Here is a 144179-nt window from a genome sequence, read left to right on the forward strand (position 1 = left end):
GAGGAAACGTTGTTCTAAGTCAACCATAAAGATGTTAGTGTACTGTGGGGCCATGCGTGTACCCATGGCTTTGCCACTGATCTGGAGGTATAAGTTGTTCTCAAACTGGAAATAATTGTGGGTGAGAACAAAGGGTATGTCTACACTACCCCGCTAGTTCAAACTAGCGGGGTAATGTAGGCATACTGCACTTGCAAATGAAGCCCAGGATTTGAATTTCCCGGGCTTCATTTGCATAGGCCGGCCGGCGCCATTTTTAAATGCCGGCTTGTTCGAACCCCGTGCCGCGCAGCTACACGCGGCACGGGTTAGATAGTTCGAACTAGCAAGCCACGAGGCGTACAGATAGTTCGGAATGGCTTGCTAGTTCCACGAGGCGTACAGATAGTTCGGAATGGCTTGCTAGTTCGAACTATCTAACCCGTGCCGCGTGTAGCTGCGCGGCACGGGGTTCGAACAAGCCGGCATTTAAAAATGGCGCCGGCCGGCCTATGCAAATGAAGCCCGGGAAATTCAAATCCCGGGCTTCATTTGCAAGTGCGGTATGCCTACAATACCACCCTAGTTCGAACTAGGGTGGTAGTGTAGACATACCCAAAGTTACATAGGTCTGCTGTCAGATTGGCCATGGTGTCCTCTGGGATAGTGTTTCTCATTGCTTGTAATCCGTCTTCATGTGGGATGTTGGTGTATAGAGTTTCTACGTCCATGGTGACAAGGATGGTGTTATCGGGGAGGTTATCGATGTTTTGTAGTTTCCTTAGGAAGTCAGTAGTATCTCGGAGATAGCTGGGGGTGTTGGTTGCGTAGGGTTTGAGAAAGAGAGTGTACATACATGGATAAACCAGTAGTGAGCGTGCCGATACCTGATATGATGGGACGTCCGGGGTGTCCAGGTTTATGGATTTTGGGAAGCAGATAGAACAATCCTGGTCAGGGATCAGAAGGTGTTTCTGTGTGGATTTGTTCCCGAGTAGCGGTAGGGAGGCTTTTAAGGAAACAGGGTAGTTTCTTTTGGTATTCCGAGGTGGGATCAGAGGAGAGAGGTCTGTAAAATGTGGTATTGGAGAGTTGTCTGGTTGCCTCCTGGTTCTAGTCCCCCATGAGTAACTGTCCCAGCTGGAATGGATTGAGCAATGTCGTTGGCCTCTCAGCTCACCAGTCCAACAATGTAAGGGTTCCATTTGCTTACCCCGACTATCTCCATACCCCGCTTCAAACGCCCCACTTACAGCTCTGTCCAGTCAGTGCAGACCCTGACACATCACCCCACTCATTGAGCCTTAGGCCATGCCACCTTTGTGCTGCTCCTGTGGTCTGCTTGCTCTGTCAGTCGCTGCTCCTATCAGCCACCCGCCGGTCATTCCCTCCAGCAGCTCTGCTGGCTACCTGACGTTGCTTCTACCAGCCACTCTTCTGGATGCAATGGGTCTGGATCCCAGCCAAACCAATGACTTAATCTCGTAACGGCTACATCTACACTGGCGGCTTCTTCCGCAAGAACAGCTGTTCTTGTGCAAAAACTTGCCGGGTGTCTACACTGCACGTGCGTTCTTGCACAAGTAAATTTACAATACAGTGTCAGAAAACAGGGCTTCTTGAGGAATAAGCCTTCTTGTGCAAGAGGGCAGCGTAGACAGGCAACATGAATTTCTTGCGCAAGAAACCCCTATGGCTAAAATGGCCATCAGAGCTTTCCTGCGCAAGAGAGCGTCTACACTGGCATAGATGCTCTTGCGCAAAAGCACATCTCTTGCACAAAAGCATGTGCCAGTGTAGACGCTCTCTTGTGGGAGACTTTTTGTGCAAGAACTCTTCCACAAAACAGTTCTTGCGCAAGAAGCTGCCCGTGTAGACCTAGCCAGCCTGTGATTTCAACTCTTTAGCCACCACCTAGGCTGGCAAAAGATTCCAGCTTCCACTGGAATAACAAAAAGACTCCTAAAGGAGTCTGCTTAAGGTCTATCCTTAGAACGTGGGGAATGGGGGTGGGAGGGAGGTAGGTTGAATCAGTCTTAAAGCTCATACCTGGCAGGAATTAAGCAGGCTGGCTCAAGCCCTTTCCCCCCCAATTCAGTTCACTCAACTCTGGAAGGGGGAGGCTTGTTTATCTGAGACCCCTTACAATGATGGTGTCTCTCCTACAAGCACTGGAGTCATATTTTACAGTTCCCACATTTAGGGGTAGCATGGTTCATGACCCCCAAAAGCCCAAATTAGTTATAATACACCACATTCCATTCTAACAACCGATCCTCCGTCAGCCCTGGCTGAATTGGACTTACATAACCACACCTCGGATTCCTTTCCCATTCCAGCATGAGCTGTATTTACATATCAGTTAATTATCTTGCAGGGCTAAACAACTTCAGCTGGCTGCATTGTAAGCAGTCCTTCAGACCCCTGGCTTACATGTCCATCCAAAAATGCCCTTATGACACCAGAGACTGCTGATGACTGGGCTTTGATGTCATTCGTGAGACATGTTGGGAAGCGGCGCCCAAGGTTGGTAGGTGGCAAAGATCAGTTCGTTAACCCACCTGCCTGCTGACACACCAAGCCAGGCCAACAATGCAGCAAGAACAAAATTGTTGGAAATTTTGACAAAGACCCGTCTGGAAAGACTTTGTTAGAGTTCGTCCTGCTTTGAGCAGAAGGTGGGTTAGATGACTCCCAGAGGTGTCTTCCAAACTTAATCGTCTATGATAAGTGAAGCAATATTTAGCTTTAGCAGCAAATTAAAAGAGTATCGAAGACGATCCACTCACTCTCTCACTAATAAGCCTTTTAATAGGTCTATCAAAATTCAGTATATCCCACTGTACACTGCAGTTACCAAAGAATAGACAAATTGCTAACAGCTTAGCCTCTCCAATCCTCCTAATAGCAGACCTTTGTTATAACAATTAACAGCGTAAATAATCTGTGGTGGGGGAAAAAAATAAGTGACGTCACCAATGAAGCAAAGAATAAGCTTGACAGTCACAATTCTCTTCCCCTCCCTTTGGTTAAGCTGCTATTGAGCTCCATAAGAGACAGTCCGGTAGGAAAAATGAGACTAAATAATAGCGTTGATTATTGTTAATTAATTTTGGACTCAGCTGGAGCTGTTCACCAGTCAGTTATGTCACATCTGTCTCAGTGCTACACAGTAAATAATATACAGGTCAGAATTGCATTACAATTTTCATTCCATAATTGCAATAAGACACACCAGGCCTTGCATTTCTCTGGGATTACTGCGCTTTACTGAATGCTGAAATCATCCCGTCTTTGGCCTTTGAGCACCACCCATGGCTTTCAATAATCCCCCAGCAGTGTGTGCTCCCTGTTGTGTCTCACTAGTTGAAATAGAAAACATATTTTCAGTGTAGACCTAATCCCCATTAAAGAGCACTGCCCTCCTGCAAGCCTTGGTGCTGATTCTAATAAAAATAAACATAGTTAGAAGCAAATTAGTCTTGTAACTCAGGCACTTTAATATAATTCTGCGAAAACCACTGTTGAGTAGCAGTGATTTGCTACCTTCCTATGGTTTTATTGAACTAAGTGAGGACTAGCTCTTTTGTGATCTTATTAAGACTTTGCCATGTTATTGTTAGGTTTTCAGTTGTGTGTAATTGTATACCATCATGGGGCTATGTGACTATGATAACGAATATATGGAAAAGCAAAAACATTGTCAGAAAGAAATCTTAGTTTGCTTCTTGTCTTGCTGTTAACGCTCTACAAAAATGCCTAAAGCCTCTGTGTCTTGGCTTCTATACGATATGGTGTGAAATCATATGAGTTAGCTCCGGTGTTGGTGCAACCCAATTGCTATTTTGTGGGATCAGGTGTTCTATTTTCTGTGTTCGGTAAAAAGGAAACACTATTCGTCTACGGGTAGAGATGTAGCCGTGTTAGTCTGGTGTAGCTGAAACAAAATACAGGACTATGTAGCACTTTAAAGACTAACAAGATGGTTTATTAGATGATGAGCTTTCGTGGGCCAGACCCACTTCCTCAGATCAAATAATGGAAGAAAATAGTCACAACCATATATACCAAAGGATACAATTTTAAAAAAAGAACACACGAGGCGTACAGATAGTTCGGAATAGCTTGCTAGTCCGAACTGTCTAGCCCGTGCCGCGTGTAGCTGCGCGGCACGGGGTTCGCACTAGCCGGCTTTTAAAAATGGCGGCACCGGCTTTATGCTAATGAAGCCCGGGAAATTCAAATCCCGGGCTTCATTAGCAAGTTCGGTATGCATACATTACCCCCCTAGTTTGAACTAGGGGGGTAGTGTAGACATACCCACAGATGCTGAACAAGCTCAGCTCTGGGAGGTCTCAGCTATAAATGTTCAGCACCCAGGAAAACAACTCCTAAAAGGGACCAAAACCCCAAACAAATTTGTTTTATTCTTGTGAGCTTTTTTCGTGTAAAACTTTTACATGGGCTAAAAGAGAAATGCACAGTGGTTGCCCCCCAGCACCCGCAGCCCAGGAACAATTATTTACATTGGGCTTGTTACTAAGCAGAAGTGTTTTACTAAGTATAAAAAGTAAATTAGTAAACCAAAATGAACAAATCATGCCAGCTAATCCTAATCCACTAAGAAACTTTATACGTGTAAATTCTTACCCTACACCATTGTTCTAAATATCTCTTTCACAAGCTCAGTAGCCTTTTAGCTTAGGCCTAATCCTTTCCCCTGTTCAGTCTTAGCTGTTTCAAGAAAGGCATCCTAGGTGGTAAGCGGGAAGATCTCCTGGCATCTGGCAACTGCCCCTATTGTTTGGTTCCCCACACTCACCTCCTTATATCCCTTTTGCCCTAGGCAGGAATTCTTTGCACTCAATTTAAACTTTTCTCACCTCAAGTGGAAAAGTACAAGATCCAAAATGGGTTTCAGTATCAGGTGGCCTGGTCACATGTCTTTGTAGGATTAACCACAGTTTGGCTGTGTCTAGACTGGCCAGTTTTTCCGAAAAATCAGCCGCTTTACCACAAAAACTTGCCAGCTGTCTACACTGGCCGCTTGAATTTCCGCAAAAGCACTGACTTCAGTGCTTCTTGTGGAGATACTATTCTGCTCCCGTTCGGGCAAAAACCCCTTTTGCGCAAAGCTTTTGTGCAATAGGGCCAGCGTAGACAGCTCAGATTTGTTTTCCGCAAAAAAGCCCCGATTGTGAAAATGGCGATCGGGGCTTTTTTGCGGAAAAGCGCATCTAGATTGGCACAGACGCTTTTCCACAAAAAGTGCTTTTGTGGAAAAGCGTCCGTGCCAATCTAGATGCTCTGTTCCAAAAATGCTTTTAACGGAAAACTTTTTGGTTAAAAGCATTTCCGGAAAATCATGCCAATCTAGACGCAGCCTGTGAGTTTACAGAATAAACAAGACTATTCCCGAGGTGCTGGTTTGAGTACCAAATCATTAAGAACCTAAAGTGTCCCTAATGGCCCTTATTGGCACATTTATAATGAAAATCAGATTCACACATCATATTTCTAATTTCACATACAAGAATGATAGATGCACAAAAATAGGATAGACAGATTCAGCAGCTTGTAACTTTGAAATAGATATGCTACATGATGCATTTTGCATAAAGTGTCTTTGAGTTATGCATATTCATGAGCCAATTTTCATAAAGTGAGGGAGGGGCGTCGTGAGAGGGCCCTGATCACAATTACAAGTTATGGTGAAGAAGAAGAAGAAGAAGAAGATGAAGACGACAGCAGCAGTGTTCAGTTCTACTCATCTACTCTAATCATGCATGACATCTGACAAGGGTGTGATTGTTACATTGTGGGATATGCTCCACTTTCATTGTCCTTAAACTGTGTCTTCTACATGGCCTGCTTTAGCACTGATTTGAATGACTGTATTGTATTGTGTCCAATACTCTATATAAAGCAGGGCCAAATGTTTTATGACCTTTTTACTCAACATGTAAAAAAGCAGAGAGAGGGTGACAGTTTGTCAAATTGCTTTCAAGCTGCCCTTGGTCTTTTACAAAGGGGCTGAAGTGTAATTAAATTATTGTCCCTTGTTCTAAGCAGTCTTCTATGAACAACGTTTGCTTTCATCTTGAAAGGTCTGCATGTCTTTTCTGGTCACATTGTTTCACTGCTTTGTAGCACATAAAGATCAGATTCAAGATTATACCCTAAAGCTACCTTTGTAGCAAGTGACTTGCTAATTAATGTATCTTTATGGCAGTCTGAGTTGGTTTGAACAGGAATAGCTAGCAAACAACAGTTACAATTCAGACAGCCACTACAGTCTGGTTTGGACTAGAGAAAGCCACTCAGTTACTAATGGGTTTTCCCTCATGAGTTCATATTTGTGGAAGGGAAAATTCTTCTGTGCCTCAGGTGACTTCCATTGCTATGTGGCTAATACAGAGGCAAATTCCAAAGCCTATTGAACGCTACTGTAGCAGGTATGCATTCTGAATGCATAGCCAAGATTTAGCGATGTGGCCTTTACCCTTGCTACAGAGACTAATACAAAAGAACCTTTTTTCCTCAGATGTTTTTATATAAGCATACACACATTATATAAAAGACAGGACTATGCAGCACTTTAAAGACTAAGATGGTTTATTAGGTGATGAGCTTTCGTGGGCCAGACCCACTTCCTCAGATCAAATTGTGGAATCAAATTGGCATGACCATATATACCAACGGGATACAATCAAAAAAAGTGAACACATATCTATTTTATATGTGTTCACTTTTTTTGATTGTATCCCTTTGGTGTATATGGTTGTGCCAATTTTATTCCACAATTTGATCTGAGGAAGTGGGTCTGGCCCACCAAAGCTCATCACCTAATAAACCATCTTGTTAGTCTTTAAAGTGCTGCATAGTCCTGTCTGTTGTTTCAGCAAGACCAGACTAACATGGCTACATCTCTATTACTATTACACATTATATAGGTACACATAGATTTGCTGATCGACTTCATGGAACCCTGGCCAATGCGGGGGGTGAGGGGAGGAATCATAGAATCATAGAATCATAGGACTGGAAGGGACCTCAAGAGGTCATCGAGTCCAGCCCCCCGCCCTCAAGGCAGGACCAAGCTCCACTTACACCATCCCTGACAGATGTCTATCTAACCTGTTCTTAAATATCTCCAGAGAGGGAGATTCCACCACCTCCCTTGGCAATTTATTCCAATATTTGACCACCCTGACAGTTAGGAATTTTTTCCTAATGTCCAATCTAAACCTCGCCTGCTGCACTTTAAGCCCATTACTCCTTGTCCAGTCCTCAGAAACCAAGAGGAACAAATTTTCTCCTTCCTCCTTGTGACACCCTTTTAGATATTTGAAAACCGCTATCATGTCCCCCCTTAATCTTCTTTTTTCCAAACTAAACAAGCCCAGTTCATGAAGCCTGGCTTCATAGGTCATGTTCTCTAAACCTTTAATCATTCTTGTCGCTCTTCTCTGTACCCTTTCCAATTTCTCCACATCTTTCTTGAAATGTGGCGCCCAGAACTGGACACAGTACTCCAGCTGAGGCCTAACTAGCGCAGAGTAGAGCGGCAGAATGACTTCACGAGTTTTGCTTACAACACACCTGTTGATATAACCTAGAATCATATTTGCTTTTTTTGCAACAGCATCACACTGTTGACTCATATTCAACTTGTGGTCCACTATGACCCCTAGATCCCTTTCCGCCATGCTCCTTCCTAGACAGTCGCTTCCCATCTTGTATGTATGGAACTGATTGTTCCTTCCTAAGTGGAGCACTTTGCATTTCTCTTTATTAAACCTCATCCTGGCTTGATTCTTCCTCCTCCTCCCCCCCAGAAGAGGAGTGGTATTCGGGGGAAAGGGCAGAGCAAAGAGGCAACCAGACCTCAGCACCCCCCAGATCACGCCATGTCTCCCCCCAGCCAGGCTTCAACGCGGTCCAGCCTGTACCACGTGGGGATCCAGCAGCAATTTAAAGGACCTAGGGCTCCAACTGCTGCTGCCGCCATGGTAACAGCAATGGCAGCCCAGAGCACTGGGCCCCAAAGCGACTGCCCCTTTTGCCCCCCTTGCCGCCACCCCAGCTGCCTTGAGCACACACATAACAGTGTGTATATTGCAAATATAAACATGGTAATAGCCACATGTCATCTTTCCTCCAGAAAGTCAAAGGAAAATGGGTTTGGTTACAAGATAAAAAAGGCTCTTAAAAGAGTTCAGTGAGGCCCAAGTCTTCCCACACTGAGTGCTTGTAATGGAGTTACATAGAACTGGAACACATTTTCAGGCTTTTTCAAATAAGTTCACCCCTCCCTAGTTGTTTAGTTGGTCCCTAATTAACATACCATAAGAGCGTAAGAACGGCCGTACTGGGTCAGACCAAAGGTCCATCTAGCCCAGTATCCTGTCTGCCAACAGTAGCCAATGCAAGGGAATGAACAGAACAGGTAATTATCATGTGATCCCTCTCCTGTCATCCATTTTCAGCCTCTGACAAATAGAGGCTAGGGACACCATGCTCCTGCCTATTCTGGCTAATAAGTATTGATGGAGCTATCCTCCATGAATGTATCTAGGGGTATGTCTACACTACCACCCTAGTTTGAACTAGGGTGGTTAATATAGGCAACCGAAGTTGCAAATGAAGCCTGGGATTTGAATTTCCCGGGCTTCATTTGCATCTTGCCGAGCGCCGCCATTTTTAAATGTCCGCTAGTGCGGACTCCGTGCCCGCGGCTACACGCGGAACGGACTAGGTAGTTCGGATTAGGCTTCCTATTCCAAACTACCGTCAAGGTGTACCGGAGTAAATGCAACAACACGTGCAGCCTCTTTTAGCTACCTCATTCACATTTCAAACAGGAAAAAAATCAACTAAAAATAATGCTATTTCCATGGTCTCATTAGACACACATTTAGTAACAATGGTCTTTATCAAGAATGGTGCCTGGAAAACCTCTATACCAAACCAGTCTGGGAATGGCAAAAGCAAAGAAAGCTGTTGATCCCAACCATGATCTTACCTTTGTTGTAATCAGTGTGTATGACTACTGTGCTGTATTTTGTGTATGCGGTACATTTTTACATGTTATTTTGCAAAGGACCCTCACCCTTTCTCCCCTTCCCCTCTGGAAGCAGCCACTGGCTGGGGCCAAACAGCACAGCCCCCACCTCCAGGCTTCCCCCAGACACCAGCCAGACAGGGCAGGTCTGGTCGGCATGGGGGCTGTGTGGCGCATCCTGTGGCACCAAGGCCTTCCTGGACACCAGCTGAGCACCATAGCTCCAGCCAGTCTCAGGGCTGGCCTGAATCCCTGCCATCTTCCAACCTCTTTCCCTGAGCCCCCCCATATCTCCCAACCCCCTGTCTTGATTCCTACAGCCTCACCCTAGCCCCCCACATATGTCCCTACCCCCCACCCTCACTCCTACACCTGCCACTTCCTGCCCTGACTCCTGCATCCCAACCCTGTGCCCCCATATCTCCCAAACTCCTGCCCGGATTCCTTCACACACACCCCACATCACCTCCTTCTGCCTTGAACCCCACACCACCACTTCCTGCCTAGACTCCTTCACCCCCCCCCCCCACACACACACACCCCTTCCTTTGCTTTGAGCCTCCCACTATTTCCTCATCCTCTGCCCGCAGGGGCAGATGACGATTTTGCGGGGTCCCCCTTTAACACGATGCATACACGGGGCTTCTTGAAGCGCGGGACACATTGCAGCCGCCCCGCTCACCCTGCCCTATATCCACCCCTGCCTGCCCGGATTCCTTCACCCCCCCCCCCACACATCACCTCCTTCTGCCTTGAAGCCCTCCCCCCCACCCTCTGCCCTGAGTCCCCACAAGGAACCGAGCAATGCCGGGTAACTCCTCTAATATTTAATAAAATGGATGGCATGTGAGATATGCATCTTTTCTCTCCGACAGGGAGAATTGATGAAGAAATATCAAATGAGAGAGCAGCAATTATTTTCACAAGGGAATTAATGATACACGGTATCCTGAACATCTTTCCATTAGACCTTTATTTGCTAATTCACGAGTCTTCATTTTTGTCCTAAGCTGCCAGTGGGTGTGGACGAGATATGGAAGGGAGAGATAATTGCAACTAATATTAAAATTGAAAAAAAAATATGGAATTATGATTTCTCCTCTGGGATGGACAAAAGCTTGACTATATAACAACAACCATGTTTCTTTTTAAACGCAAGATCAAACAAAATCCCCGCACTGCCTATGAATGCACATATATGCTTATATGCCCATGTGCAAACATAAGTGCTAACACACATTTGTGTGTTATAATATGTGCTCTAATATATACAGCAATAGGACATTGGCAGTGAGACACTTTCAGAAACCACTGCAAACCACGGAATATTGCCAGCCCCAAAGATCGTGACTCAGGAGACCCAAAATCACACCATTGAAACCATAATAAATGTGGGTCTCTTTTTAGCTTTGCTTTTTGTCTTTGTTCCTTCAATATTCATATTTGCAGCTTTTCTTCACAGCCAGCAAAATTGCAAACATCTTTGTTTCAGTGAAATCAATGATTCTAAGTAATTACCTGACTGCTGTAAAAATAATACCACATATCTTGAGACTTGTGATAAAATTATAAATGTTGGCAACTCAGTGATATAAGACCTAAATAGATCAATATCTTGTATCAGATACTCTTCATAGTTTTATTGGCTTCAGTGAAGAAACACCAATTTTTCACCACAGGAGTATATGGTTCTTATAACTTAAAGGAAAAGGGCAGGTCTACATTTACCAAGAGACGCACCAATCAATCCTCCAGGGGTTGATTTAGCAGGTCTAGTAAAGACCTGCTAAATCGACCACTGATCACTTTCTCATTTACTCCAGGACTCTACCTGAACAAGAAGCATAGAAGTTGATGGGAGAGTTTCTCCCATCAATCCCCATAGTGAAGACCTCACACTAAGATACATAGCCTCCAGTTACGTTATTCACATAGCCGGAGTTGCATACCTTAGGTAGACATTGCCCCATAGAGTAGACCTGAGCTTTGAACCAAGGGGACTGTGTATAAAATTAGCTATTGAAACATATTAAAGTGCAATCACCGCCTAACAATTTATGCTCAGTTGCGTAGGGGCAAGGACTGTTCCTTCCTTTGCATACAACATGCAGACAAGTAATAAATAATAATCATAATAATAATTAATAATAAAATGGCATGTGCTTTGATCCACTTGATTTAAAATCAGCTGGAGGAATAAAGATAAAACTCAAGTAAGGCCACATTAGTGCTTTTTTCCTTTCCTTCCGAGATTACCTTTAACTTCCCAGTGACAGTATGTCCGGCAGGGACAAACCCTTCATTCTCACCTATAAAACTTGCAGCTGGTTTCCTGTTTTTATAGAAAGCAGGCAGCAGATTTACTATATGAGAGTAAATAGTCTAATGCAAAGTACTGGTCACCTTGAGAGATGACGCCAAATACTTAAATAACTTTACTGGAATAAAGGCACGACCTTAAAGACCAGTTGAGATTAATGTGCAACGGAAGTTTTAAAAAAAAAAGCCAATGTGTTGTGCATAGTATGTTCATGCTGAAACATCAAGTTAATTTTGGTCTGGTCAGATGAGCGGTAACAGATGGAGGCAAATATTAACAAACCAAGTAAGGAACACAATAGTCCTGATAAGGTAGAATAACTTTCAAGGACTAGTGAAATCTGTGGAGGAGCTAACAGTCTACCAATCAAAATTTACAAGGGGTGGAGAGGGAAGCCTTGTGTGATGGAAATAATTGAATTATCATGATCTAGTGGATTGGAACTAAGAATTCCTGGGATCACCCAAAACAGTGATACTCAAACTGAGGCTCATGAGCCACAAATGGCTCTTTTGTGTTTTTCAGGAGACTCATTGCAGCAACTGATACTAAAACATTGTGTGATTTAATTGTTAACCCATATAAATTATTAACCCCCTGGGATGCTTTTACTATGTTACTAGCCAATTGTGGTTGGTTAAATAATAATAGTTGGTCAGTCATTTTGTTGTGAAAATTATACAGCCACACATTTACACTAAATATTGCCCCGTCAAACTGTTCAGATATGAATGCATAATACTACAGTGAAGGAAACACTGAATTCACATGACTGTGGCTTTTGGGGTAATACTGATTGCTAATTTGGCTCCTTGACCACTGAGGCTGACTATCACTAATCTAGATGATTGGAGAGGGAAGGTATCTTTGGGATGAAATGCTAGGATTCTGACTCTGCTATGGACCTACTTTGCAGCTATGGGCAAGTCACTTCATCTTTTTTTGACTCAGTTTCCCCTCCCACTCTTTTGACCAATTTGTTCATTTACACTGTAAAGCCTCAGGGCAGGGCTTGTATTTTATGATGTGTTTGTGCAGTGTCTCGTGCACATGGGATCAATCACAGTTGGAGCCTCCAATATTTATATTATAAACATGACAATAGTGTGGTTAATATTTTTAAATGACTAACCTACCTAGAATCCTGAGTCCAGTTTTCATGAGTGACTTATGCATCTGTCTCTCATTGGAGGCTTTGTTTTAACCAGGAGTTGAAATTCATGCGATGGCATTTCTCAGAATTAAGATCCTAGAAGACTTACCTAGTATTACTTGGGTCTTTCAGGGCAGGGGGCTGGTTGTGTGTGGAGTGCAGGAGTAAGAGTCTTGGGTACATGAGGGGGCAGGGCAGAAGGCCATTGGTGTGGGGGTGCACGAGTGAGAGTTGAGGGTGAGGAGAGGTTCAGGTAGGAGGTCCCAACCAGTGGGGCTTTCTCTTCCACCCAGATGTCAGGGCCCTTTTCCCTCCCTCAGCCCCTGGCCACCAGGGGCCTTCTGTCCCTCCCCCCTCCAACTTCACACCTGACGCCAAGGGTTTTCTGTCTCCCCTCTTCTCCCCCCACCCCTGGCACTGTGGCAAAGGGCCTGGGGGGATAGGGTTTGGAACAGAAGGGCTATTTACTTAGTCTGGTAACAAGCAAGATTGTAGAGCCACAGCCCTGCTGGCTACTCTCTTGATAGTATGGTTGCCCGCGTGGCCACTGCAGCCCTCCTCTCTGTGCCCCTCCCTTTCCATGTTATGGGAAACAGTCCCATTCTTGGCACTTCCGGTTTCCTTGGCACCACCAAACCCTGGCCTTGCTTTAAGTTAGGAGACGAGGAAGCTGCCTACCAAATGTGATGGTCCTAGCTCTTCTTACAGTTCAGGAGGAGCTCTTGAACAAGCAGACTCACAGACAGAGGGTACGTCTACACTACAACATTAATTCAAACTAACTTAGTTCGAATTAGTTAATTCGAACTAAGCTAATTCGAACTAACGGATCCAGACTAAAAAACTAGTTCGAATTAGCGTTTTGCTAATTCGAACTAGCATGTCCACATTAAGTGGACCCTGAACCGGGCTTAAGGATGGCCAGAAGCAGTGCCGGCAGGGCATCAGAGGAGGACATAGAGCGTGGAGATGCTATCTCAGGCTAGCCGAGGGCTGTGCTTAAAGGGTCCCGACCCCCACCCCGGACAGACAGTTCTCAGGGGTGCCCTGCTTGCAAAGCAGTCCTGGCTTGGATTGCCCGGACTACCCACACTGGGCACATCACACCACTCGGCCATCAGCCCGGCTGCACTTGCCGCAGGCTGCCATCTGGAGAGAGGGGGCAATTGGGGGGCTGCAGCAGAGCTCCCACCCCCAGAAGCCCGCAGAGCCAGCCCAGTCCTCCTCATCAGGGGCTCGTGCCCCATTCCTCCCTCACCTCCTTCCACTTACCCTTCCCTAGCCCCTCTTCTTGATGTACAAAATAAAGATAACGTGTCTTCCAAAATGGAATCTGACTTTATTGAACAAAACTGTGGGAGACTGGGAAAAGGAGGTGGGAGAGGGGAAGAGAGAGGCTGGGAGAGGGGAGGGCAACTAAAATGATCAGGGGTTGGGAACAGGTCCCATATGAAGAGAGGCTAAAGAGACTGGGACTTTTCAGCTTAGAAAAGAGGAGACGGAGGGGGGACAAGATAGAGGTCTCTAAAAGCAGGAGTTGGTTGGAGACGGTGCATACAGAAAAGTTCTTCATTAGTTCCCATAAAGAAGGACTAGAGGACACCAAAGGAAAGGAATGGGTAGCAGGCTTCAAACTAGTAACAGAAAGTTCTTCTTCACAAAGCAGAGTCAACCTGTGGAACTCCTTGCTGCAGGAGGCTGTGAAGGCTACAACTAGAACAGAGTTTAAAGGGAAGTGAGATCAAGTCATGGAGGCTGGGTCCATGGAGTGGTATTAGCCAGGGGGTAGGAATGGTGTCCCTGCCCAAGGTTTGTGGAAGGCTGGAGAGGGATGGCACGAGACAAATGGCTTGGTCACTGTCTTCAGTCCATCCCCTCCAGGGTCCCTAGGGTTGGCCGCTGTTGGCAGACAGGCTACTGGGCTAGATGGACCTTTGGTCTGACCCAGGACGGCCATTGTAAGCTCAGGGCTCAGGATCGGGGGTCTCACTGGACCCCCTTGATTCTCTTGCACACCTGCTCCTGGGTGGCCAGGCTGCCAGCTCTCCTGCCCTAGACGGCCACTTTCCTGTGCCTAGTGTGGAGATCGTGGACAAGGTCCACGATGTCTGCACTAGCCCAGGCAGGTGCCCGCCTCTTGCGGTCCCGGGCAAGCTCCCGGGAGCCGCCAGCCTGGTCCCGGGAAGAGGGGGAGAGCTGGGGGGCATCGGGTGGGTGGCTCGATCCGTGCCAGGTGCAGGGTCTGCTGGCTGGGTGCTGGCAGGCTTGCACCTGGCATGGGCACCGTAGCCAGCCCATGGCCCTTTAAGGACTCCGGGGCCGGGAGGGGGGCAGAAGAGTTTCCCTGGTGTTGGCCAGAGTGGCCACCAGGGAAAGCTGGGGAGGGCTAGCCTCCCACTAGTTCGAATTAAGGGGCTACACACCCCTTAATTCGAACTAGCTAGTTCGAACTAGGCTTAATCCTCGTAAAATGAGGTTTTCCTAGTTCGAGCTAAGCGCTCCGTTAGTTCGAATTAAATTCGAACTAACGGAGCACTAGTGTAGCGCCTATGAAAGTTAGTTCGAACTAACGTCCGTTAGTTCGAACTAACTTTGTAGTGTAGACATACCCAGACAGACAGACAGCTATTTCTAAAGTATATAGCGTGATATATCTTGTTTTATATTTTAATACCTGTGCGTAGAGATTGTGTGATAGATACATTCTATAAATAGCGAAAGAAAGTGGTAAATAGGTAGTCCAAAACAAAACAAAACCAGCGACTTTCATAAGAAGATCTTCTCTCCCTTAATCAGTTAAGACTAGGGACTCTGCATGCTGAATTTCAAACACTTTAGACGGGGCCTGATTTTCTGGAAATTGGTCCCCTTTGCGCCTCACCCTGGGTACTCAAAATTATGTCACTTTTGGAAATTGTAGGTCATAACATGATCAGTATCGTCAATAACAGTCCTAATGCAGCAAGTATCACCTTTTATTACAGACTCAAGCCCCAGATCCAAACACGCTTGAATGTTGATCCATATTTGGAGCTAGGCCTGAATTTTATGACTGGTTCTTTATTTCTACTATGGGCAGAACCAAGACTATAGCTCCAAATGCCTTCACGCTTTGAAGTTCGCATCTAGTTCTAGATCAAAACTTTAAAGTCCTGGCCCCTTTCAAGGACATAGAAACGATAACCTTTTATCTAAGTACTATCAAAGTACTTGCCAATGAATCTTTCATTATTCTCTTGAGATGGATAGAACAGGGCATAGCTGTGTTTGAAGTTAACTGGGAAATGCAAAAGAGAGCTGATTCTCATCTCCTGCATGCATCAGTTTTACACAAGAGCAACTCCATGGATTATATGACTTACTCCTTATTTACATCAGTCTGGGAGCAGATTCATGCCAAGATGCTCCAAGGTTTTTTTGCCTTCCTCTGCAACATCACCTGCTGACCACTTACCAGCCTGATCGCGTATGGTCTAGATTAGGGCTACTCAATTTTGGAAGCTCCAGGGGCCTCAATGATCCTCACAGCACATGCCGAGGGGTATAACTTAAGTGTGGTTGCAAATGCATGCAATTATATATGCAAATATATGCAAATAGCCTCTTTCACACTGACAGGCATGAATACAAAAATTAAGGCAAGACTACACAACACGCAGGCCCATTTAAGTCAGTTCTGTTGATATTAATAAAATATAATATTTACCCAATTTCCACCCATATGAGAGCACTTTTATGAGCAATGACAGTCAAGGAATTTAGCTACCAAAACACATATCAACAGAAGACAAGAATATTTGACTGCTTTTTTATTTTGGTTCCCACCCATGGGCCGCCTTTGAGCCCGGTGTTAACCCAAACTGCACAGCGGGCCACGAACACCCGCAGGTCACGTGTGGAGTAGCCCTGGTCTAGATGGTGCCTGATCCTTTCAAGAGTGCAGGAAACTGGATGCGATGACCTCTCAAGGTTCCTTCCAGCTGTGAATCTACACAGTTCTAAGATATCTTACATACTCAATTCCCTGCCTGAGCATGGGCCTCAAATATTGATTCACCTTAGCCTGTCCTGTTCTCTCCCTGTGACACACAATGGTTTAGTCTCCTGAGGACTATACTGCTTTTGGTCCAGTTCTGGTGGTTGGGCTTCATGTGTGGATAAAGGGTATTTAGAGGCTTGTGATAGATGATCAGTCACAATGGTTCCTTCCAGCCTTAAATGCACTGAGATTACTGCTACGTCTAAAAGATACAGGAAAGGCAAACCACTGTGTGCCTTCAGCAGAATAGCAACAATCTCAGGAAGGCAAAACTGTGTTCTTCAAACACAAACTGAGACGAATAGAGCTTTCTTGACAAGATTTGTTGTTCAATATGAGGCTTCTAAAATAATGCAGGGAAACAATTGAAAGCTCTTTCTCTTGTCCCAGCTGACTTTCACATGTAGCACATACTGTACTGTGACACTGGCAGGAGACCAGTGTTTCTATTCCTGTACCCAGCATTTCCCTCTTCTCCAATCATTGCCATTAAAAACACATTTCATGAAAGATCACAGCGTTATTTACAAACATGTGTCTGAATGCTGCAAGCAGTTGAGTCCCTGCGCTTAATTTTGCACATGTGCATTGTCCAATTCAAATCAGCAGAGGTACCACACGTGTGTCAAGTGAAGCAACTGTCTAAGTCTAGAGTACAGTGAAACGACTTTCGAAAAGGAGTTCAGGTGCTAGTTCAAAGTGAAACCTTCCTGATTAAACCTGCCAGTTAATATCAGAGTCTAAAGCATCCCATAGGGAAACTTCTCTTTCAGGCAGAGAGAATGCCTACCTATAAAGAACAATGTCAACCTTGATATCATTTCTACTATAACTACATTTTCACGGTAAAAGTATATTGCAACATATCTTACACCTAGAACAGCAAAGCACATGCAAAACTAAACAGAACATTTGCCTAGTGTTTATATAGCTCCTTTCAACTATGGAGAACAAGTGCTTCATAAAGAAAAGCAAACTTCATAATTCCTATTTCATAGATGCGGAAACTGAGGTTCTGTGAGGTTAACGCTGACCCAATGAAAGTCGTCACCATGGAGAGTCACTAGTCATGCCTTGAAAAGAACCATGGGAAAAGAGAGCATAAGAACGGCCATACTGGGTCAGACCAAAGGTCCATCCAGCCCAGTATCCTGTCTGCCAACAGTGGCCAGCACCAGGTGCCCCAGAGGGAGTGAACTGAACAGGTAATGATAAAGCGATCTCTCTCCTGCCATCCATCTCCACCTTCTGACAAACAGAGGCTGGGGACACCATTCCTTACCCATCCTAGCTAATAGCCATGTATGGACCTAACCTCCATGAATTTATCTAGTTCTCTTTTAAACCCTGTTATAGTCCTAGCCTTCAAGCCTCCTCAGGCAAGGAGTTCCACAGGTTGACTATGCGCTGTGTGAAGAAGAACTTCCTTTTATTTGTTTTAAACCTGCTGCACATTAGTTTCATTTGGCAGCCCCTAGTTCTTATATTATGGGAACAAGTAAATAACTTTTCCTTATTCACTTTCTCCACACCACTCATGATTTTATAGACCTCTATCCTATCCCCCCTTAGTCTCCTTTTTTCCAAGTTGAAAAGTCCCGGTCTCTTTAATCTCTCCTCATATTGGCCCCGTTCCAAACCCCTAATCATTTTAGTTCAAGGCATTGAAATAGGAATCAAGAGACCATGGACTGAGGTCTATAAAATCATGATTGGTGTGGAAAAAGTGAATAGGGAAAAGTTATTTACTTAGGCTACGTCTAGACTGCATCCCTCTGCCAACAGAGAGATGCAAATCAAGCACTTTGAAAATGCAAATCATCCTGGGATTTAAATATCCCGGGCTTCATTTGCATACTCATGTTCAGGCGCTGTGCTGATTACGTGCCCTTTTGAAAGTGAAAGTAAAGTCTAGCCACAGCTCTGCCGCCAGCAGGCAGCTTTTTCAGCAGATCCTGTACTCCTCGTTTTTTGGGGAGTACAGGATCTGCCGAAAAAGCTCCCCACTGTTGGCAGAACCATGGCTAGACTTTACTTTCACTTTCGAAAGGGTGCGTGATCTGCACAGCGCCCGAGCATGGGTATGCAAATGAAGCCTGGGATATTTAAATCGCAGACTCATTTGCACTTTCGAAGTGCTTGATTTGCATCTTTTTGTTGGCAGAGGGATGCAGTCTAGACGTAGCCTAAGTCAATAATTTTTCCCTATTCACTTTTTCCACACCAATCATGATTTTATAGACCTCAGTCCATGGTCTCTTGATTCCTATTTCAATGCCCCGTGCAGTGAATCACTCTGTGTAAGACTGCACATGCTTATCTGCAAACAGAATTTGTTCCAGCCTTTGGTATGCCCAACAGGCTCCGTGTTGCTGGCAAAGTCTTAAACAGATGTATCCCGAACATAGTACAGTATTGTGTTTGTTTTATTTGTTAAATCAATGGGACTACTTGTGGAATAAGTTACTACTCAGAGTAAGGGTGGTAGAATTAGCTTTATAATTGGTCTGCTCTGTGCTGAAAAAATACATCCCTGCTCTGAACCAAGAAATAAAAAAGAGAAACATGTTTACTGAAGATATATACTGGAGTGCAGCTTGGATTTTTTCTGATCTAATCAAGAAATAAATTTTAAATCTATACCAGCTATAAGGAAAATGTGCTTAAAATTAGCACTGTGTGAAATATTTGTTTTGGGAAATTCAGCGAGGAAAAAAATGTCATGTTGTTTGGCTTTACACCAGCCAAAGGGTACTTTTTCAAAAATATCAGCAAAATTATTATTTTTGCATGTTGAAAAAGTAATAATGTGTTATCAGTGCAAATGGAGTGCCCAATATGTACTCCTGATTGTGCTTATATTTGCTCAAAATTTGAACCCGCTTTCATACATAAAATATGCATGTTTAGAGTTTGTTCATAAAAAATGAAATACTATTTTGGTACGTCTACACTTGCCCCCTACTTCAAAGAAGGGAGGCAAATGAAGCATACCGAAGTTGCAAATCAAACGTGGGATTTAACTATCCCACACTTGATTAGCATATTCACGGCCGGTCACCATTTTAAAATGCCGGTTGCCCAATGTAACTTGACACATGTAGACACGGTAGTTTGATTTAAATCCCTTCCCTCGAATTAACTGGTATTCCTCATTGCATGAGGAGTTACATCTGGCGACTGCCATTTTAAAATGGCGACCGGCCGTGAATATACTAATCAAGTGTGGGATATTGCATGAGGAGTACCAGTTAATTCAACGGAAGGGATTTAAATAGGACTACTGCGTCTACACGCAGCAAGTTACATCGGGTGACCGGCATTTTTAAATGGCAACCGGCTGCGAATATGCTAATCAAGCACGGGATATTTAAATCCCGTGCTTGATTTGCAACTTCGGTATGCTTCATTTGTCTCCCTACTTTGAAGTAGTGGGCAAGTGTTGATGTACCCTTTGTGAGTTAACATGCAAAAGGAGATACACAACTGTTGACATCTTTGAATTGGATTGTAAATATTTTGCACGTCTCTATATAAAAAGAGTCAATGTTCTCTTCAAATGTCTTGATTTCAGAACTTAGGAATTTAGGCTGTAGCAGAAATTGCCTTGAGAAAGTGAGAAAAACCTACTTGCCCCAATGGGCCTGATGTTGTCTCCAGTGGACTTGAAAATATTCCCTGTAGAAATTTCCATGCTGATTTGATTTCTTTGATTTCAAGGTGGAAGGACATCTTGACAGTTCCCATAGACACGTCTCCCTTCCTCAGCCATCCCCTTGCAGTCTTTTAAAACCAGCTGCTATTGTTAGTTTGGAGTGGCAGTATCATTTTTTCCACACAAAGACACATAGCCTCTTATTACATGTTTATCCAATTCCAGGTTAGAACAGCTCTTTGTTGGACTGACGTTCCTTTCTATTTTGTCTGGTTAAAATAATGTTTCTTCCTTAAAATTCAAAAGCTTCTAGCAAAATGTTATGTGCTTTGCTTAGCCTAACTATACCCATGTATAGTATATGAAAATCGCTCCCAGAGCATCCCTTCTACACTTAAAGATCCTTTGTGCTCTTCCCTTCTCAGTTGACTCTACGTCCCATGTTGGGACTAACGAGCATAGGTTCTTTGTGCAAAGCCTTTTCTAACTTCTGAGAGAAACTGAGAGTTATTAATGCAATCTCCATGTAAACAGCTGCCCGAAGGAATCCATTTGTGGTACCCAACCATTTCCACAAACCCGGGAATAAAGCTGAACAAGAACACAACCGTTCCATTTTGTGACAGATTTGGAAGTTTCAAATTTCATTTTTGGTCTGCATTGGAAAGAAAACAAACCTGTGGATGGTTTTTGCCAATAAGGATTGTGTCAAAAGAGCTGTTTTCAGATCAAAATGTACAAGAACTCTTGCTCTCTGAAATGAAAGACCTCAGGGAGTTACAAAGCTCTTCTCACCACAAACAAAACTCTGGAAAAAATGTAAAGTAATAATAAGATTTGGCATTCTCAGCCTTCTTTGACAGCGGTTCCATCAAGGTTTAGTGTAAGAGAAAGTAAAAGCAGAGTTACTCCAGGAAAAGAAAGTGCTGCATTAGAAGAACTAACTACAGTCAATTCCACTTTGACAAGAGAGGCGAAGTTTTGCTGATGTCTGCCAACTCTCTCTTGCAAAATCTAATATTTCCGTGAGTGTTTCTGAGAAACTGCTAATTTAATTCAAAGGCAAATGTCATATTTCTACCAACAAACGCAATGTTTCCTTTATTATTTTTTTCCAAGGAAAATTTGAGAAATTTCACGCAATGGGCAAACATTGGCCATTTCCACACATAAAGTTGGCATATTTCCTCATGGAAATGAAAACTTTTCATTTGTTATAATTGCTTTTTCTTTGACCAGAAAACACAAATGTCTGAGGCAGAAATGCAAATTGTGTCACTCTTTGAAAAACTGCAGAATTCCTTTCCTCTCCATCCACACTCCCCCACACCCCCATCTCCCGCCAGTTTAAGAATTTTTGAACGCTGTAAGTGAATTCTGGTCCTCATTAAAATATATTGGGTACCTTGAGTTCATTATCATTGTAATGTGCTACTATCACAGCACCCTGATGTAGGAAGACATTGCTATCAATCCCAGGTTAAAGATGCAGGGACCTGAACCCAGATCTGCTAAGTTCTTAGTGAGTTCCTGATCCCCCTGATCATAGAATCATAGAGCTGGAAGAGACCTCAGGAGGCCATCAAGTCCAGCCCCCTGCTCCAATTCCAACTAAATCAACCCAGCCAGGGCTTTGTCAAGCCGAGACTTAAACACCTCTAGGGATGGAGACTCCACTACTTCCCTAGGTAACCCATTCCAGTGCTTCCCCACCCTCCTAGTGAAATAGTTATTCCTAATATCCAACCTGGACCTCTCCCACCACTTCTCTGGGTTTGTGGAACTCATGAATATGTCCTCTGTGATTTAATAATGTTTATCACTTAGAATCATAGAATCATAGAATCATAGAATAATAGGACTGGAAGGGACCTCGAGAGGTCATCGAGTCCAGCCCCCCGCCCTCAAGGCAGGATCAAGCTCCGTCTACACCATCCCTGACAGATGTCTATCTAACCTGTTCTTAAATATCTCCAGAGAGGGAGATTCCACCACCTCCCTTGGCAATTTATTCCAATATTTGACCACCCTGACAGTTAGGAATTTTTTCCTAATGTCCAATCTAAACCTCCCCTGCTGCACTTTAAGCCCATTACTCCTTGTCCTGTCCTCAGAAACCAAGAGGAACAAATTTTCTCCTTCCTCCTTGTGACACCCTTTTAGATATTTGAAAACCGCTATCATGTCCCCCCTTAATCTTCTTTTTTCCAAACTAAACAAGCCCAGTTCATGAAGCCTGGCTTCATAGGTCATGTTCTCTAGACCTTTAATCATTCTAGTCGCTCTTCTCTGTACCCTTTCCAATTTCTCCACATCTTTCTTGAAATGTGGCACCCAGAACTGGACACAGTACTCCAGCTGAGGCCTAACTAGCGCAGAGTAGAGCGGCAGAATGACTTCACGAGTTTTGCTTACAACACACCTGTTGATACAACCTAGAATCATATTTGCTTTTTTTGCAACAGCATCACACTGTTGACTCATATTCAACTTGTGGTCCACTATGACCCCTAGATCCCTTTCCGCTATGCTCCTTCCTAGACAGTCGCTTCCCATCTTGTATGTATGGAACTGATTGTTCCTTCCTAAGTGGAGCACTTTGCATTTCTCTTTATTAAACCTCATCCTGTTTACCTCTGACCATTTCTCTAACTTGCTAAGGTCATTTTGAATTATGTCCCTATCCTCCAAAGAAGTCGCAACCCCACCCAGTTTGGTATCATCTGCAAACTTAATAAGAGTACTCTCTATCCCATTATCTACATCATTGATGAAGATATTGAATAGTACGGGTCCCAAAACAGACCCTTGAGGAACTCCACTTGTTATCCCTTTCCAGCAGGATTTAGAACCGTTAACAACAACTCTCTGACTACGGTTATCCAGCCAATTATGCACCCACCTTATCATGGCCCTATCTAAGTTATATTTGCCTAGTTTATCAATAAGAATATCATGCGAGACCGTATCAAATGCCTTACTAAAGTCTAGGTATATGACATCCACCGCTTCTCCCTTATCCACAAGGCTCGTTATCTTATCAAAGAAAGCTATCAGATTAGTTTGGCATGACTTGTTCTTCACAAACCCATGCTGGCTATTCCCTATCACTTTATTACTTTCCAAGTGTTTGCATACGATTTCCTTAATTACCTGCTCCATTATCTTCCCTGGGACAGACGTTAAACTGACCGGTCTATAATTTCCTGGGTTGTTCTTATTCCCCTTTTTATAGATGGGCACAATATTTGCCCTTTTCCAGTCTTCTGGAATCTCCCCTGTCTGCCATGATTTTTCAAAGATCATAGCTAAAGGCTCAGATACCTCCTCTATCAGCTCCTTGAGTATCCTGGGATGCATTTCATCAGGACCTGGTGACTTGCTGACATCTAACTTTCCTAAGTGATTTTTAACTTGTTCTTTGTGTATCCTATCTTCTAAACTTACCCTCTCTCTGCTTGTATTCACTACGTTAGGCACACCTCCAGACTTCTCGGTGAAGACCGAAACAAAGAAGTCATTGAGCATCTCCGCCATTTCCAAGTTCCCTGTTACTGCTTCTCCCTCCTCGCTAAGCAGTGGGCCTACCCTGTCCTTGGTCTTCCTCTTGCTTTTAATGTATTTATAAAAGGTCTTCTTGTTTCCCTTTATGCCTGTAGCTAGTTTGATCTCATTTTGTGCCTTTGCCTTTCTAATCTTGCCCCTGCATTCCCGTGTTGCTTGCCTATATTCATCCTTTGTTAGTTGTCCTAGTTTCCATTTTTTATATGACTCCTTTTTTATTTTGAGATCATGCAAGATCTCCTTGTTAAGCCAAGCTGGTCTTTTGCCATATTTTCTATCTTTCCTACACAGCGGAATTGTTTGCTTTTGGGCCCTTAACAACGTCCCTTTGAAATACTTCCAACTCTCCTCAGTTGTTTTTCCCTTCAGTCTTGCTTCCCATGGGACCTTACCTACAAGTTCTCTGAGCTTATCAAAATCTGCCTTCCTGAAATCCATAACCTCAATTGTGCTGGTCTCCCTTCTACCTTTCCTTAAGATCATGAACTCTATTATTTCGTGATCACTGTCCCCTATACTGTCTTCCACTTTCAAGTTCTCAACTAGTTCCTCCCTATTTGTTAAAACCAAATCCAGAACAGCTTCTCCTCTGGTAGCTTTTTCAACCTTCTGAAACAGAAAGTTGTCTCCAATGCAGTCCAGAAACTTATTGGATAGCCTGTGCCTCGCTGTGTTAGTTTCCCAACATATGTCTGGATAGTTGAAGTCTCCCATCACCACCAAATCTTGGGCTTTGGATAGTTTTGTTAATTGTTTAAAAAAGGCCTCATCCACCTCTTCCACCTGGCTAGGTGGCCTGTAGTAGACTCCTAGCATGATATCACCTTCGTTTTTTACCCCTTGTAGCTTAACCCAGAGACTCTCTACACAGCTATCTCCTACGTTCATCTCCACTTCAGTCCAAGTGTGTACATTTTTAATATACAAGGCAACCCCTCCTCCCTTTTTTCCCTGTCTGTCCTTCCTGAGCAAGCCGTACCCTTCCATACCAATATTCCAATCATGCGTCCCATCCCACCAGGTTTCTGTAATACCAATGATATCATAGTTGTATTTATTGGTTAGCAATTCCAGTTCTTCCTGCTTATTACCCATACTTCTCGCATTTGTATATAGGCATCTAAGATACTGATTTGATCTTGCCTCCCTGTTGTGCCCTGACCCTCCTTTCTCCTTGCCATTATAGGCCGTAGTCCCCCCCATTTCCAACCCATCTCCCAGTCCCGCACATTCAGCACTTACCTGTGGGCTTTGCTCACCTGCCCCCGACAAACCTAGTTTAAAGCCCTCCTCACAAGGTTAGCCAGTCTGTGTCCAAACAAGGCCTTCCCGCTCCTGGAAAGGTGAACTCCATCTCCGCCAAGCAGTCCTTCCTGGAAGAGCACCCCGTGATCAAGGAAGCCGAATCCCTCCTGGCGACACCATCGTCGCAGCCAGGCATTCACCTCCAGGATGCACCTCTCTCTGCCCGGGCCCCTACCTTTGACAGGAAGGATAGAAGAGAATACCACCTGCGCTCCAAACTCCTTCACCCGTACTCCCAAAGCCCTGTAGTCACACTTGATCCGCTCAGTGTCACACCTGGCAGTATCATTTGTGCCCACGTGGATGAGTAGCATGGGGTAGTAGTCAGAGGGCCGGATAATCCTCGACAATGCCTCCATAACATCTCGGATACGGGCCCCTGGCAGACAGCATACCTCTCGAGATGAGCTGTCAGGGCGACAGATGGGCGACTTGTTTAACTTAATATACATTGATACAAAAGCACTCAATCCTGGCCCCATTGAAGACTAGAGGATTTTTGCTCTCATTAAATTCTATGAGAGCACAATCAGCCTGTGAGATTTAAGCAAAGTATCTTTTTTCCTCTCCAAAATGGAGTTTGTATCTCACATACAATAGAAAAACAAATCTTTCATGATTTGTTAAAGTAATTCAACAGCATCTCTTCTCCACTATTATTTTAAAAAAAGCAAAGCATCTGCCCAATCCTTCCTAAAGCCCTCTGATTGAGTGTTTGTGTTACCTGGAAAAATGTCTTTTCCTCCATCAGACTCACCCACCGGATGACTCGACTTTAAAAATAAAGATGAGAAAAGGTTAGGGATATGTGCTCAGAGCCAAAAAGCAAGCAACAGAAAGTGAGAGGAGAGAGCGCTTGCTCACCTAATATCTCACTTATTTGACATTTTCCAGGAAATATCAAAATATATTTCAGTTTTTAAAAGTCTTAAGTGAGTTTTATCTAAGAATATTTTAGTCCAAATCTAATGCAAAGAGAATAAAAAGTGGTAAAATAATGTAACCTGTAGTAACATTATTAACATAAGCCTACACATCACAGGCCTGGTGTGAGGCCTAAAGCCTACACCACAATGGTCAAGACTTTGCTAATATAAAGCAACATTAAGCTGTGAACAAGAAGCAGGCTGACAGAAGTTGGCAAGGACCGAGCTGATATTACAGAAACACTCACAACTAAGAGGTACTAAGCACAGGCCATAAGCACATTCCAGAGGGGTCGTAACAGAGCGCCTCGTGAAGAAACATCTTGGTACCAACACACTCCCTGCAAATAACAGACATACCGACCCATGTCCAGGATGGGTTCTAAACTGACAGCATGATGTAATGTGATCAAACCTCCATGTACAAGGTCATGGGTGGTAGCTAGGTAACATCAGAGGGAGGCAACCTGATACATCAGGAGTGATGTGTAACTTGTTTGTACCTAAGTATAAAAATGTATCCCAAGGGTACACCACACTGGTGACTTCTGGCAACCGCATAGCCTATGAGTTTGTACCAACTAACTGACCAACACACACACTCACATAATGCAGCACAGTGAAAGGTCGTTCTCAAATACATGACTTCATTTCATTTCATTCTTCCTTCTTCTGCCATTCTGAACTTTTTGTTCTCCTTGAGGTTTAAAAACTCTTGTCTTCTCTCTAAAATCTAGGCATGGACCAACCCTTCAGACACTTTGGGTGTGTCTAGACTACAGGGTTTTGTCAACAAAAGTGGACTTTTGGCGACAAAACTATACCTGCGTCCACACTGCCTTTGAGTTATGTCGACATAACGTTGACAAAACTCAGCAGTTTTGTCGACGTATGTAAATCTCATTCTACGAGGAATAACGCCTTTTATCGACAGAGTTCTGTCGATAGAAGGCATTATTGCATCTACACTGTCCTTTGCGTCCACGCTGTGATGTCGACAGAACTGGATGTAGTCTAGACGCTCTTTGTCGACAGAAGCTTTGTCGACAGTATCTGTCAACAAAGCTTCTGTCGACAAAACCCTGTAATCTAGACATACCCAAAATGAATTCCTCTTCTCTCACTCAGTTATGGATCCAAACTTGCTAGAAAAGCTAAAATAACTTTAGTTTTTTATTTTTCCCCACTTAAGATTTCCAGTAGAGTTGAAACTAGTAGGGAACCTATTGTCATGAGGCTCTTCAAACCATTGTGTAGACCCAGGAAGTTTGGCTAAAGTCGTCGAAATAAACTTCTACTAAGAGTCCAATCATCTGGATATGTTTCCAAACTGAAACCAAACTCTCTTTTTTGGATGACATTCTTCTCTGTGCAGTGAGCAAAGGGAAAACCATGGCATCACACAATCCATCAAAAGAGGGTTCAAGTGGAACATAATGGTACATTGGTACTTAGGGGATGGAATTCATCCTGTATGTGCTTATCCCATTATCAGTAAAATCATGTTTTAAAACAGTGATGGGCAATCTGAGACCCACGGGCCCCATGCAGCATATGTGCAGGGGGAGGGAGGGTCTATGTGTGGCCCACAAGATATTTTGTTTGCCGTTGCCCACATGCAGGTATAACTACCACTGGGCAGATTTCAGCCTGGAACCTCTGGAGCTGAGTATAGGAGCCTCTACCCTCTGAGCTAAAAGCCAGCTGGCTCCCAGCCCATGTTGTAGAAGTCTTTTGATCTCAACTGTTGCTGTGGTCTAAGTGCCACTGCATTGGTCAGTGAACCACACTAGGTGTGTGGGTGTGGCGGGGCAACTTCTCCCCGCCCCCTGAGCCACACCGAACAAGCACTGCTCGGCATTCCGGGGGGGGGGCCAGTACGGGATTGCGCGGCTTGTACGCAAGCCGCGCCGAGGTTTAAAGCGCCGGCAGCCGCGCCGGCAGCCGCGCCGGCTCGTGGCCGCGGCGCGGCGGGAGAGGAGGGGCTAGGGCGGGAGGAGTTCCCCCGCCTTGACAGGCCCTGACGACCGCCAATTTGCGGCGAAGGCGGATGGGCACTTCCCCGCCCCGACCTGGGACATCAGGGGGGACGGCTACAGCGGGACGTTTAAAAACGCCGCCGCCATGGCCAAAATGGGGAAAGGAGAGGGCAGAGGGGCTGAGCACGGAGCCGTGGGAGGGGGAGATCGGGGCGACATCCCCGGGGCTGGCGGCAGCCCCAACCGCGGACCACTAGCACGCAGCCCCACTGAGGCGAGGGTCGCGGTAGGGCCAGCAGCCTGTCGGCCAGGTCTAAGGTAAACACCCTGAGCGGGGAATGCCGGGGGTGGGGAGAGGAAGCAGCCCAGGGCAGAGCCCCTTAGGGCTGGTGGGCTGACGAGTTACGGCAGGAGCCCCATCAGCCGGACCGGAGCAAGGTAGTTCCGTGTCCTTAGGGCCCTGGGCTGGGGCCCGTGAGTGAGGGCGGGCCCGGGGCCCCTTTTCCCCCACCCCACAGTTGGGGGAGTACAACCGTACCAAAGAAAAGAAGGTGAATCGCCTAAAAGTCCGGCTGAGTTCCGGGAGTACCAGCCAGAGACCGGGGTACACCGGGGTATGCCCGGGTACACGGAGGTACCGGCCAGAGACAGGGGTACACCGGGGTATGCCCGGGTACACGGAGGTACCGGCAAGAGACAGGGGTACACCGGGGTATGCCCAGGTACAGTGGGTCACACAGGGTTGCCAGATTCCTCGTGTTTCCATCGGCATCATGTGCATTTTTCCCTATCGGTATTATAAAGTGACATGCACATAAAGCACGTGAAGTAAGGTGTGTGCGGATGGCACACAATGTTGACTGAGAGACCCATGTGCTCCCTCTGCAGCCACTCAAAACTCTGCTGCGATTGAATTGGGCAGCCCCTGCAAATTCTAGGTACACCAGCACAGTTAGCACAACTCCCCAATCCTGGGAGAGTGTCTTGGTTATAACAATCTTGCGGCTCTCTGAGATTATGGAAAGCCACTTATGTGGCCCACTCATTAGGCTAGGTTGTCCATCGCTGTTTTAAACTTTCCTGTCCTGCAAGTCAAGGAGTTCTGAGATCACGTCTGATTTCTGTCACTAATTAATGGTAGACAACAGGCCCTTAATCCTTTCTAATACTATGCCTGAGCGTCTTTTTTTTTTTCTCATATTTGTACTCATTCATCTATTTAACATCCATCATACTGAGTGATAAGAAAGCAACCTTGATGAATCCTGTTTAGGCTTTTCAAAAATGTCTCACCTTGCGAGGCCAGAGATATGCCTATCATCAATGGACTAAATTGTTACTAACAGGCTGCTTTAATTGATTGAATCACCTATTTATTTTCCACAGGGTCAAGAGGAATAATGATTGGATGTAACTCATACACTAATTTCCCTCTTATCCTTTCTCCCATCTCTTTTTCGGGTATTCAAATCCGTGGGTGAAATGATGAGTAGTTGTTCAAATGAAGTGCTCTCCAAGTAACAAATTCATCTGGCTCAGTCTCAGGCCAGGTCTACACTAAAGGGGAAGGTTGAATTGAGATTCGCAACTCCAGCCACGTTAATTACATAGCTGGAGTCGACATAGCTGGAGCTTCATTCGATTTTCCCTACTGTCCCCACAGCAGAAGGCCAATGGGAGCAGATGCTGCCATCTGCTTCCCTTACTCCTCGCCGTACTGACCTCCAACAGGGGTGTCCTCTGAGTTTGATTTAGTGGGTCTACACTAGACCTGTTAAATCAAACTCTGGAAGATTGATTTCGGCAGCGTTGATTTTCCCTGCAGTGAAGACATACCTCAGAGTATATACTCTACTCTACTTTGCTCTACTCTACTCTACGGGGGGATGACAGGTTTGTTGGGCCCTTGGGCAAGGTGGCAGTAGGTGGCTCTGCACTCCTAGAACAGGCAGGGCATTGGGTTGAAGGGGCGGGGTTGGGGCAGCCAGCCCTCAACAATACCCGGAGTGCACCACTCCATCCCCACCCCCAGGCAGCCCTCAGAGCCACCCGAACCATGCCTCACAGCACTCTGGCAGTGATTTAAAGGGCCAATGCAGCTCTTACTGCTGCCAATGCCACAGTAGCTGTGAGCCCTGGCCCTTTCAAATTGCTGGGCCTCAGGGCAACTGCTTCCTCTTCTCCCCCTGTCGGTGGGCCTGATTACTATGATATGCTATGCTATACTTAATTGTATAAAACCAAAGACCCAAAGAACACTTATTCCCTTAGAACTTTCTCAAAATAGGGCACCAGATCAGAAGCCTTCTGAAGACAGTGGAAAGATTTCCTATTTAATCAGGCACGGTACTGATTTTACTTCAGTTATTAGATATATTTACATATCTTTCACATAGCTCCTGGTTACAGGGATCTTCACCACTACCTGGTCTTTACTCCTGTATCTCTTTCAGTTGCTCCGTCAGCACCTACTCCTGTTGATCATGGGATTTTTTTTAAATTGTTTTTTAATGGTTTGGTTTAAGTTTTCCTAGGAACATTTTGCCTACTCAATTTTTAATGGGTTGATTTAGTTTCCCTAGGAAAATTAGTGCCTGCTGTCTCTTCCTGGGGGTATGTCTACACTAGAAAGTTAGTTCGAACTAACGGACGTTAGTTCGAACTAACTTTCCTATGCGCTACACTAGCGCTCCGCTAGTTCGAATTTGAATCGAACTAGCGGAGCGCTTAGTTCGAACTAGGTAAACCTCATTTTACGAGGACTAACGCCTAGTTCGAACTAGCTAGTTCGAACTAAGGGCTGTGTAGCCCTTTAGTTCGAACTAGTGGGAGGCTAGCCCTCCCCAGGTTTCCCTGGTGGCCACTCTGGCCAACACCAGGGAAACTCTATGCCCCCCTCCCGGCCCCGGACCCCTTAAAGGGGCACGGGCTGGCTACGGTGCCCGTGCCAGGTGCAAGCCTGCCAGCACCCAGCTAGCAGACCCTGCACCTGGCACGGCACAGAGCCACCCACCCGATGCCCCCCAGCCCACCCCCTCTTGCCGGGACCAGGCTGGCGGCTCCCGGGAGCTTGCCCTGGACCGCAAGAGGCGGGCATCTTCCTGACTAGTGCGGACATCGTGGACCTTGTCCACGATCTCCGCACTAGGCACAGGAAAGTGGCCGTCTAGGGCAGGAGAGCTGCCAGCCTGGCCACCCAGGAGCAGGTGTGCATGAAAATCAAGGGGGTCCACTGAGACCCCCGACACTGAGCCCTGAGCTTACAATGGCCGTCCTGGGTCAGACCAAAGGTCCATCTAGCCCAGTAGCCTGTCTGCCCACAGCGGCCAACCCTAGGGACCCTGGAGGGGATGGACCGAAGACAATGACCAAGCCATTTGTCTCGTGCCATCCCTCTCCAGCCTTCCACAAACTTTGGGCAGGGACACCACTCCTACCCTCTGGCTAATAGGACTCCATGGACCCAACCTCCATGACTTGATCTCACTTTCCTTTAAACTCTGTTCTAGTTGTAGCCTTCACAGCCTCCTGCAGCAAGGAGTTCCACAGGTTAACTATTTGCTTTCTGAAGAACAACAACTTTCTCTTACTAGTTTCAAGCCTGCTACCCATTCCTTTCCTTTGGTGTCCTCTAGTCCTTCTTTATGGGAACTCATGAAGAACTTTTCTGAATGCACCCTCTCCACCCAACCCCTGCTTTTATAGACCTCTATCCTGTCCCCCCTCCGTCTCCTCTTTTCTAAGCTGAACAGTCCCAGTCTCTGTAGCCTCTCTTCATCTGGGACCTGTTCCCAACCCCTGATCATGTTAGTTGCCCTCCCCTCTCCCAGCCTTTCTCTTCCCCTCTCCCACCTCCTTTTCCCAGTCTCCCCCAGTTTTTTTCAATAAAGACAGAGTCAATGTTGGAAGAAACGTTATCTTTATTTTGTACATCAAGAAGAAGGGGGGCTAGGGAAGGGCAAGTGGAAGGAGGTGAGGGAGGAATGGGGTACGAGCCCCCGATGGGGAGGACTGGGCTGGCTCTGCGGGCTTCTGGGGGTGGAAGCTCTCCTGCAGCCCCCCAATTACTCCCTCTCCCCAGATGGCAGCCTGCGGCAAGTGCAGCCGGGCTGATGGCCGAGTGGTGTGATGTGCCCAGTGTGGGCACTCAGGGCACTCCAAGCCAGAACTTCTTTGCAAGCGGGGCACCCCTTAGAACTGTGTGTCCGGGGTGGGGGTCGGGACCCTTTAAGCGCAGCCCTCGGCTAGCCTGAGACAGTATCTCCATGCTCTAAGTCCTCCTTTTATGCCCTGCCGGCACTGCTTCCGGCCATCATTAAGCCCTGTTCAGAGTCCACTCAATGTGGACTTACTAGTTCGAACTAGCAAAACGCTAGTTCGAACTAGTTTTTAGTTCTAGATGCGTTAGTTCGAACTAGCTTAGTTCGAATTAACTAATTCGAACTAAGTTAGTTCGAACTAGCGCTGTAGTGTAGACGTACCCTGACTGATTAACTAGCTTGTGGCTATGTCCTTGATATTTCTTGTCTTCTAAAACCTATCCAATTCCTTGAACTGGCTAAATCTATATATTTCTATTGCTGCCATTTGGCAGCATGCTTTATTTTTGACCACCCTTCCAACAAAAGTTAATGGACATGATTAGCTTTTTCCAAGTAAAATGCCACAGGGTCAGCCAAGTGTCGGAAAGGAAGACCCCACAACAATCCAGCAAGTAGCATAAAGCATGTTCTAAGTGGAATTGTCCACCAAATCTGCATCTGCAAGGAAATTACTTGTTTAGAGGGCAATGGACTTTTATAACGCTCATTAACAGGTTGCGAGTAAAAACCAATCCCTACATTTTTTATAGCAATTTATCATGCTGGAGTTGTTACATGAAGCTCTTCCTTGCAAGTGCAGTAAATGTCAGTAATCCCAGATGCAACCATGCATATGGAGACACAATTCCTTTCCTTTGTTGTTTTACAATGCACTAGCACAAGGGTCCCCAATGCGGTGCCCGCGGGCGCCATGGCACCCGCCGGGGCATTTATGTGTGCCCACCTAGTGACCAGGGCTGGCCCGAGCCATTCTTGTGCCCCGGAACCTAGGCACCCGGCGCATACACAGTCCCCACTCCGGTCGCCCGGCACGTGCATGGTGCCACCCCTTGGTGTGCGGCGCATGCGCGGTGCTGCCCCCGGGCATGCAGTGCATACCCGGTGCCACCCCTGTGTGCACAGCAGCCCCAAAAGTTTGGGGACCACTGCACTAGCAGTTTTGTTTTCTGAAGGGTGAATTGTATCTCAATTTCAGATACAACAATTTCTGCCTCATTGAATTATAGTGTGATCTCTACATGAATTTTGACAGAGCACATGAGTAGCCTTATGGAACTTTATAATCTAGCATCTTGATATTTATTTAGGGCCCAATTTCGCCACTGTAACTGGGCAGTACCTCACTGTTTCAGTGAGTCAGGTGGATTTATTGGTTCATGTATTAATGTTCTAACCACAACAAGGGTGTGTCTAGACTACAGGGTTTTGTCGACAAAAGTGGACTTTTGTCGACAAAACTATACCTGCGTCCACACTACCGCTGAGTTCTGTCGACATAACGTTTCTGTTGACAGAAGGGGTACGTCTAAACTACAGGGTTTTGTCGACAGAAGTTTTGTCGACAGATACTGTCGACAAAACTTCTGTTGACATAGAGCGTCCAGACACATTGAGTTCTGTCGACAAAGCAAGCTGCTTTGTCGACAGAACCCTGTAGTCTAGACGCAACCCTACAGGCAATAACACCTTCTGTTGACAGAACTCTGTCGACAGAAGGTGTTATGCCTCGTAAAATGAGGTATACCAGCGTCGACAAAACTGCTGAGTTCTGTCGACGTTATGTCGACAGAACTCAGCGGTAGTGTAGATGCTGGTATAGTTTTGTCGACAAAAGTCCACTTTTGTCGACAAAACTCAGTAGTCTAGACACACCCAAGGTGTTATTGCATGTAAACTGTCCTTTGCGTCTACACTACCATGTCGACAAAGCAGCTTGCTTTGTTGACAGAACTCAATGTAGTCTAGATGCTCTTTGTCGACAGAAGTTTTGTTGACAGTATCTGTCGACAAAACTTCTGTCGACAGAAGCCTGTAGTCTAGACGTACCCCAAGTGTACAAAAAGAGAGCCCTGTTATAGCATTAGTATTATGCTTAGTTCTCCCAGCTTCTGACTAGATGGAGGAATGTTCCAGGGTGTCAAAGAAGAGATTTTGGAGCAGAAAGAAGCCACACATCCTACTGATTAAAAATAAACTAGAGTAAATCCACTTGGCTGCTGACCTGAAAATTGTTCCTTTCTCTTTGCTAGCTCCTAAGCATTCAGCTTCTACTTTTAGTACCATTTAACAAGTTAGCATGAAATGAGTTCTTTTCTTCTGGCTTTACAATGTGTTTGTAGGAGTAAATGTGGGGGTGAGGATGCTGGAGGGGTGTCATTTTCTAGAGTTTAAACACTCAACAATTTGAAGACACTACCAAAAATGGAATGTAACAGAAACGGGAGAAACACAGACCCAAATATTTCTAACCGGGAAAGAGCAAGATGGACTAAGTTGGTGAAAGGAACAGCGTCTCTTGTTCTGACACCACAGAACCCTCTGGGCTGGGCAAATGGGATTGTTGTGTAATCCCACCCTATCCTTGGTGCAAACTAGCTAAAAGTTACAAGGCACTCTGCAAAGCTGACAGCTTTTAACCTGTGCATTTGGGCAACAGGAGAGTGCTGGGGAGAGGAATTTTGAGACAGAACAAGGATATTTCTTCATCTTTTGCTCTGTGACAAAACATTTAGCTTTGTCCTTCTTTGCATGCTGTGGCAGCCATTTTACATACAAGTTAGAATTATATTGTATGGTATTGTCCTCTAAGAACGGTGGTCCCTCAATAAAACTTTCACCACGTAAAAATTCTTGTTCCTCTAGCCTTTACTGTTCAAATTAAACCCACTTGATTACATGCCATTTATATTCCTGTATATGTCATCTTTGTATGGAGTCCAATTTTGGCTGGTGTGGAAACAGCTGACAGAGTTAAGCCCCGGTGGCAAATTGGGTGCAGTTCTAACTAAAGCCAGCAATAGTGATGGCCAATGATATAACATTCCTGTAATGTGTGTGGTGATCTTCTCTAGTGACCCGTTCACAAATTAGACAACAGCTTACTGTTGCTTCTAGTCAATGAAGTTGCTCCTTGAGCTCCAGGGATGGGACTTTCAGGTACCAATCACAAAACTGTTAGGTTTGTACCTTGGAGGCAACTTGTGGTGAGATTTCGTTCCTACCATGGAATGGTTGCTGGGGGAAAATACACGCAAAAGAAAAGAAAGAATGAGTCGGGTGAGTTGTATTTTAGAACTAAGCATCAAGAAGAAAAGCAAAGGAGTGAGGTTCTGTGACAGCAGATTCCTTACATACTCTTCATCTCATTCTTGTGGTTTTTAATTGGCGAGAGATGGATGCTACTCTCGTGACAAAGCAGCTGCATGCCATAGCTCCAATTGACTGCAATTAACTACCCTACTGCACCCAGGAGAAGCAGCAAGTCCTGCCTGAACCGAGGCACTTAATGCTTTTATGGCATGTCATTCTTTTCTTTGTCCTCAAGCAACCTGCAACTGTTTCACAAGCAGAGCACAGAAATCCTCTGGTTTCAGGCCAGCTTCATCAGTGGAAGAGTGTGGAGACTAGTATTTACCCAGGCCAGATTCAGCCATTTGTCTTCCTAGAATAACAGACTAGAACCACAGAATACTAGAACTGGAAGGAACCTCAAGGTCATCAAGTCCAGATCCTGCCCTCACAGCAGCATCAAGCACCGTCTAGATCATCCCTGAAAGGTGTCTGTCTAACCTGCTCTTAAATATCTCCAGTGATGGAGATTCCACAACCTCCCTAGGCAATTTATTCCAGTGTTTCACTGCCCTGACAGTTAGGAAGTTTTTCCTAATATCCAACCTAAACCTCCCTTGCTGCCATTTAAGGTCATTGCTTCATGTCCTATCATCAGAGATTAAGGAGAACAATTTTCCTCCCTTCTCCTTGGAACAACCTTTTAGGTATTTGAAAACTGCTATCATGTCCCCTCTCAGTCTTCTCTTTTCCAGACTAAACAAACCCAGTTCTTTCAGTCTTCCCTCATAGGTCATGATTTCTACTCTGCTAATCATTTTTGTTGCTCTTCTCTGGACCTTCTCCAATTAGACCACATCTTTCCTGAAATGTGGCACCCACAACATTTCACAACATGTCTTACTCCAGAGGTAACCTGAGTGAAATCTCAACATGGCCAACTCAGGTCTGAGGGTAGCTTGGGACTAGCAGTGAGGCTCCCAATATGGATTCGTTCACATGTGCCTTTGTATTTTTATTTGATGTGAGCATTTTAACACTGTGGGTGAACTGCTAAGAGATATGAGGCCAAATTCAAGCCCTCCATAATACCAGTGACTTCAGAGCAGCAGTAAATTTGGCTGACCCCTGGTCTTTCAGCTCCTGAATTGTGACAATTATGAGAGGGTATGTCTACACTACCCTGCTAGTTCGAACTAGCGGGGTAATGTAGGCATACCGCACTTGCAAATGAAGCCCAGGATTTGAATTTCCCGGGCTTCATTTGCATAAGCGGGGAGCCGCCATTTTTAAATCCCCGCTGGTTCGAACCCCGTGCAGCGCGGCTACACGGGGCTCGAACTAGGTAGTTCGGACTAGGGTGCCTATTCCGAACTACCGGTACACCTCATTTCACAAGGAGTAACGGTAGTTCGGAATAGGAACCTAGTCCGAACTACCTAGTTCGAGCCCCGTGTAGCCGCGCTGCACGGGGTTCGAACCAGCGGGGATTTAAAAATGGCAGCTCCCCGCTTATGCAAATGAAGCCCGGGAAATTCAAATCCTGGGCTTCATTTGCAAGTGCGGTATGCCTACATTACCCCGCTAGTTCGAACTAGGAGGGTAGTGTAGACATACCCTTAGAAGACCAGATCTTGCATTGTTTTGGTCCCACAGTAAGCTGCCTGAGCCGAAGAGTACTGGGAATTAACACAAGTACTGAGGAATTTCCTTTTCTTTGCAGGCCTGCATAACCCAAATGCACACTCCTGACACTTTTTAGGGTTGCATTACTGCAGTTCCATGGAAACCTAGCACCTGACTCTGCTGTTCTTACTCACACTGAGTAGGATCTTACTCACACAAGTAAAAGAATGGACATACTCATGTGGGTTAGCCCTGCTCCGCATGAGCAGAGGGGTCAGAAAGGGGCCCACAGCTATTGAGAGGAACAGAAGCTCTGTAAGTTCAACTTGGCTCACAGTCAGTACTTCCTTATGGTTTTGTTTTGTTTAGTATCTACCAGCTTTTTTTGTTTTTTTAGCTGCCAAGAGTAAATGACAAAAAAAAATGTCCTTTTCCTTTGGAAACAGCACCCAAAATATCTATTGGATAAAAATAGTGTTGTGTTTATTTAAAGGAAAATATTTTTGAAATGTCAAAACAATTTTTAAGGGGGAGAGCAATTAACCACTGGAACAATTTGTCAAGCGCTGCAGCGGATTCTTCATCACCGATCATTTTTCAATTAAGAGCGCATATTTTCCTGAAAGACATGCTGTCCATGAGGTCAGACGAGAGGATCATAGAGGTCCTTTTTGGCCTTAACATGTAAAAGACCTCACAGATGCATAGATTCGAATTAGCGTATGTCCATGTAAAATACACTTCCAGCAAAGTGGAAGATGAATTATTTTTATTACCTTTAAACCAAGCCGATGTCCGGCTACTTTTAGGACACGTCTACACTAGGGCTACCATATTTGAACTTTCAGAAAAGAGGACACCCCCGAGAGGGAGAGTATCAGTATTATTGTATATATTATATAACACATTAATACAACGTGAGTTGGTAGATAATGATACAGATACTCTCCCTCTCAGGGATGTCTACGTCAATCGCATAGCTTACGTCAAAACAGCTTAATTCGGCTTTTGGCACTGTCTACACAGTAGGAAGTCGAAGGAAGAGCACTCTTCCTTTGACTTCCTGTACTCCTTGTAAAACGAATGTTACAGGAATCAAAGTAAGAAGTCCTCCCACTTGCCGTTATTTTGAAATAATGGCTTGCAGTGTAGAGGTGCTCTTTGTTATTTTGGAATAACGTCAGTTATTCTGGAATAATAATGCTGTGTAGACATAGCCTTAGATTCCTGAGCTAATCTCTGTGCTTCTATTTTGTTTCCCGTTCAGTACCTGTCTCATACAGGAACATAGGAATTGCCACACTGGGTCAGAACAGTTTCTCTAGTCCAGTATGCTGCCTCTGAAAATTATCCCTATCAGATTGTTGAGGAAAAGGTGCAAGATAGTTTGTTGAAGACAAATATAGTATCATCTGCCCATATGGGGTTTCTTCCAAATATTGATGTGCTGGTGGCTTGAAAACATAAATTGTTTTAACAGTCTATGAAAAGTATCTGAATTATCTAGATACTTGTCTAATCCTTCTTTAAAAGCAGCTAACCTCTTGGCCACAGTATTTCTCTTCTGTTTTTCTACAAAGATGAGAATAGTAGAGCTGAAACTGTAATTTGGGGCACATAGAGGCAATATTTATATCAATAAATTATAATAATTACATAGTGGCAATGAGTTCCACAGGTTGTATTGTTTAAAAAAAAGTTTGTTTTTATTCATTCTAAATTTGCTGCTTTCATGTTCATTGAATATTCCATTGTTGTAGTATTGTGACTAAAGAGATATAGGAGCTCCTGATTTAACTATTCTATTCAGTATCTTTCGAGCACTCTACTTAGGCCCCAAACAGCCATTACTTCAATACATATTAATTACAAACCTCTATCAAGAACAATAAATGCGACATACTAAATGAATGCTTTGTAGCACTGGTCAGATACTGCAAAATCTGTGTTTACAAACAATTAACCATTATTAGCCTTTGGTTCCAGAATATTCATAGGACTGTAATTTATTATTTATCATTAGGATCATCATCAAAGTGTTAAGAAACCCAGGATCCCATTGTACTAACAGAACAAAAAGACAGTTGTAAATTGTAAGGCCATAGGAAATATTATCATATAATCTGAACTCCTGCATATCCTAGGCTGGAGAACCTCAACCAGTAATTTCTGCATCAAGTCCATAACTTTTGTTTGTATTCTATCATATTTTTAGAACATCTTATTCCTATCTCTTTTGATTCACTTTTCACAAATATTTGCACAAACTGCTTTTCATTTGCATAAATATTAAGGAAATGGCTATTTGCATGAGCAGCCATACTGACCTACAACCAAAGGTAGCCAATGCATTGATAACTGTATTCACTACCCACTATCCATCATGTTCTCCTTACTATCAGTCATTACTTACTCCTTGGTTCCAAAAGTTTGCAATTATCTAGTGGCAAGGGAGAAATGCCATAAAGTGATGTGACTGAGCTAATTTCACACCCACAGTTAGAATTGGAGGAAATTTTCAATTAAACTGAATATGGAGATTCATAGAAATCAGAATTTTTCACAAGATAATGTCACAGTTCGGACAAAATTTTCAGATGCCTTCAAAGGGACTGTTCAAAACAAAAATGTGTTATTTGGAATCAACATTTTTAAATGATGATTTTTTTAAATGACTTTTCTGAATAGAAATTCTTCAGAATGCTTTTTCCCCGTCAAAAACTTTTGATGTTTCAAATTTTCAACCTATTTCAGGATTTTAAAAAATGTCAGGCCGTAGAATGGAAATTCTGGTTTTCTGAACAGATTTAGCCACGAATACCAAAGAGTGTAGGTTTAAAATGAACAATTCACAAACAATCCACATACTGAAAACTGCCTGTGTAAACAATTCAGGAAATACCGATTAGTAACAAACACATTTGCAGATGTCAGGATTGTGATTTCTTTAACCTGGCCAATTTTCCAGATTTACTTGATTTATTTCTGTTTTCCCAGTTTATTCTGTGAACTAAGCAGGGTGACATGGTGCTCTGTCTTTTTTTAAAAATGTTGTAGGATTTCTTGTTCACCTTAAGGTTTCTGGTGACTTCTGTTGTTGTGGGTTTCTTTGTGTTGTGTAGTAGCAGTGTGTGAATGAATGCAAAATCAACAATCCCTTGTGTTCAGAAGAGGAGTGGTGGAAGCATCCTAAAAGTGTGTGTGTGGGGGGGGGGGGGGGGACAGGGGCTTGAAACATGGCTCTGTCCCCCATGCCACACCATCTCTCCTGAGGTCCTGCCCCCACACCACCTTTTCACCAAACCCTGCCCCCACTTTCTCCTATCCACCCCCTAACCTCTGTTGCTCACACTTATGGATAGGGGCCTGGCCCCCTGACCTATGTTCTGGCACTCCTGGTTCAGAAATGATGTGTCAACCCTCCCCCCCCAACACACACACTCCGCAGCAGCCTCTCCCCCTCCCATACAAAATCAGGAGATTGCCTTAACAATCATGAGATTTTAAAAGCCGTAAATGTTAAGCTCTTTGAATCTGTTTTGTGGTTTATAAACTTTCACAGTATGACCATGCCACATTTTCAAAGCTTCTCTCCACAACACTGTGGCTGGAATGTCCTTTTTTATCAGTCCTTAGACAGCATCACAATATAAATAGCGATATGAAAACTAGGAGTTCTCAAATGAGACCTTGACTCAAGGAGCTGGAGCTTTAGGAAAAGCCCAAAATATTGAGCTACTGGTGATAAAATCATGAGAGCTGGTAACACTGGTTGGCTGTGTCTAGACTGGCCAGTTTTTCCAGAAAATCAGCCGCTTTTCCGGAAAAACTTGCCAGCTGTCTACACTGACTGCTTGAATTTCCGCAAAAGCACTGACTTGTTACTGTAAGAAATCAGTGCTTCTTGCGGAAATACTATGCTGCTCCCGTTCGGGCAAAAGTCCTTTTCCGCAAAAGTTTTGCGCAAAAGGGCCAGTGTAGACAGCTCTGCTTTGTTTTCCACAAAAAAGCCCCGATTGCGAAAATGGCGATTGGGGCTTTTTTGCGGAAAAACACGTCTAGATTGGCACGGACGCTTTTCCAAGCGTCCGAGCCAATCTAGACGCTCTTTTCCAAAAATGCTTTTAACGGAAAACTTTTCCATTAAAAGCATTTCCGGAAAATCATGCCAGTCTAGACGTAGCCATCGAGATTTGAATGAAGCATAGAAGGGAGTGGAGTCTTCTTGTATTTCTTCTTTCTAGGCATTGCTGATGTGTTTTTCTGTCTATATTCCTAGGATTCTTATGAACCAGCAAAGGATAAAGTGACAGGTACTAGCACTTGAGTTCAAGTTACTATGGATGACTTGTGCAAATGAGGAAAGCAGAGACAGTGGATTAGTAACTAGGAACAGAGACCACAAGAAAGGGCATTAAGAAAAAAGCAGAAATGTCAACCAAAGAGTGATGGTCTAGGGCTGGTTGTAAACCAAAATGGAAGTTGGTAACAATAATAACTTGGGTTGTCAGCTTATTGTCAGAACATAAGCATGGCCGTGCTGGGTCAGACCCAGAGCCAGTCCAAGCTACGGGCTGACCGGGTTACCGCCTGGGGCGCCCGATTGTAGGGGGCTCCACATGGGGCTGCCGGACCGGGTGGGGTCGGGGCTGCACATGCGCCACACTCCTGGGGGCAGCGCCATGCTCTCGGGGCCCAGGGCGCATGAATGGCTCAGGCCGGCCCTGGTCAGACCAAAGAGACATCTAGCCCCAAATCCCGTCTTCTGTCAGTGACCAATGTCAGCTGACCCAGAATCATGTTGACTTTCATCTTTTACCCAATGAGAGAACAGATAAATGCAGTTTCTTTGTTTTTCCAACAAATGGTGTTTCTTCACTATTTTACCAGCTGATCTAGACACTTGGACAACCTGGCAACTGTGAATACTCAAACCGTCGGCTTTGTGGCCTTGTTCAAAGTGATCAGGTAAGACACATGCTGTTGTTTCTGTTCCATGACCAGAGGAGGGTGCAAGTCCGACCAGTGTGAACACGTGACTTTGACACCCACTTTGGGCAAATATTTTTGACAGGCAAGCACCTGGCACTTGAACGTTCCTGGGAGGGGAACACAATGGGACTGATGGGAGTACTTTGAACTTGTTTAAAAATTCTAACGAGTATGTGCAGGTGCATTTAATTTTGTACCACTCACCAAGCTCTGTTTGGGTACGTCTACACAGCACCATTATTTTGGAATAAGGGACGTTATTCTGAAATAACGTTGTGCGGTCTACTCTAGAAGCCTTTATTTCGAAATAATATCGAGTTGGAGGACTTCTTACTCTGACTCATGATGACCTTCATTTCATGAGGAGTAAGGGAAGTCAATGGAAGAGTGTTCTTCCTTCGACTTCCTGTTTTGTAGACAACGCCAAAATCTGAGTTAAGCTATTTTGACTTAAGCTACACAATTGACGTAGCTCAAGTTGCGTAGCTTAATTCGACTTTAGCCCTGCTGCGTAGGCGTTCCTCCAATGATGAAAAATGATATATGCTATCATGTAACCTTCAGAGTAATCCAACATCATCTAACACATTGGTAGTGAGTGTGTTTAAAGCTGACATTTCTCTTCCTTCAGAGGGGAAGCCGAGTTAGTCTGTAACTGGAAAAACTTAAAAAACAACTAATAGCCTAGCAGCACCTTAAAGACTAACAAAATGTGCACAATTTGCATCTTCTGTATCAGCGTCATGTAACATGAACACTCTAATTCACTATTTTTTCCCCTTCCTTCCCCCCACCCCATCCTCTTTTTTTTGGAACTGGACTTTTAATACTCCAGTCATCTGAAGAAGTGGGTTGCATCCATGAAAGCTCATGATACCATCTTCATGTTTTGTCAGTCTTTAAGGTGCTGCTAAACCATTCATGATTTCTCTGCCTTGTATACCAACACTGGCATTCCACCTGATGCATTCTACTTTCTGACACCTTCATACAATGCTGCAATCACATCATTAGTACAACCTTCCTTGCCCATCGGCAAACCTGATCAGAGCTTTCTTTCTTCAGACTTTCTTATAGCAAAGTAACTCTATTTGAAGTGTCATTGTAAAGGGCAATGGGGATTATCTTCTGTAAGTAATATGGGGTAATGTCCTATGCCACCTTCCTGCCCTTGATGAAAATACGTGTGCATGTTCTTCACCTTTTGCCTAAATCATGCTTTCTGAGCTTCACTCGCAAATGATGGGTCTCCGTTTATCCAGATTAATTGTAGGCTAAGCAGGATTATAAAATCAGCTTTATCCAGGGCCCATAAGCCTGTGGTTCCCAGGAACACTTTCTAGTGGGTGTGAGGTGCTTAATCGTATAGATTAACTAGAAGGTTCTGTGGCTTTAAACTGCCGGTTTGCGTCATGTCCCAAAAGCAGCTTTAGGAACTGGTTGAAATATTAAAGAGTCAAAGATTAAAACTGGTTTCAGACAGCGGATTCTGCATTGGAAGTACAGGGTGAATGCAGTCATCTCTGGCCGTTTGCTGTGATTACAGATCACCCTTGTCCCAGAAAAATCTGACTGAGCTGCACAGTTGAAAGCACACCATTTGGAGAGTGGCTAGCTATGTCCTGAGGAGACATGGAAGAAAAGGCAAGAAGGGAAGCAGAGAGCAGTTTGAGGATCATTTGCTGATGTGTGGCATTATCATGGGAATGCACCTCTTATTAAACCAAATGCCGTGTTACAAGTATTCTCCAGTAATGAGTCTGAACACCAGCACTTTACCCTACTCAGCTGCATCTTGGCAAGAAGACCCACAAAACCCAGCCTAGAATTTCACAGATAAACAAAAAAACCCCAACTCTCTCCCACATAATACTCAATATTTATACCTTAACATGTGTATGTCATTCACCCTTGTGACTGTATTACCTCATCACCCTCCCTCTCCCATCCTCCACATCTTTCTTTTCCTTTATTGCTATTATTGGGTCACATTCTTCCTGGCCCTTCCATGAGTGCACGAAAGTGTCCCTGTCACAGCCAGGCTATGTCTAGACTACAGGGTTATTTCGAAAAAAGTAGCCTTTTTTCGAAAAAACTTCACCTGCGTCTAGACTACAGCTGCGTTCTTTCGAAATTAAATCTAAAGAACGTGGCTTTTCTTTCGACAGCAGTACTCCTCATTTCATGAGGAAGAACACCTTTTTTAGAAAGTGTTCTTTCGAAAAAAGGCATTCTTGAATGCAATCAGGGCTTTTTCGAAAGAGAGCATCCAGACTGCCTGGGTGCTCTCTTTCGAAAAAGCGGCTCATTTTTTCGAAAGAAGAGGTTGCAGTCTAGACACTCTCTTTCAAAAGAGGCTTTTTCAAAAGATTCTTTTGAAAAAGCCTCTTTCGAAAGAGGCTTGTAGTCTAGACGTACCCCCAGAGGGGGGGGCAGACCCAGCCTTGCTGGTGGCCGGACAGCTACCCCTCAGCTGATTTTATTTGATTGCTTGATGATAATGATGGATTCTAGCTGTGGGGGGGTGCACAGGGGGGTGGGCCAGAGAGAGGATTTCTGAAATAGAACTGTGAACTCAGCCTAGGGGAGCAGACCCAGGAGAGACACATGGAAAGTAGGTCCAGAAGAGACCCATAGGGAGCAGGTGTGGGGAAGCCTTGAGATAGGCTGCCAAAGATCCTGAGAAGGGAGTGTAGAGCGGGGAAACGTGCTGTGCAAAAGTCTATTAGGAGAAGCTCTGCAGAGCCCGGGAGTAGAGACAAAATGGCAGAGAGGAGAGGCCAAGAAGGGAAGAATTATTAGATGAAATGTTTATTTTAACTTACATTTGGACCCTTTGTTACCGAGAAGGGGGTTGAACGTTTAGGTGACCTGACTGGAGGGCGAGGCCATGGAAGGCCTAGATGAAGGTCGGCCATTCCAGGGCCAGGGCATTGATCAACAGCGGGCATTAGTGGCAATGGCTGCTCGGACACTGAGATCTGATAAGAGGGAAGCGGTAAGGCTTCACTTGCCTATGGGCCTCCTCTTGTGTAGTCCACAGAAAATCCAAACAGAATTGCAGTATCGGAGCATAGGGGTGCTCTGCTGTTACTATGGTGCCCCGAACGGGGCAGAAAGGAGATGGAACCATGACTCACACTAAGGAGCTGGCTGGCCACACAGAGTACCCCACAAGTACCAGTGAACATGTAGCCTCAATGCACCAAAAAGTTCCCAAAATTGGTCTACCCATGTCCTGTCAGCAGATGTAAACAACCACCTCAGTCTCCAAAAACAGCGGTTCCCTTGTCCACAAGGGGATAACAGGTTGGCATCACCAAAGGCAGACACACGCACAAGGGAAACCCGGGGGATATCTACACATACCCGTGCTTGTAGAATGTGTACATGGGGTTGCTTTTCTATATCTACAGTCAATACTAAATCCACAACCCCTCCTTCTGCCTTAAGTAAATCATTACTTACTAAGAATGATTTATCTTTGACTATAAACTGATGCCTTAGCTAGGGGTGAATTGCTTTTATTTTATTGCCTCTGTAGAAAAGTAGGTGATCTAGATCCCTTATCCTAACCCCATCCAGGTAGGACCACTCACTGCGTGTTTTTATCGTAATGGCTTTTTAATAGGAATTCACACAGAGAAAAACACTTCCATAAAGTTATTCATAGACCATGAAATGACCATGAATCATGACATAATTAATGCTGGCTATGAAATCTCAGTTTTCTTGATGGATTAGCACAGCAGAGAAGAATCTCTGGCAGTAGTCGCTTTGGGCTTGAATATTGATATATTCCCTTACCCTCCCATCCCATTCTTTGCAGTTACAAAGTTATCCATGTTTAGGACGCATGTTAGGATCATTCTAAATGGGATTCTAGCTGCAATGCATTGTCATGCAGGTTATCTGATTTAGCCTAGGCTAATGCTGAGTGAACACTATACTAAAAAGATAGAGCTAGTCAGAAAAAAATGGTGGGCGAGGTTTCCATAGAAACGTCTGTGATAGAAAAAACAGTTTATGAAAAAAAAAACCAGAATTTTCACTTTTTGGCTGAAACTCAGAAGTTTTCCATTGTTGCATTTAAAAAATAAATTGGGTTGGGGCTGGAAATATGTACATACCAGGTACGCAGTGCGGCGTGGGGCTTTATTCTAGGATGTAGAGGTTTTGAAAAAGATTTGGCAATCCACTCAGATAATCAGCTGAACATGTGCTCCCAGTCGTCCCCTTCAAGGACTAGACTATGTGATCTCTTGAGGTCCCTTCCAGTCCCACCATTCCGTGATTCTATGATTATGAACAAAAGGGCGAATGTGATCCTGGGATGCATAAACAAGAGATGCTCAGGCCAGGTCTACACTGGACCTGGAAAGTTGGCTTAAGGTACATAATTCCAGCTATACGAACTGTATAGCTGAGCCATAGTAGCATCCACACTGTGGGAGGCTGACAGGGCAAAACACTCCCATTGGCTTCCCTAACTCCTCACAAAAGGAGGAGTACTGGATGCCGAGGGAAGCTGTTTTCAGCATTCGACTAATGGGGCTCACTAGACCCACTAAATCAAACACCAGAAGATGGATCACTAGAGTGTCAATCTTCCAGTAAGTATAGACATGCCCTCCATTAGGGCTAGAGAGGTTATTATATCTCTATATTTGGTATGGGTGCAACTGTTGCTGAATTATTGTGCCCAATTCTGGACACCACAGTTCAAGCAGGACGTTGTTATATGAGTGATTACAGGATTAAAATGCATGCCTTGTAGTGATAGACACAAGGAGCTTGATCTATTTAGTTCAACAAAGAGAAGGTTAAGAAATGACAGTCATTAAATATTTTCATGGGTAACTAATATTTAATAATAGGTTCTTTAATCTAGCAGAGAAAGGTCTATCATGGCCCAATGGCTGGAAGTGGGATCTTGACAATCTAAGGGTGAAAATAAGGAGTAAAATTTTAACAGCAGGCACAACTGACCATTGGAACACCACTCAAGAGTCATGGTGGATTTTCCATCACAGACAAATTTTTATATCAAGATGGCTATTTCTCTAAAGGGTGTGGCTACACTACAGGAGAAAGTCTAATTAAGATACACAACCTCGGCTATGTTAATTGTGTAGCTGAAGTCAAAGTAGCTTAACTCGACTTTTGGTGCGGTCCACATTGCAGGAAGTCGACGGAAGAACACCTTCAACATCCCTTACTCTTCATGAAAGCAGGGTGACCACCGTCGACTGGAGTGCCCCTCTCACTTCAGATTAGCTGTCTTAACTAAACTGCTAATTCGAACCCTGGAAGATCTACAGTGGCAGCTTCCATCTTCCTCTGTAGTGTAGATGTATCCTCAAAGAACTGCTCTAGGAATTACGTTGTGGAAGTCTTGTGGCCTGTGGAATCCGGATTGTCAGACTAGCTTAGGGGTGGGCAAATACCGGCTTGCAGACTAGATCTAGTCCAGAAGAGTTAGACACTGGCGGGCCCCATACTACATAATTACCTGTGCCTCCACAGGGACAGAGAACACAGCTCCCATTGGCTACAGATTGCTGTTCCTATCCAATGAGAGCTGAAATTGCCCATACCTGCGGAGGTGCAGGTAAATATAATGGCAGAAGCCCACTAGGGGCTTACCCTGGTGAACTTCTGCTGTTTTATTGCCCACCCTGGATTAGCTCATCAAAAAGGTAATTTCTGGTCTTGGAATTGATGAAAAACCATGCTGTAATCTGACTAGAATGATTGCACAAGGGAAAAAAGCATGTTAGGCCATTTGCTTGGAGACTCTCCGAAAGTGAAGTTTAAATTTGCTTCTTCCGCTGTTCACACAAGAAATCTGATTATAAACATTATTCTTGTATGATCACGGGAGCAGCAATACCACCTCACTTGTGTGGCCAATCACAACTCAGAAAACGCAACCTGAATTCTGGTTTCCGAATGGCAAGCCATGGAGTAAATTACATTCTTCAGAATACAAAAGGAATCACACTTGAGAGCAGTAACTGGCTAGTTTTAATTGCAGCTTCGCCACCGTTGCTACAGCATTATCGTGTTATTGTGATTTCCATAAATTGTGCTAAGAGCTGATGTGAAGGGCGACCCAGAGTAAGTCATTTGCAGCCTGCAGAAGCTAGCTCCTTTTTGCAGGCATTCCCATGCCTTTGCATCACGTCAGGGAGTGGAATGTTGTTCACAGCCATTGTGGAAGTGACTCAACGCACCCACTTAGCCACAACAAAGGATTAAAGCCATTACAATTGTTTTACTTCTGATGCCCAGTTAAGAGCTGATGTCACTTGCGGTCTGAGGAAGTCATTTGCCATTCACAACAACACATTTTATTGTCCCACAAAACCCAGAATATACGCTACGTATTTGTGAGCGCCATCTCCTGGCCTCTTACCTATTAACTCAGAGGCAGATGAAAGCACTCCTGGACTGTGTCTACATTGCACCCCTTTTCCGGAAAAGGGATGCAGATGAGACAAGTCGGAATTGCAAATACCCCGGGGATTTAAATTTTCCCTGCTGCATTTGCATGAACATGGCTGCCGCTTTTTTCCGGCTCGGGGGTTTGCCGGAAAAAAGCACCAGTCTAGACAGGGATCTTTCAGAAAATAAAGCCTTTTCCAAAAGGTCCCTTATTCCTGATTTTAAGAGGAAGGCTTTATTTTCTGAAAGATCCCTGTCTAGACTGGCATTTTTTTCCGGCAAAGCCCCGAGCCGGAAAAAAGTGGCAGCCATGTTCATGCAAATGCAGCGGGGAAAATTTAAATCCCCGTTGCATTTGCAATTCCGACTTGTCTCATCTGCATCCCTTTTCTGGAAGAGGGGTTCAGTGTAGACACTGCCCTGTAGCACATGGGACTCTCTCCTTCCTTTGGCCAAGGAGCTGCCATTTGGTGAGGGAGAGCTGAGGCAACAACTTCTAGGGGACAGGCCATCTTCTTTACAAGGGATAGAGATGACCTGGCCATAACCAATGTCACATCTTGTTAAGGGAAGCTGTGTAGCCAATTATACCAGGCCGAACCAGGGTCAGAAATGCTAGTTGTGAGTAATATTTGCCTAAAAAAAGGTCAGTAGGGTGAGTAGCCTGAAAATAATGGAAATGTTTGGGCTGGGGACATCAAAAAACTTCTTCAGTGAATGATGCTCAATTTCCTGTTACTTGCCCCAAATACTTTGTTGAGCGTTCTCACCAAAAAAAGGAGTTTTTTAACATGAAGAAAAATACACCTAAATAGAAGGAATCTTTTTAAAACATATCTCCTCTCACCAAGCTGTTTGTGAAGGCCTGTTATAATTTTTTTCCCCCATCTGGATGATGCTTCTGAGTTAAGCTTTCATTAATGACAGGCAGTTGTGTTGGCTTCTGCAGAGCTACCTTGCGATATAGTTTTTAGCAAACGGATTATTTTTTTAAAATAAATATAATAATGAACAAGTTCACTAGGTCACTGGGACAGGATGGGATGTGACACACCAAATGCACTTACTAGTGAGCTGAATATCCCATAACCTATACCTTTTCTATACATGTAGCATACAGTGCAGGGAACTCAGCAGTGATTAATCAATAGCAATATCATTCAGGCCTGAATTAACATAATTAATGTTTGCCCAATGTCAGTCTGCTCTAGAACACTCTTTATTTCCAATCAAGATCCCTAGATAATGTTCTTATATCCAAGCTAAGTGCTTCAGAACACCCCACACTTGTGTGTCTCCTACCTCCATTAAGTTATTACATATTCTTGCTTTGCAGTTCTTTTTTCCTCCTGTTGTTAAAGGGGAAGAGATTCTCTTTAGTCTTAAGAATTCTGTATTGACTGCCGAGTGAGAAGACTGGGATGGATGGACGGATGGATGGATGGATGGATGGATACTGAATGTTCACACAATAATCTAGGCCTCATATTCACTCTTCTCCTTCCATGTACCAACCCAGTGTTGATTCCTCTTGTAGGTATCATTCTTTTTAAGATCTTCATGGCATGTCTTTGCTCTGTAAAGATACTGCAGGTAAATGCCTTGCTAAATAAAGACTTTAAAGGATTAAATTTAAAAGCAATGAGTAGTCCTGTCACACCTTAGAGACTAACAAAAATATATATAGTATCATGAGCTTTCAAGGGCAAAATCCACTTCATCAGGTGAGCTTGAGTGGAGGAAAAAAGAGGGGCCCAGGATATATAACAGAAAAAGAAGGGAGAGAAAAAAAGTACCTGTCAATTGTAGTGTTGGTGCTAATGAGGCTCATTGAGTAGGCTGATGTGTCCTATACTTAGCTTTTGATGTCAAAGTGGTGTTAAATGTAAGGAAGGCTGGTTTTATAATGGGCTATCCAGTTAACGTCTTTGTTCAAACCCAGGGAAACAGTGTCATCTTTATATATGAAGAGCAATTCTTCATTCTCTGTAATTGCCTGGTGAAATTCCTTTGTAAAAGAATGATTGAGTTCCCCGGCAGGTTAATGTCAGCAAACATCAATTTCCCTAAGCACACACAAACTGATAAAACTATTTCCATTGATAGTCATCAAAATTTGTGGATAGGCAAAGTAAGAAAAACATTGCTTGAGAAGTTATTGTAGCTTGATTTAGGCATGTTTAGCATGTTTATTTTGAATGCATTTTCCCCCTCCCCTCCCCCCAGCAAGTTACATAGAATGGGGAAGGGGGAATCTCTTCTTTGATCAAGCTATTCTTTTTCAGGCTAGGCCTTTTTTGTCCTTGCTTTGAAAGAAAGAAAGAAAGAAAGAAAGAAAGAAAGAAAGAAAGAAAGAAAGAAAGAAAGAAAGAAAGAAAGAAAGAAAGAAAGAAAGAAAGAAAGAAAGAAAGAAAGAAAGAAAGAAAGAAAGAAAGATTAAATCTGTAGGTTTGCAACAAATTGTATTTTTCTACATGGGTTTTTCCATGGAATTTCTTTAGGGAAAACATGAAATGCCCCCAAATGAGATAATCATCGGGTTTTGTATTTATCAAAACCCTTCTTTTTCCTGTGATCAAACTGCTACCTTCCCCCGTCTACTGGAGGAGGACCTGCACATGCCAAAACAACATAGACAGAATCACATATATGCTCATTTTGCAAGTTGCCAAGTCTCCACAACTGTGACTGAAGCCAATGGGTTAGTCTTTCAGATGTTGTAAATCAGCAGACCTCTGCTGATGTAAATGATAGTTCTCTGATTTTCCCCAGTTGAGGAGAGGGGCCAATGGAAGTCAAAAGCAATCACAACCTTGCAGGATTGGGTCTAGATGAAGTCAGGACCAAGATAAAAACTACTTGGTAAAATAAGAAACATTGTCCCTACTGCATTGTTATTGCTCTTTGAAGAGGTTTGATGAACTGTTTTATCTTTCATTGTATTCCCAAGTTCTGCACAAGAGAGGAAAGAGATCTATCAAACAATACAATATCAGAGAACGGCAACAAAAATTATTAGAGGTTTGGAACGGGTCCCATATGAAGAGAGATTAAAAAGACTGGGACTTTTCAGCTTAGAAAAGAGGAGACTAAGGGGGAGACATGAGAGAAGCCTATAAAATCATGACTGGTATGGAAAAAGTGAATAAGGAAAATATATTTACTTTTTCCTACAATACAACAACTCGGGGTCACCAAATCAAATGAATAGGCAGCAGCTTTAAAACAAACAAAAGGAAATTTTTCTTCACTCAGCGCACAATCTGTGGAACTCCTTGCCAGAGGATGTTGTAAAGACTAGAACTTTAACAGGGTTCAAAAAAGAACTAGATAGATTCATGGAGGTTAGGTCCAATAATGGCTATTAGCCAGGATGGGTAGGAATATTGTCGCTAGTCTCTGTTTGTCTGGAGGTGGGCAACAGGGCAGGATCATGTGAGGATTACCTGTTGTGGGGTTCCCTCCCTCTGGGGCATCTGGCATTGGCCACTGTCGGCAGACAGGATACTGAGCTAGATGGACCTTTGGTCTGACCCAGTATGGCCGTTCTTATGTTCTTATTTTCAGCTGGGACCAGAACTTGGAATAGTCAAAACTCTCCCCAGGAAAGCTGTTCCTTATGAGATTTCCAGCTCATCTTTGAAGAACCAGGTGGGTCAAACAACTCCAAAAAAAACATTCCCCAAATACACGCAACTTTTTAAATTAAAATGAAAAATTAATTCAAAAAATTTAAACATAAGAACGTAAGTGCACTCCCAGCTGGGATAGCGAGAGGGGCTGGTGGCAGCGGATGCCTCCATCTGGCTGCAGCTGCCCAACCCCAGTCCCCAGCTGACTGCTGCAGTCTGTCCTCAACTGCTGTGCTCCTGGGGCAGACCCCACGGCCCAGCCCCAGTGGCCCTGCAACTGCTGAAACAGCCCCAGCCATGGCAGCCCAGCTTCGGCTCCAGCCATGCCAACCAGGCCAACAAGGCCTCAGGCGGGGCCCAACCCCCATCTGGCCGTAGCATCCTGTCCCTGGCCCCGATCCTGGTCCAGGCCCCCATCTGGCCACAGGCAGGGCTGGTGGCAGCTCCTCCCCCCTCCCCCGCTGTGGCGATCTAGCTGTGGCCACTTCTGCCCTGATGCAGCAGCCTAGCCCTGGCTAGGTGAAGTAATCTGGCTCCAAGCCCCTCCCCCCAATATGCACCACTTCCCATTGTCAGCACCTTGCCCTGCCTCCTGCACCTCCCACACACCAGTCCCCTGCCCTGAGCCTCTCCCGCACCCCAACCCTGACTCCTGTACCCCCACATCCACAAACTGATCCCAGCAGCAGCAGACGTCCCATTAAATAAAGTCTGTGAGTACAAGGTTTCATTTATGGTATTAGTAATCATCATGTCACTTACCAATAGTATTAAGTTGTATATTTTCAGTCATGCAAACAGGCCCACTTCTCCGGCTCTTTGTTGACCCCTTGTTCTGAATTTTGATGGAATTTGGCTCTTTGGTTTGAAAAGGTCGCCAACCCCTGCCCTATCATGTTATATCGATATCCTGCCTTGGGGAAGCTGAAGAGTTAGAGGTAGAAGGGATCTTGTTAGCTTGCGTCTGCCACCATTAGTACCTTTTTCAGGATGGGTACATCTAGACTACAGGCTTTTTGTCGACAGAGGCTTTGTCGACATACACTGTTGACAAAGCTTCTGTCGACAAAGAGCATCTAAACTACATCCAGTTCTGTCGACAAAGCAAGCTGCTTTGTCGACATGAGAGTGTAGATGCAAAGGAGAGTGTAGATGCAATAACGCCTTCTGTCGACAGAACTCTGTCGACAAAAGGCGTTATGCCTCGTAGAAGAGGTTTACTGCCGTCAACAAAACTGCCGAGTTCTGTTGATGTTATGTCGACAGAACACAGCAGTAGTGTAGACGCAGGTATAGTTTTCTCAACAAAAATCCACTAATGTCGACAAAACCCTGTAGTCTAGATACATCCGGTCTAGATACACCCGGTATGTCTACACTACAGAACTTGAGTAACACCCACATTGCAGTCACGTTCTTTAGATTGTAAATTGAAAGAACAGAGGGGGTTTTCCAGCATTGGTAAACCTCTTTCTACGAGGAAGAAGCCTTTTACCAAAAGAGCATGTGTGGACGGGGAAGAGGGAGTTGTTTCACAAGAACAGGAAAGAGGAAAAAGCACAGGTTGCCTGATGGCCACTCCACGCATAGTAATCACAGCTTACACACAAGATAGCGTCCATTCAGTGCAGATCGCTTTTTCGATGTGCTTTCGCAGTGTGGACACTCTCTTTCGGAAGACGTTTTTTCGGAAGATCTCTTCCGGAAAAGCTTCTCCCAAAAGAAGCCTGCAGTCTAGACATAGCCTCAGTTTAGCTAATAGTACAATCCTTACACACTATTTGGCATCTGTCAAGGTGGCATAATTAGGTGGTCTCTCCTTTTACCAGGGCTGGATTTTTTCCTGGTCCGGTGTTTTGCCCAGTCAGCTTTGAAATGACCATCTGTCTAGGCTTTTGAAAGATCATCCATCACCATTGTGCCTGGGCACTTACGCAGCTTTCCTCTTCACAGCCTGTTATATATCATAGTCAGGAAAGGTTTTTTTCTGATTCTGAGCCTTAGAAAATCTTCCAAATGTTCTATCATCCTCGCTCTATATTATGAGCCAAATTCCCTGGGGGCATAAATTGGCCTACCTCCACTGACCTCTAAAGGACTATGCTGGTTTACACCAGCTGAGGGTCTGGCCTATTGATCACTTTCACTCATTATGCAGACATTTGCCTACTTAAATATCCCTGATGCTCTCTTCTCTCATGGGCAAGGCAGGAACTCACATGCATACCTCTCAGGGTGATAATAGGGGAGCTTCTATGCTGCACACATGTAATTCCTGCTTGCCAAGGAAAGATGCTCCAGCATTTCATCTGCTTCTCAGCAGAAATTAAAAGGGGGAAAAAACTAAGTGACTGATGGGGATAAACAGCTGGTAGAGTAAGAGAAGCTGAAGTTTGCAAATTACAACACCTACAGGACACATAAATCACTATAGCAAGTTTGTTCCCTGTTTTAAATGCTCTGGAACATGTCAGGATTAAAAAATGGAGTCCATGATCTTATTTTCACTTGTCTCCTCTTGCCTCTCCCCGTGGCCACATGGGACAAAAATCAAGGAACAAAAAAGAGAGAAATAAATGTTTAATCTCCATACTACTGCTGCCTTTCAAAGCATAGTTTAATCTAGTTGGCTCAGGGTACAGCGATTAGATACAGCGATTAGATTCTGATTCACAAAAGCATCCTTATTCAGGAAAGGGAGCACGTAAGAGCATAAGAACAGCCAGACTGGGTCAGACCAAAGGTCCATCTAGCCCAGTATCCTGTCTGCCACCAATGGCCAATGTCAGGTGCCCCAGAGGGAATGAACAGAAGAGGGAATCATCAAGTGATTCCCAGTTTCTGACAAACAGAGGCTAGGGACACCATTCCTGCTCATCCTGGCTAACCTATCCTCCATGAATATATCTAGGCTTCCTATTCCGAACTACCTGTACTCCTCGTGGAAAATCTTCATGGAACAAGGCGTACAGGTAGTTCATAATAGGAAGCCTAATCCGAACTACCTAGTCTGTGTCGCGTGTAGCCGCGGGCACGGAGTCCGAACTAGCCGGCATTTAAAAATGGCAGCGCCTGGCAAGATGCAAATGAAGCCCGGGAAATTCAAATCCCGGGCTTCATTTGCAACTTCGGTTGCCTACATTAACCACCCTAGTTCGAACTAGGGTGGTAGTGTAGACATACCCTCATAGTGCAGAGAATGGGACTTAAACATATACTTAAAGTGAATCATGTGCTACAGTAGTTTCCTGAATGGGAATGGCTTTACATATGCCTGCATGGCCTTCTTGAATTAGACCATAGTGTATCAGTAGTGTGTGTGTGTGTGTGTGTGTGTGTGAGTGAGAGAGAAAGAGAGAGAGAGAGAGAGAGAGACAGAAGAGGCTACATCTAGACTGCAGTGTTAAGTGCCTTCCGTCCCAAGTGCAGGATTCTACACCTTGTTGAACCTCACTCTCCCTTCTCACACAGAATGCATTACCCCATCATATAGGCAAACCCTGACAATCCCAGCCAATAGATGCTTTCAAGGAAGATGCATTCTGCAGTAGGCAAGTGGAAAAAAAGACAGACCTACTGAGTAACAAGGCACCAAAGTTGGAGAAGGTGCCAATTTTCAGAAAAAAAAGTGCTCTTTCGACACCTCTCTTATCCCTCATAGAATGCGGTTTCCAGGGATGGTGAAAGAGCACATCCGCTTTTTCGAGAAAAAAAAATAAAAAGGCGGATGCATTCCTTGGACACAGCGTTGCTTTCCCAAGATACCTCCAGTATCCTGAAAAAGCAATGCAGTCTAGAAATAGCCAGAGAGACAGAGACAGAGACTTAAACTTCCATGTCTGACTAACTGAAACTTGTCTGCTGTTTTCTCGCTATTCAATGACAATTACATTTGTTGCCTTTCAAAGGATAAAAAGAAACGGTGTCCATGTTACAGTATGTCATTAACCTTTGCAACCGATTGGCGCAAGGTATAATTGATGCCATGAGCTCAACTGAATTCCAGTGGAGATGTAGAAATATCAATTCAGGCTGTCTGAAAGTTTTCCATTGAAACAGTTCTCATGTGGCAAATCGGGTTGGTCAGTGGAAGGCAAAGCCAGTTCTCCATGGGAAGTGCCCGCTTTCCATGGGAAAATGTCATGTGGGCATTGTTGTTCGGTCACCTCAGATCCCCGTTTTCCTCTATGGGATGAGCTCTCTAGGCAAACAACATCTCCTGTGACACACTATGGCTATGTCTAGACTGCAGGCTTCTTTCGAAAGAGGCTCTTTCGAAAGCATCTTTCGAAAGAGCCTCTTTCGAAAGATCGCGTCTAGACTGCAGGCGGATCTTTCGAAAGAGAAATCCGCTTTTTCGAAAGAGAGCACCCAGCGAGTCTGGATGTTCTCTTTCGAAGATGGCCTCTTTACATTGAAGAACGCCTTCTTTCGAAAGAGGAACTTTTGAAAGAAGGCGTTCTTCCTCGTAAATTGAGGTTTACCGCCATTGAAAGAAAAGCCGCGTTCTTTCGAAATAATTTCGAAAGAACGCGGCTTGAGTCTGGACGCAGGGGAAGTTTTTTCGGGAAAAGGCTACTTTTCCCGAAAAAAACCCTGAGTCTGGACACGGCCTATGACCAGAGATTCCCAAAAATGCAGGGCTTCCTCCCTCCGAGGCAACCTGTGCTCTGTGGGGGAAGGGAGCAGGGAGCAGGGAAGGGAGGGGGAAGAGTGCAGGCACCAAGCTTCAGCAATTAAAACCCCTCACCAAATGCATCACCTATGCGAGACTGCCATGCATCATGAGAGAGATAGCACATGCGTTGAGCCCAGAACCCATGAAGAATAGTGGACCCTGGCCTACAGCTCCGGTGAGGTAGTGTGGCAGCATTTCAGAACTTAAATTTCAGATGCTTGGTGAATTTTTTTTTATTGTTGTTCAATTTTTCAGCCTTTTAATTTCTGACAAACCTTTCAGTTTTCTATGAAAACCCCTCCCCCTTCCTCCAGGTTTCAATTATAAATGAATAAGAAGAACTTCTACCTTAGAACAATTAAAACCAGATTATATAGAACGGACAGAAAACTTTTCTCCCCCCTGGGGCATACAAAAACCACCTGGGGTGTTTGTGTGTGTTAGGAATAAAGTTACTCGGTAGGTCTGTCTTTTTTTCCACATTCTATTGCAGAATGCATTTTCTTTTAAAAGATCTATTTGCTGGGATTATCAGGGTTTGCCTATATGATGGGGTAATTCATTCTGTGAGAGGAGGAAGAGTGAGGTTCAACAAGGACAAGTGTGGAGTCCTGCACTTGGGGTGGAAGAACCCCACGCATTGTTACAGGCTGGGGACCGACTGACTAAGTAGCAGTTCTGCAAAAAAGGACCTGGGGATTACAGTAGATGAGAAGCTGGATAGGAATCAACAGTGTGCCCTTGTAGCCAAGAAGACTAATAGCATATTAGGGTGTCTAAGGAGGAGCATTGCCAGCAAATTGAGAGAAGTGATTATTCCCCTTTATTTGGCTCTGATGAGGCCACATCTGGAGTATTGTGTCCCGTTCTAGAGCCCCCACTATAGAAAAGATGTGGACACACTGGACAGGGTCCAGCAGAGGGCAACCAAAATGATTAGGGGGCTGGAGCACATGACCTATGAGGAGAGGCTGAGGGATTTGGGTTTGTTTAGTTTGCAGAAGAGAAGAGTGAGGGGAGATTTGATAGCAACCTTCAACTTCCTGAAGGGAGGTTCCAAAGAGGATGGAGAGAGGCTGTTCTCAGTAGTGACAGATGGCAGAACAAGGAGCAATGGTCTCAAGTTACAGTGGGGGAGGTCTAGGTTGGATATTAGGAAAAACTATTTCCCTAGGAGGGTGGTGAAGCACTGGGATGGGTTCCCTAGGGAAATGGTGGAATCTCCATCCCTAGAGGTTTTTAAGTCTCAGCTTGACAAAGCCCTGGCTGGGTTGATTTAGTTGGGATTGGTCCTGCTTTGGGCAGGGGTCTGGACTCGATGACTCCTGAAGTCTCTTCCAGCTCTATGATTCTATGATTCTAAAGATCACTAACATGTTGCACGCTGATTGGTCTGTGTATTAATCCAATTGCAGACTCACCCACAACAGAATACTGAACTAGATAGCCCATTGACCCAATAGAACGTACCATTTCTTCCATCTCTGTGCTTCTGCTTCTGCTTCAGCATCAGCTTCAGTCATGCGCTGATCTTGGCACAAGCAAGTGGAAAAAAGAAAGCAATTATTCAAAAGCAATCCCATTCCAAAACAAGCTCTTTCAGTATTGACGATGATTACTATTGGACCTCAGCTATGTACATGCAGATAAGACACACTCATTGCCCTTAGGGGCTTTCCACATGAATGAGATATTAGCAGTAGAAATGAGAGAAATACAACTGTTTGAGGACTGCTGGAAATGTGAAACCGTGGGGTTATTCAGGAGACAGCGCTGCTGGGAAGTCTTAAGGAGGAAGTGTTTCAAAGAGGGACTTGAAGGAAGTCAGAGAAACCATTTGGCACATCAGAAGAGGGAAATAGTTACAAGTCTCGGGCACATTGGTTACCAACTTCCAAATGTATCCATCCCATCCAAGGTATTTTGTTTCTCTAATGTCAAAATCAATAATAGTCCCCAAAGCAGACAGTCTGCAGAACTCTGGCAGCTGTTTGCTCCCCTTTAGAGATTATTATAACTCACATTTGTGTTACGGAAAAAAAATGTTTAATATTTTTTCGGCAACATCTCCCAGCTCATAAACCATCAGATTCAAGCAAACATCAGCATCAGAATGTCATTCTTGGTACATCATCTCAAAAATCAGAGCAGTCGATAAACCCTTACGGTATCCCAGAAACACACCTGGGAAAAGCCTTATAATTAAACTAAGCATTTGAGTCTAATCCTGCAGCTCATATACATGCAGCTCTCCCAATGGCATCAACAGACGTGTGTACGCAGGAATTCTGCAGTATTATAAAGGGTCTGATCTATCAAGGAGCTAGACAAATTCCTTTGGACAAATTGGAGAAGGTCCAGAGAAGAGCAACAAAAATGATTAAAAGTCTGGAAACCATGAGCTATGAGGGAAGATTGTAAGACTTGGGTTTGTTTAGTCTTGGAAAGAGAAGACTCACTTGCATCTACACTGCACAGCTATTTTGGAATACCGAAGGTACACCAAAATTGCTATCCCGTGTCTACACAAGCTGCCTGTTATTTCAAAATATGTTTCAAAATAATGGGCATGCTATTTCGCCATCCTGGTAAATTTCGTTGCACGAGGGGTAGGGGATGGCTCCAAATAGTGGGTTATTTCAAAATTTGGCACTGTGTAGATGCGCCAAATTTCAAATTAGATGCAAAATAAAGTACGCAGTTTTCATAGTGCAAATTGCATATCTTATTTTGAGTTTGAGGTGCTGTGTAGACCCACCCTAAGAGAGCAGATGCTAGCAGCTTTCAAATACCTACAAGGAGGAGGGAGAAAAATTATTTTCCTTAACCTACGAGGATAGGACGAATAGCAATGGACTTAGATTACAGCAGGGGATGTTTAGGTTGGACATTAAGAAAAACTTCTCAGCTTTCAGGGTGGTTAAGCACTGGAGTAAATTGTCTAGGGGGGTTATGAAATCTCCATCAGTGGAGATTTTTAAGAGCAGGTTAGACAAACACCTCTCAGGGATGATTTAGATTGGTTGGGCAAATTCTGGCTCATGGGCCACATCCAATCTGCAGAGTTAGTCCCTGGTGGAACACTGCCTCTGTATTTATGATAGTGATAGAAATGTAGCCATGTTAGTCTGGTGTAGCTGAAACAAAATACAGGACTATGTAGCACTTTAAAGACTAACAAGATGGTTTATTAGATGAAAGCTCATCATCTAATAAACCATCTTGTTAGTCTTTAAAGTGCTACATAGTCCTGTATTTTGTTTCTGTATTTACCTGCACCTCCCTAGATATTGGGAGATCACAGCTGTCATTGGCCACAGATCACCATCCGTGGCCAATGGGAGTGGAGGGCAGAACATGGCCAACGAGAGCTGTGATCGCCCAGCACCCAACAGGTGCAGGTAAATATAGCAGCAGCATCCCACCAGTGACTAACCCTAGAAGACTACCCTTTTTTATATACAGCCCCGATCTAGATGGTGCTTGGTCCTGCCATGAGGGCAGGGGACTGGACTTGATGACCTCTCAAGGTTTCTTCCAGTTCTAGTGTTCTATGATTCCGTGATCTAAAATTCCTATTTAAGCCAATAAGAACATAAGAACGGCTGTACTGGGTCAGACCAAAGGTCCATCTAGCCCAGTAGCCTGTTTGCCGACAGTGGCCAGCGCCAGGTGCCCCGGAGGAGAATTAGAGTTATGTTTCTAGAGATGTATGGACCCACTGAGGTTTGACTTTCAGACCTAGTCAAAAATGTATTATTATTAATTATTTCATTGCATTATAGTAATGCTGAAAGATCATGTATGACTCTGGAGCCTCATTGTGCTAAGTGATGTATAAGCCCATAGTAAAAAGCAGTTTCTGCCTTGAGAAGCTTTTCGTCAAAATAAACTAATGTCAGGAGACAGCAGGTATCAGTTACAGATGGAGAACTGAGCCACAGGGAGCTCATGTGATTCATCCAAGAGGATGATTAAATCAAGGTCTCCTTACTCCCAGTTCAGTCCTGTACCCATAAGTCCACCCCACGGATGTATTGAGAATACAGACCTTATACAACAGCCTTTTCACCACCATCCTTGTAGCTTTCACCCATCACTCTAAACCTGTGCAGTGTAAGTGGCATAAAGTCAGGTAAAAGAGAAAATGCAGGTGAAGTAAAAATCTGAGGTAATATCTTGTATTGGATCAACTTCTGTTGGAGAGAGAGATGCACTCTTGAGCTTAAACTGGGGTCTTCTAGTCAGGAACTCTCTGGAAGCTTGGAAGCTTGTCTCTCTCACCAACAAGACTGGGTCCAAAAAAAGATATTACTTCACCCACCTTGTCTCAATAATATCCAGGGACCAACATGACTACAAACATTTTATCACGTAAGCAGGGAAGTACGGGTCTCGGTAGGGAAACTCAAAGAGCATACGGCTGCCTACTTCCCCGATGCTTAAAACATTTTCACTCCTTCTGCCCCATCAATGACTTTCACTCATGTATGCACCTCCCCAACACTCACCCTGTTCAAGACCGCAGAGCTGGAACCTCCATCTATGGGTACGTCTACACAGCAAAGTTATTTCAGGATACCAGAGGTATCCCCACATCTTTTGACCGTGTCCGCTTTTTCAAAATATAGCAGATGCACTATTTTGCCATCCTCATTCTACGAGGAGGAAGGGATGGCTGGAAATAGCACTTTATTTCAAAATTCGGAAAAATAAGCTATTTCAAAATAGACCTGAAATAAGCTACGCAATTTGCGTAGTGCCAATTGCATAGCTTATTTCAAGTTTCAGGTGCTGTGTAGACACACTATGAGACTGAATAGATGGATCGCAACAAGTTAGGTCAGATGGTCTTATTTTATTGTGTTCTGAACTCTCTGTGCAGCCATAAGCATTAGACAGTGTCATGACAAGTAAGCTGTCCATGTTACTGTGGGATTTGAAGGCAAGAAATAAATCCCGGGGAAGGGTAGAAAGACTGAAAGAGCAAATTCCCTACAATTCAGATTTTAAAAGTCAATCGCATGTTTTTCGAGACTTGAGAGCCACGCACACAGTTTTCACATATTGTAAAGTGTATGGGCAATAGTCAGAACATCTGAACACAATTACCCTTCTTACCAGTTCCCTTGGATTTGGTTCCCCCACCCCTAAACCCTCACAGCCAAGGCCATTATTAAATTGCATTATGGAAAATTGCAATTAGTTCCAGGTAGAGCATCATTGAGCTTCAGTCTTTAATTGAAGGAGGGAAAGTGGATGATAAATTGGGTATGAGAGCTCACATTTGAGTGATATATGATCAAAAAGGAGGATAAAGACAGAGCTAAACAGCAACATGCACATGTGGGTGAGTCGTCCACCCATCCAGCTGATGGGTCTGCTTTTCCACAGGATCCACTCTTGAGTTTGTGGCATATGTGAAGCAAGCTGAGGCCAGGCTGATTACTGTGTAAGTCAGACTGAGCAAAAACAACTGTAGAGGAGAAGGAACATAATGCACTTGTCTCCTCCCTCTCTTCCCCTTCCCAGCTTGAAAGCAATGGCAGTCTCTTTGCACCCTTTCTTCTCCAGGTTATCTGCACAGACACCACAGCAGCATAAGCATAGAACCCATGGTGGTTTCCACTGAGCATCAAAGCATTATGACAATCATATTAACCATGGTGAGCCTTCTGCTGGAGAATAGCCGGAGCATGTTCAGGGTCTGCAGGAATGAGGAAGGATCTAGAGAGGCCATGAATATACTCTTCTGCAAAGCACTTGAATTGAGCGACTGGCAAACGCTGCCAGCATTCAATCCCCTGAACACAGCAGAATTCTGATTCTGGTGCCATCAGACAAGCACAGTCTGGTGGGACTGCATAGTTACGCAGGTAGGACACAATCAACAGCGGCTGCAAAACATTCCCATATATAAGGCCGCTTTCATGGGAGTTGGTGATTTACTTTCCCCACATTGAACTGCAAGAAGACCAGAACAAGACCAGCTGACAGGGCGGGGAGCAAGTGGCAATTGTCCTGTGGAAACTTGCAATGCCAGACAGCTACCAGTCAATTGGGAATCAATTTGGAGTGGGGAAATCTACAGCGTGGGCTATTATGAACATAGAAGCAGAGTGGAGGGCTTTGCCACGATGGGGTTGCCTAACTGTGCTGGGGCGATAGATGGAACATTCATCTCTATCTGGGCTCCCAACCACCTTGGAAAGGAGGATGTAAACCACAAGGGGTAATTCTTGGTGGTGCTGCAGGTGTTGGTGGATCACAAGGGCCATTCAACAAGGACAAGTGTAGAGTCCTGCACTTGGGAAGGAAGAACCCCAGGCATTGTTACAGGCTGGGGACCGACTGGCTAAGTAGCAGTTCTGCAGAAAAAGACCTGGGGATTACAGTAAATGAGAAGCTGGATAGGAATCAACAGTGTGCCCTTGTAGCCAAGAAGGCTAATGGCATATTAGGTTGTATTAGGAGGAGCATTGCCAGCAGATCTAGAGAATTGATTATTCCCCTTTATTTGACTCCGGTGAGGCCACATCTGGAGTATTGTGTCCAGTTCTGGAGCCCCCACTATAGAAAGGATGTGGACGCATTGGAGAGGGTCCAGTGGAGGGTGACCAAAATGATTAGGGAGCTGGAGCACATGACTTGTGAGGAGAGGCTGAGGCATTTGGGTGTGTTTATTCTGCAGAATTGAAGAGTGAGGGGGGATTTGATAGCATCCTCCTGCTTCCTGAAGGGAGATTCCAAAGAAGATGGAGAAAGGCTGTTCTCAGTATTGACAGACGGCAGAACAAGGAGAAATGGTCTCAAGTTATAGTGTGGGAGGTGTAGGTTAGATATTACGGAAAAGTATTTCCCTAGGAGAGTGGGGAAGCACTGGAATGGGTTACCTAGGGAGGAGGTGGAATCTCCATCCCTAGAGGTTTTTAAGTCTTGGCTTGACAAATTCCTAGCTGGATTGATTTAGTTGGGATTGGTCCTACCTTGGGCAGGGGTCTGGATTTGACCTTGTGAGGTATTTTCCAGCTCTATGATTCTATGAACATCAACATGGGATGTTCGAGAAAGGTGTATATCGTGGGCCTCTTTAGGAACTCCTGCCTCTTCAGAAAGCTGCAAGCGGAAACTTGTTTCCCAGACTGGAAAATTACCATGGGAGGCCTTGAAATGCCAGTAGTGATACTTGGTGAGCCATCCTACTTGCTATCATGGCTCATACATGAGCAGCCTGGACTGCCATAAAGAGCAGTTCGATCAGAGGCTGAGAAAATGCAGATGAGTGGTAGAATGTGCTTTTGGGTGTTTAAAGGGAAGGTTCTGCAATATACTGATTAGCTGGACCTCAGCAAATGCAACTTTCCCACTGTGATGGGAGCCTGCTGTGTGTACCATAATATTTTTAGAGTAAGGGGAAAAGTTACATGGCGGGGGGAAGGCCTAGGCAAAGCTCCTGGCCAGTGATCATGAGCATCCAGACACCAGAGCAATAAGCAGAGCACAGCGAGGGGCACTGCAAATCAAAGAAGCTTTGAAGACAATGGGCAGATGGAACCAATTTAAAATATATTTATGGTGTAGGTGAATGAATTCAATCCTATTGAAAAGAAATGACTAGTTAAGACACACACACACACACACACACACACATTGAAAATCCAAATTTATTACAACAATTTAAAAAAAGTACAGTAAAACCCTCAAACTTTGGAGACCAAGACATAGATTTCAAAATGCATTTATCAGTTAAAAGCCTGAAATGTACCCATTTCAATGCCCTCTCCCCCCCCCCCCTTATGGACACACCTGTTGATTACAACCCGAGATGTACCTGGTATTTCCCTTCAAGGAACAGTGGTCATACAATAATCACAGGCTCTCAGTCCTTACTGCCCTATTCAGCCAAAATGTGCAGGCTGTGGAAATTTACTGACTTATTGTGAAGATAGTGGAGTCATTGGTTATAATTAATGGTATTAGTGAATTACCATGAGACAAAGAATTACCTCCGGCAATGTATCTTTTCTTTGGTGCTCAGTATGAGTCCACTGACGAGAACAGCTCCTCCTTATGTATGTCTGCAAAAGGGGAAAATACTGTACATATATGTAGTCAATCATTTTTAAAAGGTTTTTATAACTTTCTCTCTGTTCCAGATAGAAGTAAATTGGATGCTTTACATAAGCCTTCTTCCTAAAAGGCTAAGCTATTTTAACAGTGCATTCCACCAAAATGAATAATGTTTGGCTTTTGGTGGCAGATTTTTCTGTGGTTACAACCTCTGTTGCACATCATAAAATTCCAACCCCATCCTCTTGCTTTTCCTTCATTAAAAAAAAAAAAAGAAAGAAAACAACCACCTTTAAAATACCACATTTGTCAGATTTGTGCCTGGGTTTTAAATTGTGTGATTTATGTGTTGATTTTCTTCTGATAGAGGAAAAGACCCATAAAAATTAAAGAGACCAAGAGTTGTCTGAGTATGGGTCATAGCACACTACTGTTTATGAACTAGTGACTTAAGAGACAGCCATTCCCAGGTTAGGCTGTATAGAGGTAGCATGTGAAACCAAATCCTGAATTGAAAAACTTCCACATCTTGAGAAATGTGAAATATGGACTTGTATTTGGACTGGAATATCAGAGTTAGAATCTGTTTGTGGGGCAGCTTGTCCATACAACAATTCAACCCCTTCTCTGCAGCCAAGCATGGGGCATTTGACAGTTTGCTGTGAAGCCAGCAGCCTTTAAGGAACACAGTACTGCCACCACTTTCTGTATGGGGGCCTCCCCAGTCCCAGCTGAAGACCACCATGTGGTCTAGATAAGTAGCCCCATCATCATGATGTGGCTGCAGGATCTTGTCCATTAGATGCTAGAAAGTGGCTGCTCTCCTATGCAAGCCAAAAAGACACAGTTCTGAACTGAAGGAGTCTCCCCCGCGTGAAGGAAACATTCTTTTCCCAGGATGTTCTTGTCAGGGGGTATCAGCCAATACCCCTGGGTGAGATCTAAGGTTGTTATATACTGTACTTATCCTAGTCACTTCAGGAGGTTGTGTACTTGAGACATTGTGTAGGCATCAAATTTTGAGATCTTGTAAATATCTATACAAACCCTGATCAAGCCATGTGGTTTAGAAACCAGTACTATTGGATTGTGCCATACACTTGAGATTTCATAATGATCCCCAGCTTCCTCGTTCTCTCTGATCATTACTTGCTTCTCTTTTGGTATGGGCTCTATGGTCTCTCTCATTACGTCCCCTGGTTGAGTTTCAGTATGGTCGACCATCATGGCCATTTGGCTTGGAACCACCAAAAAACACGTCTGAGCTAGTGAACAAGGAAGGAGTTCTGCCTGTCTCCTCTGTCCAGAATCCAGGTGCTCCACCAATTGCACCCTCATCAGCTTGTCCAGATGCTTCTGGGTATGTCTACACTACAAAGTTAATTCGAACTAACGGACATTAGTTTGAATTAACTTTGATAGGCGCTACACTAGCGCTCCGCTAATTCGAACTTAATTCAAACTAGCGGAGCGCTTAGTTCGAACTAAGTAAACCTCATTCTACGAGGACTAAGGCTAGTTCGAACTTACTAGTTCAAATTAAGGGGTGTGTAGCCCCTTAATTCGAACTAGTGGGAGGCTAGCCCTCCCCAGCTTTCCCTGGTGGCTACTCTGGCCAACACCAGGGAAACTCTACTGCCCCCCTCCCGGTCCTGGACCCCTTAAAGGAGCACGGGCTGGCTACGGTGCCCGTGCCAGGTGCAAGCCTGCCAGCACCCAGCTAGCAGACCCTGAACCTGGCACGGCTCGAGCCAGCTACCCGATGCTCCCCAGCCCTCCCCCTCTTCCCGGGACCAGGCTGGCAGCTCCCGGGAGCTTGCCTGGGACCACAAGAGGCGGGCGCCCGCCTGGTCTAGTGCAGACATCGTGGACCTCGTCCACGACCTCCGCACTAGGCACAGGAAAGTGGCCGTCTAGGGCAGGAGAGCTGCTAGCCTGGCCACCCAGGAGCAGGAGTGCATGAAAATCACAGTGGTCCACAGACCCCCGACCCTGAGCCCTGAGCTTACAATGACCATACTGGGTCAGACCAAAGGTCCATCTAGCCCAGTAGCCTGTCTGCCGACAGCGGCCAGCCCTAGGGATCCTGGAGGGGATGGACCGAAGACAGTGACCAAGCCATTTGTCTCGTGCCATCCCTCTCCAGCCTTCCACAAACTTTGGGCAGGGACACCACTCCTACCCCCTGGCTAATACCACTCCATGGACCCAACCTCCATCACTTTATCTCACTTCTCTTTAAACTCTGTTCTAGTTCTGGCCTTCACAGCCTCCTGCAGCAAGGAGTTCCACGGGTTGACTCTTTGTTTTGTGAGGAACAACTTTCTGTTACTAGTGTGAAGCCTGCTACCTATTCCTCTCCTTTGGTGTCCTCTAGTCCTTCTATTATGGGAACTAATGAAGAACTTTTCTTCATGCACCCTCTCCACCCCACTCATGCTTTTATAGACCTCTATCCTACCCCCCTCAGTTTCCTCTTTTCTAAACTGAAAAGTCCCAGTCTCTTTAGCCTCTCTTCATATGGGACCTGTTCCAAACCTCTGATCATTGTAGTTGCCCTCCCCTCTCCCACCCTCTCTCTTCCCCTCTCCCACTTTTCCCAGTCTCCCTGAGTTTTGTTCAATAAAGAGAGATTCTATTTTTGAACACACGTTTTCTTTATTTTGTACATCAGGAAGGGGGGCTAGGGAAGGGTAAGTGGAAGGAGGTGAGGGAGGAATGGGGCACGAGCCCCCGATGGGGAGGACTGGGCTGGCTCTGCGGGCTTCTGGGGGTGGAACCTCTCCTGCAGCCCCCCAATTGCCCCCTCTCCTCAGATGGCAGCCTGTGGCAAGTGCAGCCGGTCTGATGGCCGAGTGCTGTGATGTGCTCAGTGTGGGTACTCCGGGCAATCCAAGCCAGGACTACTTTGCAAGCGGGGCACCCCTGAGAACTGTCTGTCCGGGGTGGGGGTCGGGTCCCTTTACGCGCAGCCCTCAGCTAGCCTAAGGCAGCAGCTCCACGCTCTAAGTCCTCCTCTGATGCCCTGCCGCACTGCTTCCAGCCATCCTTAACCTCGGTTCAGGGTCCACTCTGTGTGGACATGCTAGTTCGAATTAGCAAAACGCTAATTCGAACTAGTTTTTAAGTCTGGATGCGCTAATTCGAATTAGCTTAGTTCGAATTAACTAATTCGAACTAAGTTAGTTCGAACTAGCGCTGTAGTGTAGACATACCCTCTGATAGATGGCATCATGTCTATCTGGCTGGCTTCATCTGCTGGCTTCATTGTTGAGTTGCAGCCAGGTCTCATCCTGTTGTTCCTTGGTGGCCGCTTGCAGCTTCTTCTGTCATCACTGAGCCTGCCTCAGCAGTAGTTGTCTGGGCCTGCATGGGCTGCGGCCACTTTTGTGACATGGTTTCCTGGTCTAAGGCAGTGGCCTGCTGCTGGACTAGTAGTCGTAGTGTGTCCTCCATGTTGGGTCTTCTGAGGCTTCTCTATCTGCATTGTGGGTCTGTGGAGGAGAGGCTCCGACAGCCTCCTTCTGGTACTAAGGGTGAAGTGTTGCTATGGCAATGCCCCCCACCACCACCACCATCTGGCCATACGTGGCATGGCCCCTGAGCTCACACAGCCCCATAGGTCTGTCAGGAGTTTCCTGGTCCCATGAGTTTGACAACCCTTCCTCCACACCCAAATCTGTCAAAGGCTGGGTAGGGGGACCCAGGTCCACCCATTCCACCAGGTCCCAACTCTGGACCCTCAAGCTAGGTAAGGAGGGTCAGGGTTCTCCAACTCTGACAGTGCCCTAAGCTCCCTCCTACCTTCCCCTAGATCTCTGCAGGCTCTCCAACCTATTGGCTAGTTTATCCCACTTGGGGCTGTTACCTCTGGGCTGCTCTTTAGAGTAGCTTGTTGGCAGGAGTTCCTCTCTCCAGCCTTCTTGCTTCCCTGGTAGCTACCCTACCTCTCTGCTTCCTAGTCCTTGTATTCTCCCAGATGCTGTGAGGCTTCCAATAGGCAGTGCCTGTATTCGTCCTTTTTTTGCTGGGTCAATGTGGTGTACCTACACCCCATGAGATGGTCTCTGTAACACTCTGTGTTGGAATGATGGACACAGCTCTCCAAAAGCAGTGTGTGACTCTCATGGATAGGGTCTATTTCTATGATGGGTAAAACTGGGCTCCCAGATCTCAGCACTACCACCCTTTAAAATCTAGTCAGCATTTTGTAGCTTGGGCCTAGCCAGTTATGGACTGGCTGGTCATTATCACTTTCAATCACTTGAGCAGATTGCGTTCTTAGGTGTTGGTTCAGAGTCACTCCTCTGAAGTCAAAAGAGCAGCTCCATGCCAATGCAGATCAACGTAATTGGTCCAGTGTGAACATATGTTCCCGCTCCAGATTCTCAGCTGGTGTAAATCAGTGTCGCTTTCTTGAAGTCAGTAGAGATACAACTATGTACACCAGCTAAAGTTCTGGCCTAGATGTCCAAGGTTCCTGCTGGGAAATGGAAACCGGTTGAGATGGGAATGAACGGCCAGGTGACCATGCCAAGTCTTAAATCTTAGGTGCCAAAGCCACAGGAGAAAGCTGCTAATAAAAAGATTTTATGTGTAAGCCATTTCAAACTTCTCTGCAAGAAAATAAGGAAGCAGCTAACACAATGGCAAAAAGGAGGGAAAAAACCATGAAAAGATCCCACATAGGAGAGAAGGCTCCAATAAAAATATGATTTTCATCTAAAATACCAAGCCCTGGAAATGTTATTTGTGCTCATTTAAATGTTTGTTGGTCATGGAAGTCAGCAAAGTTGCTATGGGTTTGTTTTGAGAGGGGAAGAGAGAAACACCAGAAGATGAAGCAAAGATGCTGACTCTTTCTACCTCATTTCCGAAAAAGCTCCAACAATGCTTGCAAACTCTACCATTCTTCCACTACAAAAGATCCATTTGCATAGATCATTTGTGCGGTAAATGAAAAGACTAAAGTGGCAAATTACGTAGTGACAATTTCCAGAAGACTTTGGAGCTGTGACGTTATTTCACTCATCTGAAGAAATCAGCAAACATTTGCAGGGAAAAAAAATAGTTCCTCCTTTGGCAAAAAATAATGACTCCAAATGAATTAGCTTTAAAAAAATGAAATGTAAGGATATTTTATTGGTCTGTTGGATGTCTCTCCAAGTCTTTCTGGAGTCATTGTGTTGAAAAGCTGTAGACTCAGTTATAATAATAAAAAAAGACAGTATTTTAATTGTTTCCTCTCGGCATTATCATGTATAGGTACAGACAAATGGAAAAGTAGTTTTCAATGCTCCAATCCATTTTCCTCATATTGTTTAGTTCTTATTCTGAAGTGGTCATGACAAGCTGAAAAGGGAGGAATTTGAGTAATGTTAAGAGCACATGTGAAATGGAAATCTAACAACACTTGTTCCTCAAACCCTGTGTCCCTTGAATTATAGAGGAGAGTAGCACTGTGTCCACTTATAGATAAAGATAATTCTTCAACAATATATAATCATGGCACCCTGCAGTGACAGAACACAAATCCTTACTCTCCAATGTTGCCACTGAGGCTACATCTACACTACAGCCAGGATCAATGCTCCAAGATTGAGGCTCTGGTGATCAATTTAGCGGGTCTAGCAAAGACCAGCCAAATTGAGTGCAGATCACTCTCCGGTCAACCCCAGTGTTTATCCCCAGTGAGAACAGTAAGGTAAGTCAATGGGAGATTTTCTCCTGTTGACCCTTGTGGTGTAGATCCCACGGTAACTCGACCTAAGCTACATCGACTCTAGATACATTATTCATGAAGCTGGAATTGCATTTCTTAGGTCAATTTACAGTGATCATGTAGACCTATCCTAATTATTTTAATTTTAAAGGTGGGGAAAATGTCATCTATGAGGGTATATCTACACTTGCAACCTAATTCGAACTAGGGCTGCAAATGTAGGCATTCGGAATTGCAAATCAAGACTGGGATTTAAATATCCCGCTCTTGATTTGCATCTTCCCGTCCGGGCGCCATTTTTTGAAATTTACAAGCCCGGATTAACTGCCCACGTCTACATGTGGCAGGGAAACGGGTGTTTGAAATAAAGCCCTATTTCAAACTACCTGTTAAACCTCATTGCAGGAGGAATAACAGGTAGTTTGAAATAGGTCAGTTTACATGGAAGAAGGAAAACAAAGATGAACTAGCTGTAATGAGCTAATATATCAGTAAAGCTAGCAAGAAATGGTAGACGATTTCTGTGCAAATTATTTAATTTAAAAATAATGGGCATAACTTCCCAGTTTTGCAACCAAAAAAATTAAAACATTTTGGAAAAAAATCATTGGTTTGTTTTAAAAAAATTGCAAATGATATAGAAATTTCCCACCAAAATTTCAGTTTTTTAAAGAAGCCCATTTGTTTCTTGGACAAAAGATCAGATAATTTGTTCTGAGAATTTCAGGTGTCAGTTCAATACTGATCTTCCAATCTGGGAATTTCTTCATAACCATGTGTACTAATTCTGCTCTCATTTACATCATTGCAAATCAAGAATAATTCCCATGATTTCAGAGAAATGATTCTGTATTTACACCAGCATAATCATCCTCAGAATGTAACAATATAGATACACAGTAGCTAAAAGTTTTATGGTAATGCATTCTCGTTTATCCACTGCACATGGATTAGAGATTCGGTGAATGATGTTGTATGCACACTGCTTCTCCTCTGTGAGGTAAAGCAATGCCATTTCTGACAGTATGTGGCAAGCTTTTTCAATGCTTGGGTTAGTTTCATTCAGGCTACAAACCAGAGAACCAAAACAAAAGAAAACAAAAACAAAAAGTAACCCCAAAACACCAAAAAATGTTCAGAATTTCAACATCAAGTTTGGATTACCATGTAAGAACAATAAAAATTCTCTCTTTACCAATAACAGGAAGAGAGAAAAAAGCAACTTCACATTATAATTTTTCCATAACAAAAAAGGTCTTTGCTGATCATGTTTGGATTTTATTTTTCATAGAATCATGTCTGTTTAGGAAAAAAAAAATCTTGGTTGGAATAAAAACAAAAACCATACATGAAAAAGAGCATACCACTCATTAAAGGGTTTGACATCATATCCAATCTATTAAATAGCAGTGTTCTCAAAGGAAAGACATTTACAAATAAAAGAAAGGAAATGGAGGTTTGTGTGTGTTTCCAAGCCCATTGTTGAACTAGTAAAAGCATAGAAAGCTTCCACTATCCATGGTAACTGAAGTCATGTCTATGCAAGAACCAGAGCTCAAGTTTCCCAGAACAGTAACGAGAAAGATACCAGTTCAAAAACATCTGTGACTTAGCATGTGTCTACACAGCACCCTAAACTCAGAATAAGATACGTAATCTGCTCTATGTAAATTGCATATCTTATTTCAATTCTATTTCAAAATACCTTATTTTGAAATTTGGCGTATCTACACAGCACCACATTTTGAAATAATACACTATTTCTAGACATCCCTTAACCCTCATGGAATGAGGATTATAGGGATGCAAAAATAGCAAGTCCGTTATTTTGAAAAATATTTCAAAAATAACGGGCAGCTTGTTAAGACATAGGGTAGCTATTTCGGGATGCCGTTGGTATCCCGAAATAGCCGTGGTGCGTAGACGTATCCTTACTTTTTATTTGTGTACCTCCATCCTATAACTTTTCTGTAAATAAAATTTGGCGCTGGTGAGAAAATGCCAAATAAAGGAACAGTGTGGGGCTGGGGAGAAGATGAAATTGTTTATCCACCAAATATTTGTGGAATAAGGTGCCACACAGTACAAGTGTCAGAATATAACGAGATAATATGGACTTTGATGTGAGTAGGTACAGGCTCATAACTTCAGTTGAGGACTAAACTGTATGCCCTTGTCTACACTAGGACTTTATTTCAAAATAAACCCCCTGATGTCGAATTAATAAGCAGAGCATCCACACGACCAAACCTGTTATTTTGAAATAATGGGTCGCTAGTTCAAAATCTGCACTCCTACTTTCCTTGAGGAATAACACTAATTTCAAAATAGTTATTTCAAAATAGCAGTAGCGTGGATGCTCCGGTGCTGCTGTTTTGAAATAACGACTCCCCAGAGTAATTCTAACTAATTACTCCCCAGTGCTTCCTGGGGCTCTGTCGAGGTAGCACGTCCACATTAACAGAGCCTGCCTAGTGAGGACAGGCTATTTCAATTTTTATATTTTGCGAGTTATTAAATCAATCTTAGTTATTTTGAAATAGTTTCCTAGTGTAGACATGCCCTATGGGAATAAGTGTCTATGAATTTTTAGGAAATACAGACTCTAAAGTCAAGTTAAGAGCTTCTGTTTAAAATGCTTGCTTATAGATTTGTTTTCTTCCCGTAAAGGAGGGAGAAGGCACTCTCTACTCCTATATAACTTAGCAGGTTTTTCCCCTCATATCCTATCTGCTGCTTGTAGCGGTCCACAGCAACACTCCTTCAGAGTGACTGATTACAACTGATAATGTGTGGCATTGAGTTATTACCATGTCCAACAGTAAAGGAAAAATGGGTAGATGTGACGTAAAACAGAGTTACCGAAATGACCACTTTTTGGTTCTTATCTAGACTCTGCTTTTGATAAAGAGGGCAGCTTTGTAGCAAAAGTTTCTGTTCCCCATTAAACCCTATCATAGAAAAAGCCAAGGCCATTTGCCACGCAAGTAAAGAACCTGCCCCGCTTTGATCCTTTGCCATGAAATGACCAGAAAAACTCTAATAAAAAAGAGAGCGGAAAGGCCCGTCCTCGAATGTCATAGAGTGTGGTTCCACCCTGGAATATTGGATAGCACATGTCTTGTCCCATAGAGATAACCAGAATGCGAAGAAAATAGAAACTTAATTCTCATCATTTTCAATGGAATTGAACAAGGGCCAAACAGGGGTTTCTTCGCACAAATGATTGATGTCAAGGGCCAAGTGTCCAGCTGATCCTGCAACAGATGTATCCCTCTAATCATACAATGATAATTATTAAAGGATTTTCGTTTATTGTCACGTAGCTGCTCTTATCACTGATCCCCTTGTCCTCCAGCAGTCCTTCCCATGATTGTTACACTCCCTCGTTGCAGAATGTCTTAACTGAGGCATCAGCCTGCAAAGACTTAGGAATATGCTTAACTTAATGTACCATGAGTAGGCCAACGGGATGTAGAGCCGGCAGGGTTCCTTCTTTGAAAATTGAATAGGGGCTGCATGCAGTGCATAAAGTTAAACCAGACCCTTGGTCATTTACCCAGGGCCTGGCAATTCGAAAATGCCTGGGGCTTCCGGCCACCACAGCTGTGGCAGCAGCAGCACCACTGTGGATGTAAGGGCTGAGGAAGATGCGGTGTGGTGCACTCCCGGCAGTGCTGAGGGCTGACTGTCCCCAGCCCCGACCTTTCCACTTGAGGCTCCACTCCTTTTGGGAACAGGGAGCTGCCTTCCCCACTCCTGCCCAGGGACCTAAGCCCAATCTAAGTCTTTGTGGGTCAGGACTTCGGATTCTCATCTCTTCAGAGCATGAAGAGTCTTAGAAAGTATGCGCTTCATAGAATCATAGAACTGGAAGAGACCTCAGAAGGTCATCAAGTCCAGCCACCTGCTCTAGACAGGACCAATTCTAAACTAAATCAACCCGGCTAGGGCTTTGTCAAGCCGAGACTTAAACACCTCTAGGGATGGAAACTCCACTACTTCCCTAGGTAACCCATTCCAGTGCTTCACCAACCTCATAGTGAAATAGTTTTTCCTAATATCCAACCTCGACCTCTCCCACCACAACTTGAGACCATTGCTCCTTGTTCTGCCATCAGTCACTACTGAGAACAGCCTCTCTCTGTCCTCTTTGGAACCTCCCTTCAGGAAGTTGAAGGCTGCTATCAAATCCCCCCTCACTCTTCGCTTCTGCAGACTAAACAGACCCAAGTCCCTCAGCCTCTCCTCATAAGTCATATGCTCCATCCCCCTAATCAGTTTGGTTGCCCTCCGCTGGACCCTCTCCAATGCGTCCACATCCTTTTTGTAGTGGGGGGCCCAGAACTGGACACAATACTCCAGATGCGGCCTCACCAAAGCCGAATAAAGGGGAATGATGACATCTCTGGATCTGCTGGCAATGCTCCTCTTAATGCAACCTAATATGCCATTAGCCTTCTTGGCTACAAGGGCTCACTGTTGACTCATATCTAGCTTCTCATCCACTGTAACCCCCAGGTCCTTTTCTGCAGAACTACTACTTAACTGGTTGGTCCCCAGCTTGTAACAATGCTTGGGATTCTTCCATCCCAAGTGCAGGACTCTACACTTGTCCTTGTTGAACCTCATCAGATTTCTTGTGGCCCAATCCTCCAATTTGTCTAAGTCATTCTGTACCCTATCTCTACCCTTAAGCGTATCTACCTCTCCCCCGAGCTTAGAAGGGGGCTGTGAGTCTCACTAAAGTGTCTGGGGGCCCCTGCAAGACAATAACGACCACGTGAAAAACTCTCTTCATTTGAGTGGTGCCCTCAACAATCGAGGATTCTCATTCAGTTCTGTGTCAAGGCCTACCAGATTTGCCGTGCCTCGAGCCCCGCTACTGAATCAGTGCATAGAAACCGATTACTCAGTTTTCCTCGGTCATGTTTCCAGATGTAAATGATTCCAATGCAAATTGCTGCACTGTACATTGTGACAGAAGAGGGGTTTTTAATTAACTGATTGATTGGTTTGGTGCCCATGCTAATAAAGGAATAATAACAATGACGAGAGCCAGCTTTCAAATGCTGAAGATATTTCTCCTTGTAGTGAGGCAGAATGGCTGCCCACTGACCCAGAGCCCATCACTGAACCCTAGTGGGCAGAGCTTTGCCCCATTCCACCATCTTGCTGGAAGTCTAGAGGAGGGGCCAGGCATATAAAAGGCAGGACTAGGAACCCAATGAGGCTCCTGCTGCCAGAGGAGCCAGATGCCTGCCCTGTTTTCCCAAGCTGGGAGGCTGCTGTGGACCTAAAGGAAACTGAGGATTGCCAGGACCACAGACAGACTTTGACCCTGAGGAATTATCTACCCTGACAGAGGTTCCATCCCCCACCAGCCCAGAGGACCTGTTATTGAGCCAGATACACCTGCAGAGGGAGGTTGGAAGGAGTCCAGGGAAAGATGACCTTAGTCTGACTGACTCAGATCTTGTTGCAGCCAGGATCCCCACTGACCCAGTGGGCAGGTCCATCTGCCACTGTTAGGGCGCTGGGCTGGGATGCAGTGGAGCAGGTGGGTCTCCGTGGCAAACTGCCTATGATTGTCTGCTCTCCGCCTGAGCTAGAGGATCTGACCATTGGGTGTCCTGTCCTGGTTCAGGACAGGAGCCCCAACCGACCATTGCTCGGCCTGAGCACTGGAACTGGTTGTTACCATTTGTTGCCCCGCCCGGAGCTAGGGCCTGGGCTTTGTGATTGTTTATTTAAAAGGCTCAGCCTGATGGACTCTGGACTATTGTTGCCTGCCCTGAGTGAGGGCCAGGACGGACGGACAATGTGTGCAACCTGACCACAGGTCTGAGCCACGGTGCCAGTGCTGAAGTGATTCCCTGTGCGTGACTGAACAACTGTGTAATGAGATGACCCTCACTAAGCCCTGACCCCAACAAAGCTCTGTCTTTTTAGCTAACACCTGCCTTTCAAACCCCATCTTTGAATATTCCCATCCAAGATTTTCCTGCATTTGTTGGGCTATTTAATACTCCATGGAGTAAATTCTGCCCTGGGTTCTACCCATGCCAACATCTTAAAGTTGATGGTTGGAAAAGAGCATTGCTGAAGTATTGGCAGATGGTCTCTACCCCCTTAGCATCAGGAGAGTGTGTGGGGTTACTCCCCAAGACCTATCAAGAAAAGCAAGCCCAGAAGAAGAATCGGGTATTAAAAAAAAAATCAGTACCCACTTTTTCTCTACCATAGGTGGAGAGAGCATGGGAGCTTCTCCACCATTCTCAACAGCATCTCCTAAGGGTGTTGAGCCCATTTGACGAGTAGGCAGGAGCTGATTTTGGTGCTTAAAGAGGAGCTGCTGTGTGCTGAGCTCTTGTCAAAAGCTGGCCCCAAGAACCCACGCAGGACAAGCTAACATGCAAGAGGGCTCCTTCACACCCTTTGCAGCCTAGAAAGACAAGAGGAGGGGGAGGTCTTAAATTCTCTGAACCCCGTAAAAATCATCCCCACGCTCCAGCTAACACAGCGGTGTATTGCCATAGGTCATATGTTCAATTAGTTTGGAGCTTGAAGTCCATTTTTAACAGTGCCTGGAAAACTCCCCCACAGAATGTCATGGTTTTCATGAGAGGCCATCTGGCCCAGTGGTGGGGTACTAGATATGGGTCCTAATCCTGATTCTTATACTGACCTGCTGTATGACCTTTGGTGAATCATTAGGCCCTCTCTTTACCTCAGTTTCCCCATCTAAAAAATGAGCATAATGGCATTTTGCTACCTTTATATACAGCTCTGAAACCTACAATCCTAAGTATTATATAAAAATGTGATAATATTATTAACGCCCTTTCCTCATTTTCAAATACGTTTTATTTATTTCCAGGCAAGCACTTGCACAAGACAAAGGATATTTACCTTCACCCCAGGCCTTCCCCACCACAGAATGCATGTTGTCCATCCTCGGGTACAGGAAGTACAATATAAAGTCATTGTGAAAGAAAGACATCAGCTCTGAATCATTCTTTCCCAAAGACCCTTTTCTTATGACAACAATGGAAAGTGCCTTTCTCTTTCCATTGCCATAATTTAATTCCCTGTTTCAACCAACTTGCAATGCTCTTTCTCCTTGATAACTCACGAGTTCAAATGTAAAAAATGTATTATGACAAGAGACAATTATGGGGTTCAAAGCATTCTGACAGCATTCCGTGCTTCCAGCTTCTGGTACTGATATAAGAGGAATACTTGTGGTTTCCTACTTGCATGAAGTCAAAAGGTTCCAAGAGTCGGTGGTAAATGGCCTAATGAATGTCTGCCTTCATCAGACACAACAATCCTAGGAGGTTAACTGTTTATATGGTTGTGGGGCCCCAGTGCCATAGGAGAACTCTCTTTAACAAACAACCTCATGACTATGTAAGCTTACCCATTCCTTGGATCAGTTAAAAATAACAACAGCCACAACCAGAAAAGGACTGGGTTTTGGTTGGCTTTGTTTGAAAAAAAAAAATAATAACACTATGGAGTTCAAGGTATTAAGCTTTCTGTTCTTAAAACTTTGTTTCGACTACAGCATTTACAGCACTATCTCGCACCTTTTCTGTTTCGATTAGCGAATATATTTTGATATGTACAGGCTATATCAATGACATATAATATAGAGGTACATACAGTTGTTGCACAAACATTGCCGTGCTATTGTACAGAGATTCTTTTCTACTGAACCTTCTGTTTGTCATTTATTTTTCCATGTTATAAATACTGATTGGAAACTTCTTGGAAGGAAGAAGGAAATCTTGTGGATTGTAAACACCAAAGAGGGAGAGGAATTGTTTAGGGCAGTGAAAAGAGTAAAAGGAGCGAAGGGATAAAGTTAAGTAGAGGAAAGTTTAGACTGGATATCAGAATTGACTTCCAAATGCTGAAATCTTTTTAGATGGTGGAAAATGCTTCCAAGAGAAGTGGCAGAAGCCCTATCAACTGAGCAATTTATGATTAGCCTGGGAAAAGAACTAAAACTATGTTTTAAATCCTGCACTGAAGGCTGTGGTGGTGAATGAACTAGATGACCGAGTATGTTTTCATTTCTAACACTTGTGATTTCATTAATCAATGTATTCCCATAGATCACCGAAAAATAAAGATAGGGCATATCTTTTTAAGTAGCTTTTCATGTTTGTTTGGCTTGGCTAGATTTTTAGACTGAAGTCCTTGGATTTCAAAGAACAAATCTAGTAATGGGATAATAATAGTAATTACTGTTAATAATAATACCCATATCGTATATGGTGATTTTGATCAGTAGATCTTAAAGTGCAAAGAGAGGAAATGATTTGCCCAAGGCAGCTACCAGGCTAGTAGGAAAACCAGTATAAAAATGTGGGATTTTTTTATATTTCAATACAGGGGTCTACCCACTAACAACATTCTCTTAATAATTATAATAATTATCATTATTATTTTCTTGTTTAAATTAGAGTAACACTTAGAGGCCATGTCAGAAATCAGGGCCCCATAAGATAAGGAACTATACACATACAAATTAACCCGGCACCTAAATTATTTTCCAGAAATTTAATGTAATGGCTTTGCAGTTTTTTATAGGGTGTTCTTTCTGTGTGTAAGAAGTAGCATGGAAGAAGACTTGAAGAAATTTGATGCCAAACTGGATGGATGGATAGATGGATGGATGGATGCTAAAGTCTGTCATCATTAGTGAAGAAGAGTAAATGGATGATGGCTGATGTGTAGTAGAGCCAGACTAAACTATGAAGTGCCTTAAAAGCGAAGACCATGAGTTTGTGTTTGATATGGTAGAAAAGTAGAAGCTGGCAGAGGGAAACAAAATGGCAGTGAGGTGTTGAAAAAGACAAACTAGGGAAGGGATTTTTTCAGCAACATTTTCCATGGATATATATGGTTGAAGATGTCATTTGTCAAGGCCATACAATAGTCAGGATCTCAGATGATGAGGGCCTGGCTGAGGATTTTAGCTGTGTGGACAGAGAGAGAAGGCCATATCTTAGAGAAGTTTACAGGAAGAAGCAACAAGGTTGAGATGTGAGAGTCGAGGAAGACAGCCAGGTCTTGGCATAAGATCATCATCAGGCCACGTCAAAGATGATGTCCTAGTTATGGGCCTGAGAGACAAGAAAGATGGTGTAGTTATCAACAGTATAGGATTTATTATTCTGTCAAAGGACTGGAAATAAAGAGCTCAGTTCAGGTCTTTTTTATTTAAGAAACAGTTTGAGATTTCTGTGTGAAAGGAAGGAGACAGTTTTGAAAAGGAGAAGTAGCTTTCTGAGTCATTGATTTACAGATAATCAAATGAGATGACCAGTGAGACAGCATTTTTGTCTACCCTTAGGAAACAGAACTGAATGGAATGAGATTAAGGGACATAACAGCACCACCACCACAGGAAATGTAAGGGTGTTCAGATAAATTGTGCAATGGGGGGAAACTGAATAGGTAGCAGTGCCTTTGCACTGTAGAATGCTTATTTTAAAGATCTAGCAAGGTGGATGTTTGTATAATACTATAGTTTGATTTACTAATAGGCTACGGTGGCAAGATAGAAATGTTTTCGTCCAGACTTCTATTTATATTGAAAAAAGTAACATTTTTTTTCTTCAGGGTTTGTGGGGGCGGTGGGCGGGGTTTATGACTGAACCTGCTCCTATTAGAGACATAGAAGCTAATGAGAACCAAATTGACATGAGAATAATTAAAGCAATATATGTTCAAAGGACATTGCCAGTTCAGCCCACTGGATACTATCTAGATTTTGTACAAAATTCCCTACAATTTGAAATTCTCCCTGCAATTAAGCCTTGTAACTCAGTTGGCGAACCATGTTCATTGGCAGACCTTTCAGAGAGCCCAACTGCATGGTACATAATCAGACTCAACTACCCATTCATCCAGGGGTGGGCAATAATTTTCTTGGGGGGGGGGCACTTCATGAAGTTTGGTATGTGGTCACAGACTGACACTTCTCATCCATGCTTCAGACTAGAACCGCTCCATTGTGTGTCTCCCTCTTTCTGAACCCTGCTCTGCAGAGATGGGACTCAGGGGACACCCAGACTTCAGCAATCTCCTCTCCCTTCCACCTCTAAGCCACCCTCACACTCCCCACACAGCTAGCAGGACAAAGTAAGGTGGGAGAGGAGCAAATGAACCCATGCTGCCAGCTCTAAGTAGGCAGGCTCTGCTAATCATCTGGGAAGGCCAGAGATAAATGCGTGGCAGGCTGAATCCAGCCCCTAGGCCTGATTTTGCCCATCCCTGCAATATTCCTTAGAAATCATCTCTAAAATTCAAGGTCAAGGCACATTAGTTAGTCAGCATAGGGAAGCATACACTGCATAGAATCGATACTGTTCTTTTTTTCCCCCCTTCAGACTAGTATTAAATCAGGGGTCTAATTCTGATTTTTCACATACCAGTTTAACAACTGTGTAAGTTTGGTGGTTTAAACACAAAGGCTACGTCTACACTGGCATGATTTTCCGGACATGCTTTTAACGGAAAACTTCTCCGTTAAAAGCATTTTTGGAAAATCGCGGCGAGATTGGCAGGACGCTTTTCCGCAAAAGCACTTTTTGCAGAAAAGCATCCGTGGCCAGTCTAGACGCGGTTTTGCGCAAAAAAGCCCCTATCGCCATTTTAGCCATCGGGGCTTTTTTGCGCAAAACAGTACTGTGCTGTTTACACTGGCCCTCTTGCGCAAATGATTTGCGCAAGAGGGCTTTTGCCCAAACGGGAGCAGCACAGTATTTCCGCAAGAACACTGATGATCTTACATGTGGAAATTCAAGCTGGCAAGTTTTTCCGCAAAATCAGATGATTTTGTGGAAAAACTTGCCAGTCTAGACACAGCCAAAGACTATATATCAGCTGGCATTTCTGGTTCTTCACTTGCATTGTGTGCAGCTGGGTTTGCAGGAAAGTATGTAAGCTAGAAATCAGGTGATAAGATTTTCTTTCATTTCCCATCCTGGAGTATAAAGCCTTCAGCTGCATATTTTCAAAATTTTCAAAAGTGCATAAGTGATTTAGGAGCTTAGAGTCCAATTGACTTTCCATCCCACTGGTTTTGTAGTTGTTATGAGGAAAAACCATGTACAAGGAGATCATTTTGTTGTAGCTGAGACCAAATAAGAAAATTAAGGGCCAGATCTTACAACTTATAATCACTGGACAAGCTCGAAGTCAATTCTACCAGTTGACATTGGTAAGTGTTTTTTAGCAGCTGGCACTAATAAAGTATACAGTATGCTTACAGTTGTTAGCTAGGTCTTAGGCCAGGTCTACACTAAAGGAGATGGTTGAATCAAAATATGCATACTCCGCTACTTTAATAACATATCTGGAGTGAATGTACCTTCTTTCAAGTTTCCTCACCGTCCCCACAGTGGGAGGCTGAGCAAACACTCCCATCAACTTCCCTTTCTGCTCGCAGAAGCAGGAGTACCAGCCACCAATGGGGACATCTTCTGAGTTCAATTTAGCAGGTCTTAACTAGACTCACTATATCAAATTCCGGAAGATTGATCACAGCAGCATCCATCTTCAGTTTAGTGAAGACATGACCTTATGAACTATTCAATGTGAACCCATTTAAAAAATAATGGTAAAAAAGCAAGTTTAGTGGCATGATGGACTGGAATAATATGTCAATAATGACAAAAATATTAAAAAGTTGAGAATGTCTATACTCTGAGGAAAATGTTGATTTTCCAAACAAGAGAATAAATCTAACTAGTAATAATTTTTTAAAAATGGAAATTATCCAGAAAAACCAGCCCTTTGTCAGCAGATGTATTGATTTAGATGAAGTATTATCTGTTGCAGTATAATTTTGAATTTGAAAATAATTACTGCAAAAGAATCCAAGTTGCCTAGTAGCAGATGCTTCTATGTAGAAGTAAGGATTCAGAGCTTATGTTACAGACTTCTAAAGCAGCAAATAAACCTGAGTAACTTCTTATGTATATTTCTATCTAAATTGATAATTCTGTGAGGGAGTTTTGGGGATAACATGATGCGGAAACAAAACTGCTGCATGTATAACTATCATAAGTCACTGCCATTAAGGTTAGAAATATTTAGAAGTGGTTATCTAATCTATTCAGCCTCTTGATCTTCTTGTGAATGATCTACATGAGGATTTGAAATTCCTGAGATAATCCTTCATGGGCCTTATCCAGAACTCACTGAAGTGAATAAAAATCTGTTCTCTGACTTTGATGGACTTTGGATCAGGTCCCCTTTCAATTTGTTAGACAAACGTCTTTATGAAATATTTAGTCTGGTGATTTATAGTAACTATTTAAAATGTGTGTCATCTGATTGGCTGAACAAGTCACATTGTATTGTTTCTATTCCTGAATGGATGTGTGTAAGCGCCCAGCTGGTGCATATATTTGTCTGTGAAAACTGAAATGTTGGTTTCTCTAAATACTCATGTGTGTGTGTAACGTTACCATTTTTTCCATTATCGTTTTGGCCGATAAAAATTGATCACTCAAATGTTCTTAGAAAGCAAAGACAACTCAGGTGTGTATGTCCTCAAAGTGGATTTGTTACGCAATTTGAGTGAATATTTACACATTTAGTAGCAGTGAGACGATGAGATAGTTTTAAAGTACACACTAAAATTAAAAGTAATTATTTTTAAAAACCCTATGAAGATACACGATAATTAGTACTATGGCAACCTTAAGAGTAGGTGGTTGCTAAGCAGATGAGCTAATTTTTAACAAGTGGTTGCTAAGAAGTTAACATTTTGTGCTGTGAAATAATTACAAGTTTTCTGAACTCTGGCCCTCCACAAAAACCCTTTGATGGAGAAGCCAGTACGACCCAGTACTTTTAAAATTGTACATTTTCAAAACATATAAAACTACAAAGAAGCATTTAAATCTAAAGCAAACCCTGCCCTGCCAAAATGACCACTCTTTGTTAATCTGCTAAGAGTCATTCTTCTTTCCTTATTCAGATAAATGTCAATACGACACTGCTGAACAACTCCTGGGAATGCAATCATTTCCCACTGAACAATATCAAATATTCTTCATGTTGCAACACCAGGACAGTTAGCTCAAATTCACCCTTAGTAACAGAGGGACTGCTTGCTTCAAAATTACTAAAGCCCTGTTGTGCTGTGTAGAGCTACAGTATATGCCATTAGTGTACATTCATAGATCTTCTCATAGAATAGTAGGACTGGAAGGGACCTTGAGAGACCAAGTCCATTCCCCTGCCCTTTGGGATGAACTTCACCTAAAGACATATTATAGAAAACACACTGCAGATTTGTTGTCTTGTAAGCCTTTGGCTAGAATATTCCATGCATTCTTGCCTTTACTATATGTTTTAGAAATCTGTGTCTGTCTGCCTATCTGTGAATCTATTTGTTCAAGAACTCTTTCTAAATGATAAGTGCTAGGACCATCAACTTTGGCAGGCAGCTTCCTTTTATCGTAACTTAAAGCAAGGCCAGGACTTGGTTGTGCCAGGATAATGGGCTGCGTGTGGCAGGCAGTTGTTCCGTATCAAACAGGCAGGGAGGGGTGTGATAGCAGGGACAGTTATACTCATACGTGACCACAGGGGGCAGCAAGCAAGCCCAGGGGAGAGTTATATTCATGAATGACCATAGGGGGCCTCAGTGAGCAGCTGCTGGCCAGTAACATGACCCCCACCACACTGGCCTGCTCCAGGAAGCAGCTGCTGGCTGCTACAGAGCCCTCCCTGCTGCCACGCTGGCTCTGGGATGCTCCGACGGATGGCCTACACAGCCCTCCCCACCCTCAGGCCAGGAGGGAAGTGTGAAGGACCCAAGAAACACCACATAAGTCTTCTAGCAACTAAGTATTGAATTTTTCAAGTAAGCCAAGCCTCAGCAATAGGTAAAGGCAGATCATTTTGTTGTTGATGATGGATACATTTGATATTTTGCTCTGGGAAGGAAGGATGGCCCAGTGGGTAGGGCACAAACCTAGAGCGTGGCAAACCCAGATTCAGTTCCCTGCCCCATACTCCCTGTGTGACCTCAGGCAAGTCATTTAGCCTCACTGTGCCTAAGTTCTTCTTCTGTAAAATGAGAATTTGCCTCGTAAGTGAATTGCAAAGATAGATGCAAGACTGTGTGGCTCTCGTGTAGTGCGGGGGGCCATAAATGTACTTCAGATCAATACTGAAAAAGGGGGGGAAAAACCATTGATGTTCAGTGCCCTCTTGTGACAGCACCCCTGTATTTACATCCTGAGCACTACGTTAATGATTAAGTTATGAACATAAGCTGGAGGTCTGACTGAGGTGTGGTTACTGGCTAAGTCTGGGGAGGAACCAGATTCTCAAAGACAAAAGACAAGCTGATGCCCCTAGACAGGGGTCATCAAAGTTGATTGGCGATCCCTGGCCAAGCGGCCATTCTTTGGCAGAGGAGAAGGGCAGGAACCGATCAATTTTAATTTTAACAAGCAACAATGTGTGGTGGGTGATCCCATGAGGCAGATTCCCCCAATCCCACCCCTTCCACTCTCACTGGAGCCCAGCCCCCAGCACTGTGGCCATTGCTGGCTCAAGCCCAGCCCCCACCCCCCCATATGACTACTGACCCTTGCCCCTTCCTTGCCGTAGGGTAGCATCTTCAACCTCCCCCAACCCTGAAGCTCCAGAGAGCTGGCAGGTGAAGAAGCCCCAGACTCCCCCAGCCCCAGAGCTCCAAAGTGACAGCGGGTGGTGCAACCCAGCTTCCTCCAGCCCTGGAGCGATGGAGACTTGCGGGCAGCACAGCCTTAGCCTCCCCTGGGCCGGGAGCTCCAGAGAGCCAGCGAATGCCACAGCTGCAGCCTGCCCTGACCCTGAAGCTCTGGAGAGCTGGCCAGCAGGCATGGTATAGAGAGTCTGGGGCTACGCCGCCTGCATTCTGACCAGCAAGGGGTCCCTCCCCTGCAGCTGAGCCACCAGCCCAGCACTGAAAACCAGAGTGGTTCCACCACCGGGAGGACAGGCAGAGATGTCTCCAGCCTGCCTGCCTGCCCCAGCCTCTGGCATTACAACAGCAGGCTGGGGGAGGAGTCGGGGAGGGGGAGCCTCTGGTCAAGAATGGGCAGAGCTAGGTAAGGTAGTTTGGGAAGGCAATGCCTTTCCCAGCCTGTGATATCTGTCACCCACGAACATAGAACTTATTCGCTGTGAGACTCTACATCTCCATCCTAGCAGTTGGAAGGAGTATTAGCTAGGGGTGACCCTCAGGACAATGAACATAAGCTGAAGGTCTGACTGAGGTGTGGTTACTGGCTAAGTCTGGGGAGGAACCAGATTCTCAAAGACGAAAGACAAGCTGATGCCCCTAGACAAGCTGATTACCCCCCCCCCCCGACTCCTCCCCCAGCCTGCTGTTGTAATGCCAGAGGCTGGGGCAGGCAGGCAGGCTGGAGGGCAGACCCTCAGGACAATGAAATGGGAGCATAAATGGGAAGGGCAAAACGTACCATGTATTCATTCTATCTATCTCTATCTCTCCCTCTTTCACCTGAGGAGACAAAGAAACCAGCCTTTGGACTTTGGGAGGGGTTCTAACTTGAGAATTTGGCCATCCCTACTGCTGGGAACATTTGATAAGAATTTAACCTTGAACCAAGTTTAGGTTGATTAAGTTTAGGTTCTAGAAAGTGTTTTAACTTTATTTTTCTTGTAATATTTTCAGATTTGAATACCTTGTACTTGTATTTGCTTCAAAGCTATCTCTTTGTAGTTAAAAAAACCTTCTTTAATCAAAATGAAGCCAGTGTTGTGTTTAAACTGAATTGTTCGTTAACTCCAATTAAGGTAGGAAAGTGTTACACACTGACCGCTAACTGGGACAACAAATCTAAAATATCTGAACTGTCCAGAAGAAGACTAGACAATACAGAATGCGTGTTTTTATGTCGGGATTAGGAGGGTGGGATTCAGGACTGGAAGTGTAACGGGGTATGTCGGGTATGTCTACACTATGGGACAAAGTCGAATTAAGATACGCAACTTCAGCTACGTTAATTGCGTAACTGAAGTCAACGTAGCTTATCTTGGCTTTGGCGCTGTCTACACAGCAGGAAGTCAAAGGAAAAACACTCTCCATTCGACTTCCTTTACTTCTCGTGAAAGCAGAACTACTTGCCTTGACGGGAGGTCCCCCTCAGTTCGGATTAGCTGTCTTAACCAGACCTGCTCATTCGAGCCCTGGAAGATCGACAGTGGCAGCTTTGATCTTCCTCTGTAGTGCAGAAGTACCCCCTGGGAGTAGTAATCAAGATTGGTGGAAACTAGAGTTTGACTGGAGGATGGCTGGTAGGTCTCAGCTCTATACAGACACTCGGTATAAGATGCATGCTGAAGGGGTGTTGACGAGTGGCCACAGTTGCAGGGCAGGTGGTGACAACACTTCACTGGTCTGGATTGCAATCCAGAATGTAGCACCTATTTAAAAATGTGTTAACGAACAAACTAGTTTCCAGTGGACAGCTGTAAATGTCATAAACACAGTCGCTTGGGGTTGTTCTAATTGGTAGTCACAATGGTTCTCTCAACTGAGATTCCATGGATACAGTAGACTATGGAAACTAAGTTGTTCTCACAGAGCTGAAGCATACTGATGGGATATTGCTAGGGAACCTTGCCTGACATACCAGTTATATATGTGACCCAGAAGCACTGAGATCACCAAGAAGGGAGAATGAAGTCTCCTCTATAGCCTTAGCTAAGCCAATTGGCTTTCCGCTCATAAAGGGGAGGCTCATGGATTTAGCCCGTTATCCAAAGCTCACCTGCTGACGACTCAGGTTCGTCAGCTTTACATATCGAACAAAGGACTTCAGCACTGTCAATATGATGCCTTTTGCCAGCGCTAAACTCCCACCAACACATTACAAAAAATAACGAATATGCTGATAAGACCTCTTATTTTGGCCCTACAACTGTCTCAGGTGTCACTGCTTTTACAGAGGTACAACTACACAGCAGCATTATTTTGGATAAACTGATGTTATTTCAAAATAACAAAGTGCATGTCTACACAGCAAGCCATTATTTCGAAATAATGTCGAGATGGAGGATTTCTTACTTTGACTCCTGTAACCCTCATTTCACGAGAAGGACGGGAAGTCGAAGGCAGAGTGTTCTTCCTTTGACTTCCTGCTGTCTAGACAGCTCCAAAAGCTGAATGAAGCTATTTCGACTTCAGCTATGCAACTGACATAGCGGAAGTTGCGTAGCTTAATTCGACTTTTGCTCTATTGAATAGATGTACCCTGTAGCCGGGTCTCCCAGGCAGTGGGATACCCAGGTGGTTAGGTCCCGGTGTAAGCTGGGGGCCCAGAGTGTAGGACTTCCAGCCACTTAGCAAAGCATGCTCCTTCAGTTTGAGGCATGGACCCAAGAATCCAAATTCCCCTTCCTTTGGGAGGAGGGTTTCCCTCTGGTTCTCCCCCTTTGCACTTGGAGGTTGCGGGGCGGGGTGTTGGAGACTTCTGGCCTCCTGTGGCCGACTCAGCCAACAGTTCTGGCTCAGGTCCTGCGGACGGCAGAACCAGCTCCTACCTCTTTGCTGGTCAGCCCTGAACTGAGCCAGGTTCCCTTCTTTTGTTCTCCCTCCAGGCCTGGCATTGGCTGCAGGTAAAACGGGGCAGGGCTAATTGGGCAAAAAGGCCTTGTTAAGTTCCTGCACTGCCAGGCCCTCCTCTCACTCCCTCACATACCCCTCGTATTTTAGAATCAAGCAGCTATTTGAGGGAAAATAGCATCTCAGAATTCCCTGATGCCAAAGATGATGTAGGAACCTTCTGGAAGGTTATCAGCCCGATCTCGGGAGTAGTTTCGGTGGGATGGTGAACACTCTCCACTGACCTAAGTGACAAAGATCCTGTTGATTTCAGCGGTGTGGGTCCAGAACACTTTTGCATATGCTTCGCTTTTGTAAACTGAATAGGACTACGTTACGTACGTGCTTTGCTCTCCCTTTTCTTCCTGCTCCCCAATTGTGTTTTCACCAACTTTGTTTCAGTCCATTCTTGAGTTCCGTCCTGGCTCTAGCCTCTCCTTTTCTTCCATTTTATCCCAGATACCTTCCCTTCTACCACTAGCATGAACCCTCAAGGGCCACAAGAATTTTCCATTATCCTGCCCTAAAAAGTCTTAGTACATTTTCCCCCACCTCACTACCATAATGCAATTCTTCCATTTCACCGCCACTTTGGTTAGCTCTGACCACCCCCCTCCATATTTCCCCCTGGTTTAAGACTGACCAGCATTGCCTGCATTAAAAAAGCCACAGGAATATCTTTTTTCCATTGAAAATACCACAAGTACCATATTTCCAATGGAAATATTTTTTTCCACTAAACACACCACAAGGACAGTACTGCTGGGGTATCAAAATGCTAAGATGAACTCACAATGTTCATGTTGGATTCATTAAAGCTAAAGCCCCTTCTTTTTCAAAAGCAGACTTGGGGATGGAATTTGTATTTACAGTTTTAAAAAAAGAAAAAGGAAAAAAAAAACAAGACTTGGATAGCGCCAAGACAATTTTGCACTTGCTTTGTGAGTAAAATATAAATAGGTTTAGCAAGTTAAAAAAAATTCCATTGAAGAAATGTTCAGAGTGGCTCAACAGCTGGAAAAGCAACTTTTTTCCCCCCTTTTCTTTCTTTTTTTATAACATTTAAAGCTGCTGAGCAGCTGGGAAAGAAATGACTGTAAAAACACTTAACATTTACAGCCACTCAGTGGCTGGAAACACAACTTGTTATAAACTTGATTTAACATTTCAGTGGCTGGAAAAGACATATATACATAAACCTTTAATGTTCTAGATCTCTATTTCTAGATATATAAATACAGATAATATTCTAGAGAAACACAACTCTCCAAGGCATATCCAGAGATGTCACTACAAAAGGGAGTCAGTTATATTCCTATGAAGAACATTCAAAACCTTGTTTAAATTTCTAGAGATTTAAAACTAAGCCATTTAAATGCCCATCAGTCTGATTTCGTGGGCAAAGACCCACTTCGTCAGATGCATCTGACGAAGTGGGTCTTTGCCCACGAAAGCTTATGCTCCTACACTTCAGTTAGTCTATAAGGTGCCACAGGACTCCTCGTCGCTTTTGCAGATTCAGACTAACACGGCTAACCCTCTGATACTTGATCAGTCTGATGTTTAGCACACTAGGCTGTCCACTTCCATGCTCCCCCCATCACCACTGTTATGTACCATAATGGTTAAAGTAATTAACCGCTGGAACAATTTACCAAAGGTAAATTTTTAAATCAAGATTAGATTTTTTTCTAAAAGATCTGGTCTAGGGATTATTCTGGGGAAGTTCCATAGCCTGGATTATACTGGAGGTCAAACCAGATTAACACAATATTCTTTTGTGACCTGAAATTCTATTGATCTATGTGTATCTTAAACCTTTTTAGATATTAGGCATTAGAAAACATTTTGGGAATGATTTTGTGATCTGTTCAAATAAACGCTTTACTTAAACTGATGTGCATTGCTTTTTGACATGAAAATATTATTAAGAATAAACATTACCCAAAAATTACCTCCAAACTTCTCATGAGACACATGGCAGGCCAAATTTTTCTCCTGAAACTGATAGAATTGCACTATTGTAAGTGGCAGTGGACTTTCACCCAACACAGTAACAAATATATATAAAATTTTCTGATAAAAGGTGCTATTTAAGTGCACTGCACTTTACAGATATTAATTAAGCTTAACAGCACCCTTCAGAGGTAAATAAATTACTGTTTTTAAAGAAGGGACAATTGATTTATTGATTCTGAGGCAAGAAGGTAAAATAAACTAATATGACCTCCTGCATAATCCGGGCCAAAGAACCTCATCCAATAATTTCTGCATCACTCTGTTTGAGCGATGGCATATTTTTTGGAAAGATAAAATCCAACATACTGTGCAGAGAGTTTACAGACCCTGCCAAAAATCAAACTAGCAGAACTGAGAGCTATACTAACACTAAAGCTAATTATTTTTAGCTCTTGTAGTTCTTGAACCATTAAATATTTCTATACAAAAGACACTTTCTGCATATGAGAGCAGTAGGAATATCCTATGCATATAATTCTGTGCACAAGTGTTTGCAAGATTGGGACTTAATAGTGATTTTAATGAACAGAATCAAGCAATGCTCTAACAACTAGACAATATTCCATCCCTATAATGGGCTCTCATGCTCTTTATTCATGTTATCTTTCTACGTCATCATACCAAGCTCAGCAATAACATACAACCATCTGTAAGCCAAGCATGATGTAATTAATCATACACAATGGTCTAAGTGGTCATATCTGAGATATATTGTGTAATTATGAGGGCAGGTCTTGCACTTATAACAATTATTCTACAAATGAGTTAAATATAGTTGTTAGCTACAGGAATACAATCCTGGCTCACACCCAGCTGAAAAAAAGTCATGTGATGAGTCATTATGTTCTAATATATTCCCTTTAGGAAGTTAATAGTACTTGGTCTGGAACAGTGCGGGCCAGTCAGATCACATGTGCAAATAAATGCAACTTGAGTGGCTGCCGCTGAACTATTATTCACCAGCCAAGAGAGGAATAGTCATTTTCCACCTCTCATTTCATTTTCCTATTTGAATGTTAGTTTATAAAAATGGTTACAATGCAGACGTGTGTTGCAATAGTGGATAGATCTCTGGCTATTTTTGATTATAGCATTCAGAACGTGCATGTTATAATGTGAAAATGAATATGTTAACTTTGCTAGGAACATTGCAAATACTCCAATAATCTTCTCTAGCTATGGAAGGGATAATCAAAGATCTTGTAAACTCAGTTACTGTTGGCTAAATGTTCACAAAAGTGGGAATATTACCAATATGGATTTGGAGGCATATATTGCAAGGATGGAGAGAAATTGTTTAGGGTAACTGAAGGGGATGGTGAGGACAGCTGAAGAAAAGAGGGAGAATTTAAGACAAAATTTCCAAACAGTAAGATGCATTAGACAGTGTAAGAGTTTCCTCTGTGAAAGCAGTGGCCGTTTATTCCATCAGTCATTAAATAATAGATTGTTCAAAGAAATAGCAAACAGAAAGAAGAATGGACTCTTGGATCTAATAGGTCTTTAATGTCTATTCTCTTATGACAATTTAAAGTCAGAGGCAATAGCAATTTCATGTATGGACAATTCCTTGTCTATCACACTGCACCTAAAGATGCAGTCACGTAGCACAGCTTGATTACAAGAATTAAGCAAAACTATTGAGAGCACTAGGGCTACAGGGAGCAAGAGAGAGAAGATTCTATGGGCATGCATAAGATACACAATCAAGTTAGCGGCCGGCTACAAAAGCCAATGGGAGGGGGAAGGGATATAGGAGCCAAATTTAGATGTGGAAAATAAGAAACTAAAAGCAAAGACGAAGAACCAAGGGAGGAGAGGGGATCAGAGGAGAGGGTCCTGGAAAGGATTCTTGCTTGGCAAGATCCATGGAAAATAAAAGTACGACATAAAAAACTGTTTTAAGAACAATCCATGTTCTACTGCCAGCATGAGCTGATTTGTACATCAGGGACTACAAGAAATTATGTTAACTGTAGTAAGCTACCTTGCAACACATTTTGTGTTTCTGGATGCACAACCAGTTTTAAATCATGAGCAAACAGCTTACATTTTACTTGCGCTATCAAAACTAAGATCAGAGCGAGTTGCTAAGTCTGCAAAAAGGCAGACACCTCTGAATACTGTGATGTTGGGAAGATGACGAGTACAGATGAGTCGGCCTTTTGTTGTCATTGTGTTTGTTTGCTGATTTCTTTTGGAGGGGTCTTTTCTTTTTTCCTTTTGATCTTTTCTGAATATTTTATTTTTTTTATAAAATGTAACATCGCATAACTGCAGAATTCACTAAATGTTTAAGCAAGTTTTATATGTTAGTAGGTATGGTATCATGCCATCTGGAGTGCTGGGGGAGTGGGAAGAAAACAATCTGTAGAATTATATCAGATATTATATTCTTATATTAAGATCATTTAAGTAACGGCCACACTGGGTCAGACCAAAGGTCCATCTAGCCCGGTGTCCTCTCTGCTGCAGTGGCCAATGCCAGATGCCCCAGAGGGAGTGAATAGAACAGGGAATCATCAAGTGATCTCTCTCTTATCATCCTTTTCCAGCCCCTGACAAACAGAGGCTAGTGACACCGTTCCTGTCCATTCAGGCTAATAAATATTGATGGACCTAACCTCCATGAATGTATCTAGTTATTTTTTGAACCCTGTTAAAGTCCTGATCTTCATAACATCTTCTAGCAAGGAGTTCCACAGATTGATTGTGAACTGCATGAAGCAAAACTTGCTTTTGTTTGTTTTAAATCTGCTACCTATTAATTTTATTTGGTGACTAAATAACTTCTCCTTATTCACTGTCTCCGTACTTGACACTTTCTCCAGACCTCTATCATATTGCTCCTTAGTCTCTTCTTTTCTAAAGCTGAAAAGTCCCAGTCTTTTTAATGTCTCTTCATATGGTACCCGTTCCAAACCCCAGTTATCTTTGTTGCTCTTTTCTGAACCTTTTCCGATGCCAAGGTATCTTTTTTGAGATAAGGCGACCACATCTGTATGCAGTATTCAAGCTGTGGACGTACCATGGATTTAGAGAGGCGATAAAATATTCTCTGTCTTATTCTCAATCCCTTTTTTAATTATTTCTAACATTGTTTGCTTTTGTGACTGCCACTACACACTGGGTGGATGTTTTCAGAGAGCTATCCACAATGACTCCATCATCTTGTATGTGTAGTTGGCATTATTCTTTCCAGTGTGCATTACTTTGCATTTATCAGAATTAAAATTCATTTGCATTTTGCTGCCCAATCACCTACTCTTCAAAGTTCACAGAATGTTATCTGGAATGCTTATGAACAGAACCAGCTCTCTGGGTCCGATTCTGTACTAATGAAAGAGCTCTTTAACCAATGTGTGACGTGATCTATCCTCTGTTTGAGGTAGGACATTAATGGTATGTCTAGACTACATGCTTCTGGCAACAGAGGCATGTAGATTAGGCTACCCGGCATAGGGAAATGAAGCCGCGATTTAAATAATCGCGGCTTCATTTAAATTTAAATGGCTGCCGCGCTCTGCAAACCAGCTGATGATCAGCTGTTTATCGGCAGATTGGAGCAGTCTAAACGCACTGCGGTCAACAAGGAAGCCTTTGTCGACTGGCGCAGGTGTAGTCTAGACATACCCTAATATTCCAGAGACAAAATAAGAATTTTAAAAGAAGAAATAGAAAATCCCTGACTAAGTTCCCAACTACAGCATTAATTTTATCAGCAGCTCATTGTTAGATACATTTTCAGTCAGTCTTTGCTTTTTTTTTTTTTAAATCAACACTGTGGCATCTCTAGGCCTGATTCAGAAATCCTTATACATTACAAATCATAGATGACTGGGGTTGGAAGAGACCTCAGGAGGTCGTCTAGTCCAACTATCTTCTCAAAGCAGGATCAATCCCAACTAAATCATTACATTGAGGACTTTGTCAAGCCTGGCCTTAAAAATGTCTAAGTTTGGAGATTCCACCATCTTCTTAGGGAACCCATTCCAGTGCTTCACCGCCCTCCTTGTGAAGTGTTTTTTTCTAAGATCCAACCAAGACATCCCTCACTGCTACTTGAAACCATTGTTCCTTGTTCTGTGACCTGCCACCATTGAGAATAGCTTGGCTCCATCTTCTTTGAATGGCATTTACTTATGTTTATTATCACATTGTGGACTTAATGCTACACAGTGTGAATAAAGTATTAGCAATAAAGTGCCAAGATTTTGACATTCTTACCCTGAGTAGTGCTTTACTACTAGAATAGCCCTATTTGTATCAATGGGCTAATCATAGAAGACTACATACTAGTACTCTTACTCTGGTTTAATAGCTGTGGATTCCACCAATAGTCCTATTGACTTATATTGGTATTATTCAGTGCAAGTTAATGGTATCAAAATCTAGCCTTGTAACTCCATAATTATTTCATATTCTACATAGAGCAAAGACACAACAAAGGAAATAAAACTAATGATTAGATCTCCTGTAAATCTCTACATTTTTACGGTGGTGCCTAGGACTTTGAAGACTTTTTCGAAGTCTCCAGGTTTGAATTGTGCTGTAATAAACAATGCTGCTGAAGGACAACACCAATCAGAAATGTTAATGCTTTGGTTTACACTTCATCATTTTCCTATAATCTAATCTGTAGGCCGTCGATTGTTGATGTCGCCATCATATTTGAAATGTAGCTAAAGGAACATCCATCAGCAATTTGAACTAAAAACATATTTGATCAAGATTAAAAGTGGCCTGAGAAACAGACCGATTTTAGATGCCAAAAAAAACAAAAAGCAAGACCAAGTACAATGCTTTTTGGACCTCCACAAAAGTTGGGAACCCTTACTGGCAGCCATAAAGTTAGACTATTTGTTCTTCACTGTTTGACGTCAAGAATGGCTTTTAAACATCTTAGTATTTGGCTGGTTCCCTGTTTAACATTTAAGGCACTTATAGATATCATAGTTAACAATGCTGATCAAACATACAAGTCAATAATTGTAGGAAAAACACGCATCTTACTGTAGAAGTCATATACCAGTTGTTCATGGGTTTTTCTCTCCCCTTGATCCTTGAAATCAGGTGGGGTTTACATTATGAAGTAGCCAAAAATATAAATTTTCAGATAAATGATGCTGCTGTATTCATCTTTGTGTAAAGGCACTAGGGTTTTACTGACCTTGTTGAAAATGGATTGGGAAGCAATTTTGGGGAAAGAAAAACTAAAATAAAGATTAGGGGATTTTTTTTCAGGAAAAAAATAAAAAATATTTCAGTTTACTGAAAAATGACAAATGTTGTTTTTTCAGCTTCTGAGGTTATTTTATGTTTCTAGCTCAGATATTTTCCTCCTGTTCTTGCCCCTTTCTCTCCTTTTTTAAATGGAAAAATAGAAAAAGAAGACTGGAAAAGGGGAAAGGAAACAAATATGAATACAATACAGTTTTGTGCAAAAATCTGAAACATTTAGAAAAAAACAAAAAATTTCTCTGTACATTTTTATTTAAAAAGCCATTTTCTTTACATAAAAAAAGATTGAAAAAAAATTGTAACTAGATATCGTGTTTTCTATGTATAGATCAGAGCTCTCTGTTCCAGCACTCTCAGGACCTGACTAGTCCTGAACAAGGGAGTTTGCTAGACATGGGGAAGTCAATGTATTTGAAGATCTTATTTTTAAAAAATGAAGGAGGCATTGTGTTTGCACTTGAAACATTTGTGGCTTTTTTGGTAGATCAAAGAGTTTTCTATTAAATTTCCCTGAGTAGCTATTTGCAGGTTATAATCCAGTCACCTCTAACTTCTCTTTGATTAACTAAATAGATTGAGCATGTTAAGTCTTTCACTATAAGGCATGCTTTCCCAGTCTTCAGATATTTTCCTCGCTCTTCTCTGCACCCTCTACAATTTTTCACCATTTGAACAGCCCTAAGCTTCGTCCCATATTAAGATGGTATTTTTTGCACAGTTCTGTGTTACCAGAGGGTATGTCTACACTACAAAGTTAGTTCGAACTAACTTAGTTCGAATTAGTTAATTCGAACTAAGCTAGTTCGAACTAACGCATCTAGAACTAAAAACTAGTTCGAACTAGCATTTTGCTAGTTCGAACTAGTAAGTCCACATTGAGTGGACTCTGAACAGGGCTTAAGGATGGCCGGAAGCAGTGCCGGCAGGGCATAAAAGGAGGACTTGGAGCATGGAGATGCTGTCTCAGGCTAGCCGAGGGCTGCGCTTAAAGGGTCCCGACCCCCACCCCGGACACACAGTTCTAAGGGGTGCCCCGCTTGCAAAGAAGTTCTGGCTTGGAGTGCCCTGAGTGCCCACACTGGGCACATCACACCACTCGGCCATCAGCCCGGCTGCACTTGCCGCAGGCTGCCATCTGGGGAGAGGGAGTAATTGGGGGGCTGCAGGAGAGCTTCCACCCCCAGAAGCCCGCAGAGCCAGCCCAGTCCTCCCCATCGGGGGCTCGTACCCCATTCCTCCCTCACCTCCTTCCACTTACCCTTCCCTAGCCCCCCTTCTTATTGATGTACAAAATAAAGATAACGTTTCTTCCAACATTGACTCTGTCTTTATTGAAAAAAACTGGGGGAGACTGGGAAAAGGAGGTGGGAGAGGGGAAGAGAAAGGCTGGGAGAGGGGAGGGCAACTAACATGATCAGGGGTTGGGAACAGGTCCCAGATGAAGAAAGGCTACAGAGACTGGGACTGTTCAGCTTAGAAAAGAGGAGACGGAGGGGGGACAGGATAGAGGTCTCTAAAAGCAGGGGTTGGGTGGAGAGGGTGCATTCAGAAAAGTTCTTCCTGAGTTCCCATCAAGAAGGACTAGAGGACACCAAAGGAAAGGAATGGGTAGCAGGCTTCAAACTAGTAAGAGAAAGTTGTTCTTGACAAAGCAAATAGTTAACCTGTGGAACTCCTTGCTGCAGGAGGCTGTGAAGGCTAGAACTAGAACAGAGTTTAAAGGGAAGTGAGATCAAGTCATGGAGGTTGGGTCCATGGAGTCCTATTAGCCAGAGGGTAGGAGTGGTGTCCCTGCCCAAAGTTTGTGGAAGGCTGGAGAGGGATGGCATGAGACAAATGGCTTGGTCACTGTCTTTGGTCCATCCCCTCCAGGGTCCCTAGGGTTGGCCGCTGTCGGCAGACAGGCTACTGGGCTAGATGGACCTTTGGTCTGACCCAGTACGGCCATTGTAAGCTCAGGGCTCAGTGTCGGGGGTCTCAGTGGACCCCCTTGATTTTCATGCACACCTGGTCCTGGGTGGCCAGGCTGGCAGCTCTCCTGCCCTAGACGGCCACTTTCCTGTGCCTAGTGCGGAGATCGTGGACGAGGTCCACGATGTCCGCACTAGCCCAGGAAGGTGCCCGCCTCTTGCGGTCCAGGGCAAACTCCCGGGAGCCGCCAGCCTGGTCCCGGCAAGAGGGGGTGGGCTGGGGGTCATCGGGTGGGTGGCTCTGTGCCGTGCCAGGTGCAGGGTCTGCTAGCTGGGTGCTGGCAGGCTTGCACCTGGCACGGGCACCGTAGCCAGCCCGTGCCCCTTTAAGGGGTCCGGGGCCGGGAGGGGGGCATAGAGTTTCCCTGGTGTTGGCCAGAGTGGCCACCAGGGAAACCTGGGGAGGGCTAGCCTCCCACTAGTTCGAACTAAAGGGCTACACAGCCCTTAGTTCGAACTAGCTAGTTCGAACTAGGCGTTAGTCCTCGTAAAATGAGGTTTACCTAGTTCGAACTAAGCGCTCCGCTAGTTCGATTCAAATTCGAACTAGCGGAGCGCTAGTGTAGCACCTATTAAAGTTAGTTCGAACTAACGTCTGTTAGTTCGAACTAACTTTGTAGTGTAGACATACCCTGAGAGCTTTCATATCCAGTGTAGATTCTCCCTTCCTCAGGTCTTGTGTACGCTTATGGGAGATCAACGCTATGGGGATCGATCTCCTGGGGGTCAATTTAGCAGGTCTAGTAAAGAGCCATTAAATCAACTGATAATTGCACTCCCATTGATTCTGGTACTCCATCAGAGTGAGAAGAATAAGGGGAGTCGATGGGTGAAACTCTCCTGTCGACTCCCCCCAGTGGCAACACCAGAGTAACTTGAACTAAGGAACAGCTACACTGTTCACGTAAGTGGAGATGTACCCCTTAGTTCAACAGTGCCCTCTACTGTAGCCCTAGCCTCAGTGGGTCTATAAGCATTGCCCAAACTGCTCTATCTCTGCGCTTTGCCAACTACCTCCCCTTGATCTGACTTTACATCTGTGAGCTTGCTGGCAAATGCTACCATGCCATTTATAAGCAGCGTGCTATGTGCGGATATTTAGAGCACTGACACTGGGTGGGATGACAAAAAAAAAAAAAAAAAAAAAAAAAAAAAAGTGACAACTTTTATTCCTCAAGCTCACAGCCAACCATATGGTCCCAAGATGGAAGCCTCCAGTTTAGACAGACAACTGGAACAATGTAACATTCTGAGTCCTGCAAAACTATTTATTATTATTATTGTTGTTGTTGAGACTATTGTATAAAATATGTAATGATCATTTCCTTTGTGAGACCTTACTGTCACTCTTTCACTTACCTTTGAGAGTATCAACACAAGGCTTTTCGTTCCATTGGCAGATATGCGTCAGTTCAAATGCATTGTAGTCTGATTCATTCATTAGATTCTTGACAACAGAATGGGGTTTATTAAAGGAGCCGCTTCATTTTATGCAATACATTTGAGAGATTATTTCATACCATCTTTGCTCTGTCGTTCTGGTGTAAGACATTTTGGCAGGCCACTTGAAAACACAATGAGGTTTATTTTTATTTAGTTAGCCTTAAAATAATAAAGATGCCTATCCAAGGCTGAAGGTGCCCTTACATAATTAGTTGTGTCATAAATGCTATTAAATTAATCCTCAGCAGCTTTAAAATCATCAGTTCCACAGGCACGCAGCCAGCCCTGCATGTAGCATAGTAACAGTTAAGTTTATGGCTAGCGTATAACGAGAGTAAATGCAATGCATCTAGGACTGAGAGCCAAACAATGCTGGGTTATGTGGCCTACAGGAGGTTGTTGATTACAGGTAGTCCCCGAGTTACACGGATCCGACTTACGTCGGATCCGCAGTTACAAACGGTAATTTTCTCGTCCTGGAGGACTCGAGCAGCGGGACGCCTGGTCCCGCCGCCCGCCTCCTCCGGGGCGAGAAAAGCTGCTCCCCGTCTCCCTGGTCTGCTGCGGGAGCCAGCAGACCAGGGAGACGGGGAGCAAAGCGGCGGAGGACCCAGAGCCCGACCCGCGGCGCTTCCAGCTGATCTGGAAGCGGCCGCGAGTCCGGCCCCGGGTCCTGCGCCGCTTTGCTCCGCATCTCCCTGGTCTGCTGGGGGGGGGGGACGCAGCTAGTGCCCCCCCCCAGCAGACCAGGGAGATGTGGAGCAAAGCCCGGGGCCTGTGGTAGAGCAGGTGGGGCGCTGCCGGTTGGTCCCGCAGCACCACTCCTTGGCGCTACTGGACCAACCCAGCAGCACCCCAGCTGCTCAGCCCCAGGAGTCCTGATTCAGCCGCTGCTGATCAGTTGCTCTGCCCCAGGCTTCCTGGAATCAGCTGCTGATCAGTTTCAGCAGCAGCTGACTTGGGGACGCCTGGGGTTCTTAAGTTGAATCTGTATGTAAGTCGGAACTGGCATCCAGATTCAGCTGCTGAATCTGGACACCAGTTCTGACTTACATACAGATTCAACTTAACAACAAACCTACAGTCCCTATCTTGTACGTAACCCGGGGACTGCCTGTATTTTTGCTTCAGTTTCCCTGTAGATAAAATGGGGATTTGTAATATCTGATCAGAGGAGGGGTGTAAGTAGTAGCAGCAGTAGTTTATGTGGGTGTAACAAACAATCAGAAGAAACGGGGCAGAGAGAGCGAGAGGAACAGTTAGAGGAAGTACATGGTTACATAGCCTAGCAGTGAGAATAAATTCCCATGAGAGAACAAGGCAACACTGGCCTGGGGGTGGAGTAGATGACCTAAGTTTTTTGCCTCTCTGATTCTATTCCATACTCTCTGCAGGGTATTTACGGGGGTAACGACAGATCCTTGTTAAATGAAGCCAGAAATCCACTTTAGTTTTTTTTCCTCTGACTTCATTCTGGTGAATTGATGCAGCCAAGCATTTCCCACAGGGCAGAACACAGCAGGGCTACCGCTATCAACAGGCAAAACACGCTGCTGCACAGGGCATCCTGAAACTTGGGCACCAAGTTGCCACAAATTTCATAGACTCATAGAATAGAATCAATTGCAGCAAGGGAGGTTTAAGTTGGACCTTAGGGGAAACTTCCTGTCCAGGTGGTTAAACACTGGAATAAATTGCCTAGGGAGGTTGTGGAATCTCCATCACTGGAGATATTTAAGAACAGGTTGGACAGACATCAGGGATGGTCTAGAAGGTACTTGGGCCTGCTGTGAGTGCAAGGGACTGGCCTCGATGACCTCTCGAGGTCCCTGCCAGTTCTAAGATTCTATTCTCTGATTCTGTGAAATTTGGGGACACTTGGTGCCCAAATTTCATGGTGCTCCATGCAGCTGCATGTAGGGTTGCCAGGTGTCCGGTTTTGAGCTTTCTGTTCGGGAAACAAATTGAGAAAATAGAAATGTCTGGTATTTTCTAACTAAGATGTAATGTAGATTGTGAGGTAATGTCAAGTGTGTCTGGTATTTTTGTTGAAACAATCCGGCAATCCTAGCCACATGTTACCTATAGGCTCTGGTCATTTCCAGTGCCATCTGCTGGCCAATGGCCCCCAGCTCAGCACCAGTCCAGCCCCCCCTTCCTACTCCTCCCCGGCTGCCCCCCCACCTTGGGATTCAGCGCCCAGCCTCCACTCACAAGGCGAAGGCAAGCAGCCCTCAAGGGCTGGAGGACTGAGCAGGGGGTGGCTGTACAGCAGGCGGCTAAGGAGAAGTTCCTCTTTCAGGTTGGGGAAGCTTTTCTGGGTGAGGGGCCCCTGACCCACAATCAGTCAGGGGCTGCAAGTGAGAAGCAAAAAAGCCCCTCCACGCCTCTCTGACATGGCACCAACAGAGAAGCAGAAAGACCCTCCCCCACATTCCCCTCACACACCGGAGCCTAGTGGGGCCCGGCCTAGTAGATTTTGTGAGGGAAAAGCCCCCAGGCAGCACTTCACTGCACCAGCAAGGGAGAAGGGGAGCAGCATGTGGAGCCCGTGGGTCAGATCCAATTCTGGCTTGCCTGACTCTGGCCTCCAAGACACAGGGTTCCTCCCCTTACAGCGGGGAGCCTGTGCTGGTGCTCCAGCCCCACAGGGAGAGCTGCAGGGGGAGTATGGGGCGGGAGTGCCACTGTGGGCTTGCCAATGCTGGGGGGCGGGAGCCCCAAGCTTCAGTAGCCAGATCCAGGCAAGCGGCCCCCAGGCCTTAGGTCCCCCACCCCAGCTTTTAAAGCACCGCTTCTCTCCGGCCGGTGGCATGTGCTTCCCTCCTGGCCCTCCTCCAGATTACCAGCTCTCCTGCACTGAATGGAGTAAATAGCATCCGATCCAGGAGAACTGGCAACCCCTTTCCCCCTCAGCTTCAGCCCCCCACCAAGGAGGGTACCGTGCCGGGCTGCGTAGGCACCCGCACCGGTCGGGCCAGCCCTGCAACATGGATTACATCAAGATGAGAGTTCTCTTTTATAGGGGCTCATTCCTAGTCACTTTCTCTCAAAGTGCTTTGTAGTAATGAGTCAGGCAGCAGGAACACAGGGACTGCAGTTGGCTGAAGCAATGGCCATGATGTGATCCAATAGCTTTGGACATGTGAGTCAATTGCACTGAGCGGCGATCAAGACACATGGTTTTCCCTTAGCCTTCTAATTCTGCCGTGGGACAGTTAACCAGAGACAAGCCAGGGGACATGCTGTTCCTAAAAGTAAAGGATGCCGTGGAAATCATAGCAAGGGATAGGAACTGACTATAAGACTATCAGGTGCATCTTCAGTTGGTGCAGATTGTCACGGTTGCATTGCATAAGAACATAAGAATGGCCGAACTGGGTCAGACCAAAGGTCCATTTAGCCCAGTAGCCTGTCTGCCGACAGTGGCCAGCACCAGGTGCCCTGGAGAGGGTGGACTGAAGACAACGATCAAGCGATTTTTGTCTTGTGCCATCCATCTCCAGCCTCTGACAAACAGAGGCCAGGGACACCATTCCTACCCCCTGGCCAATAGCCTTTTATGGACCTAACCTCCATGAATTTATCTAGCTTCTCTTTAAACTCTGTTATAGTTCTAGCCTTCACAGCCTCCTCTGGCAAGGAGTTCCACAGGTTGACTATGTGCCGTGTGAAGAACTTTCGCTTTTTAGTTTTAAACCTGGTACCCGTTAATTTCATTTGGTGTCCTCTAGTCCTTCTATTATGGGAACTAATGAATGACTTTTCTTTATTCACCCTCTCCACACCACTCATGATTTTATAAACCTCTATCATATCCCCCCTCAGTCTCCTCTTTTCCAAACTGAAAAGTCCCAGTCGCTTTAGCCTCTCCTCATATGGGACCCGTTCCAAACCCCTAATCATTTTAGTTGCCCTTTTCTGAACCCTTTCCAAGGCCAAAGTATCTTTTTTGAGGTGAGGAGACCCCATCTGTACACAGTATTCAAGATGTGGGCGTACCATAGTTTTATACAGGGGCACTAGCTGAGGTTTGCTGTTCTCGCCCCTCCCCCCCTCACACGTTTGTGGTTTGTCCACTAGATCTGTCAGTGCCTACATTTTCATTCTGTGATCTAGGACTGGGCACATGGCCAGGTCCCTTCTGGGAAAATGTTGCTCTCCTTTGAATAATCCTGCAGCAAAGATGCCGAGAGCAGCGGAGACAAAAGCATACCGCGTATATGACCTTCCTCAGTTGCCGGACAGGCACCCGTGTAGCTGTAGTGCATCTCAGTTTTCAGTGTGCACCCTCTTCTTTCTCTGCTATGTCCATGTTTCCTAGAGCAGCACTTTTCAAACTTGTTTTCTCATGACCCAGCTGAAGAAAACCAGTGATGCCTGCAACCCACCGTAATTTGACTAGAATGTGGGCTCCAGGGTGGGTCTGAGGAGGAGAGCTTTGGGAGGTAAGAGGGGGCTCCAGCTTTGGGGCTGGGGCAAGAGGGGATTACCTTGAGCAGCTCCTGGTCAGTGATGCAGCAGGGGGGCTAAGGCAGCTTCCTGCCTTCCCTGGCACCGCAGATCTTGCTGCCCACAGAAGGAGCCAGCAGCAGGTTCCCAGCCAATGGGAGGGTGGAGCTAGTGCTCAGGGCAGGGGTAGTGTATGGAGCCCTGTGCGCTCTCCACCCTAGACCCACCTAGGAGCTGGGCCTGCAACTGGCAGCTTCTGAGGTGCAGTGCAGACTGCAGTGCCAGGACGGGCAGGGAGCTGCCTTAGCCCCCCACTGGTCACCTGATCCCCCTGCAGCAACAAGACCCAGGGCCTGACATTCCACCAGTCAGTCCTGGGTTGTGACCTGTACTTTGAAAACCACTGTCTTTGGGTTATACCTAAATTGCCTATGAGTTAGAATGAATTTGGGGGGAGAGGTAGTGAGTAATGGCAGGGTGGGGGCACTGAAAGGGTATGTCTACACTGGGGGGGTTACCGGGATATCAGAGGTATCTCAGAAAAACTCTGCTGTGTGCAGGGAATGTATCTGCCGCTTTTTTTGTGGCGGTGCAAATGCGCTCTTTTGGAAGCCCTGTCTTCCTCATTCCAAGAGGAAGAAGGGATCTTCTGAAAGAGGGGGATTTTCCAAAATTTGGCCCAGTGTAGAGGGGCCAAATTTCAGGAAAGTCTCATCCAAAAAAAAAAAAAATCGGAAAAAGCTGTAGTGTCGATCTAGCCAAAAGGTATGATGTGATCAGGGGAAAAGATTGCAACCAGAGGCTGGAGGGAGAGAGAGAGGAGATTAAGCTCTAAAGCATAAATGAAAAGTGAGTCATAAAGGGAGAGTTAAAAGAGGAGAACATCTGAGCCCATGGAAGCAAAGTGGAATGAAGGAGATGGCAGTTTGGAACACAATGCCAGAGAACGTATTATAAGCAAAGATTCTGCCAGTCAACGCAGCTGTAAGTCAGAAATTGGGTTGAATTTGTTTATTTACTCCTACCATAGCAATCTAGTTAATTTTCCTTGGGGAGGGAGGGGGTGGAGGGCAACTAACAACTTTTTTTAAAAGTTTTTAAAAATGTTTAAAAAGTCTAACGTTCTTTCCCCCTCCCCTTTCTAAAACTTTAAAAGCTCTCAGAGGGCAGATTTATGTCTTCTACCTGAAGGGCTAAACTCATCTGTGTTCAGCATTATGTTGTCAAGTCTGTTCTAGAGTCAAGTCTGTTCTAGAAAGAGGTCAAGAGTTTCCAAAGAGGCTAGTGATATGAAATGCTTTGTCTTACATACAGCAACTTAAAAGGGGGCTTGGGTTTCAGAAATTGCTGATTGCCTGCCTTTTAAAATTCAGGCCCCTTAATGAAGGCTTAGGTTGGATACACAACAGTGAAAGCGCCCAGACCCACGAGCCGTTTTTGAACATCAGACCCAGGGCATCTAGAAATTCACAAGCTAGTAGACCTGAGTGATGCTGGGAATAAGTTCACCCTGGCTATGTCTACTGTGGCAAAGTCTGAGCTAAGCCCTGTGGGTCCTGTGCTTCCTGGCGGGTTTTTGTAGGCCTCAGAGGCTCACAGTGTTTCTAGTACTACCCCACTACCAGAGCCTTTCATCATTAACCAGTCCAGTTTCCTTCTTTTTCCACTCCTTATTGGCCCTTCCAGCCAGAGTAGAGGGTTGGGAGGAACCTGGTCCCACCCACTTGCTCCGGGTTCTGGCCAGGGTGCTATGGGTGGGGTCAGCCCCGAGCAGGTCATGTAGCTTGGCCCTTGCTCCCTGAGCAGCAGCCCCTCCCTGAGCCACTTCCCCAACACTTCCTGCGGTCAGTACCTCCTCTCTGATGCTGTGGAGCAAACCTTGATATCAGCTGTCTCAGGTGTGTTCCCCTGTGCTGGGCTGCTCTCTTCTCCTTCACTTCTCCTCTAGTCCGTCCCTTTTCTCCTTCCCCTTTAGCCTTCCCTGGTGGAGTGTTTTTATAGTGCGCCTATCCACCTTAAGTGGCTGCAGGTGTTCCAATTAGCCTTCCCTTCAGGCTGATGCTAGAGAAGCTTTAGGTGTGGCTGACTGGGCCAGTCTTTAACAGCCTACTCAGGGAACATAAAACCACATACCCAGCTCCCCGCGTATCTGCCTTCCATGAGGCCTTGGTAGCTCCCTGTTCTCAGGCTGCCACGCTACATTAAAGAGGTTTTTTTTTTTTCAGAAAAACGGTCATTTTTCTGAAAAAAACTTCACTTACGTCCACACTGCAGTCGCGTCCTTTTGAAAAAAATTGAAAAAACAGAGGGGTTTTTCCAACATTGGTAAACCTCTTTTTACGAGGGAGAAGCCTTTTTCCGAAAGAACTCTTTCGGGAAAAGGCGTGTGTGGATGGGGAAGAGGGAGTTCCTTCGAAAAAAGAGGAAAGAGGAAAAAGCACAGATGCCCTGGGGGACACTCTGTCCGTAGTAGTCACAGCTTATGTGCAAGATAGCGTCCATTCAGTGTGGATGCTATCTTTTGAAAAAGCAGATCGTCCTTTTGATGCACTTTGGCAGTGTGGACGCTCTCTTTCGGGACAAGTTTTTTTGGAAGATCTCTTCGGGAACAGCTTCTTCCAAAAGAAGCCTGCAGTCCCCTAGGTAAAGAATAGGCTTACATGTGACTTTAGGTCTACTTTGAGGACCTACCTAGATTTTTGAATGAGGTCTGTGCTGGACCTCAACACATGTAAATTTCACCCATTATCTCAAAGTTGCAAATCAGATCAGGTCTTTTTCTTTAACCATGTTTTGATGTCCCACCCCCACTGTCAGCCTGTCAGGGATGCAGGTTTTACATGGCCAAGAGAAAGGCAAAATTAAAATAGAACCATGAATCAATCAGCCGATGAATCCCAGCTTCCAGCAACTGCTCACTCTGGGTGTTTTTTCCTTCAGCATTTGCATATGTAATAAACCACAATTCAAGTTGTTCAAACATCCTGTTGCTGAAAAACAAAGGTTCATATGATTGTAAGAGATAACCACAGAGTCACCCTGAGCATTCCTTTGACTTAGCATGCCCAAACATAAAATCAAATCAAATCCGTTGATCAACCTGAATCCTGATTGCATTTTCAGACAACCCTCTTGCTGTGGCTGGAGACTGGAAAGCAACCTCCCATTTCATAGCTTAGATATTTCCTCCACTGCTTTTCTGCTTTCAGGCCTAAATCATTTCCACCAGGAAAGAGTTGCCAAGTGGATGAAATTGGAACCAGAGTGGATGTTATAAAATCCAGGGAGCTCAGTCCACTATGCATGAGGTCACCTCATCGTTTTTCATTTTCGTGTCCCAGTATGCCAGCAGTCTCTTTGAAATCTGCAGCGTGACACAACCCACTCTTTTCATTACTATTTTCGTGACTCAAATAAGTTTTGTTTTTCTTAATTGATATCATTGCTTTGGGGTGGGGCTGGGGGGGAGGGAGTGCTTCAGGATGCAGACTGCCCTGGGGAGAAAGGACAACCTTAGCCCTCTCTCACCACAGCAGCTGGGGGCCAGGAGAGAAGCCACTCTCCATGGCCACTGCAGAGGTAGTGGGCACAGCTGGGGGAAGGGTGCATGGCTCCCAGTGGGGGGACAGACAGACAGACACAAACAGAAAAACTCTGAAATGTATAGTAGAGAGCAGTCTCTTTCGCCACTCCTGCCCTCTGCTGGCCCAATGAGGTATAGCTGTCCTAGTCCCGATTTCTGGCCCCTTGCTGCCCCCTGTGGCCATTCTGCAGTATAACTATCTCTCCCATCAAACCGCTTCCTTTCCATTTTATGGGAAACAATCGGTTTCCATGAACATCCCCTTATCCCCGCACAACCCAACCCCGACCTTGCTTTAACTTATAATAAGAGGAAGCTGCATACCAAATTTGGTGGTCCTAGCTTTGTGAGCAAATGGACTCACAGATGGATGGACAGGCACACATTTCTAGAATATATACTAAGAAGATTACCTGCCCGATGAAAAATTGAGTAATCTGTAATAAACTCAAGCATGTCCATTTTTAATTTAGACATGATCCTAAAATAAAGGTGCTTCATTTAAATACAGTGAGCTATGATTAGATGATTAACTGGAGCTGTGTCTCTCCCAGACAAGACATTTTACTGTGTGAGACTTAGCATTTTAACGATCCTGAGAATGATCATTCACTGCCAGCGCTCAAAGCTTGGAGCAGGTTTCTCTAGGAAGTAACTCAGCTAAAACATCCTCTGTAGCATGTAAACATTTTTTCCCTCTTCAGTATAGTCAAAAATAAAAAAGAGAACTGTATAAACATCTCGAAGCTGCTTTGCTTGTCCTTCACTCCTGAACCGCAAAGTAGAATGCTCAGTTCAGGAGCCAGTACATACTGTAACTTCCTTCTGATCTGTGATCCAGGAAAAATACAGAAATCAAGTCATATTTCCAGCAAGTCAATCCAGGTTCTCAAAGAGGAAAAGAGTCCTTAGGAGCTGACCCAGAGCTGGCCTTGAATTATAATAGGCCTCACGAAACAGGTGTGCCAAGGAACTCACAAAACAATGTGTGAGAAGTGGGGAAATACCAACACCACAAAAGCATTTGCATTGTCACCGATCCTTGGAGGAAGTATTCGTTATTCCAGAATCTAAAATGCATCCATTAAAAGAATCTGTGCTCACTTTAACATTGTGTATCTATGTCTACATGAGTACACGTACATAGAGAATTAATGCATGCATGTCCTTTTAATCTTTAAAAGATACTTCCATGCCACCAAACTGAATATTGCTATCTCTTGGGACTAACTAAGCTATCAAATTCTCTGCAACTCTGAGTTACTTGCTGCAGACATGCAATAATGATTTAACAGAAATGTAGGTCCTTCCGAAAGGATGTGAAATTCTTATGCTAAATCACTATAGGTTGAACATCTCTAGTCCAGCACTCTCTGGTCCAGCAACATCCAGGGTCCGACATGATGTTAGTTGGCTGATGCCCACTTATCAAGGGGGTGGCCAAGTTTCTAGTAGTCCCCTAAAGTTTGTTCACAGCCATGAGACCTGGCTCTCAGTGTTCGGTGTGTTTTTTAGCTCTAATTTACCCCTAAATGTCTTCTAAGATCCCAGTAAGTGTTGGACGTGTTGATAATGATGCTGGACAATATTAACCTCTTGTAGTTTGGCAAATTTTCTGGTTTGGCGCCGGTCAGGTCATGAGGGGGAATTGGATAGCAGCCTTCAACTACCTGAAGGGAGCTTTCAAAGAGGATGGAGAGAGGCTGTTCTCAGTGGTGACAGATGACAGAATGAGGCGCAATGGTCTCAAGTTGCAGTGGGAGATATTTAGTTTGGATATTAGGAAAAAATATATCACTCGGCGGGTGGGAGAGCACTGGAATGGGTTACCTAGAGAGGTGGTGGAATCTCCATCCATAGCAGTTTTTAAATCCTGGCTTGACAAACCCCTGGCTGGGATGATTTAGTTGGGATTGGTTCTGCTTTTTGCAGGGGGCTGGACTCAGTGACTCTGAGATCTCTTCCAATGCTAGGAATCTATGATGTCCACCATTTAAAAAGTGTGATAGCAAATGACTCAGATTCAGATACACAGATGACTGGTGGGCCTAAGGAATATAAGATAAAGGAAAAATCTGGTTTTGGGGACAGCAAATGGAAAATCACTGTACACAGTGTAATGATGGGAATGCTGGATCCTGTAGTCATGTTTCTATCCTGCCAATGGACATTATTTGAGGAGGAGGATAGGACAGATGGACAAATTTAAGAATGAACATCATTGAAGGAAGTTTCTGTTTATATTCCTTAGTTCATCCTAGTGTACGTTTTTCCTTCAAAATATTTATTTTCTGGCACAAAGAAGCTATTCATTATGAACATTAATATTTTTTAGGAAAATTTTGCTACTCCAAAAATTCTCATTTTTACCAGTGTCAATAAACTTTCATTTTTTTAATATAAAAATACTTAATTTTGAAATTTTCACCAACAAAAAATAACGAAAACAATAATATTGCTTGTGATACAGTTTTCCACCAGCTCTAGTCAAGTCAAGTTATATAGTAGAAGAGTGATTTGTAAGTACTCCACAGAAGCCGTAGCAATGAAATTCTACTCTTGAATTATGCCCATATACCTGTAACATTTTGATATTCAAAAACACATATGTTTCAATTTTTCATGTGCCTTATTAAATATACAGCAACCATACTAATACTTTCAGTGGCGGGAATTCAGAGGAGGGATTTGAACATACACGCCAGGCTTTCTTACATGAGCTTTCCTCTCCATCATGTTACGAAGCAGTCCTGATCCAAATCAAGAACTTTGTTCTTCTGTATAGGTGGCCACACATCTACCACTAAGTATTCACTAAGCTAAGGGCATGTCTAGACTACACAGAAGATCGATGCTGTGCAGTTAATCTTCCAGGGTTTGATTTAGAGGGTGTAGTACAGGCTTGCTAGATCAAAGTCAAAGGGCATCCTTGTTGGTGCCAATACTCCTACTCACAAGTAGGAAGCATTTGCTCCTGTCAACCTCTCTCTGTGTGGATGCGGATTTAAGATACGTCAACTCCAGCTATGTAATTTACGTAGCTGGAGTTGTGTATCTTACCTTAACCTTCCCATGTAGTGTAGACCAGGCCCAAGTGTGGGCTTTTCGAAAGTAAGTTTACTTAGGAGCGCAAGCCCCATTAAAAGATAATAGGACTTGTGCTCCCATGTTATGTAGGCAATTTTGAAATTCTGAGTACACTGGTATGTGGGGAAGAACATACAGTAATTCCTCATTTAACACTATAGATGAGTTTCTGAAAATGTTTGTGCTGAGCAAAAACGTGCTATGTGGGGTCAATTTTCCAATTAAAAATAATGGAAAAGGTGGGGGTTGCATTTATGGTGGTGGCAAAGTCAATTTTTTGTTGGTACTGGGTGGTCAACGTCAACATTCGATATCAAGCAACACAAGATAACTAGCAACACAAGTCGCCGCAATTTGTTAAAACACAAAGATAAACACGTGAGTGAGCGGAGAAGCACTGTGTCTACGTTTATGCATTTGCTCATGCATATTACCACTGTTTTCACCAAATTATACCGCCATGCAAAGTAGTCTGCCACTTTATTATTTTCGTATTATTTCAGGGACGGTCTTGTTATTTGAAAAACGTTCCCAAAAAATGGTGCTAGTGCAAAAACGTGTTAAGCAGGCATGCGTTGAACGAGTAATTACTGTATTATATGTGAAATTATCAGAAGCACTCAGGTCTGGCCTAACACTGTGCCAGCTTCAGTCATCAGCCTTAGTAACTGGGACTTTTACCATAGACTTCTGTGAGAGCAGTTACACTCTTTCCATGTCTAAAACCTGTATTCCTATGAGCCTTGTAAGTCAGCCGGGCTAATTTAAGAAAGCAGAGAGAGCTTTGTGCTGTATACCATCTACAATTTCTAGCAGAGCTTCTAATAAAACAAAATAATGTGGTCCTTATTGAAAGCCTAAAAATAAATGTGTAAAGAAACATCACCCATGATTGAAGACAGAAGTTACATTATTTATCTTTGCTTAGCCATTAAAATGCCAGTGTCTGAAAAAAATAATGGAAAGTTAAACAAAATAGACACACCCACGGCATTTAATCAAAGGCAGGTCAAGAAAGCCACACCCGGTACATTTTATCAAGAGTATGATAGGCATGTTGGACTAGTAAAATGCTAATTACCTACAGACATTTGTTTTAAACTTGCATAACTCAAGAAGAGACTTATAAGGGAAAGTCTGGAGAATTTAGGGGAATGATTACCTTTCTGTGGGTTTCTTTAACTATTTTATGAAATGAAATTTAGTGGATTAATGCTACAAAATTCTATAGGACTATTCAAAAACATGTATAAAAGACTTAGTACAGGGCTACTCAAACTTTGGAAGCCCCGGGGGCCACAATGATACTCACAGCACATGGCGAGGGCCGCAACTTAAGTTGCAAATACATGCAAATATATATGGAAATATATGCAAATAGCTTTGTTGACACTGATGGGCATGAATACAAAGATTAAAGCAAGACTACACAGATACACAGGCCCCTTTTAAGTCAATTCTGCTAATATTAATACAATGCAATATTTGCCCACTTTCCACCCATATGACAGCACTTTTAATAAGAACAGAAGAACGGCCATGCTGGGTCAGACCAAAGGCCCATCTAGCCTAGTATCCTGTCTGCTGACAGTGGCCAACACCAGATACCCCAGAGGGAGGGATCACAACAGGTAATCCTCATGTGATCCCTCCCCTGTCACCCACCACCAGAGAAACAGAGGCTAGGGACACCATTCCTATCCACGCTAATGAGCAATGGCAGTTGAGGAATTTTACTACAAAAACGCATATCAACAGACCATTATATTGAATTGCTGTTGTGGTGCGTGTTCCCGGTGGAGGCCTTGTTCAAAGGAACCCACCCATGGCCTGCGTGTAGAGTAGCCCTGCCTTAGTATATTCCAGAGGTGGTTAGAATATTAATCCATTTCTATAAATACCTCATAGACTCATAGACTTTAAGGTCAGAAGGGACCATTATGATCATCTAATCTGACCCCCTGCACAATGCAAGCCACAGAATCTCACCCACTCCCTCCTAGAATAATCCTCTCACCTATATCTCAGATATTGAATCCTTCAATTAGTTTGAAGACCCCAAGATGCAGAGAATCCTCCAGCTGTGATCTGTACCCCATGCTACAGAGGAAGGTGAAAAATCTCCAGGGCCTCTGCCAATCTACCCTGGAGGAAAATTCCTTCCCCACCCCAAACATGGCGATCAGCTAAACCCTGAGCATGTGGGCAAGACTCACCAGCCAGACACCCAGAAAGTTCTCTATAGTAACTCCTATCATCCCTCCATTGACCTATTTACCACTGATAACGAATGGTCAATTAGTTACCAAGATTATGTTATCTCATCAAACCATCCCCTTCATAAACCCATCTAGTTTAATCTTGAAGCCAGATAGATCTTTTGCCCCCACTACTTCCCTTGGAAGGCTGTTCCAGAACCTCACTCCTCTAATGGTTAGAAACCTAACCAATCCCATCATATCCCATATGATTTTTTTATAAGAGCAGCAAGAGAGCACCTCAAAGAAAGGGTGAAAGCTGAAGCCATGGAATGGAAGCCATATAATGACTTTATCCTGCAAGATGAGAGATACTGCTCACCCCTTAACAGACCGGTTAGCTATTTCCAACAGTTATCCCACAATGATGAGAAGGAGTTTTGCCTGCAATGGCGTTCATTGAAGTGTCAGGGCCTTAGAGCCAGAAATCTACTCTTGCTGACGTTAAAAGTCCCATCAGAAAATTGTACGAAATAAAAATCACAAACTGTGAGTGGGCTAGCAGGCTGGTAGCTGTTATTATAGGATCTAAAGGTTTCTTGCCTTTGGCAGCTTTAAATTACCTTCATTTTTACATTAGAAATTAGGGGAAATGTCCTTTCAGTGCCCGAACCATTATTACAGTGGAACGATAGCTCTGTTTTAAAGGTCTGTTCAAAAGTCATCCTTCCTAAATCCTGCAAAATTGTCACTCTGTTTCCATGGGCGTCCATAATGGATGTGGTGCTTCCCAACATAAAGGAAGACCTGTCCCCTACTCCCAAGATTTTGTACACTAGTTGACACCATCACGCCCAGTCCCCTTTCCTGCAATCTCAGGCAGTGAATTACCATGATGAGCTAGAGGCCTTAAGATCTGTGACTATGACCATCCAGTCTTTCCGGGTTAGCTCCAAGGCAATGGTAAGTGATAGGCTTTCCCATCCTTCCCCACCCATGTCACGTGGAAATGGAAGAGGTATTTAATGACTACTTTGTTCCGGTTTTCACCAAGAAGGTTGATAGTGATTGGACATCTACCATAGTGAGCACTAGTGAAAATATATCAAAAGCTAAAATAGGAAAAAAACAAGTTAAAAATTACTTAGACAAATTAGATTTCTTCAAGTTGCCAGGGCTGGATGAAATGCATCCTTGAGTACTCAATGAGCTGCTTGAGGTGATATCTGAGCTATTAGCAATTATCTTTGAAACGCCGATGGGAGCACAAGTGACTGCAGGGGAGGAGGTGCAGGGAGGCCCTGGGAGGGAACATGTGGGGTTGCCCCATTTAAATTGTTGGCAGGGACAAAGGGAAGGTGCATCTCCCAAGTGCTACCATGAGTTACCCATGGATGGGAGAGATGCCAGAAGATCGGAAAAGGGCAGACGTAGTGCTAATCTATAAAAAGGGAAATAAGGACAACCCAAGGAACTACAGACCAGCCAGCTCACCCAGAAAAATAATAGAGCAAATAATTAAGCAATCGGTTTGCAAACATCTAGAAGATAAAAGGTGATAAGTAGCCGTGAACAGATCATGTCAAACCAACCTGATAACGTTCTTTGAAAGGGTAACCGTGGGGATAGGGGGCAGTAGATATGGCTTATCTTGACTTTAGTAAAGCTTTTGATATTGTCTCTCATAAACTTCTCATAAATACACTAGGGAAATGCAACCTAGATGAAACTACTATTAGATGGATGTAAAACTAATTGGAAAACCATTCCCAGACTGTAGTTACCAATGGTTCACAGTCATGCTAGAAAGGCATAAAGAGTCAAATCCTGTGGGGATCAATTCTGGGTCTAGTTCTATTCAATATCTTCATCAGTTATTTAGATAATGGCATAGAGAGTAGATTTATTAAGTTTGTGGATGATGCCGAGGGGGAAGGAGTTGCAAGTGCTTTGGAGGATAGGATTAAAATTCAAAATGATCTGGATAAACTGCAGAAATGGTCTGAGGTAAATAGGTCGAGGTTCAATACGGACAAATGCAAAGTACCCCTTTTAGGAAGGAACAATCAGTTGCACACATACAAAAAGGGAAGTGACTGTCTAGGAAGGAGCACTGCAGAAAGAGGCCATAGTGGACCACAAGCTAAATTTGAGGCAACAATGTGACACTGTTGCAAAACAACCAGTTCTGGGTGTCACATTTCAGGAAAGATGTGGAGAAATTAGAGAAGGTCCAGAAAAGAGCAACAAAAATGATGAAAAGTTTAGAAAACATGAGCTATGAGGGAAGTTTGAAAGAACTGAGTTTATTTTGTCTGGAGGCGAGAAGACTGGGACAGGACATGGCAACAGCTTTCAAGTATGCAAAAAGTTGTTACAGAGAGGAGGGACAAGAATTGTTCTTCTTAAGCTCTGAGGGTATTACAAGATGCAATGGGCTTAAATTGCAGCAAGGGAGGTTTAGGTTGGACATTAGGGGAAAAAATCCTGTCAGGGTAGTTACGCACTGGAATAAATTGCACAAGGAGGCTGTGGAATCCCCATCATAAGAGGAGGTTAGACAAACACCTCTCAGGAAATGTCTAGATCATACTTAGTCCTGCTATGAGTCCAGGGGACTGGACTAGATGACCTCTCGAGGTCTCTTCCACTCCTATGAGTCTATGATTATATGAAATGTCACATCTTTTTGCTGGATAACCAGGGCTTTCAGTCTGCATGGATAAATATGGAGCCTTCCACTCACTCTACATTCCTCTTCTTTTGTGGAAGGATGTTTCTCATGGGATATTAATGTCACTTTCAGCTATTCAGGAATATTGCTCATAATCAAAAGTTCCCAGGATCAGGGGAAAGAATTTTCCTCTTCCCTCCCCATCGACACCCAACATCTTATGGTCCACCCAAAGTTGTCCCTATGCTCAACAAAGAACAGAGACGTACTTCCCCTTTTCCCTTGAAGATACCTCCATGGAAAATTTCAAAGTCTCTAAGTCACTTAGGCAATGACGGCTCCGTATGATAAACCTAGGTAAGTGGAACTTGGTCTTTAGGAGTTCAAATTTCCAAGCCTACACTAGAAAATCCACACCACATTGTAGTCCTGGGTGTACAGCCATGCTAATGCATCCGCACTGCACTGTGAAGACCGTCTGACTCAAGTCTGTAACTTGACCTGTGTCCACACTGCAAAACGACAGGACATGGCGAGAAGTCTCAGCGGGACTCAGGCTCGGGTCTACCCCCATAGCAGGATCCTGAGACACAGCCCCTGAGAGCTTGCTGACCAAAGTCAGACTTATTTGTGTGTGGACGGAAGTGGGGCTTGGGCCCAAACCTGCAGCAGGACCCGAGCTTCATTTGCAGCGTAGACATACCCTGTAGGAGCCTAGGTCTCATGAGAAAAGTGACTTAAGGAAGCTAAGTGTTACTGAAAGTCATGGGCTCCAAAGGTCAGATTTCAAAGGTGCTTAATGATGTACATAGGCACCTACTGGGATTTTCAGAGAAAAGTTAGCTTTCTAACTCTTATTAATTTCAATGGGACTTTGGCAACAAAACTGCACGGGCAATTTTGACAATACCTTTCTGTGTAGGCACCTATCTGCATTTTTAAAGGACTAAATTCCTCTTGAAAATTGGTCCGTAAGATCTTTATCCCTAAGCTGCTGATTCACATCTGGCTCCGGCCACGGTCAAGGAAAGTTATTACAATCTGATTCCTGTTGGATGGCCTAGATGAACTGAGCTTCTAATGGGAGTGGATCACATAGATAGCACAAACCTCTTCTGGTTTAGCCCCTCCAGAGATCAGCATGAAGGGCTTTGGAAAGGTTCACTTGCATTAAATGCCATTAAAGCAAATGCAGGAGCAAATGCTGCTCTAGATTACACACACACACACAGCAGTTCCACTGAAGACAATGGGCTGCATCAGTACAGTATATAGAAAGGCCAATTTTTCCCTGTGTTCTGTATAGGTTGAACCTCTCTTCATTTTGCTGCATACAACAAATACTCACTTGATTTCTGTAGAAAAGCAACAGCAAGAATCACTGGGCATGTCTACACTGCGCTGTTATTTCGAGATAACTAGCGTTATTTCGAAATAACAATGCGAGCGTCTACACAGCCATTCTGTTATTTCAAAATAATTTCGAAATAGCAGACAGCTTATTCCGAAATCTGTAAACCTCATTCTATGCAGAATAATGCCTATTCCAAAATAGCTATTTTGAAATAAGGCGTGTGTAGATGCTCCACTTCTGCTATTTTGAAATAGCCTCTCAGCAGGGCAATACTAAGTTATTCCTCCCCAGTGCCTTCTGGGGCTCTAAATCGAGATAGTATGTCCACATTACGGAAGCCTGCCTTGGACTAATTTTGAGGCTTCCCTGCAGTGTAGATGTGCTATTTCGAAATAAGCTATTTCGGAATAACTATTCCGGAATAGCTTGTTTTGAAATAAGCATGCAGTGTAGACATACCCACTGTGATGATAATCTTGCTGGATACAGTGACTCTTGTATCCAGAAGGATCCCAAAGTGTTTAAAGGAAATCAACTGATAAGCCACTTGAAGAGCACAGCTGAAAGGCAACCGATGCTTGAGCGAAATGTGGCAACTGGTTAGCAGCACACAGCAACGTTGCACAACACACTAGGGCTGTGTCCAGACTCAGGGGTTTTTTCGAAAAAAGTAGCCTTTTTTTGAAAAAACTTCACCTGCGTCTAGACTGCAGCCGCGTTCTTTCGAAATTAAATCGAAAGAATGCGGCTTTTCTTTCGACGGTGGTAAACCTAATTCCACGAGGAAGAACGCCTTCTTTCGAAAGTGCTCTTTCGAAAGAAGGCGTTCTTGAAAGCAAACAGGCTTTTTAGAAAGAGAGCATCCAGACTCACTGGGTGCTTTCTTTCGAAAAAGTGGCTTGCTTTTTCGAAATTCCGCGTGCAGTCTAGACGCTCTCTTTCGAAAGAGGCTCTTTCGAAAGTATCTTTCGAAAGAGGCTCTTTCGAAAGAGGCTTGCAGTCTAGACATAGCCTAGGGAAGGGAGTTAGGAGTTTTTTTTCCATTTAAAATTGCAGGTGAAATCTTAGGCGCTTGTCCAGAACACTGTTACAGATTGAACCTCTCTAGTCTGGCACCCTTGTAACCTGACCAGTTCTGAACCAGAGAATTTTCCAGACCATGGGAGGTCAATATTGTCTATCAGCATTGCCATCACTTCCACTGCTTACTGGGCTCTTAGAAGGCATTTAGGGGTAAATTAGAGCTAAAGAACAGCACAGAGCACTGAGAGCCAGGACTTATGGCTGTGAACAAACTTTATGGGATTGAGGGAAACTTGGCCACACCCATGAAAAGTGGACACCCAGCTAACTAAAATCATTCCGAACCACGGATGTTGCCAGACCAGAGAGTTCTGAACTAGAGAGGTTCAACCTGTAGTAGATTTAGTATCACCTGTAGTTTTTGTTGGTTTATTTGAAAGGACACTGTCACTGCTCTGTACTGAACATATATTTTATTTGTTTAAAAAAAACAGCTGTGTTTTAGAATACTTGTCCCCCCCCCCCCCCCACATACACACACACTTTCTCTCCCTCATGCTAGGAAAGGCGAAATAAATCATATTTCCATTAGCTAAAGTCAGCAGCCCGAGAACTGAAGCTTATCAGCTCTGTCTCATGAGTCCCACAGATATCGCGTCAATCAGTGGGTGTGTACAAAACTGGCTTCCCTGGAACACAGGCCTTGCAGTAGCTTCCAACAAAAGCAACAGCCCTTTTTGGTCAGCACAGCCTTGCGCTCACTCACGTGAATGAAACATAAATATTGCACAATGAGGTATTTAAAATAAAGCTGATTTATTTTTTTTTCTTTTTGCATGATGAGTGGCTAAGTGGAAGCAGCAACTTTTTTGGTTGTGTTTGTTTTCAAACCACCAAAAGTTAATGTTTACAGCAGCCAGGGAGTTGGAAAAGCAACTTAAGAAACTCTTAAAATTTAGATCTACTTAGTGGTTGGAAAAAACAACTTCTTTAATACGCCAGCAAGTGGAAACAGCAACTCTTTGTAAACAAACCTTTAGCATTAAGATATTTCTCAGCAGTGGAAAACCGTAACTGCATGGAGACATATTTCTCAGACATTTCAGAGACTGCATATCAGAGGCTGCAGGAACAAGCACATTCCATCAGCAGATACAGAAATGATCAACACACAAGAAAGGAGAAATAGTTTCCATACGATATGCTCGTTTGCCAATAATTTACTGGAGTCACATTGCTGTCAACTAAATGCTTAATATAAAGGACAAACAATCTGATTCAGCCATGCATTGCTCCAGTTTTACTCTTTGATGTCAGAGGGGCTATACCAATATAACACATTGATGAATAAGGTACAAAAATAAAGCACACTGATTGGTTGTATAATTCCCTGCTCTTAGTGACATTCTTCCAGTAATACAACCTGTGCTTGTACAGGTCTCTTTCCTACAAAACCCAGTTCTCAACACCAAATAAACTCCGTGCTTTGTATTCCTTAACTCTGCTAATCATGAAAAGCTTCCAGGAGGAGAAATATATTTAATACAAAGAATAGTTTTCCAAGAATGTGGTGGAAATCCCATCGTTTGAGATATTTGGATAAAGTAATGTGTCAAATAATCCTACTCTGGTAGGGGAATGGTAGAGAGGAACACATATTTCTTTCTGTTTTTCACTTCTTTACTTATTGAAGCCTTGCATTTGGGCCAACACCCTTTCTTACGTTCCTTCAGAACACACAAACACATGATAACAGATACTGAGACAGCTGTTGAATTGCATCACATTTCCTTTCGTGCCTATGCACCTCTCTTCTCCATAGTTCCGTCACTCAACAATCCATTTGTGCGAGCTGCTTATGGGAGGCAGATGTCTGTCCATGGAGAAGTGGACGGCAACTCACCAGCTCCTTGCATTCAGGACCTTGCACAGCTTTGTGGGTCGTGACCTATAGGGAGTGGAGGGCTCCACATTCCCTGAGTCACACGTCCACCCTCACAGTCAGCAACGTCTGACCCAGGAGGGTTATTTTGTTAACATCTTAGATAGCACCATGAGCCAAATGACATCATGAGTCTGTTCCCGCCTGCTGATGTAGTAATAGATCAGCTGAGAATTAAGAAAATGTCAGTAAGATTTGGAACTCTTTTTAGTGCCAAACCCAACAGGAAGCTGGGCAGGGAGGAATACTAACAACAGGGCTTAGGAAGTGCCCCACGCACAATGAAGGGTGAGTTCTGTTTAATACTCTCAGAACAGGTGCTATGCATTCTAAGTCAGACCGGTCAACGGAACGTGAGTAAGAACTTGTGAATGGCCCTTTTCTTCTCATTCTGATATTTTGGAGACCCTCCTTTTCTTCCCACTTTCTCCTATTCTTTCAGAGGAGGTTTGCCTTTCCTTCTTCTCTGCTAGAAACAAGAGCTAATGCGCTAGGCACTGCACTGTGTCATTTCCTTTTCTTGAAACAATTGGGGGTTTGATCCAGTTATGAGAGAGAAAATCTGCAGCTGTTCTCACTGTTATTTAGGAAAGCTTTCAGTATAACTAACTATCTATATCGATATCTATATCTGTCTACATATCTATATCTATATTTATTTTCCTATCTATATCAATATCTATATCTGTCTACATATTTATATCTAGCTCTCCTGTTCTCTCTCTCTCTCTCTCTCTCTCTCTCTCTCTCTCTCTCTCTCATTGGCTGCATTTCATCCATAAATGCCTAAACTTCCAGAATGGCTAAACCATCACTATACTCTTTCCCTGTTTTTAAGCTTCCATTTGGCCAGTTTTCAAATTAAACAATACTTCCCCAGAGATAGAGAGAGAGAATGCAAATAACAACGGTTGCTGCTGCAGAGTCGCATCATTAATTCCTGTCTCTGACTAAGGGTGCGTCTACACAGCACCCTAAACTCGAAATAATATACACAATTTGCACTATGCAAACTGCGTATCTTATTTCAAATCTATTTTGAAAAAGCGTATTTTGAAATTTGGCGCATCTACACAGTGCCAAATTTTGAAATAACACGCTATTTCGAACCATCCCTTATCCCTCGTGCAATGAGTTTTACCAGATGGCGAAATAGAGAGCTCATTATCCCAAAAAATATTTCAAAATAATGAGCGGCTTGTGTAGGCGGGGAGGGGATGCTATTTTGGGATACATCCGGAATCCCAAAATAGCCTTGCAGTGTAGACGTACCCTAAGTTTCTCTCCTAAGGTTAGGCAATTTCCTACCATAAATATCTACTTTCAAGAGTGATTTTAAACAGATCTTACTGGTGCCAGACTCCACTTGGATGGATATGATTCTAAGGAAATACCTGATAATAACTGAATGCCTGAATTGGTATCCTCAACCTTGTCAGAGCTGACAGTTGACCAAAAATATATTTTTCTCCTTTTTCTCACTTTCTCCTATTTTGGTTAAAAAAATCCCACCCCTTCCAAGTAAAGAGTGGAACCTGCAGGGCTAGAAATGCATTTCATTTCCATCACAATATCGCAAGCATAGCAGACATAGGTGGGTCGCATTTGATCCGCAAGTGCCTAAACTTGCAGAACCCCTAAACTATCGCTACTCTGTTTGCTTGTTTTTAAGCTTCCATTTGGCCCAGTTTTCAAATTGAAGAGGAACCAGAATACCAACACCCATTGATGCATCAGCAATGCAGTTTATGCATAAGCAGGAAAGACCAACTGCCTGGAATCCAAAAAACCAAAGGATGGGGGCTAGTTGGGTGTCATTTTTCCCTAAAGATTAGCATTTTGCCTCAATTGATTTCCAAAGAAACTAGTGGGAAAACTTCAGCGGAAGCAAAGTTTGACTCGTGTTTTTCTGAAAATCCAATGGTGAGTGTTTGGAATCCAAATCACCTTTTTTTGGAAATGGCTGTATGGGGACATACCCAAAGACTTTTGCTGCCATTGGAAACATTCCTGATGGAGGCAGAGTCTAGAAATGAGAGGAGACTTGAAAAAAATTACATTTCAATCGTTCAAAGGGTGCATTCCCAGCGCTCTCTGAATGAAGTGGTAGGTGACTTCCTCAGACAGAAAGCTCAGCCATGGGAAGCACAAAGCCAAGCAACTCTGTCCAAGTTATTCAACCGACAAGATGCCCTTTAGTCAGATTTCAAGGACTGCAGAAACATGGTGAGCCAGCTGCCACTGATTTTGAAAGGAATCACTCACTTACTTACCCGAGACAGAAACAAGCTGTTTCCTCTGCCTAATCCTCTGAGGCCAAGTCCATATGTAAGGGGAAGGTCGAATCAAGATACGCAACTCCAGCTACATTAATTCCGAAGCTATAGTCGGCATACCTTGATTCTAGTTTCCCTGTAATCCCCATAGCGGGACGTTGATGGGAGCAAATGCTCATCAGCTTCCCTTACACCTCACAGGAGCAGGAATTCCGGCCACTGATGGGGGCACACTCTAAGTTTGATTTAGTGAGTCTTAACTAGACCCCCTAAATCGAACTCCAGAAGATTGATTGCAGCAGTGTCAATTTTCCCTGGAGTGAATGAATACATGGCCATAGGTGTGCTGAAACAGCAAGTGGGAGTTTCAAAAGCACTTAGTGTTGGCTCATTTAGGCTAGTGGTAAAACTCCCACTGACTGCAGTGGCATCAGAGACAGGCCAAATCTGAGTGCTTTTGAAAAATCTCATCTTTCATGTAGACGTTTTTCAGAATTTTCCCAGAATGGATCTGCAGAAAAGAACGATGCAGCTCACTATGGGGAAATCTCTTGTCCAGTACTCTCAGGACTTGACTGGTCCTGAACCTGGTAATCTGCTGAACCCTGGGAGGTCAATGCCAGTTGTTGCCAGCCTGTGGAGTTCCACTCCACTGGTAGCAGAGGTCTGGCATTGACTTAGAAGATACTGTGTTTTTGAATGTGCTGTCTTTCAGATCTATATGCAACTGAGAGTCTACCAGCTTGAGGTCATGAACGTTCCTACCAAACTTCGATAAACAGTAAGGCTACCTCTAGACTGGCATGATTTTCCGCAAATGCTTTTAATGGAAAAGTTTTTCCGTTAAAAGCATTTGAGGAAAAGAGCATCTAGATTGGCACGGACGCTTTTCCACAAAAGCACTTTTTGCAGAAAAGTGTCCGTGCCAATCTAGACGCGCTTTTGCGCAAAATAACCCCGATTGCCATTTTCGTGATTGGGGCTTTTTTGGGCAAAACAAATCTGAACTGTCTACACTGGCCCTTTTGCGCAAAAGCTTTTGTGCAAAGGGATTTTTGCCCGAACGGGAGCAGCATAGTATTTCTGCAAGAAGCACTGATTTCTTACATGAGATCGTCAGTGTTCTTGCAGAAATTCAAGTGGTCAGTGTAGACAGCTGGCAAGTTTTTCTGCAAAAGCAGCTGCTTTTGAGGAAAAACTTGCCAGTCTAGATGCAGCCTAACAGTATTACAGGTTCAACCTCTCTAGTCCAGAACTCCCTGGTTCAGAAACATCCATTATCTCTGGAATGATTTTACTTAGCCAAACATCCACTTTTCATGGGTGTGGCCAAGTGTCCCGCGATCACATAAAGTTTGTTCACAGCCACCAGTCCTAGCTTTCAGTGTTCTCTAATCTACCCCTAAATGCCCTCTAATAGCTCAGTAATCAGTCGTAGTGTTGGTAATGTTGTTAGACAATATTGACCTCCCGTGATCCGGAAAATTCTCTCGTTCGGAACTGGTCAGGCCCCAAGGGTGCCAGACTAGAGAGGTTCAATCTGTAACAGTGTTCTGGAGAAGCTTCTAAATGAGTAATTATAAGATTCCCCCTGCAATTTTAAATGGAAAGAAACCTTAACTCCCTTCCCTAGTGTGTTGTGCAACAAAGCTGTGTGCTGCTAATAAGTTGCCACATTTTGCTTAAGCATTGGCTGTGTTTCGGCTACGCTTTGCAAGGAGGTTGTAAATTGGTTTCCTTTAAACACTTTGGGATCCTTCTGGATACAAGAGTCACTGTAAAAATGCAAGATTATCGTCACAATGACTCTTGCTAGTGCTTTTCTACAGAACTCAAGGGAATATTCGATGCGCTCAGCAAAATAAAACCAGCACCCATGGGAGGAGGTGACGACACTGAATACAATTACAAAGAGTTTGATTTTCATTTCCTCTGAGGTCCCTTTGAACCATTTTGGTGGTTTAACATGGAATAAAAGGATCAAAATAACATGAATAAAACCAAGTCCAAATTTTCTCTCATTTTCTCTTTCTCTCAAAGCTGTTTTCATTTTCTCTTTTTAATTGTCTCATCTCCCTCTTTGTTGCTTTCTCTCCCATCAGTGCACAGACACAAAATTTCAGTGAATACCATATTTGGTATAAGAAACAGAATCTCATATTATTCCTGAGTAGGGGTAATGAATTCACCTGGCTTTCCCTGTAACTTTAGGAGAAACTGTTAGAATTCATCAGCTTAGCTGAGCCTACAGCTGTTATATACAGGGAGCTTAAAGTCTCAAGGTTACCACTGTCTTTTGGAGCATACTCGCATCCCATGATTTTGGGGATGTAATGGGCAGAGGTTTTCACATTTCCCAGAATCCAGACATTTTCTCAGTGGTGAATTTTTCAATGCTTTTTCGGTATTAATGAAAACCGCACTCAGAATAGTGGCATTCTCCCTCTCTTCATCTGGAAAAGCAGGAAGCGCACACTAAAGCCTCGGCCGGCAATAAGCAGATTCTGTTTTAATTGGAAGCATCAATCCATTCCAGGACTTACCTGAAACGTTTTAGCTAATAGCAACTTCAGTAGTGTCAGTTAGTTAGATGATCTTTGCCCACTTAAAATTAAATCAAGCTATATTTTTAAATCAACAGAGGAAAATGTCCAGTTAGGTTACTGTCCAGAGAGAGCCTTTGGACCTGAGTTTGAATTCAGATTCCTATCCCAGGGAGGATGACAGAAGTGCCGTGCCCCTGAGCAAGATGGAGGCTGGTTCACCACTCCTGGAAGGGGTGTGGCCTCCAAAAGAAGGGGCGGGGATAGCCTCCCCGCTGCTGCCAGCCCTCAATGCCACCTGGAGCGTGCTGCCTGGAACTCCGGCGGCAGTTTAAAGGGCCAAGGGCTGTAGCCACCACTGCTGCTGCAGTAGTGGCTGGGAGCCCCAGGTCCTCTTAAATCACCGGGCCCTCAGGCAGTTGCCTACTTTGTGTCCCCCTCCCCTCCCCCACCCTGTCAGTGGGCCTATTCTGTCCCCAGATCTGTGGTTTTGTCTCAGGGCCATCTATACTTCGAGCGGCAGGTTATAGTTCTGTGAAGCAAGCCCCAGATAGATTCTTATTTTCTTGTAGCTGTTGACAAAGGGTTTCAGAGCATGAGGATCATATTTACTGAAGGGCATCTGGGAACAATTTGAGGGGATTTTAGAACAGAGTTATCACTGATTTAGCTAGGCCCGGGTATAATTTTAATTAAGATAATTTTAAAAAGCTGAAAACCAACAGAACCATGTCTACACCGTGGGTTACATCAATTAATCCAGCTGTACTGTTGCTTGCACTGATAAGAAATTTTCCCTAAAGTTCCCCACTATGGATGAAGTGTTTGGGCATTATTCCAATACTACAGGTATGGGTTAAGTTTAAAGGAGCAAACAACAGCATTGATGTTGTGGTTGGTGTTTGCTACAGGCCATCGAATCAGGTGGATGAGGTAGATGAGGCTTTCTTCAGACAACTGAGTGAAGCTTCCAGATCACAGGCCCTGGTTCTCGTGGGGGACTTTAATCACCCTGACATCTGCTGGGGAACCTATACGGCAGTACACAGGCAATCCAGGAAGTTTTTGGAGAATGTTGGGGATAACTTCTTGACACAGGTGCTGAAGGATCCGACCAGGGGCCGTGCGCAGCTTGACCTTTTGCTCACAAACAGGGAGGAACTAATAGGGGAAGTGGAGGTGGGTGACAACCTGGGAAGCAGTGATCATGAGATGGTAGATTTCAGGATCCTGACCAAAGGAAGAAAAAAGAGTAGTAAAATACACACCTTGGACTTCAAAAAAGCAGATTTTGACTCCCTCCGAGATCTGATGGGCAGAATCCCCTGGGATGTTAACATGAAGGGGAAAGGAGTCCAGGACAGCTGGCAGTATTTTAAAGAAGCCTTATTGAAGGCACAGAAAGAAACCATCCCGACGCGTAGCAAGAGAGGCAAACATGGTAGGAGACCGGACTGGCTTACAGGGGAAATCCTTGGTGAACTTAAGCACAAAAAGGAAGCTTACAAAGAGTGGAAACTTGGACAAATGACCAAGGAGGAGTTTAAAGGTATAGCTCAAGAATGCCGGGGGGTTATCAGGAAGGCGAAAGCACAAATGGAATTGCGACTGGCTAAGGATGTGAAGGATAACAAGAAAGGTTTCTACAGGCATGTTAACAAGAAGAAGGTGATCAGAGAGGCTGTGCGGCCCCTAATGGATGAAGGAGGTAACCTAGTGACAGATGATGTGGAGAAAGCTGAAGTACTCAATGCTTTCTTTGCCTCTGTGTTCACAGACAAGGTCAGCTCCTGGACTTCTGCGCCAAGTGACGCAAGATGGGATGAAGATGGACAGCCCGTGGTGGGTAAAGAACAGGTTAGGAACTACTTAGAAAAGCTAAACGTACATAAATCCATGGGTCCGGACTTAGTGCATCCGAGGGTACTGAGGGAGTTGGCAAATGTCATTGTGGAGCCTTTGGCTATTATCTTTGAAAAGTCGTGGAGATCGGGAGAAATCTCGGATGACTGGAAAAAGGCAAATGTAGTGCCCATCTTCAAAAAAGGGAAGAAGGATGATCCAGGGAACTATAGGCCGGTCAGTCATACCTCGGTTCCTGGAAAAATCATGGAAGGGATCCTTAAGGAATCCATATTGAGGCACTTGGATGAGAGGAAAGTGATTAGGAATAGTCAGCATGGATTCACAAAGGGCAAGTCGTGCCTGACCAATCTGATTAGCTTCTATGATGAGGTTACTGGCTCGGTGGACATGGGGAAGTCAGTGGATGTTATATACCTTGACTTTAGCAAGGCTTTTGATACGGTCTCCCACAATATTCTTGCCAGCAAGTTAAGGGATTGTGGATTGGATAAATGGACGGTAAGATGGATAGAAAGATGGCTAGAAGGCCGGGCCCAGCGGGTAGTGATCAATGGCTCGATGTCAGGATGGCGGTCGGTTTCTAGCGGAGTGCCCCAAGGTTCGGTTCTAGGACTGGTTTTGTTCAATATCTTTATTAATGATCTGGATGAGGGGATGGATTGCACCCTCAGCAAGTTTGCGGATGACACTAAGCTGGGGGGAGAGGTATATACGCTTAAGGGCAGAGATAGGGTACAGAATGACTTAGACAAATTGGAGGATTGGGTTGGAGGATTGGGCCACAAGAAATCTGATGAGGTTCAACAAGGACAAGTGTAGAGTCTTGCACTTGGGACGGAAGAATCCCAAACATAGTTACAAGCTGGGGACCAACTGGTTAAGTAGTAGTTCTGCAGAAAAGGACCTGGGGGTTACAGTGGATGAGAAGCTAGATATGAGTCAACAGTGTGCCCTTGTAGCCAAGAAGGCTAATTGCATATTAGGTTGCATTAAGAGGAGCATTGCCAGCAGATCCAGAGATGTCATCATTCCCCTTTATTCGGCTTTGGTGAGGCCGCATCTGGAGTATTGTGTCCAGTTCTGGGCCCCCCACTACAAAAAGGATGTGGACACATTGGAGAGGGTCCAGCGGAGGGCAACCAAAATGATTAGGGGGCTGGAGCATATGACTTATGAAGAGAGGCTGAGGGACTTGGGTCTGTTTAGTCTGCAGAAGCGAAGAGTGAGGGGGGATTTGATAGCAGCCTTCAACTTCCTGAAGGGAGGTTCCAAAGAGGATGGAGAGGGGCTGTTCTCAGTAGTGACAGATGGCAGAACAAGGAGCAATGGTCTCAAGTGGTGGTGGGAGAGGTCCAGGTTAGATATTAGGAAAAACTATTTCACTAGGAGGGTGGTGAAGCACTGGAATGGGTTACCTAGGGAAGTAGTGGAGTCTCCATCCCCAGAGGTGTTTAAGTCTCAACTTGACAAAGCCCTGGCCGGGTTGATTTAGTTGGAATTGGTCCTGCCTAGAGCAGGGGGCTGGACTTGATGACCTTCTGAGGTCTCTTCCAGTTCTATGATTCTATGATACAGCTCCTTTATACCACTGTGCCAGTGTAACGGGGTCTTAATCTGCCTTAAATTCAATTTATACTCACTTCGAGGCCCTTTTGGAAATGAGAGAGGAATGAAGCACCCTTGGTATAAATGAGAATCAGTTAGTTGCTTATTAACTTTTTTTTTTCTTTGCCACATGAAACTATTATCATTTGACTCGTCTTGGTACAAAAAGAATGTACAAATTCTCTCTTAAAAGCATTATTTAGGACGGTTTCACTACATTATGTATAATAAAACAATGAAGGATCGTTTAGAAAAAGCAATGGTCATGCAACCCATCATTTGGGATTACATCTCAAATTACATCTATTTGATTTTGACTTTGTGCCCAGGTTTCAGTGGAAACTTTTTCCCTTTTTTTTTTCCCCATTTAACAAGCAAATCTCATTCATTGAAAATAACTCAGACTAAAAAGGGCACTTTCTTTGTTTCACTCACATTCTTTCTTTTCATCCAGCCATGGTTTTTTATCATTTAATTATTTTCCCTTTTGGAAAGCAGTGACTACAACTAATGGTTTAAAAAAAAACTAGCAGTGAATCTTTTGGTGAAAGCACAATCATTCATACATAACAAAACTTGGGCAGTATTTTTCACTTCGTCCTTGTTGTTAGTCGTCAATGGAAGCATATTACCTGTCAGCTATTTTTTTGGGAAGCTGGAAATTTTAAGGAAATCCAAAGCAGCTGTAAGAAGTTCAGCACACACTGTATTTACATTACAGTCTATCCAATACTATAAATGCCATCATCATAAAATAGGGCATTTCCATTGGAAGCAGGCCTGGTATATGTGCCTCACTGAAGAAATAAAGCCATTCTATTTCAGTTTAAGAACACGCTACATATTTTAATTGGCCATGGCAGGTTTCAGCTGTGCGCTTTTGTCTGTCTTTTACACAGACCCAAACATGGGATTTTAGGCATTCAAAGAGGCCTCAGGTGCCCCAAATCCCACTGAAACTCAGCAAGAGTCACATGCATAACTTTAGACTGCTTTTATAACCCCAGCCGGTGAGTACAATTTTTAAAAGCACTGAAGTGATCTAGGAGCCTAAATCCCGCTTTCCAAAGTGACTCAGGGGTTTAGAAGCCACAGTCTCATTGAGAGTCAGTGAGATTAGCCTCCTTAGTACCTCAGGGACCAATTTTTAAAGGTATTGAGGTGTCTGATAATGCAGGTAGGTACCTAGTAAGATTTTCAAAAGTGCCTAAATATCTTTTAAAAACTGGCCCTAACTCACTTTTGAAAAAGGAACTTAGTCCAGGTTGAACTTCTCTAGTTCAGCACTCTTTGGTCCGGAAACCTCTGTGGTCAGGCATGATTTTAATTAGCTGAATTTCCGCTTTTCATGGGTGTGGCCAAGTTTTCCACAGTCTCATAAAGTTTATTTACAGCCCCCAGTCCTGGCTCTCAGTGTTCTGTGCTGTTCTTTAGCTCTAATTTACCCCTAAAAGTCTTCTAGGAGCCCAGTAAGCAGTAGAGGTGTGTCTACACAGCAGGGCTTAACTCAAAATAAGCTATGCAAATTGAGCTACATCAATTGAGTACCTTATTTTGAAATAGCTCATTTCAGAATTGGGAGCATCTGCAAAGCGCTTATGTCAAAATAGAGCACTCTTCCTCCAACTTCTCTTACTCCTCGTACAATGAGTGTTACAGGAGTTGGAATAAGAAGTCCTCCAGCTTGACAGTATTTCGACATTATTTTGAAATAACTGCCTGCTGTGTAAACGCGGACTAAGTTATTTCGAAATAATGCTAATTATTTTGAAATAATGTTGCTGTGTAAATGTACCTTGGAAGTGTCGGTAATGCTGCTAGACAATATTGACCTCCCATGGTTCAGCAGATTCTCTGGTTCAGGTACAGAGGGTGCTGGACCAGAGAGGTTCAACCTCTATTCCAGGTAATTAACTTTTTAAAAGGTTATCTTACATCTTCTACGTGACACAATACATGTGTGTAGGCATGAACTGCGGTCAAAGGGTACGTCTACACAACAGCATTATTTCGAAATATCTTATTTCTATAAATAGTTAATTCGAAGTAAGATATTTTGAAATAACGCATGTTCACACAAAATGCATGTCAAAATAGCATTTTTCTATTTCAAAATAGCACGCCCACACTGATTGGATGCTGAATAGCATTTAAGGTTTGCTGAAACCGGTTCCAGGAGGGCATCAGGTCAGTAGTTACTTTGTATGGCTGCTGCCTGAGGCTATCTGAGGCTTGTGCTTAAAGGGACCCCCTGGACAGCCGGTTCTCAGCTTTCCCTGCCTATCTTGATGAGGGACAGCAAAGCATTTTTTTTCTCTGTCTACTTTGGTTGCCCTGATTCGGGACATCATAGCACGTGGCACCATGGAGCCAGAGCTGCCCCTGGGCACTCTGTTGCTCATTTTGGATGTCTTGCTGCAAGCCTGGCAGCAATTTCTGGAGGCTGCCTCGCAGCATGTCCTGCAGTCCGACCTCCAGGCCCTCTTCTGGACTCTCCTTGGGGAAAAGGAGGAACAGCAGCGCTTGGACGCCAGCATACCCCGCCGCATCTGGACACCAACAGCGACTGGTGGAACCACATCATTCTGGAGTGCTGGGGAGACCAACTATTGACCCAGAACTTCAGAATGAAGAAGGACACCTTTCTTGAGCTCTGTGAGTGGCTCGCCCCTGCTCTGCGGCGACGGGACATGCACATGAGACCCGCCATTCCCCTCTAGAAGCGTGCTGCCATCGTCCTCTGGAAGCTCTCCATGCCGGATAGCTACCGATCTATGGGGAACCAGTTCAGCGAGGGGAGATCCACTCTCAGAGCAGTGCTCATGCAGGTATGGCAGTCTCCACCCACTGTGCCTGGGGGCAGGGGCAAGGAGGGGGTGGGCTGCCCCAGGAGAAAGGGGGGGAGGTGGTGCAAATCCCCTCCCTGGGAGAGTTTGTTCAGTCCCAGCCACACTATGGACTGCCTGTGGTGGCCAGGATTGTAGAAGGAATACCAGCTAATTCGAGTTAGGGCTTTTAATCGGACTCCCGTTTCACTGCCGCATGTAGACGCGGGCTAGTTACTCCGGGCTAGTTAATTTCTAAATGGAGACCGGCCAGGAACATGCAAATCAAGCGCGAGATATTTAAATCCCGGGCTTGATTTGCAACATCGGTATGCTTCATTTGCCTCCCTACTTCGAAGTAGGGGGCAAGTGTAGACAAACCCTACGTGTTTAAAATTAAACGTGCTAACATGCCTGCTAAGTAAGGCCTACATATGTAAATAGGGCATACAATTTAAAAACAAATATATATTTTTCCTCTCTTAACTGCTTAAAAAATAAAAGATATTGCTAGAAAGAAGCTCAGTTCCACCCTGCCATACATATCCAACAAAAATAATGAAGGCAATATATTTCTTTCCTCTTGCTTTTCTTTCTGTGCTTTGAAATTCATTATGCTGCGACTTCCTGCAATTACATGGCTACCCATGCAATAGCCAAAGGAGAGGAAAATGGGAATGCAAACATCATAGCATGATGAATACATTTAAATCCATTATTGAGGCTTTTAAAAGGCCAAGGTGTAAATTGATCCTCAGATAAACAAACTCTGTTTGCCTAACTCAAATGAAAACTCCCTAAGAATAGAGACCCGGCAGTACTGTTTTTTTTTTTTTTTTCCCCTGCTTGCACATGAAGTTCTATTCAAGACATCTATAGCTTGAAAATCTGACAGTGTGGCATTGCACCAATTTCAAGTGTACAAAACAAGCCCCCCAGGCTGTGGGAGTGCCTAAAATAGCACCAGCGCTATTACATTTCCAGGTGGGGGAGGAGGGAATTTTCTTTTTGTTCTCTCACCTGTAGTGGGATTGGATTTTTTAGCACCCTGGGGACCAATCCAAAAAATAATAGTTGCTGCCCTGGTAAAACGAATCCACAGCACTGTTTCCTTTCCTTCACTGGACAAATAATTTCACTTTACCCTGAAATTAGTCTACTGGGATTAATGGATTAAATTGTTCTGCAGCCAGTGGACTTTGTGCTTTGAAATGACCATCGGCCAATGGAAAGAGAATCTGAGGTGGAGGGAAGCGAAATAGCTGAATGGCATTCATCCAAAAGTCACCATAGGCTCGGAAACCAAGGTTAATAGTAGGTAGCATCAGAGCTGTAGCATCATTGAGGGTGGTTCAGAGTCTTCAGTGAGACTATAAGATCCAGAGTCGCCCCGTCACATCCTCCAGTACAATCTACTTCTCTGTGAGCATGACACAAGAAGTCATTCTTCCGCCCTACTCTGTGCTGGTTAGGCCTCAGTTGGAATATTGTGTCCAGTTCTGGGCACCACATTTCAAGAAAGATGTGGAGAAATTGGAGAGGGTCCAGAGAAGAGCAACAAGAACGATTAAAGGTCTAGAGAACATGACCTATGAAGGAAGGCTGAAAGAATTGGGTTTGTTTAGTTTAGAAAATAGACGACTGAGGGGGGACATGATAGCCGTTTTCAGGTATCTAAAAAGGTGTCATAAGGAGGAGGGAGAAAACTTGTTCATCTTGGCCTCTGAGGATAAAACAAGAAGCAATGGGCTTAAAATGCAGCAAGAGAAGTTTAGGTTGGACATTAGGAAAAAGTTCCTAACTGTCAGGGTAGCCAAACACCGGAATAAATTGCCCAGGGAGGTTGTGGAATCCCCATCTCTGGAGATATTTAAGAGTAGGTTAGATAAATGTCTATCAGGGATGGTCTAGACAGTATTTGGTCCTGCCATGGGGCAGGGGACTGGACTCGATGACCTCTCAAGGTCCCTTCCAGTCCTAGTATTCTATGATTCTACTACAGTGGAAGAGTAGGCAACACAGTATGGGAAGGAGGTGGGCAGCCGTTAGTGGAGAAAGAACAGGTTAAGAACTATTTAGAAACGTTAGACATGCACAAGTCCATAGAACCAGATTTAGTGCACCCAAGGGTGCTGAGGGAGCTGGCAGATGTCATTGCAGGTCCTTTGGCCATTATCCATGAAAACATGCGGAGATCAGGGGAAGTCCCGGATGATTGGAAAAAGGCAAATGTAGTGCCCATCTTTAAAAAAGGGAAGAAGGACAATCCATGGAGATACAGAATGGTCAGCCTCACTTCAGTCCCTGGAAAAATCATGGAGGAGATCCTCAAGGAATCCATTTTGAAGCACTTGGAAGAAGGGAAAGTGATCAGGAATAGTCAACATGGATTCACCAAGGACAAGTCATGCCTGACCAACTTCATTAGCTTCTATGTTGAGGTAACTGGCTCTGTGGACATGGGGAAGTTGGTGGTTGTGATTTACCTTGACTTTAGAAAAGCGTTTGATAGGATCTCCCACAGTATTCTTGCCAGCAGGTTAAGGAAGTATGGATTGGATAAATGGATTGCAAGGTAGGTAGAAAGCTGGCTAGATTGCTGTGCTCAACAGGTAGTGATCAATGGCTCCATGTCTGGTTGGCAGTCAGTTTCAAGTGGAGTGTATCTGGGGTCGGCTCTATGGCCTGTTTTGTTCAACATCTTTATTAAGATGAGGGGATGAATTGCACCCTCAGCTATTTTGCAGATGACACTAAGCTAGTGGAAGAGGTAAATACTTTGGAGGGTAGTGATAGGGTCTAGAGTGACCTAGACAAATTGAAGGTTTGGAGGTTAGACAAAAGAAATCTGATGAGATTCAACAATGACAAGTGCAGAGTCCTGCATTTGGGGTGGAAGAATCCCAAGCATTGTTACAGGCTGGAGACCAACTTGCTAAGCATCAGTTTGGCAGAAAAGGATCTGGGGATTACAGCGGATGAGAAGCTGAATATGAGTCAACTGTGTGTCCTTGGCATATTATGGTGCATTAGGAGGAGCATTGCCTGCAGATCTAGAGAAGTGATTATTCCCCTTTATTCAGCACTGGTGAGGCCACATCTGGAATATTGCATCCAATTCTGGACTCCCCCTTACAGAAATGTGGACACATTGGAGAAAGTCCAGTAGAGAGCAACGAAAATGATGAGGGGGCTGGAGCACATGACCTATGAGGAGAGGCTGAGGGATTTGGGCTTGTTTAGTCTGCAGAAGAGGGGGGATTTGATAAGAGACTTCAACTACCTGACGGGGGGGGTTCCAAAGAGGATGGAGAGAGGCTGTTCACAGTAGTGATGGATGGCAGAACAAGGAACAAAGGTCTCAAGCTACAGTGGGGGAAGTCTAGATTGGAGATCAGGAAAAACTATTTCCCTAGGAGGTTTCCCTAGGGATGTGGTGGAATCTCCATCCCTAGAGGTTTTTAAGTCTCAGCTTGGGGTTGGTCCTGCTTTGGGCAGGGGGCTGGACTCGATGGCTCCTGAGGGCTCTTCCAGCCCTATGAGTCTATGATTCTAAGAGAAGGAAGTGGAGCAACACTGTCCCAGGTGTTTCCAGTGTGCATGTGTGGGAGGAGCAAGTATTGATGTCCCTCATGTTAGACATCAGGCCACTATCCAAGGGCCCCCTGAAGACAATGGTAGTCTTTCTATTCATTTCCCTGGGCTTTAGAGGAGTCCCTAAAGCAGGAGACAGCAAGAATTTTTGCAGGGTGGGCCACTCCATAAACGTTGGTTTGTGGTCACGGGCCAGCTCTGGCCTGCCCCCCTTGAAGACATTGGTCCTCGGGTGGAAGGAGCAGTTCCCTCTAGGTGCTGCATGCCCCTGGCAGGGAGAGGGAACACGAAACACTTTGAATGACTTCATGCACTCTCCAGCCCCCAGGTCTTGATTGGCCTGTGGGTGTGGGAGCAGTAGGGCAGGGCACGGGTTGGATAAAATAACATGGCAGGCCAAATCTGGCATGCAGGCCGGATCTTGCCCACTCCTGCCCTAAAGCTTCTGCTCAGGAAAGCACTCATGCACAGACTCTCTTTCGGGAGAAGTGTTTTCGGAAGAGCTCTTCCGGAAAAGCTTCTTCCAAAAGAAAGCCTGAAATCTAGACATAGCCTAAAAAAGGTTAACACAGAAAAAGAGGGTTTGGATCAAGATGAAGTGATCTACCACATGTAGAAGCATAAAATGGAATTTTCACTGCATTGGAAGGAGAGTGCCTTTTCGCTCGCTAACTGTGCTGTTTCCTGTCAAGATCTCAAAAATCATTATCAGCTGTGTAGGTATTGGAGGTGCAAGAGATGACGTTGCCTTTGTTGTTCTTAGCCCATGGAAAATATTGCTAATGTCCTGTGTCATGAGAGACGCAACTGACCGTCCTGGCCCAGCTTGTCTGGCGGTGTTTTAGCAAGCTCGAGCCATTAAATCCTCCCTTTATTTCACAACAAATCCGTTTTAAAAAATGAGACATCTGACTCAGTTCAGGCAAAGGAGAAATTCCATGACATCATCTGCAGGTGGGATGGGGAGAGGTATCTTCACTGTCAAGTTTTCACGTGACTAGCAAAAATAAGTTCAAAAATAGACCACTGGCCCCCTGCCCAACAGCAGTAGCAGTTCAGATTTCTCCTCAAGCAGAGGAGAGGCCTTGAGAGAAGGAAGCTAAAGAAACTTTTTTTTCTTTAAAGAGAACATGTGTTAAAAAAATCTTTAAATCTCAGATTATTTTCAATCCCAGAACAACATTGAAAGCACAAGGTGGCTTTTCTTTTCTTTTTTTAACCTCATCAAACAGAGATTAGTTCTGGGCAAAGCTCAAAACCAGCCGTTGGTTCAGATTAGCAGAGACAGGTTGGCATCTCTTCCTGCTAAATTAAGCTCGTGAGATCCGTTTGACCATTAAGAACCCACTGGCTTTGGTGGAGTTGCACAGATGTAGATGGGAGAATCTGGCCCCTCACTTGAATAGACTTTCCGTTCGGACTTCTGATGCTTCCATGTCCCGCTACAATGGCCAGTCTTGCAATATTTTGGCATATGCATTGCCAGCCAGACCTTGCAGAGTGGTTGCACTTCTACAAAAGGGGTAAATAGAGCAGTATTTACTTTTCCCAAACAAGTTTGCTCAACCTATGACAAGTAGGACTCTCTGGCACCCCCGTTCTCGACCTCTGGTTTTCAAACTTTTTTTTTTCCTCAGACCCAGTTGAAGAAAATTAATGCCCGTGAACCAACATAATTTGACCAGCGTAGGGCTAAGGATGAGAGCTTTGGGGTGCAGGGAGGGGGGCTCCGGCTTTGGGGGGGGCAGAGCTGGGGCAGGAGGAGCTTAACTGGAGTAGCTCCCGGTCAGCGGTGCAGCAAGGGGGCTAAGGCAGCTTCCTGCCTCTCCCTGCACTGCAGACTATGCTGCCTCCAGAAGGAGCCAGCAGCAGGTTTCCAGCCAATGGGAGCATGAAGCTAGTGCTCAGAGCAGGGGCAGTACATGGAGCCCTGTGCGCTCTCCCCCTTTCCCACCTAGGAGCTAGGCCTGCTCTCGGCCGCTTCTGGGGTGCAACAGAGTCTGAAGTGCAGGACAGGCAGGGAGCTGCCTTAGAACTCCCGCCAATCACCTGATCCCCCGCAGCAATAAAACCCTGCGCCCGACATTCTACAACCATTTGAAAACCACTGGTCTAGAGTAGATTTCAGAACATTCATCAGCTGGTAACAAATAATGAGAAACTACTTAATATAAGGCCTGGTTCTGCCCTTTGCCATTGACTTCCAAAATTCATTAGGGCTCATACTTCAAAGAGGCTGTACATATCTCAGTTCACTCACGAGACCTTTTGCTTGCTTTTTGAACTGGGTGATTGCATCCCAAGCAAAGGCTGAGAAAACATTTTAGAAGATCAAAAGTTCATTTCACCCAGCAAAGTACTGGGGGGAAAATATGGGGATCTATTTTTTGGTAAGATGAATGATATTGTCGGAAACGCATCTGGTTTATAATGCTAAATTCATGTATGTCGAGGTTATAGGGTACACGGTTCAAAGTAAGATTAAAATTGTTATTAGAGGTTGGAAATATTGGAGGGAAAAAAATTAGTGACTCCTGAGTCTTTCAAAAGATTTTCAAAAGGTGGAGGAGAGAGAGGAATTGATTTAAAGCCTTGGAAAAAAAACCACTTTTAATTCCACAAGTTATAGATCCATAAATCATTCAGCTAATATCACACTGGCCACAAAGGCTAATATATCTTATAACACCAGGACCGAAAAGGGGCTTCTCTTGTTCAGCCACCTCCATAATTCATTCTAATTGGGAGCTGAAGTAGGTGCTTAGGCAGTTTTAATTTATCCACATTTGGCAATGGTATTCCTCGAGATGCAAAAAATTAGAATGATATGGAAACCATCTGGTAACAAGATTTCTTTACTGGTTTGGTGACAACTTGATGTAAATGGATATGGGTCTGAAAGCTGGAAGGCTGAGAGGTCTTCGTGAGGTAGTGCTTCAAATGGTTGACCACATGTCTGCAGATCTGATATAGACCATGTATGGGAGTCTATGCTGGCTAATGTCACGTAGGGGTGGATTTTCCCCGATGGTTAATCCAAACAGCACCAAAATGCTGTCTGTCCCCATCTACACACTCTGCCATTTCATCTTATTCCTGAGCCACAACAATCCGGCCAGCTCATCCAAGGATGTGCTGAATACACTACAAGAAACCTGGGACTGAGCTAGAGTTTGGGTCAGGCCCCCAGGTTTACAATGAACTAACAAAACCAGTATTATTACAGCTTATGCAGACTCCTTATTGAAGAAGGGGTCATCTGTTTGTTCAGTCTTGCACAGTTGAGTCCTGACCCCTGACTGGGGCTCCCAGATGCTATCACAATATAATGCAAATTGTTCTGTTTAGCTCAGTCCTGCAATCCAGTTCAGGGTCCCATTGTAGTAGGTGCGGTAAAAACACATAGGCTGTGTCTAGACTGCATCCTTTTTCCGTAAAAGGGATGCAAATTAGACACATCGCAATTGCAAATGAAGCGGGGATTTAACCCCACCCCACCCCCCGCTTCATTAGCATAAAAATGGCTGCCGCTTTTTTCCAGCTCGGAGCTTTGCCGGAAAAAAGTGCCAGTCTAGACACGGACCTTTCGGAAAATAAAGCCTTTTCTGAAAGATCCCTTATTCCTTATTTTAAGAGGAATAAGGGATCTTTTGGAAAAGGCTTTATTTTACGGAAAAGGGATGCAGTCTAGACACAGCCCCTGTGGAGAACTTACTATCTAAAGAGACAGGATAGCCCAATTTAGAGAGAGAGGTAGTACTGTGACCTCCCTTTTACAGACCAGGACCTAAGAAACTCCTGCATCTGACTTCCACTCAGCACCTGAGGGAAAATAGAGCAAAGCCTGATCTGAATATTGTGACGTGGGCCCAGTTCCAATGTGAAGCGGTGACAGGGTGGTTGCCCCGCAGTGGAATGGAAAGGGTTAAAATAGCTTAGGGGAAGGCTGAGGCTAGGATCCAAACAGGAAAGTGCTGGAGGAAGCCAATCAGAGCCCAGCAGGGCTGTATAAAAAGATGGCTGGCCAGGAGACGCTCACTCTTGCTCCAGCTCTGGAGGGAGAAGCTGCCTGGTAGCTGGGGTACCTTGGATAGAGCAGTGCTGGAGGAGAGTTGGGTGAGCCAGGGGAGCTCAGGCCTGAGTAAACCCCAGGCTGAGGCCCAGGCACAGGGACCCAGGAAGGTACTAGGGCTGCAGAAGAGCAGCCAAGCCAGGAGAAGGCAGTAGGTCTCCCTCCGCCTCCGGCCAATGAGTGGTCATTTCAAAGTACAGTTTGCCCCTGAGGCAGGGGCTACATGATGACTGGCAATGGGTCACTGAGGCAAGGTGGATGTAGGCGGTTGGTTTTCCCTGGGAGGGGAGGAGGCACCATCGCAGGGCAGTACTGCAAGAGAAGGGGTCAGGAGCACGCCGATGCCTGAAGTGGTGGGTAACTGGGGGGGAGAGGGGTGAAACGCCGGCCATCGGGGCTGGCAGAGCTAATTCCCAGGCAGACCAGAAGGAGGTACGGCAGCGGTGAGTGCTCAAACTGTTACAGAGTCGTTATCCTTTCTGTACTAATTACCATGCAAAGCTTGGCCAGAGGAGCTGTGGAGGAGGTCTTCACCTTTTAAAAAGACCCATCGGTTAATTCCCAGAGAATGGAAACTGAGAAACCCTCCCTGTTTGCCAGGTGTCCAATTTTCAACCAAACATCTGGTCAAAAAGGAACCCTCTCTCGCCTGCTGAAAAGGAGCGAGTGAATGGGATTGGGGGAGAGTAAGGGATGGAGGGAGGAAGGATGGAGGGAAGGGATCAATGCCTCAGAGAAGGGGTGGGATATGGGTGTTGGGTTATACTCTGTCAGAAATTTGACAACCCAATCCCCCCACTTCCTTCCTTCCTTCCTTCTTCAGGTCTCCATTCCCATTTTGATACTTTTTTGTTCTTTTGTCCTTTTCAGTGCTCCTCTTATTATTCTTTTTGTAAACAAATGAAAGAAAACGAATGAAATCTAATTTACAAAGAAAACAAAAGAGAAGAAAAAAATGTAGCCCCTCACGTGGCCATCAAAAACCTGTGGCACCGAGTCGAGAGCCCGGGTCAATCAACTAAGGCTTGTAGGACTGAGGTTGCAGGATTAAATATTGTAGACCAGGCCCGTCGATGTAGGTAGGGAGTAAAAAGGACAATTGCTCCGGGGCCTGATGATTCAAAGGGGATTTGCATTAAATCACTGCTGGAGCACTGCGCCAGAATGCCATGGTGGAGCACCATGCCACATGCTCCCAGCAGTGCTGAGATCTGGCTGCCCTCAGAACTGCCCCTTATGCCCTCAGCCCTGCTCCTTCTGGGGCCTGCGGAGGTTGTCAGCTCTGTTGGTGTAGAAATTTGGGGTTGCATTCGGGCTGGAGCCCAGCCGTCAAAACCCACTTCCCTCAAGGGATTTCACAGCTCATACTACAGCCTGAGCCCAAATATCTGTCAGTTTTAGCCACAGAGACTGCACGTTGTAAATCCATCAGCTAACCTTGGCCTGCCTGGGTCTCTTATTACAGTGTAGACCAGTGTTTCTTCTGGTGTGCCACGAGGCAGTCGGAAGTGAGCCACGGAGAACAACAGAATTCAAAATGGCCGTCCTTAAAGAGGCAGATGACCTTTTTCTTCTCAACTACTTTCCCCCTCCCCCACCCTGACTTTTTTTTTTTGCTCAGCAAAAAATCTTTGGTGTTCTCCATAAAATTAATTATTGTTGGGTGTTCCTCAGTCTTAAAAAGTTTACAAAAAACTGGTGTAGACACACATTCAACAAATGCTGTTGTTTGTACTTTTTGTTTTGTTTTTGCACAGCTCACACTTCCAGTCTCTGGCCAGAACTGGAGCCGGAAATGCAAAAGCACTGCAAACAGAGCTGTTCTTAGCATATTTCTGGCTATATCTGAAAGAAGAGGTGAGAGAAATCTCCAGCGAGTGATTACTCTGAGTTTTCCCAGCCCAGTTTTGCAAACTCAGGCAATTCAGAAAGCGTGACTGCTCTTTGGAGAAGCCTGTGACCTGGGGAGTGTTTGTGTGAAACTAAACCCTGAGTCGGAGCCTTTCTGAGGACTTTCTGTCTGTCAATAATTCTGACATCAAATCTGCATCCCCACATCAAAGCACAGGCCAGCTGCTGACTTCCTGCTAAGCAAAACAAGGGAAAACAGATTTTCGGCATGTACTGTTTATTTTAACATGTTTTTTTAGCGTTTGATCGATCGTTTCAAACAAACCCAAAGAGGGTGGTATGTTCTGTCAGGAAACGAGAATAAATATACCTGAGCAAATTAAGACTAAGCAGGCATACCGTGCAACAGTGAATTATTCTGGGCTAGCACCTGAGGGCTGAATTTGATGAAGGGCATTTTTGGAAGTGCCTGTTGATTTTGGTGCCTCCTTTGAGAGGCCAACTGGAGAACCTTGAATGGACCTGATTTTCCTGAGGACAGCTGGCCAGCAGTTCCTGGGAATTTGGCCCTAGAGGTCATTTACAAGCATTCAAAAATGGTCACACAAAATCCCTCACCAGTCCTGGGAATCTTGGACTACACCAGGGCTACTCAACTTTGGAAGCTCTGGGGGCCATAATGATACTCAAAGGACATGCTGAGGGCCACATCTTAAGTATGGTTGCATATACATACATATATATGCAAATAACTTCTTTCACACTGATGGGCACAAATACAATGATTAAGGCAAGACTACACAACATGCAAGCCCCTTTTAAGACAGTTCTGCTGATATTAATAAAATGCAATATGAACCCGATTTCCACTCATATTACAGCACTTTTAATGAGCAATGACAGTCCAAGAATTTAACTACTAAAACGCATATCATCAGAAGACCGTTATATTGACTACTTTTGTGTTTTGGCTCCCACCCATGGGCCGTGTGTTTAGCCCCTCATAAACCCAAACTGTACCGTGGGCTGTGGCCCATGAGCCACATGTTGAGTAGCCCTGGACTATACTCTTCTCACTGCAGAGAGTCACGATGGATTTACTTGTGCAGTATGTTTAAAACTTTATAGTCAGCCTTTGTTGGACTGCTTCTATTAGGCCAACAATTCAATGGTTTTAAGCTTCATCTTTTTCCCTAACTCTGAGCCTTCCCCCTTTGCCACAGATTGGGTTTTCAGCTGGTTTCTGGGGTAGGGAGCCCAGCTACTCCTTCTGGGACTTCCCCCCCGCTGTCTCTAGCTCTGTAACTGTTGGTACTTCGTACATCTCCAACTCTTGCTCTTTCTCTGACTCTCCTCGCCTCTACCTCTGCTTCTCTCCTCTCCTCCTAACTGGGAAGGCTTTTGAAGGCCTCTGGCACATACAAAGTGAAGTCAGTTGGTCCCAATCGGCCTGGTCCAGCTTCCTGCTGGCTGTTCCTAATTGTCCTGCAGCCCTCCGCCTCTAATTAGCAGGCCTTTTACCCTTTTGGGGTTGCCTTTCCCCACTCTGTAGTAGGCCTCTGGCCTGAGCTTGTCAGATATATATGATATATATGGATATGTATCTTGAGCCACGATTCATTCCGAATTGTTTGAAACCCTGAAAGAGACAATGACTGTTAGAGTAACCGCATCTCTTCAAGGAACTGCATAGGGATGCACACTTTGTAGAAATCCGAGTAAGAGGACTGAAACCAATGAGTTCATTTAGGGTACTTCCAGACTACAAGCCTTTTTCAGAAGTGATCGTCTAGACAGCCACAAGGGTTTAGAAAAAGCGAGCTGCTTTTTTGAAAGAGAGCACCCAGGCAATCTGGATGCTCTCTTTCGAAAAAGCCCTGTTTGCGGTCAAGAATGCCTTTTTTTTAAAGAGCTCTTTCAAAAAAAAGGCATTCTTCCCGGTAAAAGAAGGTTTACCAATTTCGAAAAAACTGCCGAGTTCTTTCGATTTAATTTCGAAAGAACGTGACCGCAGTCTAGATACAGGAGAAGGTTTTTTTTTTAAAGGCCACTTTTTTCAAAAAAAAATCAGTAGTCTAGACACAGCTCTCGTGAATGGGAAGTTTTGTATCGGCCCCGTTTAAATGAGCGGGAGAAATATTGCTTTCTGGTTTTGCAAAACTGACCAGGTCCTCCCACGTCCTTAGTCGATGCTCTCAATAATAATACTGTGTTTTGTGCTTAAATGTGTGACTCCTCCATTTCTCAGATCTCTCTGAGGTTCAGCAGCATGGGCAACAAACTGCTCTAAATTCGTCATATTAAGTGAAACGGCATCTGAGCTGAATACATTTGGTCTGAAGGAACATCTCACAGGAGAGGTAATATCTAGAGGAAGAGCAGAAGAAAACACAGCTGATGTAGACTTTGAAGGAAGCCAATAACCAGCTGCTCTGGAAGGAAGTAGAGAATGCTGTATGCTTAGAGAACTGCAATGAGAAGGAATGTTTCTTTAGCATATTTTGGGCCTGCAGTGCCTTTGCGATGTACCTGAGATCATTATGTACACCAGTGCAGAGGGAATACAAAGTGGGTGTAAAATGCCACCATGCTGATGAAAGAATCACACCCTTTACGTTCTCTGATAATACTGGAGTTATAGACTCTAGGGTCTGTCTATACTATACAGGCTCTGCCGGTACAACTATACCAGTATAGCAATAATAGGAGAGCCCCCTAGAGTAAACACATTTCTCTGGGACTCTATGGCAACTCTTATATCCAGGGAGAAAGGAAAATGTTGAGAAATATTAAAATTCCACCTCTGGGCAGTGCTGGGCTCACCCCAAGAAACCACCCAAGCATTATACCTGGAATTAATAAATGGCAGGGTATCTTTGAGCTGTTCTCCTGTGCAGTGCCCATGGAATCTCAACTAAAAAGAAATAGGAGGAGCAGGATACCTTGAGATCCAGGGTTTCAAACAATGTCCTTGCATTCTCAATGGCTCAAAAATGTTGCTAGGCACTATCTTCCCCCCAAGAACGCTGTTTCTCAGGATAGATGAGTTCATTTTGTACGCATCTCATTCCTTGGTGGCTTTGTTTCCAGGGGTCCGTCTCCACAGCAACATTATTTCGAAATAACTTAGTCCATGTCTACACAGCAGGTAGTTCTTTTGACGTAATATCGAAATGCCGTCAAGCTGGAAGACTTCTTACTCCGACTCCTGTAACCCTCTTTGTATGAGGAGTAAGGGAAATCGAAGAAAGAGGGCTCTATTTCGAAATAAGTGCTGTGTAGACACTCCCAATTTTTAAATAAGCTATTTTGAAATAAGCTACGCAATTAACGTAGCTCAATTTGTGTAGCAAATTTCAAGATAAGCCCTACTGTGTAGACGCACCCGAGTACCTTGCATGTTGTTCATTAGTTAAGAAAACTTTTGAAAATACCCATTAACTTTTGGCTCTTTTCATTGAACAATTCTCAGACATGCCAGCCTAAAATATTGCAGCATGTTGCCTGGATCTTTTGTTTGGTAGGCTCACAGAAATAAACAGTGCACAAACTCAGAGGGTGGCAGGGTTATTTCTTAGTGGGGGAGTCCCATGTACCCTACCAGCAGAAACACTCAAAATCTCACTACAGTTCTTTCACTTCCTGACACAACAGACGCACGTAGAGATAGTTTCCTTTAAAGATCCAGAAAGAGGATGAAAAAACAAACCAAACCAAAGATGGAACCAACTGCTAAATGGGAGGAAGGGGCCTTTTCTCAGGCCCTGTCTGGCTATTCAGAGAATGGTGCAGATTTGGCACGGAACACTCGCTCCTAAAATTTAAGGCTCGGTCACAAAATATTCTCCCATATGCTGCCCCGTGCCACAAGCTTGGCATGTGGAATTGTTACAGTTTGAAGTCACTTAGGAAACCGAGAGTTCCAATCGACTGCATTCCCATGCCTGCTGTTCCCGTGTCATGCCAAGTCTTACAATAAACCGTTGTCCCAGTCATTGTGTGAAAAATGAATAACAATTCCTGTGCTGTCTGGGAGGAGGGAATTTGCTCAGCCTCTGAAGTCACTGGCAGCAGGCTGACCTGGCAGCCACTCAGAGGGCTTGGCTGGGTCCATGAGTCAGTCAAGGGAGTCATTGTAATTTCACTGTTTTGCAAGGGAGTCATTGTAATTTTCCCTGCAAGTGTAACCCACACACCTCCTAGGTGTGGTGCCCTGCCCCATCTAGTAGCACTGAGATCACTTACTAAGACCATATCTTCACTAAACGGAAGAGTGACACTGCCACAATCCATCTTCCGGAGTTTGATTTAGTGAGTCTTAACTAGACTCACTGAATCAAACTCAGAGGGCGCCCCTGTTGGT

The 144179-nt window shown here is 44.2% G+C and overlaps 1 long non-coding RNA gene across 1 annotated transcript; it reads right to left on the reverse strand.

The window, feature by feature from the left end:
* Nucleotides 1–48868: 48868 nt before the first annotated feature.
* LOC142819172 (uncharacterized) lies at nucleotides 48869–105275 on the reverse strand. The gene is made up of 4 exons (XR_012896972.2): nucleotides 105176–105275; nucleotides 64757–64828; nucleotides 58221–58281; nucleotides 48869–50016 (listed from the first exon to the last, which is right to left on the reverse strand). It is a non-coding gene; the product is annotated as an uncharacterized LOC142819172 (long non-coding RNA).
* Nucleotides 105276–144179: the final 38904 nt, after the last annotated feature.

The sequence above is a fragment of the Pelodiscus sinensis genome, chromosome 20 (genome assembly GCF_052426305.1).
Source record: "Pelodiscus sinensis isolate ZL-2025 chromosome 20, ASM5242630v1, whole genome shotgun sequence".
Classification (NCBI taxonomy): Eukaryota; Metazoa; Chordata; order Testudines; family Trionychidae; genus Pelodiscus; species Pelodiscus sinensis.